The 134,637-nt window shown below is 43.3% G+C and overlaps 1 protein-coding gene across 2 annotated transcripts; it reads left to right on the top strand.

The window, feature by feature from the left end:
• The first annotated feature begins 50,822 nt into the window (after window positions 1-50,822).
• MEGF9 (multiple EGF like domains 9) lies at window positions 50,823-132,396 on the top strand. 2 transcript variants are annotated; one of them, XR_008199823.1, is made up of 7 exons: window positions 50,823-51,546; window positions 89,788-89,989; window positions 113,560-113,699; window positions 125,120-125,263; window positions 125,763-126,032; window positions 127,783-128,368; window positions 131,685-132,395. XR_008199823.1 is itself a non-coding variant. In XM_052645062.1 (6 exons), the coding sequence occupies exons 1-6, from the start codon at window positions 50,916-50,918 to the stop codon at window positions 128,232-128,234; spliced, it is 1,839 nt and encodes a 612-aa protein (XP_052501022.1). In that variant the 5' UTR covers window positions 50,823-50,915; the 3' UTR covers window positions 128,235-132,396. The 2 variants fall into 2 exon arrangements, 1 of the variants encoding a protein (XP_052501022.1); XM_052645062.1 differs by having other exon boundaries at window positions 127,783-132,396.
• The last annotated feature ends 2,241 nt before the right edge of the window (window positions 132,397-134,637 follow it).

Here is a 134,637-nt window from a genome sequence, read left to right as displayed (position 1 = left end):
AGAAGCCCAGTGTTGGCGCAGGTCTTCTGACTTTTCAGCCAGAGGTAGGCATCCAGCATTGTATTTGTAATTCCCTGATTTTAAAGATGTGGACAGTGGCTTGCAGTCAAATGCAGTGGGCTAATAACGCAGCGAGTCTGCAGGCTGCCGGTTCCATCCCCACCTTCTCGTTCCTGCAGACGAGATGCCGTGATTCAGCAGGGGCGGTGTTTCAATGTAATTGTCACAAACATCAGGGAGAAAGTCAAGGGAACAAGTGTTGGGAAGAATTCAAGAGTCCCCCGTTGGGTGACAGAGGAGTGAGGGGGGGCCGTTTCACTCACAGACCTACAGGAAAGTATTAATAGATAGAAGATGAATTTAAGAGCTGGAACCTGAGTGGAAGGCTCTGCCTGGGAATATGAGGGATTCTTCTTGTTAATTTTGATATTAACCCATTCTTCAGGTAGGGAAAGGGTTGCTGGCAGAGCTGAGAATGATTCAAGGTACAGGGGGGACACCACTCTCCCAAATCCGTCACCCTAGAGCCTGACAACGGCCCTCCGAATGCTGCAAAGTCAGGGTTTTAGAGAATTGACAGTTGGTTCCAAGGATGCGTTTAGGTAATATCCCTGCCGAGAGTCTGATGAAATCGGGTGAAACAGCAAGATCTGCATGCCCCAAATCCATCTCACATTGATTTCTGTGGGTGAGCGCTGCTTGGTCCTCTTAAGAAATGGGACTAGGTTCAAAGCTAGAATCTATTTCTCAGGAACCTCAGGAGGCTTTGGGCCACGGTGAGGGGAAATGACTTTTCTCATTTTCGTCCACCCAGAACGTGGAACCGGGAACCGAGATCACAGATCTGATGATCATCTGTAGCCCCACCTCACCTTCCAACATACATACACTCGCTTTAAAGACCACGCGGTTATATAGTCATCTGTGGGGAAGACTGAAATGGCAGACCTGAAGCTCGTATGGCACGTCTCCTCTCACTTTTCAGTGGTGAATACCAAAGTTATCATCAAGGCGGCGCGGTGCTCGGAGTCCTGCCTTTATCCCTCTTCACATAGTATTGCAGTCCATAGAGTCAAAGCTGGCTTTTCCAGCAGTCATGTACAGATGTGAGAGCTGGACCACAAATAAGGCTGAGCACTGAAGAACTGATGCTTCTGAATTGTGGTGATGGAGAAGACTCTTGAAGTCCCTTGGATAGCAGGGAGATCAATCAATCCTAAAGGAAATCAACCCTGAATATTAATCAGAAAGACTGATGCTGAAGCTGAGGCTCCGATGCTTTGGCCACCTGATGCAAAGAGGCAACTCATTAAGAGAAGACCCTGATGTTGAGAAAGATTGAAAGCAAAAGGAGAAGGGGGCTGAAGAAATAGTTTGATAGCATCAGTGACTCAGTGGACATGAATTTGAGCAAACTCTGGGAGATAGTGGAGGACAGAGGAGCTTGGTGTACTGCAGTCCATGGCGTGGCAAAGAGTTGGACACGACTTAGCTACTGTACAACAACAGCTTCTATAAAAATGGGAAACCGACTCATCCTTTGGAAAAAAATAAAGCGAGGTGGGGAGTTGGTGAGCGCCGTGGACGGGGGGACTCAGGCTCCTTTCACAGAGTCGGGGCCGCTCTTCCCACACACCGACTTCTGCTTCCGTAGCTCAGAGGCTAGGGATTTGCCTTTGCCTCTTCTTTTGCGAGTATTCTTTTCTGAAAAATTCTTAGGTCATGAGCAGATAGAGTCCATCTTTCTTCATGAGCTTTGAATTTCTCCGGTGACCCTAGTGTGGTAGAAGGTGGGGTGGCTCTCTGCTCGGGTCTGTGGAAGGACTCGTAAGAACTTGGTGCTCTGGGGAGAGGATGGGGCCTGAGAGAGCCGAGGGGGTGTGAGGTTTCAGCAGACTTGGTTCCCATTCCAAAGGAAACTGGTTCCCCCAGCAAGCCCCGTTATTTGAAGACTATAAGTGATGTCACAGCTGGGTTTCACCTGACCTCTTAGACCCATCGGAGAAGTAGGAAGAAAGACTTCCTCCAGGGGAGGGGCTCGACTTTGAACAAGTTCCACAGGAAGTACACATGTTTGAACAGCTTTTGAGTGGAAGAAATGGAATATTGCTATTGGGTTTTAAGCTGTGCACTTCCTTTTTCATAGTTCAGAGTTACTCTGTTCTGGCCTTTGGAAACGCTCAGGAAAGCGTGAGTGAGGGTTCGTGGCCATGCTAGTATTTGCTCTCAGGAGAGTGTTTACTGCGCTGCATTTGTAAAACATCTTAGGGAGAAAAGAAATACTTTTGCAAACAGTATTACGTTAGTCATGAAGAAATTGTTTCTGTCAGGTGAGGCGTTTCAACTGAACAGAAGGGGCTAAGGAGAGTGGAGCCCGGCTTGACACGTTTTGGCCAAACCCAGCCAACCCCCTGAAGCCGTGGTGGTTGCCCGACTTCTGGGGTGCCTAGAGACGGGTCTCCCCACCGTCCTGCACCTAGCTCTCCGTGCCTCCTCGTCTGGGCCTTTGCCGGGCCCTGGTGTCCCAGCTGCTTGCCGATGTCTGTAGGGAGGTGTGTAGTCAGACTGCTGTCCCGGGAGGCAGCCTGGACCAGGGCACACTCTCCCCTTTGCCTTCAGCCCATGGGGTTGTCGGCACAGGGGAGAGGCCCCAGGTCCGTCCCCTGGACACAGCCTTCCTACCTGCTTGTGCTGGTGCTTGCCAAGATGTTTAAGATGACCAAGACCCTCTTGAGAATTCTGCAGTGCCTAGATAGAGTGTCTGATGGAGGGGACAGGTTAGCGCTCTTGACAGAAATGCCTGCCAGCCACCTTTGTGTCCTGATCCACAGCTCCTTGTGCTTACTCTAGGAAATTGAATTTCAGGATAAGTCATGAAATGGATTACCAGTGATCTCTGCACCACTCCCTTTAGCCTGATGGGGCTGAATGACCACGCTCAGTGCGAAAAGGGGTTTTGCTATCAAGTTGTTTTCAGTGTGTTTCCAGTCTACCCCAGTTGCTTAAAACTTGTGTTACAGTCTTGACCGGCGTGAACATACTTAATGACTGCAGCTTAAGAAATCCAGCTAACTTCTACTCTTCATGAATGTACTCAAGTAAAAATGTGTTTTTGCATATTTAAACCTGGCAAATTATTAATTCAGATGATAGAGGCTCAGTGCTGTTGGGGTCCATATACTGACATGTGAACAGACACATTTCATTCACTTAGACTTAGTTCTCTTGATGAGAATGCTCAGGTTGAAACAGGCTGTTCTCACCGATCCAACACCGATGGCAGCGTGGGACTTCTGTTTCACTTATTTGATGTATGTTGTGGTCTCGGGGGAGTGAGGTGAAGTCTATCCTGGCACTGTCTGGGGTGGGTGGGCGGGGGAGAAGGGATTGCTTAAGCAAATAGTGGAGTGACTGTGGAGCAACATGTCTCTGTAAGATGAGAAGTTATTTTCATGCGTCACAGAAGCATTCCACCTGTGAGTGATTGTGCTAACTAGAAATCATTTATCTCCATACATGAAAGCAGGTTCCTTTCATCAGTTCGCCAAGCCCAAGTTACTGTTTGTACTTGAAAGAAATAAAGCTGCATTTCCTTAAAAATTACATTCTGCAATGAAGACTGCTTTCTTGTCCCCCACTCCCGCCAGCCAGTTTCAAGGAAGCTTTTCAAAAGCAAGTGTGTTTGAAATGAACTGTTCCTCGAATGATCTAAAGCGACCATGTTCTGAGGTTTCTGTATGTTCTAGAATGTCAGTCTAACAACGTAATGATCTCTCAACGAGGCCCAAGAGTAGAAATAAATTTAAAGCAAAATGCAAGGAAGGATTTTGGCGACCTTCGTGAATAGATGGAAATGGGGAGGAAAATGTCTCGATGCGGAGTCCAGACCTTGGAATCCTCGCTGGCTCCTCTGAGCCCACTTGAGGATCAGTACGTCCCCAAGTTGGTTCGTCCTTTCTACTCGATGTGACTGCGTAGGGCCCGTCATCGTACATGGCCCTGTACCTCTGCTCCTCAGCAGGGCCATGCGGGGCCCCTCCGCTTCACAGGTGAGAAGTTGAGGCTTGGAAGGGTAGCTGGTTGCTTACAGGAGTAGTAAGTGGTGAGAAGGAGGCCTGGTGCTCAGCATTCACAGACACGGGTTTCTCCTACCTTTTCTTGTTTCTCTTCCCATTCTCTTCCTACTTCGGTTTCTTCAGTCCAGACCTGGACCGCTGCCCAGCCCCCTCGCTGCTCGTGTGCCCCTCCCGAGCCCCCGTGGACTCCGCGGCTGGGGCATCTCCCCCGCCACTCCCTGGAACCCGTGTCTCCTCTTCCAGCAGCCTTGTTGTGCAGTGGCTAAGTCATGTCCCACTTTTCTTGCAGGACACCCTCCACCACCACCACCAGGCTCCTCTGTCCGTGGAATTCTCCAGGCAAGAACACTGGAGTGGGTTGCCATTTCCTTCCCCAGGGGATCTTCCCAGGCCAGGGATCGAACCTGGGTCTTCTGTGTTGAAGACACATTCTTTACCACTGAGCCTCCTGGGTAGCTCTGTCTAACAGCCTTAGTGACTCCCTTATCAACCAGAGGTGTCTAGGTGCATCAGTGTAGTCTGAGTCCCAGCTTACCTCTTCAAACAGTCCTTGCTCTTTCTTCTCCTGTCTTTCCACCTTGGATCTCCCCGCGTCCTCATGGGGAAGCCCTCTGTGCCGCTTCCGCCTGTCCTCGGGCCAGCCTGGAGGGCCCCATTTGCCATCTCCACCTGTCCTCGGGCCAGCCTGGAGGGTCCCATTTGCCATCTCCGCCTGTCCTCTGGCCAGCCTGGAGGGCCCCGTTGGCCGTCTCCGCCTGTCCTCGGGCCAGCCTGGAGGGCCCCGTTGGCCGTCTCCGCCTGTCCTCGGGCCAACCTGGAGGGCCCCGTTGGCCTCCCACTGTGGTAAGTCTGCTGACCACCATCCGCCCACCGGGCCTGACTCAGTGTTTTGTCCCCGAGTCCTTAGCTGTGCAGCTCATTTGGTGATTCATCACGCAGAACCTTTTGCAATTGGCAAGCCATTAGCTTTTACCCTTGATCTGTACACTTCTAAAAATTTAGGTGACTGTTTTGGCTCTCCAGCAACAATTTAAGATTGAGTTCTTACGTGATGCTCAGTACAGTCTTAATGTTTTAATAAATTTCATGCATTATCTTAGGGGCTGTGTGTTATGAAGGAAAGAGAACTGGAAGATGTAGGAGCTGAAGCAAAGGGAACCAGCAGTTACACACAGCCCTCCCCTTTCAGGCTTCCCTCTTCTGCCGTGTTCTCTTTCATTTATTATTAACGTGTAGTTGGTTTACAGTGTTGTATTGATTTCTGCCGTGCAGGAAAGTGATGCAGTTATGCATTTCTCCATATTCTCTTCCATTACAGTTTATCCCAGGATGTTGACTATAGTTTCCTGTGCTCTCAATAAGACCTTGTTGCGTGTCTCCTCTATATATAATGCGTGGCATCTACTCACCCCAAACCCCCGGTTCATCCTTCTCCCGCCCCCTCCCCCTGGCAGCCGTCAGTCTGTTCTCTTTACGAGTCTGTTTCTGTCTCGTACATAAGTTCTTCTGCATCGTATTTTAGGTTTGCCATTTAAGTGATATGAGAGCTGCTTGTCTTTCGCTCTGACTTCACTCAGTACAGTACTCTCTAGCCCACTCATGCTGCTGCAGATGCGAACATTCTGGCTGCGCTCTTGTGTATGGCTGTGCAGCCATCCTCCGCAGCCTTATCCTTTGTCCATCAGCGGACATTTGGCTGTTGTCAGTAGTGCTGCTGTGAACGTAGGCTGCGTGGTTCTGCCATATTCTGTAACATCTAAAGTACTCTGAGTACAGCCGAGCAGGACGTTTGATGATCACTCCGGTGAGACGTGGGGAGTCCTTGCCAGTGATGCTCCTCTCCTTTGCCTTTTAACCACGTGTTCTTTTCTCTGTGGCAAAGCTCATCCAACAACAGAAACTTTAGGAGAAAACTACTCACTCATTTATCATAATGACCTTTATTCTTCTAGTCCTTACACACGTGTGTAGTTATGTAATTGCAAGCCATTCTTTCGTATTGTACTGTCAGAATTGTGCTCGAAGTCTTTGCAATTACCGTAATGCTTTGTGATATTCCTTTATTACATATAATCTGCTAAACCATTCCTGTTTGGGTGGATGATTAGGTGGTTTCCAGTTTTGCTTTTTAGGTAATTCTACAGAGAATTTCTTTGTGCATGATTTCCTTAGAACAGGTTCCTAATCGATGACTTATTGGTAAAAGCAAAGGAAACTTTTTTTTTTATTGTTGTTATAGACATGGAAGAGAGCATAAAACACACCAGTTATTGAGTCACTAGAGGGAACAGCTGTAGAACCACTCTCCAAGCAAAAAGAGTATTTCTGGCTCCCCAGAAACCTCTTCTGTTTCCAGGAAGTAACACTGCCATGGCTTTTGCTTCACGCCTGTCATATGCTTTCCACATGGGTTAAAGGTGTTGTCAGCTCGCTGGGTTCAGTATACATGTTTCAACACAGCGTCGTCAGTGCTGAGTAGTTATCTTAAACTTTGGCCAATTCAGTAGGTATAGAGAAGGTATCTCCAGGTCGCTTTAATTTTGTCGTTTCTTTACATGTGGAGATAAGTCTTTATTGAATTTTGTACAGTACTGCTTCTGTTGTTTATGTTCTTTTTTTTTGACCATGAGGCATGTGGGGTCTTAGCTCATCGACCAGGGCCCAAACCTACACCTGCTGCATTGAGAGGCAGAGTCTTAGCCGCTGGACCCCCAGGAAGGCCCCCAGATATTTTTATGTGTGCTTATTTGTATTTCTTCTGAATTCTGTTTTCGTCTTTTACCCATCTATTTTTTTTTTTACATTTTCAAAAACTTGGAAAACATTGAGATGAGTGATAGTCACAGAAAAAAAATCTCACTAATCTAGGCATCACTAATTTAGAAGTATGAACTCAACCCAAGACATGCACTGAAATTTTCTGTCCATAAAGAGGATTGATGTCGAGTGAACCTCTCAACAATCACTGTTTATATCCCAGTCATTAACATCCAGTGAACCAGTGAAGCTGCTCTGTCGTGTCCGACTCTCTGCGACCCCTTGGACGGTAGCCTACCAGGCTCCTCCATCCATGGGATTTTCCAGGCAAGAGTGCTGGAGTGGGTCTTTTTTAACATGCTCTGTCACAAACTGCACTGCCTGTCAAAGTAGGAGTCCCAGTACCTCAGAAGAGGGCCAGCCATCAACCTGTCATCAGTACAGGACACATAGAAATGTCTTTTTTTGAACATGCCGTATGGCACGTGGGAACTCAGCTCCCCGACTAGGGGTTGGACCTGGGCCCTCGGCGTCGTGAGTGTGCTCTTACCCACTGGGCCAGCAGGGGAGGCCTAGCACTGACTTTTTAATTTAAACTTTTCCTATTGAAGATGTATAACAGGTGGTTAATAGTATTTATAGGACAGTGTGGGCAATCATGAATCAAAAAAATGTCTCCCCAAATTAACGTGCTGAAATTTACAATAAGGAACTAATGCAGAAGGCGACCAAGTGCAGACTCTAAGGACATAGTTGGCCTCGTGTTTTACTCAGTAATGCAGAGTCAGGGAGCGGTTGTCAGGCATGCTGTTTCATTTCAGGCCTCTGTGAGTTCAGAGAGGAAAATTTCCCCCTGTGAGGTTTTGCAGGAGAGCAAACAGTCCTGAGTTTTGCTAGTTCAGCAGATTTAGCCATGTGAGGTGACGAGCTGGTTGATCATTCAAGCTTTAAGGGCACAAAGCTTGAACTCTCTCTCTCTTTTTTTTTTCTGGCTGTGCTGCTCGGCTTGTGGGATCTTAGTTCCCCAACCAGGGATTGGACTTGGAGCTTTCACTTCAGTGGCCCATGTTCCAAGTCCAATCCCTGGGCCACTGCAGTGAAAGCTCCAAGTCCTAACCACTGACTGCCAGGGAATTCCTGCTTGAACTCTGAGAGGAAACTAGAAAAATAAAGAACACTTAGAAGAATATTGTGCCAACCTCAGCTGAAAAGACAAGGCGTCGTCTTCTCAGTTTCTCTTTTTCTTCACCATAAGACTATGTCTTGCCAACAGGAGCAGTGTCTCACTCTTCTCTGCGCCCATATGGCCTAGAACTGGCATAAGCTCAGAAGCAGGGGCTGGATGGACGCATGGGTGGATGGGCCCGGGATTGGTCTGCATTGATTCCGTGTCCCCAACATGTGTGATGTCCTTCCAGCACATTCGTATTACCTGGGAACTTGGTAGAAATGCAAATTTGGGGGCCGCACTGCAGACTAATGAATCAGAAACTCTGAGGCTGGAGTTGGGTAGGTGGCTCCCATGCCTGCAAAGGTTGAGTACCATGGCTGTTATCTATCATCTGGCCCCGTCCTGCCACCTAGTGGAATTCTTGAGAATAGCATCGTGATGAGTAGGACAGAATTTTGTTGCTGTTGAATAAAATTGAATTAGACTTCCTGGTGGCTCAGACGGTGAAGAATCTGCCTGCAATGCAGGAGGCCTGGGTTCAGTCGCTGGGTCGGGAAGATCCCCTGCAGAAGGGAATGGCTACCCACTCCAGTATTCTTGCCTGGAGAATTCCGAGGATAGAGGAGCCTGGTGGGTTATATTCCATGGGGTTGCAAAGAGTTGGACACACCTGAGTGACTGACATAGCAAGGACTTTCTTACGCTTAAAGTTACAGCCACTCTGAGTGAGTTCTAAAACTAGGATTGCCTTCTTCTTTACATGCAGTTACCGTAAGGCATTTCATGTCAAGACATCAGCAAGCAGACTGCATAAATTCTTCCCTATTGTTTTATAAATACCTTTAATTTTGTTCAGAATTTCTCTTATCATACACTAGAATAATACACAGCTATCAAATAGTGCTGTGAAGAATAACTTGGGAAATGCAAGAGCAAGGTAAAACAAAGTAAAAAAGGTGCACGCCATGATTCAATATCTTGTAAAAACCTATAAGGGAGAAGAATCTGGGAAAAAACATGTGTTTGTGTGTGTGTGTAAGAGAGAATCACTTTGCTGTATACCTGAAGCTAACCCAACGTTGTAAATTAACCATACTTAATTAAAAGAAAAGAAAGTTGTAATCCAAAAATAAAAAATACACATGGACCTTTCTCAGATCTATTTTATGTCATTGCAATAAATGAACCATGTAGCATTTGCAAAGTTTCTGTGAGAAATTTTAACCCCCAAATTGTGGCTGCCTACTGTTTAAAGCTGCTACTAAACAGCAGAGAACAACTTGCCTGTTTAACCTGCCAGAGATGAAATGAAGGGATCTTGACTGAACAAGATTCTGCTTCTGTGTCTGATGTTACAAATAGGGCCAGGACCCTCCCCCCCAGTTCTGAAGCTGTTTGACAAAACTGACTTTCTCCTCCAAATTGATCGAAGGTCTGCTATAATATGGAGGAAAAAACCTCTCCCAAGGGAGGGCTGAATCCAGTGAGATAATATCTGACTCTTGCAAAACAGTTTTTCGGGTAGAGAATAGTAATAGAAAACTCCTGGGCTTACCTGGCAGTCCAGCGGTTAAGACCCTTTGCTTCCGCCTTAAGGGTCATGGGTTCCATCTCTGGCAGGGAAACTAAGATCCCACATGCCTCACTGGGAGGCAAAAAAAAAAAAGCAATAGAAAACTCTTGAACTCTCTAAATGTCTTGGGGTCCTGATATTTCCACCCCATTCCTTATTTTAAAAGAATTTTAAAAGTCTAGCCTGGAGGAAGTTAAATGATCTCTGATTTTGGCAAATCGCAGTTAGAAATAAGGAAACAAGCGTGTACACTCAGTCATGTCTGACTCTTTGCAACCACACGGACTGTAGCCACCAGGCTCCCCTGTCCATGGAATTTTCCAGGCAGCAGTACTGGAGTGGGTTGGCATTTCCTCCTCCAGAGGATCTTCCCCATCTAGGAAGCGAACCCTCGTCTCCTGCGTCTGCTGCGCTGGCAGGCAGATTCTTGACTACTGTGCTGCCTGAGAAGCCCAGAAAGAGCTGTAGGAGGGCTCGAATAGGGCTATTCGTTTCTTAAACTACAGATTTTAAATCCCAGTGGAATGCAAGTGATAACAAATCACTTACCAAAAGAGCATATCTGAGAATCAGTTCCTTAAGAGATTGTGTAGATCAGATAATACTAAAGGAATGTTCAGTTCCATTTTCTTTTTTTTTTTTAAGATGAAGATAATTCTCCATCCGTAAGCCAATTCAAGTTTTTAGTTTTAACGTTAACAAGATTGGAGAATAATTCACATGTATGTATTCAACAAGGGCGAAAGATATTTAACCACAGTTTCAGACGTAAAGACCAAGAATCAACGACTGACCCAAAATGATGTAAATGGCTAATTTTTTTTTCAGTAAAGTTTTGTTCCAAGAAGCTCTGTCATGGGGCTTCTGCTTAAAATGATGGCAAGTTCGTCTTGCCTTTATCTTCTCCCCTTCCATATATATACCCAGCAGATAGTAAAGGAATTAAAATTAAAAAAGCAAAAAGCAGTATAGAAACACAGAAGGGCAAAGGGAGCTGAGGGGGAGGCACCCGTAAACGTGAGACTGCTGGGGATACTGTGGAAACGGAGAGCGGAAGTGGATGAAGGACTGATGACTGATGAGCGGATGAGGATGCTCAAAGGACAGTTCATCCAGCGCGCTGAATCCTCACGCAGGAGGCAAACTCCTGAGAAAGAAATAGCAGTAGCAACACATTATTTTAAAATACAGAGTTAAACGCGGGGGAGAGGGGCCAATCAGCTCTGTGGCTATGTAGAGCAGGCCTCAGAGATGGCAAAGAACAGGGCAGACACTACTGGTTTTAATTCCAAATGTATCGTTTCATTCTAAATGCATTTATTCTGAGTGTAGAACTATTTTTTCTCTTCAAGCTCTCTATAATTTTATTTTGACATTATTTAAATCTTTTACCATTAGGGAAGGTAGATTTGGATTTAGCATAGGAAAAACTGCTTAGAGCTATCCCACAGGGGAGCAAGAAAAAGGAGCCTGTGTCCCCAGACATTCAGCACCAGCGTGTCAAAAATGTGTCAGCAGAATTCGTATGGAGTCACACGCCGCTATAGATGTCATCTAATGTTCTGTCCCATTAATATTGGCAAGCTGAAGCTCAGAGAGCTCAGTTTGCCTGAGACCAAGGGGATGCTAGCGAACACAGATCTGTTGATCTGCCACCCAGAAGTTTTCCGATCCATCTCGTGGCCTCCGAGTCATGGAAGTGATTTGTTATGCCTTCCTGGGCGCCTGTGCTCCTGGATGTTTCCCTCCAGCCCCTGGGTGAGGTCACGGGATGGTGCGGCCCAGGAAGGAGGCGAAGGTGCCCCTGGGGGAAGCAGGACTGTCCAGCCAGGATGCACCGGGGTGGAACGCTGTTGTGGGTCATGAGGACAGCCCTGGCCCAGCTTTCTCTTTGCCCTGGATGCTGGGTCTCGGGCCAGGCTGCCTTCCCAGGGCTCAGATCAGCTTCTCTGCCGTGGCTGGGACAAGGGGGAGACGTGAACGCCTCGTATGACTAAATACTGTCAGATTACACCCCCGTCTCCTCTCCCACCAGCAATGAGTGAGGGTTTCTCTGTTCCCACAGTCTTCTCAACATTTGTCATTACCAACTTTTCTAATTGTTGTTGTTGCCTGCTCAAGGGGTATAAAGGGCTTCCCTGGTGGCTCAGCGGTAAACAGCCTGCCAAGCAGGAGACATGGGTTCAATCCCTGGATCAGGAAGATCCCCTGGAGAAGGAAATGGCAACCCACTCCAGTATTCTTCTGGAAAATCCCATGGACAGAGGAGCCTGGTGGGCTACAGTCCATGCGGTCCCAGAGAGTCGGACACGACTTAGTAACTGAGCAATGAAAACAACCGCAGCAGGTGTAAAGTGACATCGTTATTGCTTTATTTATTTTTCTGATGATCAGTGACATTGAATATAAACTGCCTTCCATTGGGCTTTTAGGTTTCCTCTTCTGTGAATTGCCTGCTTCTGTGCAGTTGTGTGTGATGGTTTTAAAATGTGTCAACGAGTTCTTTGATACTCCCTCTTTAAGAAGTGGAGTTTATTTCCCTAGGCTGTATGTGTGCCCTGGATGTACTCGGTGAAGTAATTCGCCTCTGTTCCTGGTTTGCAGAGAGCGTTTAGCATCATCAGTGTGGCGCAGTTCTTTATCAGATGATTGTTCTGATCAGTTTTTACTTTTTGTAGTGTTCTATCCGTTTCATCTGTGTTTTCAGATTTAACAGTGTATACCTCTTATAACCTGAAGGAGGGCATGGCGACACACTCTAGCATTCTTGCCTGGAGAATGCCCGTGGACAGAGTCGCCTGACGGACTGCAGGCCGTGGGATCACAAACAGTCGGCACGACTGGCGACCAAGCTCAGCACAGCACCTCTTCTAAAGCTTTTATGATCTTTTAAATCTTCTGTGTCTACAATAATTCATCCGTTCTGCTTCTTTTTTAGCTTTTGGGTAACTTTTCTCTCTCTCTCTCTTTTTGTTTTTTGTGAGTCAGATAATGGTCTATCTATCTTAAGAAACTCTTCAGTAAACCAGCTTTGGACTTGTTAATATTCTCTAAGTTGCTCTCTGCTGCATCTCAGTACTTCATTCTTTCTTGTTTCTTTGTGTGTGTTCTGTTGGCCTAAGTATTGCTTTAGCTGTGTTCAATTTCAATTTATTGTGTTTTATTTTATTAATATTTTTAAAACATTGATTAATTAATTTTGGCTGCCCTGGGTCTTGTTGCTGTGAGCGGGCTTTCTCTGGTTGCAGCGAAGTGGGGCTACCCTTCCTTGCGGGGTGTGGCTTCTCCTTGCAGTGACTTCTCTTGTTGCAGAGCCCGGGATCTTGGCACGAGGGCATCAGCAGTTGTGGTGCCTGGGCCACGTGGCTCCACGGCACGTGGGATCTTCCTGGGCCAGGGATCGAACCCTCGTCCCCTGGACTGGCAGGTGGATTCCCAACCACTAGACGATCGGGGAAACCCTGTTGTGTTTAATTATCAGTCAATTTTTAGTACCTCTTAATGTCCTTTTAAACTCAAGTGTTTCTTAATAATTTATTAGTTTCCGAAGATATAGATTTTAATCTACATAGATTTTTTGTGTGTGGTCCAACATACATAATTCAATAAATGCAGTGTATATAACGCTAATGGAATGAAGCGGGAAAAATCACACGATCGTCTCAGTTGATACAGAAAAAAGCATTTGATAAAATCAAACAACCTTTCATGATTAAAAATACAACAACCAAACACTCGGTAAACTGGGAATAGAAAGGAACGTCTGCAATGTGATAAAAGGCATTTATGAAAAACTCACAGCTAGGACTTCCCCGGCGGTCCAGTGGATGAGAATCCGCCTGCCAATGCAGGGGGCACGGGTTCAGTCCCTGGTCCGGGAAGATCCCATGTGGTGCAGGGCAACTAAGCCCGAGAGCCGCGTCTACTGGAAGCCCCCCACGCCCGAGGCCCATCCTTCACAAGAGAAGCCCCCGCAAGGAGTCCAGGCAAAGCAACTAGAGAGCAGCGCCCCCCTGGCGGCAACTGGGGAAAGCCGCAGCAAACACCCGGCACAATCACAAATACGTCAATTAGTTAAAAAGAACCTTAAGGCTAGACTCATACTCACTGGTGAAAGCCTGGAAGCTTTTCCTGTAAGATCGGGAGTAAGACAAAGGCGTCAGGACACTTCCCCTCAACATAGCACTGGAAGTTCCAGCCAGAGCAATCAGGGAGAAAAATGAAATAAAAGCCATCTGAACTAAATTTGAAGACTATATCTAGAAATTATATCTAGGAAACCCGAAGGAATTCACTCACCAAAAAAACCTGTAAATGCTAATAAATGAGTTCAAAGTTGTAGGATACAAAGTCAACACACGAAAATCAGTTGTATTTCTACACACTAGCAATGAGCAATCTTAAAAGGAAATGAAGAAATCAACTCCATTTATAATAGAAACTCAACATTTACAACTCAACAACAAAAATTCAAACAACCCAATTAAAAAATGGACAAAGAATTTGAATAGATACTTCCCAAAAAAGCTGTTCAAATAGCCAATAGGCACATGAACAGAAGCTCAACATCACTAATCATTGCTGCTGCTGCTGCTAAGTCGCTTCAGTCGTGTCCGACCCCATAGACGGCAGCCCACTAGGCTCCTCTGTCCCTGGGATTCTCCAGGCAAGAACACTGGGGTGGGTTGCCATTTCCTTCTCTAACGCATGAAAGTGAAAAGTGAAAGGGAAGTTGCTCGGTCGTGCCGACTCTTAGCGACCCCATGAACTGCAGCCCATGAGACTCCTCCATGGGATTTTCAAGGCAAGAATACTGGAGTGGGGTGCCATTAGGGAAATGTAAATAAAAGCAAAGCGAGACAGTACCGTATACTCATTAGGATGGCTACTATTGAAAAGAAATAACAAGTGTTGAGAAGTTGCTGGAGAAATTGGGACCTTCAGACATCGCTGGTAGGAATGTAAAGTGGTATACCACCTATGAAAACACTTTGGTGAGTCCTCAAAAATTTAAACATAGAACCACCATATGACCCAGCAATTCTACTCCTGTTACTGAAAGGTGTGGGGTCTGGCTGCTTGCTACTCAAAAGCCAAAAATCAGGCCAGGTTGGTGGAAAGGAAAGTTGGCTTTGTTTCAGATGCCGGCAACTGGGGAGGAAGGCGGAATCTGTCCAAAGGCCTACTCCCCGTCCCCTCGACAAGCAGGGGGTGAGAGCTTTTATACACGGAGTTGTCGGGGGGTGGGGGGGACCACACGCAGAAACAGCACAGGCAGCTCTGATGGTCATTTTCAGACGTCATTGGTGGTCTGACCAGCGTCACCTTGATTCTTCTAGGTGCAGTTAATCATCAGTTCCAGGGTCCATTTGTTCCCATTTTTCGGGGGGGGGGGGTGCCAATTCTTGGAATTGTGGCAGCTCATGTCATGTACAGTCTGGGCATTGTTCCACCTGGTGTTCCAGCATCTGTAAGGCAGTGCACAGGACACGGCTCTGAGTATTATGCATAGCCCTTGAGAAGGAACTAAAGGTCCTTGCCTATGCTTAATGAGTACTCGACTGTTTTCCTTTATTTCCACATATTCTCATTTCTCTGATTAAACATAGTCTTTGACTAAAGTTTTCCACAGACAAAAGGCAGGCAGAGGGCGTGGGGGGAGGACCACATGGTCCTGTCCTGCGTCACTCTTCCGTAAATACCAAAAAGAGCTGAAAACAGACTCACACAGACACTTGCATGCCAGTACTCATGGAGTATCGTTCACAGTAGCCAAAAGGCAGAAACAGCCTGAAAGTCCACCAACAGAGGAATAGATGAAAGAGTATGGCATAGACATACCGTGGGGCAATACTCAGCAATAAAGGTGAAATTCTGACACCACAGCGTGCACGGACCCTAAGCATAAGCTAGGGAAAATAACCCAGACCCCAGATGGCATATATTACTACACATCACTTTGCCAACAAAGGTCAAGGCTATGGTTTTTCCTGTGGTCATGTATGGATGTGAGAGTCAGACTGTGAAGAAGGCTGAGCACTGAAGAATTGATGCTTCTGAACTGTGGTGTTGGAGAAGACTCTTGAGAGTCCCTTGGACTGCAAGGAGATCCAACCAGTCCATCATAATGGAGATCAGCCCTGGGTGTTCTTTGGAAGGAATGATGCTAAAGCTGAAACTCCAGTACTTTGGCCACCTCATGCGAAGAGTTGACTCATTGGAAAAGACTCTGATGCTGGGAGGGATTGGGGGCAGGAGGAGAAGGGGACAACAGATGAGATGGCTTATGGCATCACGGACTCGATGGACGTGAGTCTGAGTGAACTGCGGGAGTTGGTGATGGACAGGGAGGCCTGATGTGCTGGGATTCATGGGGTCGCAAAGAGTCAGACACGACTGAGCGACTGAACTGAACTGATATGAAATATCCAGAAGAAGCAAATTTATCAAGAGGGAAAGTAGGTCAGAGCTCACTGGAAGCTGGGGCCTGGAGAAAATGAGAAACTGTTGCTTAATGGATACAGAGTTTCTGTTGGGGGTGAGGAAAAATTTTGGAACTGGGTAATGGTAATGGTTACACAACACTGCAAATGGAATTAATGCCGCCAAGCTACATAACGTCAGGTGGTTAAAATGGCAAATTATCTTACGTACATTTTACCATCATAAGAAAAAGTACCAAAACAGTAAGTTAGCATCACATATAATTGCAAATCTGATTTTAGAGCTCAGCAGTAAAGGCGTTTAACTCTTTTATTAATTTAAGAAAAATAGAAATGCTGCAAGAACGGTGCTCTCGATAACATAGAGAAAGATTTTCTGTGAGAAGTCACAGACACGGACGGTCTTGATTAGTGATTTAGAAGTGGGCTCAAGGTGCCAAAGTTTTAGGATTATCTTCACCAGTGTATTTTACTGTTTCTAAATGGGTAAACAAATTGAGGTATATCCACATGGTGGAATATTGCTCAGTCCTAAAAAGGAAAAACTATCAACACATATAATAATGTGGATGAACTTCAGAATTATTATGCTGAGTGAAATAAGCAAAACACGAAAAGATTGTAAACTCTACGATTCTATTTACACAAAATTCTCTATGGAAAACTAACCTGGAAAGACAGAAAGCTGATCAGTTGTCTGGGGATGCAAGCAGAGGGAAAAATGGACTACAAGGGGCAGGAGGAAACTCTGAGGGGAGGGAGAGGAGATCTTCATTATCTTAAGTTTACAGTGATGGTTTCACAGATATATATTTATGGCAAAGCTCATCAAACGGAATACTTTCAACATGTGTATATGTTAATTAGACATCATTAAAGTTGTGAAAAATCATTTCCTGTTTTTGCTTTATGCTTTCACATGCCTTATTTTCCTAAGTGTATTTACCAGGCTTATTCTTGGCCAGTCTCTTCCAGTCATCTCGCTTCAGATGATAGATGTTTGTCCCCCTTTGACCGAGGTTGCGTTTCTCAGGTGGCTCATTAGTTTGGTCTAGAAGCTCCCGGTCCCCTGGGGCAGCAGCTCCTTTGTACAGCAGTGCTTTCAGGGGGAAAGGCTGAAGAGCAGGCTCTAGTCTATGTCTGTCCCTTCGGGTTTAAGGAGAGAGGAGGGGACAAGCCTCAGATCACAGAACCCCAGGACCTGCTGAATCAGTCCCGATCCCTCTGATCTAATCCCACCTCTTGGGTGGGATTAATTCTCTGGTACGGGATTTGTCCTTACCTAGGAGAAGGCAATGGCACCCTACTCCAGTACCCTTGCCTGGAAAATCCCATGGATGGAGGTGCCTGGTGGGCTGCAGTCCATGGGGTCGCTGGGAGTCGGACATGACTGAGCGACTTCACTTTCACCTTTCACTTTCATGCACTGGAGAAGGAAATGGCAACCCACTCCAGTGTTCTTGCCTGGAGAATCCCAGGGACAGGGGAGCCTGGTGGGCTGCCTTCTCTGGGCTCGCACAGACTCGGACACGACTGAAGTGACTTAGCAGCAGTAGCAGCAGTGAAGACTGGGCGGAGGCAGTCTCTCTGGGACACGTAATCTCTGGGTCCAGTGTCTCCTCGCTGGGCCTTTCTGCTGTCCTGCTAAGCTACCTGTGCTGCAGGTTCCAATGGGAGGGGCAGGCAGTGTTTATCCCAAGACGACCCCAAGGGAGGCAATGGTGGACCCCGAAGGCCTTTTCTCCGGCTTGTCCTTTCTCTGCTCCCCGCGTCAGCCTTTCCTCCAGGCTGCAGGTGCCCACTCCGCACGCCCAGCTACTCGCACCAGGTCCAGGCAGACTGTGTCCCCACAGCCTTCTTCTTATAAATTCCTCAACTCCTTCTTTCCATTTTGTTTAAATAATTCCTCCAGAATGGATTTTGAGAGAGAGAAAGAGAAAACCTAGTGTGAGTTTACGACCTTAATAGGGACCCCACCTTTATTTGATCTGATTTGAAACCAGAGGAGGACAGAGGAGCCTGGCAGGCTATCGACCGTGGGGTCGCAAAGAGTGGGACACGACTTGGTGACAACAAAAACAATAGCAAATACCGCTTAACATTCTTTGAGCGGGTTAGTCCAGATTTGAAAATCACGTTCTGAACACCATCAGAGAACACTACAGGTAATAAGAACTATGGAGAAGTGGAAAGGAGTTTGCTGATGCAGAAGCCAGGAAAACAAAGAACGTTTAGACATCTTTTGACAAATTCTTGGGAACTGTATCCATTGGAGTTAATATTTTGTGGATGTGAGTGACTGACATCACCCTGTTCTGAGTGATGGGAAAGTGTAAATACGAAGCATTCTACACAAGCTAAAATCAACCAATCCCACTGGCCTCCAGGCTGTACTCTGAGGGTTCCGGGGTATTTCTTCCTTTGGAGTCTTTGTTCTGATGGTTCCATTTACCCAAAACACACTTTCCCGATCTGTATCATTTCTGCTGCTTCCCTGTACTTAGGACTCTTCTCAAATTTCCCTTTTCTAGACAGTTATATGACCACTCCGTCCCCTAGACCCCCATGCACGCGTGCTAAGTCACTTCAGTCGTGTCCAACTCTTTTTGTGACCCCATGGACTGTGGCCCACCAAGCTCCTCTGTCCGTGGGATTCTCCAGGCAAGAATACTGGAGTGAGTTGCCATGCTCTCCTCCAGGGGATCTTCCCCACCCAGGGATCAAACCCGAGTCTCTCCCACCTCCTGCACTGGCAGGCGCGTTCTTTGCCCCTGAGCTACCTGGGAAGCCCCTGACTCCCATGTCCAGTCCCCATTGCAGTTGAACTCCTCATATACAATTTTTTTTTTCTTTTTGTCACTTGAAAGTGAAGTGTTAGTTGCTCAGTTGTGTCCGACTCTTTGCAACCCCATGGACTGTGGCCTGCCAGGCTCCTCTGTGGAATCCTCCAGGCAAGAATACTGGAGTGGTTTGCCATTCCCTTCTCCAGGGGATCTTCCCTACCCAGGAATCAAACCCAGGTCTCCTGCCTTACAGGCACGTTCTTTACCGTCTGAGCCACTAGGGCATGGGGATAATTCCTTTCCTTGGAAAGTTGACACACAGGTTTCCAGGCTGGAAGCATAGGTTTCCAGGCAGTGGTCCTAAACTTTGGCATAGATAGAAAGTATATACAGACTTCCCAGGTGGTGCAGTGATCAAGAACCTGCCTGCAAAGGCAGGAGGTCTGGGTTCAATTCCTGGATTGGGAAGGTCCCCTAGAGTAGGAGAGGCAACCCACTCTGGAGTGAGTTGTTACCAAGTATGCAAAGTTACAAAGTATACAAAGTTACAAAGTATTCTTGCCTGGAAAATTCCATGGACAGAGGAAGCTGGTGGGCTCTATAGTCCTGTGAGGTTGCAATGAGTTAGACATGACTGAGGGACTGAAATCACTGGAGATGGTGACTGCAGCCATGAAATTAAAAGACGCTTACTCCTTGGAAGAAAAGTTATGACCAACCTAGATAGCATATTCAAAAGCAGAGACATTACTTTGCCGACTAAGGTCCGTCTAGTCAAGGCTATGGTTTTTCCTGTGGTCATGTATGGATGTGAGAGTTGGACTGTGAAGAAGGCTGAGTGCCGAAGAATTGATGCTTTTGAACTGTGGTGTTGGAGAAGACTCTTGAGAGTCCCTTGGACTGCAAGGAGATCCAACCAGTCCATTCTGAGGGAGATCAGCCCTGGGATTTCTTTGGAAGGAATGATGCTAAAGCTGTAACTCCAATACTTTGGCCACCTCATGCAAAGAGTTGACTCATTGGAAAAGACTCTGATGCTGGGAGGGATTGGAGGCAGGAGGAGAAGGGGATGACCGAGGATGAGATGGCTGGATGGCATCACTGACTCGATGGACATGAATCTGAGTGAACTGCGGGAGTTGGTGATGGACAGGGAGGCCTGGTGTGCTGTAGTTCATGGGGTCGCAAAGAGTCGGACACGACTGAGCGACTGAACTGAACTGAACTGAACTGAGGGACTGATGCTGAAGTTGAAACTCCAATACATCAGCCACCTCATGCCAAGAGTTGACTCTTTGGAAAAGACCCTGATGCTGGGAGGGATTGGGGGAAGCAGGAGAAGGGGACGACAGAGGATGAGATGGCTGGATGGCATCACTGACTCAATGGACATGAGTTTGAGTGAACTCTGGGGGTTGATGATGAACAGGGAGGCCTGGTGTGCTGCAATTCATGGGGTCGCAAAGAGTCGAACACGACTGAGCAACTGAACTGAACTGAGCACACATTCAGTTACGAAGTATATAAAGATCTTATTAAGAACAGAAGATTCTGACAACTAATTTCAAGATAAACCTGACAACAGATTTTTTTTAAAAAAACAACAGAAGACTCCCGGGCTGCATCCCAGTAAATTCAGTAAGTCTGGTTAGGCACACACTTCTCAAGTCCTGAGCTTTTGTTTAGGCTTTGGAATGAATGGGTGTTGGAGGGTGAAGCTCTGAGTAGGATACAGGACTCTCGACTGAAGGGCAGAGAGACATGCATTGGAAAGCAGCTCTGCTACTAATTATCTGTGTAATCCTGGGAAACTCACTTAATCTCCCTGATTCTCAGTTGTCTCATCTATAAAATGGGGTCAGCCATAGCTATCTCATAGTATTGCAGTAAGATCATAGATTGTGCCTAGTTACCACGCATAGCTCTTGGGACCTAACTCAATAAGTGGGGGTTAATACTATTGCAATAACATGGCAGACCGGTGGCTATGAAAACCTTTAGTGTATAACAGATGCTCGGCAATAATTAGTGGTCTTTAAATACTGTGAGACCAGAAGAGGAAGCACCCTATCTGTTCCCTATTGATTACTAGTAATCCCTATTGATGACTGCAGCCTGCCAGGCTCCAGTACTTGGTATGTTGAAGATGTCATAGCAGGTACTCACAAATAGCTCTTTGTTCTATTTTTAAATATGTATTGATTTATTTGGCTATGCTGGGGCTCAACTGGGGCACATGAGATCTTCAACCTTCGTTGTGGCGTCTTTCAGTTACAGTGTGTGGGATCCCATTCCCTGACCAGGAATCGAACCCAGGCCTCCTGCATTGGGAGCGTGGAGTCTTAACCACTGGGCCACCTGGAAAGTCTTGACCAACAGTTTTTAAATGGACGAATGAAGCTCTCATCTCACGTCTCTGCCAAAGTCAGTGTTTGTCTTCCCAGTACATATTTCCCTGTCAGCACTGGTTGTGCTGGAAGTTTGGGTGTGTGTGTGTTTTATGTTATTTTGAGTCTTCCAGACACCTTTTGTTTTGTAGTCACCTCAACATGGAATAAGTTGTTAGAGATCAAATTGTTTTTAAAAATGTGTGGGAGTTGTTGCTGAGGATCCATCCTGTTTTGACATGTTAGGATTCTCTATGGCTAAGAATTGATGCTTTCAAATTGTGGTGCTGGAGAAGATTCTTGAGAGTCCCTTGGACTGCAGGGGATCAAACCTGTCAATCCTAAAGGAAATCAACCCTGAATATTCATTGGAAGGACTGATGCTGAAGCCGTAGCTCCTATACTTTGGCCACCTGATGCTAAGAGCTGACTCATTGGAAGAGACCCCGATGCTGGGAGAGATTGAGGGCAAAAGAAGAGAGTGGCGGAGGATGAGAGAGTTAGATAGCATCACGGACTCCATGAACATGAATTTTAGCAAATTCCAGGAGATAGTAAAGGACAGGGAAGCCTGGAGTGCTGCAGTCCATGGCGTTTCAGAGTCAGACTGAACAACAACATCTGATTCAATGTTTTAAATAACACCTTAATTAGACATAACGTATGTACTGAGCCACTTCAGTGGTGTCTGACTTTGCAACCCTGTGGACCATAGCCCACCACGCTCCTCTGTCCATGGGATTCTCCAGGCAAGAATACTGGGGTGGGTCGCCATTTCCTCTTCACGGGGATTTTCCAACCCAGGGATCGAACCCACATCTCTTACGTCTCTCACATTGGCATCAGGTTCTTTACCACCAGCGCCACCTGGGAAGCCCAACATAACTCACGTTCATTGCAAAAATTTGAAAAATACTAAAGAAATAAGAATGTGAAAGTCACAGCTTACACCTCTCACCCACAAGAAACACTGTCAACATTTTGGTGAATATTCTTCAAGCCCTTTTTTATATCTATGGGTAATTTTAAGTGAAAAAAATTGGAATTAGATACTAAAAGAAATTGTCACATTTTGCACTGTGGGGAAATAATTCTGGTTTATACATGAGTTAACTTGAATTTTATGCTAACTGAAAGAGCCTATAGGTGGCCTATCAAACATATATTGTATATCTGCTTTAGTTATTAAAGAAAAGGGCACATTGACCAGAAGGAAAGAATGTCACTTTCAAAATAAAAGACTAAATGCCTCTTCCTGGGACACCAGTGCTGGTCCTTCTTTGATGATAAGACTCCCTTCCCAGGTGCCAAGACCGTACTGAGTCACTGTGTGCGTGCTCATCTGCTTGTTTTGAAACCTTGAGAGAAATATTTCCCTGGTGTGTTTGATGTTCTTTGGTCTTGACAGAAAACTCTGCTGACAACCATGTTTCTCTAGCGCAATTCCTCAGAGTAATCTGAGAGATGTCTTCCAGGCTATAGTCCTCGCTTTGGCTCAAGTAAGACTGTTCTATTATAGATCGTTTATTTGTTATTTTCACCAACACAGACTCTATACACTCTTTTGCAATGTGTTTCTCTCAGTGCTGCTATATTATCCAAATTTTCATATTATTAATGTTCTAAAAAAGCACGATTTTTTTTAGATATAGCTTTTTTAAATTAATTTTTTATTGAAGCATAGTTGACTTACAATTCTGTTAATTGCTGCTGTACAGCATAGTGATTAAGTTATACACACATATATTCTTTCTCGTATTCTTTTCCCTATGGGTTATCCCAAGATATTTGAGTATAGTTCCCTGTGCTATTCAGTAGGACTTTGTTGTTTACCCACGTAAATCTATATCCGCATCTCTGAATTTCCCTCCTTAAATGTGAATAGCCTTTGAGATGGATCACCAAACTGCCCTCCAGAAAAATTACACACATTTACATTCTCATCAGTAACATTGGAGAGTGTGACTCTTTGTCCACCGATTCCCCATTGTTGGCTACCGTGGTTTAAGAAAAATCTTTGCCTATGTTTCAGATGAAAAATAGTATATCATTTATTTTAACTGTGTTGTTTTATTCCGGTAGAGTGTACAATTGTATAGACAATATTTTCACAACTTTGCAAAAAGATGTGTACATATCAAATGTGAAAGAAACCATGGAGAAATGTCAGCAGCTGTGTTATGGGATTATGATATAATTCCACTGTTACAGGTGTTTTTTTTTTTAATTTAAAAAAGCTCTCTAATCACTATTCCTTTCACCAAATCCCTCCTCTCCCTCTTCCTGGGCAGAGCAGAGACTCCATTTCTGGGCCTTGCACCTGGCCTTGGCCGTGATTCAGCTCGGACTAGCAGGGTATGAAAGGACGCGATGTGCAAGCTTTCTGAGTCATCTCCATCGTACGCTCCTCATTTTAGATGCTGGCTCCTTCCTTTCCCAAGAGTAGCAACCCAGCTTCGATTAAGCAGATGATGACCCCCTAGGGGAGGGCGGAGGAACAGGGGGCCCTGCAGCACTCATAGCAGAGTCGCCTCATCAGCCCAGCCCGTCGCCTGTTTGCTTTTTCATAATTGTATTTACGTCTTTATTTGCGGCTCTGCCGGGCCGGCCTTCCTGTGCGGGCTCTTCTTCAGCTGCGGCGAGCGGGGGCTGCTGACCGCGGCGCGCGCTGCTCGCTGCGGGGCCGCCCTCGGGGAGCCGGGGCCCCAGGGCGCGCGCTTGCGTCCTCGCCGCACGTGGCCTCGGTAGTCGCGGCGCCCGGCTCCCGGGCGTAGGCTCCAGGGCTGTGGCGCACAGGTCCGGCGCTCCGGGGCGCGTGGGGTCTTCCCAGCTCAGCGACTGAGCGCGCGTCCCCTGCCTTCGCCGGTGGATTCTTTGCCGCAGAGCCAGCAGGGGAGCCCTGTCTGTTTTTAAGGGAAATGAGTTTCACCATGTTTCGGCCACTCTAGCGGAGAAGGCGATGGCGCCCCACTCCAGTGCTCCTGCCTGGAAAATCCCATGGACGGGGGAGCCTGGCGGGCTGCGGTCCATGGGGTCGCACAGAGTCGGCCACGACTGAGCAACTTCACTTTCACTTTTCGCTTTCACGCATTGGAGAAGGAAATGGCAACCCACTCCAGTGTTCTTGCCTGGAGAATCCCAGGGATGGGGGAGCCTGGTGGGCTGCCGTCCATGGGGTCGCACAGAGTCGGACACGACTGAAGCGGCTCAGCAGCAGCAGCAGCAGCAGGCCACTCTAGAGTCTCTTTGCTGTAGCAGCTTAGCTGTGACCCTAACGAACACAACTTCACCCCCCACGTACAAAAAAGATTGGGGACAGTTTAGAGGTCAGTTCACAGTTCATGGAGCTGATTGGAAGCTGCCGTGCATTTCACAGAATACCGTAAAGTACTGGTCTTTTCTGTTCCTTCATATAAACTTTGACTTCTCAAAAATTATATATTTAGTATGTCTTAAGCTTAGGATGTTTAGAAATAATACCTGTAATCTGTTGTTACTTATTATTACTTATAACCTAAGATATAGGTAATCGATATAATCTAAGTGTGTTGATAGAACTCAAAAATAATATTTACAGGGAAGGAATGGAGACGTAAAGAACAGACTTGTGAACACAGTGGGGGAAGGAGAGAGTAGGATGAATGGAGAAAGTCACAAAGACATATACGCTACCCTGTGTAAGTAGATAGCTGGTGAGAAGTTGCTCTGTAACACGGGCAGCCCAGCCAGGCACTGATGATCTAGCCGGGTGGGATGGGAGAAGGGGAGGGGGGCTCTGAAGGGGTGCGGTATATGTATAATTATGGCTGATTTCTGTTGTAGTACAGCAGAAACCATCACAACATTGTAAAGCAACTTTCCTCCAATTAAAAAATAAATTTTAAAAAATCACAACTGTACGCATACAGCCAACATCCTCTCTAGGGGCTAAATTTTTCCCCATGAATATTTTGAAGGCTGCATATTCATCATTGGTTTTGCAGCATTGTATATTCTTTTTCAAAAAAATTTATTTCACTGAAGTATAGTTGACTTACAGTGTTGTCTTAATTTCTGTGATTCAGTTATATTGGGCTGTATTGAGGTGTATTGGTTAGACTGGGTTTTTCCATAACATGTTGTGGAAACACCCGATTGAACCTTTTGGCCAATCCAATATATGTGTACATATTCTTTTCATATTCTTTTCCTTTAGGGTTTATCACTGGATACTGGATCGAGTTCCCTGTGCCGTACAGTAGGGCCGTGTTGCTTATCCATTCTATCTATAGTAGTTTGTATCTGCTGATCCCAAGCTCCCAATCCATCCCTCCCCCACTGCTCCTCCCCCTTAGAGTCTGTTCTGTAGCTCCATTGTGGATTCTTAATGGCGATGATTGCGGGATACGCGATTATGACAGTGGAAAGCATACATTAAAAGAGTCACGTGGTGGGTTGGGCTGAATGCACACACAGTTGCTGCAGTTGAATGTGTGTGCAGCCGCTGCTCTGGATGGCACAGTGTCAGGCAGCACAAAGCCCGTGTTGTCCCAGATACTGAATGCAGGCCAGAGACTCCAGCACAGCACAGACGTTCAGAGGGTCACACTTGCCATCACAGCATGTCACCCAGTACCTTCACAAATGACTGGTTCCAGAGCCCAAGAAGGCCTGTATCCATGATTCTCATCACGGCTTTATAGCCCGTGCTGACCCACCCTCTGACCGCCTCATATCCAGGGAGGCAGTGTGACTGCTGCTCCCACGTGGCTTGGGAGGAAAGCCCTCCCTCCTCCCGTGAGCGGTCCTCTCACGGCAGCTGCAGCAGTGGTCCCCAGCCCGCTCCTAACAGAAGAAACCCAGGTCCTGCTTATCTCGGTGATGTGGCAGAAAGGGGACACTTGCGGCCAGAGGGCTCGGGTATGCTTCCCAGCCCCGTGTCTTGCTATTTTGAGAACCAGTGTGGGCAAGTGATGCCTTTTTTGTACTTATTTTAACTGAAAGTCATCATTAGCAATTCACTTGGGGCTCCATTGCCTTCATAATCATCATTTTTGCTGACTGTATACTATTTCACCAGGTAAAAGAATTTGTCAAAATAGCTCCTTATTATGGACTCTTTGAGAAGTTCCATTTTCTGTTACTGTAAAAGTTGCTTCAATCAATATCTTTGTCAATGTAACCTTTTGCTTCAGTTGAATAATTTCCTTAGGAAATGGGGTAAGTTTGACTACCTCTTAAGGAAGACCAGAAGGATGCTATGATGACATTTTTTTTGCATTACCATTTTGTACTGGCCAAAAATGGGAACGACCAGACCTATTCTTTTTTTTTAAAAAAAAATTCTCTTTATTGTCACGCTGTGTAACACGCAGGATCTTAGTTCCCCAACCAGGGACTGAACGCATGCCCCCTGCACTGGAAGAGCAGAGTCTTAAGCACTAGGCCACCAGAGAGTCTCCAAGGCCAGCGCTATCCCTCAGTGATGAGTGCCTAAGCCGTTACATCCAATCAGTAGGAGACTATGCATTAAAAAGAATGAGGATTGTTCATAATAGACAAAAAGTAGAAGCAATCCAAATGTCCATCAAACAATGAATAGATGAAACGTAGTCTATGCGATTGCAAAGAGTTGGACACGACTGGGTGACTGAACAGCAACAATTAAACAGAATGTCTTGTAACATCCACACCAGGGGACCTCATTCAACCCCAGAAAGGAGTGAGGTTCTGATGTGTGCTACAGCACGGGCGAACCTTGAAAACAGTACGCTAAGAGAAAGAAGTTGGGCACAGAGGGCCTCAGATGATTCCATTTATGTGAAATATCTGGAACAGGCAAATCCACAGAGACAGAAAAAGGCTAAGTAGTCACTGGGGTTGGAGAGAGGGGAGAACAGGAATGATTGCAAATGGACATGGGTTTCTTTGGGGGATGATAAAATTGTCTTGGAATTAGATGGTGATGATGGCTGTACAATCTTGTGAATATACTAAAACCCGTTGAATTGTACACTTTAAGAGAGTGCACTCGGGAATTCCCTGGCGGTCCAATGGTCAGGACTCTGGGCTTCCAGCACAGGTGGCAGAGGTTGGACCCCTGGTCCGGGAACCCAGGTTGCACATGTCATGGGGCAGGGCCAGAACTGAAGCAACTTGCAGGGCAGGTTGGAGGGAAGCTTAACAAGGAGGTGATATATGTAAACTTACGGCTGATTCACATTGTTTTATGGCAGAAACCAACACAACGTTGTATAGCAATTATCCTCCAATTAAAAATTAAAAAAAACAAAGAGTGAACTTTATGAGATGTGAATTCTATCTGAACTAAAAAAAGAATGAGGACGATCTCTATTGACATTGGTGTATTATTCTTTGAAGAAACTTGCAGAACAATATCCAAAATATACCATCTGGGGGCTTCCCTGGTGATCCAGTGGTTAAGACTTTGCTTTCCAACGCAGAGGGTGTGGGTTCAACCCCTGGTCAGGAAGCTAAGATTCTAATGCCTCTTGGCTAAAAAACCAAAATAGAAAACAGAAGCAATATTGTAACAAATTTTATAAAGACTTTTCAAATGGTCCACGGCAAAAAAAATCTTTAAAAACATAAAATGTACCATTTCGGTGAAAGTCTTTGTCTGTAACAGTGGAGACAGCAAGAATTCCCCAGGAGCATGTGCATCCCGCCCGATCCTATAATGAGCTCTTGTCTCAGAGCAGCCCCTTTCTCTTGGAAGCAGGGCGCCTGCTGTGTGTCCGGAGCTGAGATGGTGTGTAAGGACTTCTACATAGTGGATCTTTATTCCCACCGAATAATAGGAAAAATAATACTTTTTTCCAGATAACAAAACTGAGAGGGTAGAGAGACAAGTGGACTGCCGAGGGTGTACAGTGAGGAAATTGGCTCCCAAGCCTGTGTAACTCCAGAGAAGGTGGACCGGAGGCCCGGACACCTGGAGGTGGTCCTCAGCTTCATTTATTCTCTGTAGACTGGCCAGCCAGAGGCACGGAGGCTGCTCCACTTCACATAGCACGGGTTGTTAGAACACGGGTTTATGAATTTACACGAAGTCAATCAGGGTCCTTTATTTGAGGACAGTAGAAAGGGGATTTCAGAGTGTCATCTTGCCCCAGCCAGTTCGCTTATCTCTGAATGGGAATATTTCAGTAGCTCCTAACTGGTCCCCTCATGCTGCCTGAACATCCTATGCGCCTTCACAAAGCTGCCCTGACTGTTGTTTCTAACTAGAAAACCCTTCCTGCCCACCAGTCATTCAACAAACTCCTACTTAAATGTCAAAACCCAGCCTAAAAGTCCCTTCTGTTGTTTTCTGCTTAAAAACACCACTTACAGTTGCCACTCCTAGAGTCTTTACAATAATATTCATAATGTTAATATCAGTCATCGCCATTCAGTGGGCCCCCACTGTGCACTAGGCAATTCTAACTATTAATGTACTTTGTCCTTTTCATCCTCCCGGGAATTACGCGATACAAATGCCATTGTTCGCATTTCTTTCAGATGAAGAAACCACCTAGCAAGGTTAGGAAATCTGCCTGAAGTCACACAACCAGGCGGTGAGGAAACAGGTCTTTCCACCTTCAGAGCTCACACTTTCCTCCTTTCCCCACATCCCCTCTTGGCCAGTCACCGAGAATTGCAGACGCTGCTTGTCGCTGTCCCCGTCATTGCCTGGGAGCTCTAGAAGGAAGGTGGCAGCTTTGATTTCAGGACTGTGACCCCACTGCAAAAACCACAGGGTCTGCTCCCCAGTGCCCTGTCCGAAAAATGCAGTTAGGAGTGAATTGTTCCATCTGGAGAAACCCAGCCTGGAAAGTAAAAGCAGTGCGTCTGTCCAATCACTGCAGATGGGCCTGTTCCACTATCTCCCCTGCAAAGGCGATAAAGTCACGGGTCTTGCCTCCTTGAGGACTTGCAGATGTTTCCTGAGGCCATGTGAGCAGTTTTGCTTCTTGCCAGCTCTTGTGGCTGCTGGGAATCTAGCACCACGGTCCTGCTCTTGGGAATGTCAGCAGCCACCTCAAGCCCAATTTCTGGAAATTGCTTTGAAGTAGGAAGGCCGGTGGAGGCCCACAGAGAACGGAGGCTCCACTGCCCAGTTTGCTGGCTTCTTGCTGAAGCCCAGAAGGAGCTTCGAAATCAAGAGGGTAGGATCTGGCGATGGAGGCCTCCAGCTTCATAGTCTGTCTAGCTTTGAGAACCATCTTTATCTCTTACTAAGTCTGTGGCCCAGGGGAACATTTCTCAAGTTTTCTAAAGCCCAATTACTTCATTTTTACCAGGGAGGAATTGCCTCCTTTTCAAAGTTATAGGTAAAAAGAAATAATGGGAGCTTCCATGATGCCTCAGTTGGTAAAGAATCCGCCTGCAGTGTGAGAGACCCTGGTTCAATGCCCGGGTCAGGAAGACCCCCTGGAGAAGGGACAGGCTACCCACTCCAGTATTCTTGGGCTTCCCTTGTGGCTCAGCTTGTAAAGAATCTGCCCACAAGGCGGGAGACCTGGGTTCGCTCCCTGGGTTGGGAAGATCCCCTGGAGAAAGGAAAGGCTACCCACTCCAGTATTCTGGCCTGGAGAATTCCATGAACTGTATAGTCCATGGGGTTGCAAAGAGTCAGACATGACTGAGCGTCTTTCACTTTTCCTGGGGGCTCTGTGGTTAAAAATCCACCTGCCAATGCAGGAAACACGAGTTTGATCCCTGGTTGCTGGAAGATCCCATATGCCACAGAGCAGCTAAGCCCATGCGCCACAACAGCTGAGCCTGAGCTCTGAAGCCCGTGCTCCGCAACAGGAGAAGCCACTGAGGTGAGAAGCCCCCTCACGGCAACTAGAGAGAAGCCCGACCAGCATAGCCAAATAGAAACACAACAGAGAAAAATTTTAAACCACAAAAAATAATGCACGGGAAACCCTCACCACCAGACCTAGCACAGTGTCCTCAAGTAACAACTATGACACTAATGATGAAAATCACAATAGTTGTTATTATTAAATGATCTGCAGAAGATTTTTGTTGTTTGTGGCTAACTCCAACTGATACAGTTAAGGCTCTTACCTGGGGGTGCAGGGCAGTGTTCAGGAGGACAGGTCACTTGAGCCAGAGGGGCAGTTTCCCCTGGTCCAGGACAAACTTGCCTGAGAAAGTGACCTCCCATCTTTTGCGTGTGAGCACGTGCTATTCCTTCTTTGCATCCCAACTCCCAGAGTGATCTGAGAAGGGGAAGAGCAGGTCAAGATTCCGTCCCCGCTCTTCTGACTCCCAGGTCGCAAACACTCACTTTTCTATCCCAGCCCCCTAATGGAGGATCAAGCAATTAGCAGTTATTAAATGATGTTTTACTTTTTCAAGAAAGGGAATCAAAATTTTATATTGAAACATACTTAAAAGTCAGAAAACATTTTCACAGGGATTATTTTATGTATCAATCCATTATCCAAGGACAAGGTTCCGTTCAGTCTCTCAGTCATGTCCGGTTCTTGGCAACCCCATGGACTGTAGCACGCCAGGCTTCCCTGTCCATCACCAACTCCCGGAGTTTGCTCAAACTCATGTCCATCGGGTCGGTGATGCCTTTCAACCATCTCATCCTCTGTTATCCCCCTCTCCTCCTGTCTTCAATCTTTCTCAGCATCAGGGTCTTTTCTAAGGACACAAATACTCATAAAAAAGAAGACAGGCTTTATTTCAGTTTTTAAAAAATCTTTCTTCAGCTCTTCCAGTTTTCAGCTACAGGCCTCCAGTCACCTCCATATCCGAGGATGGGGAACTTGCAAACTCAGAGAGCCAAGTGTACATTGAGATTGGAAGTGGCTGTTTTTTATTCATCCTGGAAGAAAACCCTTGCTGTGAGGCCCAGTTCACATGGGCTGGGTTCGATCCCTGGTCAGGGAACTAGATACCCCATGCCACAGCTACGACTTTACATGCCACAATTAAGAGAGAAGAATATTGCAGTGAAGACCTGGTGCAGCCAAATAAATTTTTAAAATAAAGTAAATATTAAAAAAGAAACTAGCACATTTTCAGCTCAGTTCAGTTCAGTTGCTCAGTCGTGTCTGACTCTTTGCGACCCCATGAATCGCAGCACACCAGGCCTCCCTGTCCATCACCAACTCCCGGAGTTCACTCAAACTCACGTGCATCGAGTCAGTGATGCCATCCAGCCATCTCATCCTCTGCTGTCCCCTTCTCCTCCTGCCCCCCATCCCTCTCAGCATCAGAGTCTTTTCCAATGAGTCAACTCTTCGCATGAGGTGACCAAAGTATTGGAGTTTCAGCTTCAGCATCAGTCCTTCCAATGAACACCACTGGGCAGTGTCAAATCTAGGAAGTGGCTTTTCTACAGCACAGTAAGGAGGTTTTTAAAAAAAAGAAAAAAATCTGATAGATGTATACAGTTTGAATTTCAAACGTTTTCACTGGATGTTCCTTCATGTATACTTTCCTATGTCTGGACAAGATTCATGTTTGTCATTTTTAAGTTTCTCATAGTTTTCCTTCCCGTGGATGGGCCAGAGTTTGTCCATCCCGCTGTCATTTGGTGCCTGTGTAGCTCTACCTGCTATTATATATACAATCAACCTTTATTAAAACAAGATTTTTAAACAATCTTTAGAAGTACTTCTTTGGGATAAATTCCTGGAAGCAGATTGAGAGCGCGAAGGCAGGAATTGAGTTTCTTGGCCTTTCCTGAAGGTTAGATCATTCTGATAAAAACCCATGCGTGGAGACTGCCCATGTGTCCTTCCTGGTCTGAAATGGAAAAGAAATACAGAGCAGTGCCAATACGGTGACAGGACAATTTGCTGAGCCAGGCAGAATTTTTTGGAAGGGGCTGGACTTTTCCATGAGAACGTCCTCCACTGATATCCCAGTCCTCGGTTTTTGTTGTTGTTCAGGCACTAAGTTGTGTCTGACTCTTTGTGACCCCATGGGCTGCAGCACGCCAGGCTTCCTTGTCCTTCACTGTCTCCCGGAGTCTGTCCAAATTCGTGTCCATAGGGTAGGGGATGGTCCTCAGACCATCAGGCTATTCAGGACCACTCCCCTTCACAGCTCCCTCTGCTAGAGTCGTACCTCAGCAGTGAGCACAGAACCAGGCGCTCTGGAAGCTCCTGTAAATTTCCAAGAGTCAAAGGCCTGTGTTGAGCAGGAATCAGTATCTTCCCAAAACAAGGCATCATGGTGGAGGGAGGAAGACACGCGCCCTGGAGTGAGGAGCCCACGCTCCAGGCAGGGCTCTGCCTTCGGCCTGCTGACTCAACAGGCACTCCACCCCCTGGAGAACCGAGGACTGCAATTACACACTGCAAGTGCGATCTTTAGCTTGGGACTTTGACTCTTGATAAAACACAGGAAAGGGCACAGTGCCGTTTACACCCCAGGGTGAATGATTTCATCATCTGGATCTGAGAGCAGACCTGGGGGGAAAGGACGCGAAGAGGCCCGGGGAAGACGCTGGAGCGAGGGAAGGAGCCCCAGGAAGAGGCTGAAACTCAGAGTCCAGCCTTTCACAAAAGCTCTTAAAACTAAGCTTCCTGCTCTGCTGCCTCTGACCCGTGGGGCTCCCGCAGGAATGCAGTGCCCCCAGGACAGTTGCAGACCAGGCCCCCTCTGGGTTGCTGGGCTCAGACAGAAATCGGGAAGTTTCCTGTTGGATTTGAAAACACGGCCGCCGGTCCTGGTGGGGTTGCCTGGGGACCCCAGCCAGCTGCACCGCGTGGTTCTTCTCACAACAGTGCTGTGATTCCTACTGTGTCGGGGCTCTGGTACTCTGGCAGTGGACTCAGCACCCTGATTTAATCTTTTTTAGAGCAATTTTTATTTAATTTTTGGCTGTGCTGGGTCTTCATTGCTGCTTGCAGGCTTGTCTAGTTGCAGAGAGGGGGAGCTACTCTCCAGCTGCGGTGCCTGGCCTTCTCATTGCCGTGGCTTTCCTTGTCACGGGGTGCAGGGTGCACGGTCTCAATTGCCCCTCAGCATGTCGGATATTCCCGACCCAGGGATCGAACCCGCGTCCCCTGCCTTGGCAGGCAGAGTCTTAACCGCTGGACCACTAGGGAAGTCCTCCATGATCTAATCTTTACTCCGGTGCAATATGCTGTGGCTCAGATCACAGTCACCTCTCCGATTTTATCTCTGCCCCCTCTCCCCTTCCTTCATGGCGTCCTGCCCATCTGGCTTTTCTCTTCCTCAGCCGCACTAAGCTTGTTCCTGCCCCAGCAACCTTGCGTGCACCGTTCCCTCTCCTCAGATCTTTCCCCTGTTCCCTCTGTGTCCGTTCAGCCTTCAGCTCAACGGGCACCTTTTCCAAGTGGTCATGCTGCCCCCGGTCCTTTCCTATTCCACCGTCAGCCTCTGTTTTCTTCTTAACACTGTTATTTTGGAGAAGGGAATGGCAACCCACACCAGTATTCTTGCCTGGGAAATCCCATGGACAGAGGAGCCTGGCAGGCTATGAGGTCACAGAGTCAGACATGACTGAGCGACTATCACTTTCTCAAACTATCTTCTTCGTTTATTTAGCCACAAACTGTCTAACTCCCTAACCAGAACATCAGCTCCACGAGGGCAGGGTCAAAGGCCGTTCTGTTCTCTGCTCAGACCTGACAGCGACCGGGGGATCCACCCAAGAGTCCCAGACGGAGCCGCCCTCGCTCTTCCTTATCCGGCTTTCTCCTTCTTCTAAGTGGGGTAAGCCAGGGGAGAGGGCCCTGGGTGGGCGGCATGCAGAGCCGGCTTCCTGTCTAGCTCAGCAGCTTCATTTACCGGGTGAACTGGGCTTCCTCCTCTCCCTGAGTCTGCAGAAGGAGCAGACTGGATCCACTGAGCAGAGACTCAGAGAGACAGACTTGAGATGGATGTCAAGAATACTTTTGAACCCTTTTGAATATTCATTGGAAGGACTGATGCTGAAGCTGAAGCTCCCATACTTTGGCCACCTGATGCAAAGAGCCGACTCATTGGAAAAGACCCTGATGCTGGGAAAGATTGAAGGCAAATGAAGAAGAGGGTGGCAGAGGGTGAGATGGTTAGATAGCATCATCAACTCAATGGACATGAATCTGAGCAAACTCTGGGAGACAGTGAAGGACAGGGAAGCCTGGTGTGCTGCAGTCCATGGGGTCGCAAGAGTCAGACACGACTGAGTGCCTGGACCACAGCACAACAGCACTCTTGAGCGGGGCTGTCAGTGACTGAAAGATGCTGCTGCTGCTCACCCGGGCCAGCTATACACGTGGCCCATCCTTTCTCGGCCCATTCACCTCCCTCTGCCTCCGTGGGGCTGACTGCCAACCTGCAAACTCACTGGGCTCACAGGTTCTCGGAACTGGTCCCAGGATGGATGCTGGGGACTTTGCATGGCTGAGGAAACTAGATCAGACCATCTTTGTGAGCCATTTCCTCTCCCATTTCAGGGCCTTGGCGGATAGGAATTTATTTCTAATCCTCAGCCGGTGGCCTGCAGGGCCTTCAGGGAGTGACAGACTGGATTAAGATGCTAATTGTGTGCCAGGGTTAAAGCTCGGTGACCCACAGTGCCAGCACACCGGTGACTAACCATGTCCCTCCCACCTGCTGTTTGCTTTGCACTGAAACTTGATCGCCTGAATCAGGAATGCAGAGCCTGGGGAAAGCACGCGTTCCAGGCCTGGTCCTCTTGCCAGCTTACTGTGTGAGCTTGACTAGGTTCTTTCCTTCTCTGAGCCTTGGTGTGTGTTTCCGGAAAAATGAGACTATTTGGATTCAACTTAGATGCTTTTAAGGGCCCCTCTTGGCACCCTAACATTCAAGGAGTGAACCTCAGACCTGTGGTCAGGGTTTGTGCCAGCCTCCAGTTCTTCAGCAGGACATCTTTCTTGGTGGCCAGCCTGGCAGGGAATCAAGACCCCTGACCTCCATCTTCAGAAGCTCAAGTCTTATTGGCGTGTCTGGGTTTAGTCACAGCTCTGGCTGGGCAGAGGACATCGGTATGGGAGCTGTCACTGGGCAGAGCCCAGGATGTCCATCAGGAGGGAGGTGAGCTGAATCTGGCCCAGAATCACCCTGGAGGTTGTCCCACCATCACCCCTGACTGGCTGCTTATTCAGAGGGCAGGCAAGGGACTTTTTCTTTTAACTGAAGTATAATTGATTTGGGCTTCCCTAGTAGGTCAGCAGTAAAGAATCTGCCTGCGATGCAGGAGACCCCAGTTTGATTCCTGGATCCAGCAGATCCCCGGAGAAGGGATAGGCTGCCTATTCCAGTATTCTTGGGCTTCCCTGGTGGCTCAGACGGTAAAGAATCTGCCTGCAATGTGGGAGACCTGGGTTTGATCCCTAGGCAGGGAAGATCCCCTGGAGGAGGGCATGGCAACCCACTCCAGTATGCTTGCCTGGAGAATGCTGTGGACAGAGGAGCCTGGTGGGCTACAGTCCAGGGGGTCACAAAGAGTCAGACACAACTGAATGATTAAGCTCAGCAGCATAATTGATTTACAATGTTGTGCTAATTTCTGCTCTATGGCCAAGTGACTCAGTTATACACACACACATATATATGCTCTTTCTTTTGAAATGTTCTTTTCTATTATGGTTTATCCCAGGAGACTGGATACAGTTCCCTGAGCTTGACAGTAGGACCTTGTCCTTTGTCCGTTCTAGTAATGGTCTGCGTCTACTAACCCCAAACTCCCAGTTCATCCCTCTCCGTGCTCCCTCCCCCCGGCACCCGCAAGTGTGCTCTCTAGGTCTATGAGTTTGTTTCTGTGTTTCAGGTAAGTTCACTTTTTTGAGGGTCCCCGTTTAAGTGATAACATGTGATATTTGCCTTTTTCTGACTCACTTCCCTTAGTATGATAATCTCTCCTTGCATCTGTGTTGCTGAAAATGGCAGTACTTTGTTCTCTTTTGTGGCTGAGTAGTATTCCATCGTGTATATGTACCACGCCTTCTTTTCCCATTCATCCGTCTGTGGACATTGACGCGGCCTTCCTGTCTTGGCTCTTGTGGACACTGCCGCTGTGATCGTGAGGGTGCAGTATGCAATACCTCGACAATCAGAGCTTAGATTCTCAGAGGGACAGACCGTTCGTGACACAAAACCCTTTCAGATCACCACTGAAAGAATCGATACACTGGCTGTAAGAGAATATACCTCTCCTGTTTACAAAACAAACGAATACTGAAATTTAACAGATGAAGAAGACACAGTCGGTGCTCTCAGAGAGTTTGGATAAATTCTTTCACATCCTCTAAGTCCCAGTCCTGAAAAAGGGGTTAATATTCCCCGTCCACCTTTTTTTGGTAAGCAGCTAAAGGTGACCTCTGAAAAATGGTGCACTATTCACTTGACCCAGAAAACCCCACAAAATCATGCAAATCAGGAGGTTCAGAACTTCACGTTCACTTTAAGGACGCGCATGGAATTGACCAGGCCGTTAAGGGTATGCATACCCGGAAAGCCACCAAGTACCTGAAGGCAGTCGCTATAAAGAAGCAAAGGTGTGCAGAGGCCAAACAGTAGGGGCTGGACGCCGGGTTGGTGGCCGCAAGAGATGCTGGATTTCCACTGCACGTGCTCCAAGATGCAGGGAGTGATGCTGAACTTAAGGGCTTAGACGTAGGTTCTCTGATCATTGAGCACATCCAGGTGAACAAAGCCCCCGAGATGCAGGCGCAGGACTTAACAGAGCTCGCGGTCGGATCAGCCCGGACCTGAGCTCTGCTTGGCGCATTGAGAGGCTCTTGACTGAAAAGAACAGATTGTTCCTAAACCAGAAGAGGAGGTTGCTCAGAAGGAAATATACCCCAGAAGAAACTGAAGAAGGACAGACTTGAGGCCCAGGAAGAAGTGTCTCAAAAAATAAATGCAGATAAAAGTAAAAAAAAAATCCCTGTCCAGCATTGTTAGACTTAGCAGCAATCTCAATTTCAGATAAACGATGAATAATACTTTAGCATAGATATGTCCTATGCAATATGTGGGATACACCTATTATAAAAAAGAAACTATTTATTATTCATTGTTTATCAGAAATTCAAAATTGACTAGCATCTTGCATTTTATCTTGCCATCTTACCCCTGTCCAAGCTAGTTCAGAAATTTTATGAGGTGCAAAAAATAGTATGTGAACTAACAATGTATAAAAGTACAGTTTACAAAATTCTATGTCAGCAGGATGACTTGGGGTTGTACTGCTTTGATGGAAAAACTTCTCTTCCAGGCCAGTGAATCCGTTTTCAGAAGACAGGGGGAGAAAGATTCTGTCTGCATTCAGATGAACACTTTTTATTCCAGGGTGTGTCCATGCTAAGTCACTTCAGTTGTGTCCAACTCTTTGCGACCCTCTGGACTGTAGCCCGCCAGGCTCCCCTGTCCGTGGGATTCTCCAGGCAAGAATACAGGAGTGAATGGCCGTGGCCTCCTCCATGGGATCTTCCCAAGCCAGGCACTGAACCTGCATCGCTTGTCTCCTGCCTTGGCAGGAGGGTTCTTCACCACTAGTGCCGCCTGGGAAGCCCCTATTCCAGGGCAGTGACCCAAACCAGTAGCACAGATGGAGCCTGGAGCAGCACGTGCAGAAAGGTCCCAAGAATCTGCTTCACAGAAAACTCAAAGCGAGACCGACTAGAATATAAAAGCATCTTCTGGCTGCGTCCCCAGAAGTATACTGTCTAAGAGGCTGTCGCTGCTTCTCAGCCCCCCTGGCAGATGAAAAGGGGTAGGAATGGCTGGATTGGAGGGGGGGAGGGTAGAAACCATTGTCCTGGCTGGGACGGGAGTGACGAGAAGGGTTTAACTCAGAGATCTGTGGACTCAGGAGACAGAAGCCGTGGGCTTCTCATCTAGCATGGGTCCTGCTTTCTGGAAGTGCCACTGCCATCCGAGGTGGCATTTTTGCTTCAGTCAAGGGCTCCAAGCAGACATTCCTTTTGTGTCAAGAAGTAGGGCACCAATGGTGACAGCAAGTGTTCAAAATGTGAAGGCTGGGCAAGCCCTTGGAACCCCTCACTGCTCCCTCCTTCCATCTTCCAGTCGGGGACACTGAAGACGGGCTGAGAAGTGACTCGGAACCACGGAGTAAGTCAGGCGCGGTCCTGGGAGTGGAGTCCGAACCTGCTGCTTCCCGACTCAGGGTCAGATGTAGCATCTGTCCCACGGAGTTCCCCGCTGTTGGAGCAACCCCCCCGCCCACAAGTAGCCGCTGTCCCCCAAGACCAATAATCCAGAGACACCACTGAGAAACCTTGGTCTCTCAAACCATTTCACCATGGCGGTGATCTTCCGCTGCAGGACGGCACTCAGCAGTCTGCAAAATACTTTCACGCCATTTATCCCCCCTTCCGTTGACCTCTGCCTTCCTATGTCCTCTACTCTCTGCCCTTGTCAACTCTTTAACGTGTCCGAGTCTCCCAGGGAGAGGCGGTCCGTGCGATGGTTGGGACATGGTCTCTGGAGCCAAACTGCATGACACTGGAGCTTGGTGTGAGACGGTGTGGCCTTGGGCAAGTGATGGAAGCGGCGTTCACTGTCCCTCAGTCTCCTCATTCATGAAGTGGAGATGACTATAACAGCACCTACCCCACAGACTTCTCACGTGAGGATTAAATAAGTTAACTGGTACTTTTTATTATTATTTTATCATTTTGGTCATGCCCCTCGGCTTGTGGGGTCTTAGTTCCCTAACCAGGAATTGAACCTGGGACCTCAGCCGTGAAAAGCTTGGAGTCTTAACCACTGGGCCACCAGGGAATTCCCTTAACTCGCACTTACAACAGTTCCTAGCACACTGTTAAGGGAAGACCTGGTGGCTCAGTGGTAAAAAATCTACCAATGCAGGAAGCCTGGGTTCAGTTCCTGGGTTGGGAAGATGCTCTGGAGGAGGGCATGGCAACCCACTGCAGTATTCTTGCCTGAAAAATTCCTTGGACAGAAGAACCTGGCAGGCTACAATCCATGGGGCTGCAGAGAGTTGGACGCGACTGAGAGACTAAACGGCAACAAAGCTTGCTGTTACGGTTTCACAAGCATCACTTACTGTTACTGTTATTGCTGCTGCTGGTTTCACTTCAGAGCTCTCTTCCGTGACCCCGGAGTCCTCCGCCTCAGTCCTGGTCCTTCTCCAGGACTCAGCTCAAATTCCCCTCCTCTAGGAAGACCTCTTCGATCCTTTTCCCTTAGCAGAGTTAGATGTTCCCTAACACCTTCCAAACTCATTTAAATGCCCACATTTGCCTGTTTTCTGGTCTACCTGCCTGCCTAAGCATGCTCTTCATCCCTATCTTTATCAACAACAACAAGGCAAATCTATGCACTTCATGGATGTTTGTTCAATGACTGATTCCATTGATCTCCCATCTAAGAATCATTTTTTTTCTTTTAACCTCACATGCTCACTTCTGCAGAGAAGGCAATGGCACCCCACTCCAGTACTCTTGCCTGGAAAATCCCATGGACAGAGGAGCCTGGTAGGCTGCAGTCCATGGAGTCGCTGAGAGTTGGACATGACTCAGTGACTTCACTTTCACTTTTCACTTTCATGCATTGGAAAAGGAAATGGCAACCCACTCCAGTGTTCTTGCCTGGAGAATCCCAGGGATGGTGGAGCCTGGTGGGCCGCTGTCTATGGGGTCGCACAGAGTCGGACACAACTGAAGCGACTTAGCAGCAGCAGCAGCTCACTTCTGGCTTTATTCTTTTTTAAAAAATTTATTTTTAACTGGAGGGTAATTGCCTTACAATGTTGTGTTGGTTTCTGCCATACAGCAACATGAGTCAGCCACATGTATACATATATCCCTTCCCTCTTGAACCTCCCTCTCACCTCCTGGAAACAGTCTTGTTTTCTTTCTTTCCTCCACCCCACACCCAATCTAATAGCAAGTCTTGACATCCCATACCTAAATCAGTCATGAATCACCTTTAGGCCGGTGCAGGCTGCCGCCTTCTCGCCTCTGAACCACTCGTTCTTCTCACTGAGCTCTTGCCCTTGCTGCTTCTGATTTCACCTCCGTCCCCTCCTTAGAAGGCTCCCGGGACTTCACATTTCTCTTAGAAGAAAATCCCATCTACTTACATGGCTACGTCTGTGCATGCTGAGTCTCTTTTTCAGTCGTGTCTGACTCTTTGCGACCCTATGGACTGTAGCCTGCCAGGCTCCTCTGTCCCTGACATTCTCCAGGCAAGAATACTGGAGTGGGTTGCCATGCCCTCCTCCAGGGGCTCTTCCCAAGCCAGGGATCGAACCCGCACCTCCCTCGGCCCTGCACTGCAGGTGTATTCTTTACTGCTGAGCCGTGGGGAAGCCCTGCGTGGCTACAGAGCTCTGCATTTCCATCCCCCACCTTATTCTGGACCACTTAGTATGCTCTCCCTCACTGAATACACTCTGCCTGTTCTGCCTCCTGTCAGACCCTTTCCCGCCTCATGACGCTGCACTTGCTGCTCCTTGCAGTTTTTGCACAACTAGCTTCTTATTTTGATTTCAGACTGCATGCTGCATCCTCAGAGAGCCTCTCCTTGGCCGCCCTAAGGAAATGCTTCCCAGTTTCTCTTTGTCACAGAACACTTTCTTCTCCTTTGTACTATTTGTCGTAGGCTATAAATATCTTGCTTACTTACATGTTCATTGCTACTGCTACTGCTGCTACATCGCTTCGTGTCCGACTCTGTGCGACCCCATAGACTGCAGCCCACCAGGCTCCCCCGTCCCTGGGATTCTCCAGGCAAGAACACTGGAGTGGGTTGCCATTTCCTTCTCCAACGCATGGAAGTGAAAAGTGAAAGTGAAGTTGTTAACAGGTGTTAATTGGCTATCTCACTTGATGTAAGCACCACAAGGGCAAAGTACTTGCCCTTTTGAAAAATCTTATTCACTAGGATATCTCTTAATCAGTATTTAATACATTTCTGCCGAATGAATGAATGATTTAATCCTCCTAGAAGCAGAATGTATAAACCAGGCATTATACTCTCACTTTACAGATGTCAAAACTGAAGCTTAGCGGGTGGATTCTTGCCCTAATGACATAGGCTGGAAGTAGTGCAGCCAGGCCTCCAGACCATGTACTTTTCCTGCTAGACCCTTTTGCCCTGAAGGGAGATAGACTCTGGGTGGGGTCCTCAGCTTGACTGATTCATAATCTAATTTCCCAGCAGGAGACCAGAGAGCCAAGATTCCAAAGTTCCTGTCTCTAAAGAGGTGTCTGTATGTGGCTGAGGATTGCAGTCAGTTCCAAATTCCAGGCTGCACTGGCGCATACACCCAGTAGACTCTCAGTGATCACAAGAAAAGTGCAGTGACTGAGGAAGACAATCAGACCCGCAGGCCTGAGCGCTGGATCTCAGGCCTAATCTCCCAGGATCCTCTTAGAGCGTTCTAATTTAGGCCTGATGGAATGGGAAAGATATTGTTTCTAGTTCCTTTAGTTTAATGTGGCCTAATTTGGAAGATTTTGCCATTTTGAGGTCTCAACTACTGCCTGAGAGCAGACCTTGGTTATTGTCATCATTTACAAGACTACTTTGGCCATCAGTAGAGAGCTAGCAGCATTTCTTTGATTCCAGGAGGAAAGTTCCTGGTGAGGGAGCCTGGTGACATAAAAGGCCCTGGACCCAGACACCAGAAGGGCGGTGCTGTGCGTGGGAAGGCCCTGGGCCCCCACCAGCAGACTGTTGGCCCCTCTCCGGCTCCCAGCTTCCTCCTCTGTAAGGAATGATGCAGGTCTGATGGTGGCCTGAGAGTCAGGGGGTTTGGATCTGACTCCGGCTCTGTCACTAACGTGGAGCGTGGGATCCGGTTAAGGCCCTTTCCTTCTCTGGGTTATCGGATCATTGTTATGAGTTCAGGTTTGGCAGGGCGGATTCTTAAGTCCTCTTCCAGCTCTGATATTTAACTCATTCTGTGGCTTTTTCAGGGAAACATTTGCTCCCCCAAGAACTGGGTTTCCTTATTTTCCAGCCCTTAGAAATCAGCATGAAATCCACATGGCCACCTCAAAATAGTTCAGCAAAGAGCATCTTAGTTCCAAAGGCCTGGGTTTCTTAAAAGTACCTGAGGAATCAAGTGCCCACTCCTGCCACTCTCCCAGCCTGAAACACCAATACAGTGACAGGCACCCACTCCAATGAAGGAGGCTCTTCAAGAAGGCCGAGGCCATGGGAACAGGTTGGGGAGTATAAATCCACTGAGTGCCTAGACGCTCTGGCCATTAACCCCCAAGCTCATTGTGTTCACTTGGTCTTGACCCACTATGTGAAAAGACAAGGTTTAGGAAAGTCAGATATGTTCCAGTGTCTTTTGAATGTCTACTGTGGGGCAGGCCTTGGCTCAACACTTGTACACACTGCTTTGTTCAACCTTGACTTGGGAGATAGATATTATGATCCTCTTTCTACAAGAGATGATGTTGAAACATGGAGCAAAAGTGAGTTGTCCAAAGTTATACAGCTAGAAAGACCAGGACTGAGCCTGGCACCTTTTACTGCTGTGCTTGTTTCTCTCCTAACAACAGAAATCAAAAGTGAAGTTGAGGAAGCTCAGTAAACTGTTGTGGAAATCACTCTGGACTTGAGGACTGAAATACTGGTTCTCAACCCTAGTTCTTCCATTTACTATCTGGACTTCCTTGCTGGCTCAGATGTAAAGCGTGTGCCTACAATGCGGGAGACCTGGGCTCAATGCCTGGCTTGGGAAGATCTCCTGGAGAAGGAAACAGCAACCCACTCCAGTACTCTTGCCTGGAAAATCCCACGGATGGAGGAGCCTGGTGGTCTACAGTCTATGGGGTCGCAAAGAATCGGACACGACTGAGCGACTTCACGTTCACTTTCTTCCATTTACTAGTTTGGTGATCCTGGGTTAGCCAGTTGACTTGTTTAAGCAGCAGTATACTGACCTATGGGCGTCCCTGGTGGCTCAGATGGTAAAGAGTCTGCCTGCGATGAGAGAGACCCGGGTTTGATCCGTGGGTCTTGAAGATCCCTCGGAGAAGGGAATGGCAATCCACTCCAGTATTCTAGTACTCTTGCCTGGAGAATCTCATGGACAGAGGAGCCTGGCGGGCCACAGTCCATGGGTCACAAAGAGTCAGACACAACTGAGCAACTAACACTTTCACTTTAACTATACTGAGCTAGAAAGCGGGGATAATCACTTCTATCTCACAGTATAAGGTTAAAAGGGAAAATGTGCATGAAGGGTTTCAGCATGATGTCTGGCATATAATGAGCGTTCAGTAAATGTTAGTCACTACTACGATTAGTATACTGCTACTGTAATTCTTAGTGGTACAGTATACCCACTATATCACCACTGATATCACCGCCACCTTCTCTCCAGAGTGGTCCCGAAGCTCGAACGACACAATGACTGGGAAAGCTGTGTGTGTCCTGCACCTGTCGGTAATCCCCTGTATTATAATTATAGCAAGCTAAGGGAAAGAGTTATTTGTGAGGCCCTGACCCTGTTCCTCCCCCAGATGGTTTAGATTCTTTGCTCTGCAGCCAGCGGTGATGACGAGAGAGGGTTTGACTTGGTGCCCACTGTGAAAGACGTCCTTCAGTGGATCGCTGAGAAGGACAGCGAATGCTTTTCTGAGCTTATTTTAGCATCAGAGGGACTTTGAGGCAGGATTTCAGCATTTAGTTTCATTGGGGAAGGCACTTTGCCATTAATGTGAATTTACAACTTCAAATTTTCTCCTCCTCATCAACTTTAAGAAGAGATAACGTGGAAGCAGATCTCGGATATGGCTGGCAGACATATCCCCAGATCCAGATGAGTTCTGTTGTGGGTTATTCCTGATTATTTAAGTAATGTGTGTTTATTGTTAAAAAAAGAAAAAGGAAAAGTGTGTAAAGGTATGAAGAAGAAACAATCTGAATACCCATAATGCAATCATTCCGAGACTAAAAGTGTTCATGTTTTGTTATATTCCCTTTTAGACTTTTATTTTGTGTCTATATAAAACGTTATATTCATATAGATAGCATATAGAATTAGTAATATATTCATCTATTATTTATACTATGTAAAACAATATATGAATGTAGGACGTCCCTGGTGGCTCAGACGGTAAAGCGTCTGTCTACAATGTGGGAGACCCGGGTTCAATCCCTGGGTCCAGAATATCCCTTGGAGAAGGAAATGGTAATCCCCTCCAGTACTATTGCCTGGAAAATCCCATGGACAGATGAACCTGGTAGGCTACAGTCCATGGGGTCACAAAGAGTTGGACACAACAGAGCAACTTCACGTCTTCACTTCAATAAAATATGAATATATTCATATATTTACATAATTGAGATCATAGTCTAAATAACCATGTAAACTATCTTTTAATAAAGCTATTTTTATTGGAGTTTTTGGTTCAAAGCAAAACTGAGCAAAAGGTATAGAGATTTCCCATATATCCCCTGCCCTGCACACGCAGTGGTAAAGAACCTGCCTGCCAGAGCAGGGGACACGGGCGATGCGGGTTCGGTCCCCGGGTTGGGAAGATCCCCTGGACGAGGGCATGGGAACCCACTCTAGTATTCTTGCCTGAAAGATTTCTTGGACAGAGGAACCTGGCGGGGTATATATAGTCCATGTAGAGGCAGAGAGTCGGACACGGCTGAGCCGACACGCAAAGCCTCCCTCGCTACTAACTTCCCCCACCAGGGTGGTACTCTTGTTACACTTAATGAATCTGCTTTGACACATCGTATTCATTCAGCCTGTTATGGTTTACTCTTGGTGGTGGGAGCTCTGTGGGTTTGGATAAATGGTAATGCCTGTAACCATCGTTGCAGTATCATTCAGGGTATTGCTGTTTGCCCTAAAAGTGCGCTGTGCTCCGCCTGCTCATCCCTCGTTCCCCTGCCACACCCTGGCTACCGCTCGCCTTTCACCGTCCCCGTCGCTCTGCCTTTTCCAGAGCATCATTCAGGGCAGGAGCTTTTCAGATTGGCCTCTTTCCCTCGTAATATGTGTTTGTTTCCTCCATGGCTTTCCCTGACTTGGCAGCTCATTTCTTTTTAGTGCTGAATAATGTTCCATTGTCCAGATATGGACCTGGTTTATTCATTCACCTACAGGAGGGCATCGTGGCTGCTTCCAAGTTTTGGCAGTTATGAATAAAGCTGCAGTAAACATCCTTGTGCAGGTTTTGGGATAAACAAAAGTGTTCACCTCCTTTGAGTAAATACCAAACGACACACTTGCTGGATCATGTGGTAAGAGTATGTTTAGTTTTGTAGGAAACCACCAAGCTGCCTTCCAAATGGCTGTTACATCTTGCCTTCCCACCAGCAGTGAATAAGAGTTCTCTTGCTCCAAATCCTCTCCCACATTTAATATTGTCAGCATTTTGGATTTTTGGCTCTTCTAGGAGGTATGTAACCTATTTTTCCATAATTTTATATTGCAAGAATTTCCTTCATGAATATTGTTTCTTAAAGATGTATAGGGTTGCAACATAGGGATGACATAGAGCACAAAGTGTTTAATCTCTCCCTATTGTTATCTGTTTGTTTATTTTTTTTTGGCCGAGCCACATGGTTTGTGGGATCTTGGTTCCCTGACCAGGGATTAAACCAGGGCATTTAGCAGTGAGAACTTGAAGTCCTAACTACTGGACCACCAGGGAATTCCCTGTTATCTGTTTAGACTTTTCTAATTTTCAGTATTATCCATAACGCTCTGATGAACATTTTTGTATATAAAGCTTTATTTAGTCATTGTTTATTTTCTCTAGGGCTGATTCTTAAAAGCGAAAGTAACAAGTTAGAGGACAAACACTTCACATTCTCATCAATTCTGTGGGGCATTCCCCAGCCAGCAACAAGTATTACCATTTTTTAAAAATTCTTGCCAAATCAATAGCTTAAAAAAAAAAAAAAGTAAATTACTGTTTCAGTTCGCAAACCTTTGATTACTTAAGTTGAATACACAATATTTCATGTATCTTAGCCATTCACATTTTCCTTTCCGTGAGTTGCAGGTGTCCTTTGCTGAGCAGAATTTGTTCATAGTGGCCCCAGTCACTAAAGTTGTCTGCAGATGATGCTAAACTTTGCATCTGGCCACATCTGATAGGCTCCAGCAGGATTAGAAATAGTCCATGTCAGTATTGCTGCTTCAATGAAACCAGAAAGGGGAAAGTTTCTATGTTTTATCAGAATCCGAGAAATGAAGTTATTTTTGCTGATTGTATTATTATGCCTTCTTTTCTTACTCCCAAAGCTTCTCTCTTTTAAAATGCTGCTCTAGCAGGAAGGTTACATTTAGCGTATACCTATTCTTTCTTTCAGTGTGTGTTCACTGACCGCCTACTATGTGCAAGGGCCAGGGGCCACAAGGATGGCTGTGGAGTCTGAGAACAGCCTAGGTTTTGGAGGTGGGCAGGGGTTGGGCAGGGGCTTCCCAAGTGGCGCTAATGGTCAGGAACCTGCCTGCCAGTGCAGGAGACATAAGGATGTGGGCTTGATCCCTGGGTCGAGAAGATCCCCTGGAGGAGGGCATGGCAACCCGCTCCAGTATTCTTGCCTGGAGAGTCCCATGGACAGAGGAGCCTGGCAGGCTATAGCCCATGGGGTCACAAAGAGTCAGACACGACTAAAGCAACTTAGTGCGCGTGCACACACATACACATGCACACACAGGCGTTGGGCAAGTCCTTTAACCTCTCTGAGGCTCTCTTTTGCCTTCTTTCAAGCACAGGTGATAACCCTACCTTTGGGGAATAAATGAGTTACAAATGCAAAACTCCTGGAATGGTGTCTGCCACATCCCAAGGCCTCATTTAGCTCAACAGAAAATTCTTGAGCTATTTCTTTTTATTTGCCACTGTGCTAGGTGCTGAGGATCCAAAGAGGGGTCAGCTCTCTCTGCCCTCTGCTGCTGTGTGCATCTCTCCCCCCGATTAAGTCCAGTGGCCCCGGATGCCAAGGATGGGTTGACAGCTCTCTTTAGAGCCCTGGGCCTTAGCTGCAGTTCTGGAGCCACAAGAAAAGTACCAACCAACACTGTGTTACACAGAGAGTCCTAGCCATGATTTTTATCTTCTCTTTTCTTAACATATTGTCAGCATTTTCCATTTAGAGCAGTTGTTGAGGGTGCCGGCTAGCGTGAGCCAGCCTTAGTTTGATTTCTGGCTCTATCACTAAGTAACCTTGGGCAAGCTGTTTGACATTTCAATGGTCTAGTTTTCCTATCTGTAAGGGGGGGATATTAATAGATGGTTAGAGAGCATCACTGATTCAATGGACATGAATCTGAGCAAACTCCAGGAGACAGTGAAGGACAGGGCAGCCTGGCGTGCTGCACTCCGTGGCATCGCAAGGAGTCAGAGATGACTTAGTAACTGAACAACAACAATAGTATCAATACCTACTTCCCGGGGTCTTTCTTAGGATTAGACAAGAGAGGCCATATGTAGCTTTTAGGATAACACGTAGCACACAGTAAGAGCTCAATGGTCGGTTATTAATATTTCTATAATATCTTCATAGCCACCATTACAATGACTTTTTATGATTAAAAGAGATATAACACCTGTCTCTGATGTTGGTATTTGGAGCGTTCCTAATTTTTAAACACAAACGTAAAATATTATTCCTAAGAAACCAACAAAAAGTCATCTTGTAGTTTAGAGATAAAGGCAGGACAAGAAATTTAAGTATTCAATGGGGAGTGAATCCACATCAAGACACTTACCTTTCCAGAAAATGCAACACTTACTATGCATGTCAACAGGGTAATTAACTCATTTTAGAACCTGCAGTGTTGGGTGACCCCTGTCTGAGGCAGGGAGCTAGCCTAGATTACTTTGGCAAAGACTTCTAGTCTTTTCTCTGTGATTCTCCAGGCAAAGAAGCTGTATCAGCTTTTCTTTTGTAGTGCCAGGGAATCTCTGATATAGCACAGCTCAGGGCCAAGCCAGAACTTTTCAGCTATCACTTGGGATATCTGGTAGGGTGGCTGTCAGGCCATGTCACCTGATGCAGAAGTTGTTTCTGGTTGTGGTCCTTCAGCCAGCCAACAAGGCTCAACGTTAGCACTGGCATAAATGAGACTGAGTACCTTCTGCATGCCAGGCTCTGTAAAAACATTCCCTTCAGGCCTCAGCTTAGCGGAGGCAGAATTCAGTGGTCCCATTTTATAGATGAGGAAACTGAGGCTCAGAGAGGTCAAGGGTTTTTCCTCCAAGGTCACACAGCTGGTAGAGTCATGACCCAGCTCTGTTTGACTTTAAAGATACAAACTCTTCCCAGGGCACCACAGGGTCTCTTTGTGATGTAATTCAAACTAACCAGCATGGATTAGTGCTCACATGGGTTCCCCCTGCTAAGCACTGAGAATAGAGAGAGCAGCCTAATAGGGGAGAGACAGACACAGAAATCCCAAGTTCTAGAATTCCCACTAATGCATGCCTGTGAGAAGTAATAAAGCCACGGGGGCGGTTCAATTTATCCTGTTATATACATTTCTGAAAGCCATCCTTAATCCTTTCAGGAAGAGGCAGGGAGTAGATAGATTGATAGATCAGGGCTATAATCAATGAACAAACAAAGGGCAGTGGGAAAATAGGGAGAGAGAGAGATTCATTCCCACTCAGAGATCCAGAAAATTCTCTTAGAGGATATAGTATTTGGGCTGGGGTTTGAAGGGTTAGAAAGAGTCAGCAAAAGACTATGGGGGAGGGGCTTGACCTACCCCCTCCCTTGGCTAAGAGAAGTAAAAACAGAATTTTGATTTGTGCTTCCTAAATATTGGTCTGAAACCAGAACCCACGCATACCCCTCGCATTTCACCCCCTCGCCTTACATACATAGAGGGACCTATTAAGATACGTTCATGTTGCTGTTGTTTAATTGCTAAGTCCAGTCCAACCCTTTGTCATCCCATGGACAGTAGCCCACCAGGCTCCCCTGTCCATGGAATTCTCCAGGCAAGAATACTGGAGTTGGTTGCCATTTCCTCCTCCAGGGGATCTTCCCAACCCAGTGATAGAACTGGTCTCCTGCATTGCAGGCAGATTCTTTACCATCTGAACCACACATAGGTACAAATGTAAAAACACACAGAAAATACACATAAAACACACACCAGTCCACGTGCAGATATTTAAAAACATACAATATGCAAAAATAGATACCAGCTCCCATACTCATAAGATCATACAAATATACACTCATATACACAGACTCACAAGCATGTTTATGTTTCATTACACAAGCACATACATGCCCTCTCCCCACCCACTCCTCATTCAGGTAAACAAGTGCATTTTTAATTAACATGTACACAGGTTCGCACGCAAATGTGATCGCCCAGTTCTGGTTGGAGGCCGGTGACTAATGGGAAGCCATGCACAAAGGAAGCGTCACGCAGGGGAGGCCAGGAATGGGTTGGCAGTGGGGCTGGGATTAAGCCCTGTCAGATGACAAGCACGCCCGGCCCGGCTGCAGCGCCTATGAGAGCTCTGAATCCTGGGTGACGGTGCGAGGCTGCGCATCGGAATTCCAGCTTTGCACAGGGTTTAGTGTCGCCCAGGGTCAAGCTCTGTGGTCAGACCCACCCCTAGCCCTGCAATAGGCAGGCGGCTCTGAGGACACGCAGGTCTGCGGCGTGGGGCTTGTCCTAACACAGGACGCTGGGTGTAGGCAGCATTAATGAGGGTTTACTGTGGGTCAGGCACTGCGTTAAGCTCTTTCAGGGCATTACTTAATTCTCACATCAGCCTGTGAGAGAGGGGTGGGCGGTGGGATGTTAGCTGCCATCAACCCCATTTTAGAGGTGAGAAAACTGCACTCAGGCCACAAAACCACTCAGGGGAAGCTTGGAGCTGAGGGTGAACCCTGTCCGATCTCACTCTCCTGGGGTGTAAGGTGAAGTGCGCATGTGAGCCTGTCACCCTCTCACGCAGGAAGCTTGCACCTTCGACTCCTGACGGGTCCTACCAGGTACAGCGCCTGGCCCAAAGCAGGTGCCTGGTGAGGGCGTGGGTCTTGGCTCGGTAAGGGCCTCAACAAGGGCCTCAGTTTCCCCATCTCTGAAATGGGAATGCAGCGAAGACCTCGCAGGGCAGAGCTGAGGCCGGGCACTCTCGGGCAGCAGAGCAGGTGCCGCGCTCTGCATCCTCGCTGCGGCCACCCTCGCCCACCGCGGGGGTTCCAGCTCCGCCCCCGCCCGAGCCCGGGAGAGGCGCTGGCGCCCCATTGTTTAAGGGAGCGGGGAAGCTCCCAAGAGCCGAGTCCCCGTCCCGGGTCGCGCTCGCCGCCCAGTGGAGCAGACGACTTGGCCCGGCGTCTGCCTCGCCGGGCGCGTCCTTTGTCTGCTCCCCGGCGCCCGGGGCCCGGGGCCCGCGCCCCGCTTCTAGGGCAGACAAAGCCGCGGCTGCCGCTAGTCTGACCGGCTGGAGCGGCGCTCGCTCCACCCACCTCCCGCCTTAGTACCGCCCCCTCTCCTCGGCGCTCTCTGATTGGCTCGTGGGGCCACAAAGAGGCCGGGAAGCGGGCAGGTCACGTGAGACGGCGTGGCCTCCCATAGGCCTGGCCAAGCTGCCAATCAGGGAGGGCGGGTCGTCCGCGCTCGGCCCGGTCGCTCCCTCCGCTCCGGGGCCCGCCCGCGGGGCCGGCCGCCTGTCAGAGGGAGGCGGCGATGGTGCGCCCGGTGGCGGCGGCGGCTGCGGCGGCTTCCCTGGTCCGAGTGCCGCGAGGAGATGACTGACCGACCGGCTGAGTGACTGAATGAATGAATGGCGAAGCCGAGCGCGCCATGAGGAGCCTGCCGAGCCTGGGCGGCCTCGCCCTGTTGTGCGCCGCCGCGGCCGCCGCCGCTGCCTCAGCCACCTCGGCGGGGAATGTCACCGGTGGCGGCGGGGCCGCGGGGCAGGTGGACGCGTCGCCGGGCCCGGGGCTGGGGGGCGAGCCCAGCCACCCTTTCTCTAAGGCCACGGCCCCCACAGCCCAGGCCCCGAGGACCGGATCCCCGCGCGCCACCCGCCACCGAGCCCAGGCTGCGTCTTCCCCAGCCCAGCCCCCGGAGACCACCCCTCCTCCGACCGCCGCCGGGCCCGCTCCGACCACCGCCGCCGGGCCCGCTCGGACCACCGCCCAGGCACCGCTCGTTCCCTCGCGAGTCCCACCTCCTGCGGTGGAACGTACTCCGACTAGCCCTCGGGTGACAACCAGACCCGCGCCGACCACCCTCTCGACGACCGCTGGCCCGGCGCCGACCACCCCTGTAGCGACCACGGTGCGGGCGCCCACCGCTCCCCCGAACCCGACCTCGGCTCTCCCCGGCGGCGGCGGCGGCGGCGGCGGCAGCAGCAGCGTCCCACCCACCCCACCTGCCACCGAAGCCCCCTCTCCGCCTCCCCCAGGTGAGTCCCAGCGCCTCCTCGGCCGCCGGACCCTCCCCGCGGCTGCCCGTCCTTCTAGCCTGGGGCTTCTTGGCTGGGATGGAGCATTTCTGGTCCCCAAAGGTTCCCCAGATTTCGACTTCCAAGGGGAGGTCCAAGCTCTAGATAGCCTGCCCCACCCCCCTCCCCAGCCCCCAGTCTGGAAAGCCTTTTGTCGCCCACTTGGGCTGTGCTTCCTTGGGAGGGGAGCGACTGCTGCCTGGAAAGCATCGCACCTCCTTCCAAACGGCGCTCTCTGGCCTTTGTCAGACGCGCTGGATGGGCGCAAACTTTTGGGTTCGGTTCGCTCACCGTGCCCCTCCGCCTGGGTGATCTGGGGAAGTTTGAAAACCAGCACAGTATCTCCTGCGACCAATAGGTCAGAAACTGAAGGGATTCCTCCTAAGGCTCCACTTTCCTTGTTCATGTAAATATCAGATGTGCATGTGACAGGTGGAAAAGATATTGAGAGGATTTTGTTTACAAACAGTAGTACAGACCACTTGAGGCCAAAAGAAAAAAGAAATTGTAATCCATGTTTTCCCTGCAAATGAATGGATTCAGTAGTCATTTGGGACAGGTGTGTATCTAGGCTGAGCACATTTATAAATTAGGTTAAATCCCTTCCTTGCACCATTTTTTTTTTTTTTTTCTCCTTCCTCAATTGCAAGTCAGTATGTTTGGGCAAATACACAATTTAAGCAGGGAGGCCCATTTTCTTCCTTAAGGAGGGGAATGTTCAGTTTTGCTGATATTGATAAAAGCCAATTTCTGTCTTGAGTCCTGGTGAAAAATAAAGCTCTTCTTCCTGCTGATTGAAAGTCTTCAAGCAAAGTTAGAGACAACTTCTGTTCTTTTCCTCTTGAGATCTAAATTGGGCCTGGAACTAAACAAATAAAACCTGCCTTGTCAAGATGTTAGACAAGAGTTTCTGAATTCCTTTGCTTTGAGTTGGGGTTTGATTTGTCCAAACCATTTTGCCTTTAGCTGGATTTATATTAATGGATCTCTGACCTAATTCTTAGGCTCAGTGATTTACTGTGGGGTCAGGTATGGACTTTGGACTATAATTGAATTTGTAGAGAGTTTTCCCACATGATTATGAGTCTTAATACAGTCCTGTCTTGAGTTGGAGCTTGGCATTGACATAAGTAGGAATGCAGATTATTCGCCCATAAAAAGCCAAGTTGGTATTTCTTCCAGCATCAGGGAGTGTGCTACCTGGCTGGGTTTTGACTGTAACCTCTCTTGGCCTCCCTATGGAGATACTGGCATGATACTGTGAGGCAGGAATCGTAGTGTTTGAGCGTGTGGACTTGAGTCCATTCTTAGTTTGAACCCTAGCTCCGCTGCCTTTTATTAACTGGGTAATTTGGGCGGGTCAATTAACCTCTCTTCATCTGAGAAATGAAGATAATAATAGTGTTTAGCTCATAGGATTGCTGTGAATCCTATGAAATTTGCTGTGAAATCCTGTGAAAATTAACTAAATGCATTTATAGCGCTTAGAACAATAGTTCTGGGTGCAGAGTAAATTAGCTCTCTATGTATGTTAGCTATCATTATGATAGTTGTTTTTTTTTTTTTTTTAATGGGATAGAAAGCATTTGAGAAACCTAATAGAGACTTGTGATGATTTTTATTTGTTTTAGTAAAATGTGATGGTAGTGTGTGTGGTCAGTCATGTCTGACTCCTTGCTACCTTATGGGCTGTAGCTTGCCAGGCTTCTCTGTCCATGGATTTTTTCAGGCAAGAATACTGGAGTGAATTGCCATTTCCTCCTCCAGGTAAAATGTAATAGGAAAGGATAAATTAGATTTTCCAAAGTTTGGAGCACACAGTAGTGTTTATGTAGGAAGATTCCTTCTTTTGAAAGGTTAGTATATCATAAGTCTGTGTAATTGAAGTTATTTTACCTTAAATTTTGCATTGTTATTTTTAAATCACAAAGGTAACCTTTTTTCATGTTGCTTTTTCTTTGTGATAAAATATACATAACATAAAATTTACCATTTTAGCCATTTTTAAGTGTACAGTTTAATGGTATTAAGCACATTCAAATTGCATGACCATCGCCACCATCCATCTTTAAGGGCTCTTTTTTATTTTCCCCAACTGAAACTGTATCCATTAAACACTAACTCCTCCATGGCCAGCCATCCACCTTATTCCTAGCAACCACCGTTCTACTTCCTGTCTCTGTGAATTTGCCTATTCCAGGCTCCTCATATGGGGAACTCATAGCATTTGTCCACCAAGATAACCTTTACCTGCAAAAATTACAAAGACCCAGAAGTCGACAAGTAAAGAGTGAAAGTTCCCCCCACCCACTTTACTACTTCCCAGTTCCAGTCAGTCCTTAACTGTTACTACTATTAGCAGTTTGATCTTTTCTCAGAGGCAAGTTGTGGCATGCAGGATGCGTTTCCTCACCAGGGATCGAACCTGTGGCCCCTGCACTGGGAGCACAGAGTCTTAGCCACTGGACCACTAGGGAAGTCCCTAAACACAGGATTATTAAACGTAGTTTTTAAAAGCTCAAGATGAAATAATATATACATTACATATATTACATATATTAATTATGTATATATACTGCAAGCCATAGCGTTTTGCAACTTGCTATGTCCACTTAACTGTGTATCATGGTCTTTTTCTTCATGTCAGTACCTAAAGTGTACCTTATTCTTTTCAGCAGTTGTATTTTTCATCATAAGAATATATCATAATCTATTTAGCCAATCTCTTGTTTATGGATACTTAGATTGCTTCTTGGCTTCACTTTAAAAAGCACAGAGAAGAATGTGTTCTTGTTTAATCCATCATATTATATTACTAGTCCATCATATTATATTCTCTAATACCTTGTCTGGAGTTTTGTAGACTCCAAATCGATTGTAAGTAAAGCAAAGCTGGATTGAGTAATATTTGCCACTGGCCTTTAGTAACTTCAAGGCCTTTAGTAACTTCCATGGACTACCGTATACCTATGTCTATGATGGTCTTGGGCAACAGAAATTTTAAGATGCTCAATTTGGAAGCTCTGCTGTGTTGTAAATTTTCTGTAGCATTAGTTTTCTGTGGATTCACTATGGACGGCCTCTGTCTAGTTCTCAGCAGCTGAGCTGCCTTTGTGGGCTTACTGCTTTACTGGGCAATTTCAGCTTTACAATAATGTAGTTGAGTATGGTCTTTCTATCTGAACATGGGCTCTAGTCTACTTTAAACAGTAAATACATCTCCTTGACAGAGGAAAGAGATTTGAAAGACCTGGTTCTAAATGAGTTTGAAAGATAGGTTGGCAAAATTGGATTCTCTGGCTTTTGGGAAGATGAATATAAAACTGAACACCATTGATAATATATTATGTGTCTAGGTGGGTCTTCTGGCTGCTCTTTGAATTAATAAGAATTTCTTCCATGAAGATCTAGTTGAGAGCTCTTGCCTACCCCTCAGTAAGGGCCCTCTTTTGTTTACAGGGACACTGATCTGCAAACTGAAACTAATTGCCCAGCAAGCAAGCATTTTCCTCCCACGGTCCTGGCAAAACATTCGACTGATTGGTTGGCTGGGTAGGACATTTTACGAAGGGTGAAGGGAGAGGCTGTGATACTAGAGTATAACAGTTATTGATAGTAAGAGACTGAAGTGATGATAAATGTTTGATTTTTAAAATTATGGACCTTCAGGGCTAGATAGGACTTTAGAAGCCAGTACCTCCTAACGAGGCTCTGCATTGCAAGAAATGCTTCCATGGACTTAGCCGAAATAGTTCTCTCTGTGGTTAACCCCAGCCGGTTCTGACTCTGCCCTTCGGGGCCACGCAGAACAAGTGAGCTCTCTCTGTGCCCTGACAGTTCAGGGATCTGCGGGCAGTGATCGTGTTCCCTCGGAGTCTGGACTAAACTTCAGCTCCCTCAACTGTTCTTTATGTGAAATGGTTTCAGATTCCCTTAGACTCTGCTGGTTGCCCCTCTTAGGGAGTTTTTCAGTTTTTCTGTGTCTCTCCTGGAGTGTGGAGCATGGAACTGAAGATGTCGCCCCCGATGTGCTCTGACCCGCTCGTGGTAGAGAGGGCAGTTGCCTCGTTCTTTCTGGATGCTGTACTACTGTTGATGCAGTTAGCTCCTAATCACAGTAGCTTTTCTGGCAGCCACATTACGTTATTGACTCATTGAGTCCATTAAGATACTTAAGTCTTTTTTATTTTTTAAACACGTACTAGACGAGTCTTTCTTCATTCTGGACTTAGAAACTCTTTGTTATCCTGTAAAGTATAAACTGAGACAGTTGCCAAGCATGTAAGATGTACTGTGTTAGGTTCATGCCATCACTTTGGGCCTGCAGCCTGTCAGCGTACCCCACCTAGTCTCTTCACGCTCACCTGCAGGCTGTTCTGTAGACGGAGTCCAAGGACACGTTAGGGCAGGCCTTCTTACCTCACAGGAGAGAGTACATTTAGGGATGATGAAACAGTTTGGAAGGGAAGAGATCGTGGTTTAGATTAGTTCTCGAGGGTCCAGCTCTACAGTTCGGTGATGATTTGGTACCCGTGATTCAGGGCTCATGACTGCCCCCCAAGGAGCCTTAATCATTTATTTGTGATCTAAGTTAAGAGACGAGGCTTCTTTTTTTTTTTTTCCCAAGCAAACCCTAGAGTTTGAAAGCTCTGACTACTGTGGCGTGTAAATAAAATATTATGAATGGATTTTATTTGAAAGGAACATTCTGGAAATCAGGGCCCTCCTGTCAGTACTGGGAAATGTTTTCTTCATCCTAAAATTCTGTACAGCTAAGTTCAGGGTGTTGATTTGCTTATAGTTATTCAAGAAGATACCATTCATTTTAAGGACACAGAAATTGTTCAGACTTCAAAGATAATGTCTGTTCATAACCTTTTATTGAAAACCTGTGGGGCTGGGTGTGTTTCAGAATTTAGAATTTTTCTGATTTTTAGGAAGTTAATAAGTACACCCCAGTGAAGTCTAGGACAGCATCCTGTGTAATCAAACACATGAAGGTATTGGCAGCAAAAATGTGTGTATATTCACACTGAGTGGGTTTTTAAAAAGGCTATAAATAACCTTGTGTTTGTTCAGGTCAGGTTTTGCTGCCAAATGAATAACAGAAAAACTTTTGGTTTTTTGGATCTTCTGGTATTTACATCATCTCTGAGTGACTGTGGACCACTGAAATAGTGCTTACACACACACATAGTACTTCCTATGCTGCAGATACTGTTTTAAGTGCCTTGCATATATTACTTTACTCAGTCCTCACAACAGTTAGGTCTAATCGAGTTAGGTGTTATTATTATCTTCATTTTATAGATAAGGAAACTGAGGCTCAGAGAAGCCCAGCTGTGAGGGAGTCTGCATTCAAACCCAGCCTTTCTGGTTCCAGAATCCATACTGTTGGCATTTAAAGGAGGAGTCACATAGAAGATGAGGGAAGGAAACCGTTTTGCTAGAAACATTCATCCTTGAACACGAGTCTGAAAGGTTCTCAAATGTTCTCGAGCGTTTACTCTCTCCCTTCTCTTCTGCACTGTTACTTACCTCAGATCTTCTGTTTTACAGTGTTTTACAGTTAGAGCCCCAGTTCTTCCTTTGATTAGGCTCTAATGTGGCCTATGATAGAGAAGATTGTCTGTAGTCTTTAGGGCTAGGCCCAGGAACTTCTGAAGTTTACTCTGTCTTATTCCTGACCCAAATGCCTAGATTTCTGCAGAAATTCCTTAGTGTGATTAGTTTTTGGAACAGCATAGTTAAACTCCAGAGCATTAGTTTCGAATCTACTGAATTCTGTCTCCAGGAAGCCTTCTGGCTAGTTGAAAATTTACACACTGAAATAATCTGATTATGTCTTTTTATCTTGATTTGTTTTAAAGACCCATAAAATTAAAGTGAGCATTACTTTTCATCTCAGAATTTCTAAACATGTATATATTAACTTCCAGACATCTTGGCACCCTTATAAACAGAATGGAAGAAACATATCATGGTACTGTTTTTACTGATGGGTAAGTTATGGGTAGAGAGATTACTGCTCCAGGGCACTTAATAGATCAGAGGGGAATAGAAGTGTAAGATCTTATTTGGGAGAAAGTGTTAGATGATGGTTTTAGTTAAAAATAGCTTCAATTCATGCTTTTTGCCTTGATCTTTATTTTTGTGTGTTTTCTTTAGATATAATATAAACATCCTTAATAATAATGTTGAAATTATATTTCAGGTATCTCTTCTGTAGTCACTCAGCCTTTTTCTCAAGCATGAGTTTTGGTTTATCTGCTTCTCACTAGAAACAACTACCCTAACTGTGTTAGTAACTTTGAGGGGAGATTTTTTTCTTAATTGTCATGAAAAATATAAAAATTATGTCTGGATACATATGTGTTTGAATCACAGTAAAGGTTTACTCAAATTTTTTTACCTGTATCTATTCAAGTACATGTGATAAATGTGTGTCAAAATAATCCCTCTAGTAATGCCACTGTTCCACAATAGATATTACTGTCAGAAAAATCTTTTCCTGTTATTTTCTTCACTCAGATAAAAATCTCTCTTATGTTCTCCTTGCTCAATTTTTTTCCACTTGAAACTCCTCTGTATGTCCCACTTTCTCTTGTCTCTTCTTCTTAGACCCATCCATTCTTTCATGTTCTTTAAGGAACCAAATTATCCTCTCTACTTAACAGATTCCCGCTTTGTCCTCCTTCAGTGCCTCCTCAAAGCCTAATTCTTCTAAGAAGTCTTTGCCGGGGAACAAAAGGTCCTTGAGGATGTCCTGGTAACAGGGTGCATGAGGTTGAACACTTTGCACTCAGAACAAAACCTGTCTTTCTCTGCGACTTTGACTTTTTTTCCTATGGATCTGCTTTTAAAGTCTGTTTAACTTAGATTATTAAGCCCACTTGCAAGAAAATGTCATAGTTTATACAATATTCAGGAGATGGTATTAATTCTTTTTAAAAAAAATGAAGAGATTTTCTTTTTGTTCTGTATCTTCTTTATTGCCCAGCTTTCCCCCCACTTCTCCTGAGGAACAATACAGAAAAAAACAATTATCATAGCAGAAAATATCTGCCTCCAAAAAAACCCCACAGAATTCCAGTACTTTAAATATGTAGCAGATTTCTTTGTTTATGAGTAATATGAGTTGTTTTTGTTAGGTAGATGGATTTGGGTAACCAGCAATGTAAATGGTTTAATTTGGTTGAGAAACAAACGTTTGATTTTTTTTGAATGACAGAATTAATTAATCAGCTCCTCTCTCATCTGATTTATATATTGGATTTGTTTTTTCAGCAGAGATTTTTGAAATAGGAATTTTCCTACTCTAAAATTCTATAATAAATAAGTTATGGTAATTTCCAAACCATATACATCTATTAAAATGCTTACGTTATGTTAAAAGCAGTATACATAGGAGGAGAGAAATATACCAAAATAATTAGGTGGCTGAAGCTAAGTAATGTGAGTATGGGTCATTTTCATTTCTTTGTATTCTTCTGGATTTTCCAAGTTGTATTTTTTTTTAATCAGTGTACCCAGTTTTATAGTAATAAAAATAAATGAATAAAATATAAAAATGAGTAAAACGTTATGACACACTTGATGAGCCTTCAGTTATATGTGATCAAGTCAAGCGATGTTACCCTGGGCCGCTTAACTATAGTTTCTGTGATGGATTCATCAGCTTTGATCTCCCTCAGACATTTACTTGGTCTCGGTGAGCTGTGGTTCTGAGGAAAGGAGGCTGCGGAAGACAGTGCCCAAGAAAGGAGACGGTTCCTGACACCTGAGAAGTCAGGGTTGTGATGACACAGCTAAGACCTGGTCCCTTCAGGGAAAGTTTAACTGAAATCTTAGCAGAGTCTGAAAACAGTTGATTCTTTACCCATTTCACTCTGTAGAAGGCAGTGGCACCCCACTCCAGTACTCTTGCCTGGAAAATCCCATGAACTGAGGAGCCTGGTAGGCTGCAGTCCATGGGGTCGCTAGGAGTTGGACAAGACTGAGCAACCTCAGTTTCACTTTTCACTTTCATGCATTGGAGAAGGAAATGGCAACCCACTCCAGTGTTCTTGCCTGGTGAATCCCAGGGATGGGGGAGCGTGGTGGGCTCCCGTCTGTGGGGTCGCACAGAGTCGGACATGACTGAAGCGACTTAGCAGCAGCAGCAGCAGGGAACTTAAAGCACAAACTTAAAATTAATTAAAGCAGCTTATGGAAATAGCTCTTGTGTAAATTGTGCAGAATTTGAATTCGTGACATTGTCCACAGCCTTTACCAACAGAAGATCTTTGGTTGTCTCTTCCTCTACAGATACAGAGCTCCCAAAAGTTTGGTTTCAGTCTGTGCATATGTTTTCCAGTCAGATCAGATGGGATTGCTTTTAGACTGGTAATACAGCAGCTGCTCTATATGATATCCTTGCCAGGGAGACAGCACTGAGGAAAGGGGAAATTTATTCAGTTGGAAAAAGGAATGTATCCTGCCCAGTCACAGGGCAAATGATCAGGGGTAGGTACGTTTTCAGCCTGGCTAGAAAATGTTCAATAATTTTTCTTTAGTAAATTTTAGACTCCTTAGATAACTGATTTTGGAAACTTTTGTTTCAGTCTTGCATGCTTAGAAACTGACATATTACCCAGGACCTTATTAGATTTTTATTTTTAAAAATCTGTAGTTTTTATCTGATGTATGTGAGCAAAAAGGAGAGGTTAGGAGTTAATCACAAGGAGAACAGCACGTTCTCTAGTTCCTCTGGTTCCTTTTTGGAAATGATCTTTTAAAGTGAAATTCCTTTAGAACTTCCTTCAAACATTCTAGGGAAAGTTGTATTCTCTGAAGGAAACTGCATGAGCTGAGTAGCTTTTCCATTCTCTTCAGTCCTGTCCATCGTGTTTGGAGATGAAATGCCAGTTTGGGAAGGGTTATTAGTGGTAACAATGAGGGGAAAGATGGAATGCTTCATATTCAAACATACTCACTCAGTTTTGCATCTGTTTCGAGGATTGATTAGAGGAAGGTGTTGGGCATCTTTTTTCTTTTTTTGCTGTAGATTTCTCATGTGACTTCTTATTCCTTATAAGTCTACAGTGTATTTTGAGTTATCTGTTCTATATGAACTGCTTTAACAACATAGGCCCACCATCCCTTGATGTTGTGTGGGTTAATGAATAGTTATAAAGTGTACCAAAGCCGCAAAGCAAACTAGCTGTTGGGTATTATTACACTGAATTGTTGGTGTGTTGCCTGCAAACCCATCCTGTTCAACTGGTTTTAGTTTTTAAGTTAGTTTGTTGCTTCAACTTGTCCACAAAGGCAGGGCTGAATGGTCCAGCTAATCAGGGGAGTCGCAGTCAGAAGAGATCATTCCAGTCTTTCTTTCCACTCACTCTGTGAGTTCCCGAGCTCGTTTTTGTTTTTCGTAAATGGGTCTGTGCCTTAGTTTCTCTAACTGTAAAATGAAGCCTGTTGCATGCACAGATGCAGTGCCCCTCACATATCTATACCACTGGCTTCTAAACCATCGTCTGTAAGATGAGTATGATAGTACCCATCTAATAGGGTTCTTGAGTGTTGACCTAGAATTCAAACCTAGCTTTGTCTGACTTAAAAGTCTGTTTTTTTTTTTTTTCCCCTTTCGACTAAACTGTGCTGCAGTGCCAAAGCAGATGGGAGAAGCAGAGAATGAATAAGCATTCTGTGGTTCCAGAGCACATTCTGGGTTCTATTCTTGCCGCCTCCCCCGGCAAGCCCATGCACTGTCCTCCTCAGCACTAGTTCTGAACTACACAGTTTGATTCAGGTTTGATTGCAGGAACTGGTGTGAAAATCAAAATTAGATCAAAGAGTGTTTCTCAGAGGTAAATATGGGTGTGGAGTATAGACGGCAGAGGGGATGATGGTAGAAATCAGATGAAAGGAAGCGGGCAGACTCAATGTGGATGTAAAGCAGAACTGAGCAGTAGCTGTGAGATGGGCTACCCAGCGCCAGAAGGATTAGGGCAGAGACAATGTAATGCTTATTAGCATTTGGCAAGACATACCACACACTGCAAAATGATAGTATTGATTGTTGTCAACTTGACAATGAAACCTTTCATCTTCAACTTCATATGGACTCTAGATCAAGATGCTGATGCTAAACAATGTGTTGCAGAAAGTAGCAGGTGATATTTGATGGTATGAAAGTCATGGAAAAATCTCAGACTTGTGACTTCCACAGTCACCGGAGGATGCATTTCCCCATCCCATTTTATAAACTTCCCTCCTCACTGGGAGGGAAGGTTGTCTCTCAGATGAGACAAGGAGAAGCTATTATTTCAAGTTAGAACCAGCCGTTTCTGAACCAGTTGCAAAGATATTGATGGATGATATACAGAGTGTTGGAGGATTTGATTTGGAATCAAATAGCTTCATAAGTGGGAAAGAGAAAACCCAATATGGCATAGTAATGCATACATGTATATATATGTGGGATCTAGAAAAATGGTACAGCTGCGCCCGTCTGCAGAGCAGGAATGGAGACACAGCCGAAGAGCAGGGACACACGGACCCAGCGCGGGGAGGAAAGGGTGGGCTGCACCGAGGGGGCGGCATGACACGCAGACAGCGCCGCGTGAAGGAGCCGGCCAGGGGGGAGCTGCTGCGCCCCGCCGCGCCGGCGCCCAGGCTAGCGCTCCGTGACTGCCCAGCGGGGTGGGGCGGGGAGAGGAGGGGGCGTGCGTGTGCTTAAATGAGTCACGCTGTCGTATGCCAGAGACCAACACCACACGGTAAAGCAGTTATCTTCCAGTTAAAAAAAGTGCATCCCCCACCCCCTCAAAGAAACAGCTTCCGTTTGTGTGGCATCAGGACTCAACAGTAATCATTATTACATCCTGCGAGTGCTCAAATGTCACACTGTGGCCAAATCGAGCTATGTATCTATAGTTGCGGCGAATGTGTAGACGGTGCAAAACCTGGTCATATCAGTCTTCTGGTTAGTAATTTAAGATGATATTTATACTTCAGTGTAATTCTCCTCTGTATTCGCCATGAGTGACCCCAGCCCATTAATGCTTAGGTTTCCTGCTGCTGCTGCTGCTGCTGCTGCTGCTGCTGCTGCTGCTGCTAAGTCGCTTCAGTCGTGTCTGACTCTGTGTGACCCCATAGACAGCAGCCCACCAGGCTCCCACGTCCCTGGGATTCTCTAGGCAAGAATACTGGAGTGGGTTGCCGTTTCCTTCTCCAATGAGTGAAAGCGAAAAGTGAAACTGAAGTCATTCAGTCGTGTCTGACTCCTAGCGACCCCATGGACTGCAGCCTACCAGGCTCCTCCATCCATGGGATTTTCCAGGCAAGAGTACTGGAGTGGGGCGCCATTGCCTTCTCCAGCTTAGGTTTCCTAATACGTCTTAAAACTTCTCTATAGTCTGTCTCTGTCCTCATTTCCTACCACCCTTCACCTTGTGCTTTAAACTCCAACAGATTCGAGTTGCTTCTGTTTCCCCCCAAATGCCATGCTTATTGTCGTCATCATTATTACTAATAAGACAGTCATCTTTGGAGGCTTTCCTCTGTGTCAGATACTAATGAGCTTTAAATGAATTATAATGACCTTGTCTAATTATCTCCATTTTACTAAGCAAGAGTGGAGGCTTTGAGAGTTGAAATCCATTGAACAAGGCCTCACAGCTAGTAAATGTAGAACCTTGATTTAAATTTAGATCTGTGTAGCCTCAAAGCCTCCTCTCTTAATCGCTAAGCTGACTGGCCTCGTTACTTTGCTTCTGCTGTTCCCTCAGCCTGGAATAGCCCTTCTCTTCAGTTTTAATACAGGGCTTAAAACAGAAGTGAATGCTCATTGATTTAATCAGAAATGGACTTTACTAAACGATTAGTAAAGAGTTCACAGAATCTCCAGGGGAACCAAATTCAGGACATGGAGCTAGAGATTATGCCTAGGGAAAACAATAATCTGGCATTGAGAACCTTTGTGGTGGAATAGCAAGCCTTAAAAATTGGAAATTGGAGAATTTCCCCCAAATAGGAAGGAATTAGTAGCAATTACACTATGATACTAGGCTGCCCCCCCCCCAAAAAAGACAGGGGTCCGCCACATCCCTTTTTTCACCCAATTAACTCACTTGTCCCTGAGAAACATGCAACCTCCTATCCTGTTTTACCTTATATATTCTAATATTACTGTACATATTTTTTTGATTACTTGCTTTTTAAGGATTCTTATTTTAAGTGTTACTTGTTCATGTAATTGATTCCTCTATACCTTATTCTTTAGTGGCTATGTCTTAGTGATGTTTGTACTCTCTAAGATATCTCTGAGATAGTGTTCAGCATCTAGTACAGAATCACTGCCGATAAGTGACTGCAGCCATGAAATTAAAAGATGCTTACTCCTTGGAAGAAAAGTTATGACCAACCTAGATAGTATATTCAAAAGCAGAGACATTACTTTGCCAACTAAGGTCCGTCTAGTCAAGGCTATGGTTTTTCCTGTGGTCATGTATGGATGTGAGAGTTGGACTGTGAAGAAGGCTGAGTGCCGAAGAATTGATGCTTTTGAACTGTGGTGTTGGAGAAGACTCTTGAGAGTCCCTTGGACTGCAAGGAGATCCAACCAGTCCATTCTGAGGGAGATCAGCCCTGGGATTTCTTTGGAAGGACTGATGCTAAAGCTGAAACTCCAGTACTTTGGCCACCTCATGAGAAGAGTTGACTCATTGGAAAAGACTCTGATGCTGGGAGGGATTGGGGGCAGGAGGAGAAGGGGACAACAGAGGATGAGATGGCTGGATGGCATCCCTGACTCGATGGACATGAGTCTGAGTGAACTCCGGGAGATGGTGATGGACAGGGAGGCCTGGCGTGCTGCGATTCATGGGGTTGCAAAGAGTCAGACACGACTGAGCAACGGAACTGAAGTACTCAATAAATAGTTGAGCTGAATTAAGACATAAATCCTCCTTGCCCACCACCGCTAGAATGTAAGTTCCAGAAGGGGAGGGATTTTTGTCTTTGTCTCTCTGTCTCTCTTTTTTTAAACCACTGTCTCCCCAGCACCTAGATTCATTCCTAACATATGTTGGGACCTTAGAAAATACTTAAAGAATAAATGAATATTCCTAAATAAAAATTCTTTATTTCTGGAAATGACACTGTCATAAAACCCTTGACCATAGCCTTGACTATACGTACCTTTATCAGCAGAGTAATGTCTCTGCTTTTCAACATGCTGTCTAGGTTTGTCACAGCTTTCCTGCCAGGAAGCAGTCGTCTTCTGATTTCGTGGCTGCAGTGACCATCCGCAGTGATCTTACAGCCGAAGAAGAGGAAATCTGTCACTACTTCCACCATTTCTTTTTTTTTTTTTTTTGCCATAAAGTAATGGGGTCAACCTTCTAAATATTTGCTGTTCATTTCATTTTTATATTTTGAATACCTATTTACTTATTGGAATGCTACTTATAATCATTTTAATTCCTCACTACTGCTAATCCTTTCAATTCCAATTTAGTAGTAATACCCCATTTTTCAAAGAGCCTGAGTGTGAGATGAGGTTAAGTTGTTTGCTCAATAGTCACATAGCTCAGAAATACTAGTTAGCTGGAATTCAAACCCAGATCCCTCTTTTTTTGGAAGTGCTTTCTATTATGGCAAAACAATATGCTAAAAGTAGGGTATGGTCTATTTTATCCTCCCAACCCATGTTAGTTTTTGTTTGTTTGGCCACAGTGTTGCAGACGGGATCTTAGTCCACTGACTGGGAATCAAACCCTGGCCCTCCGGCAGTGGAAGCTCAGCATCCTAACCCATGGGCCCCCAGGGAATTTCCCACAACCCCTGTTAGTTTTAATGCATCCTTTATCCCCTGCCTCCTCACTCTTTCCTGATTTATAGTCATTGTTTTTCTGTGCATACCATAGACCTGTTTACCATCCTTTTTGGTATTCCTCTTGATTCTTTTTTATAGTAGTAAATATGTATTTTATTTGAGAGATCAAAGCACATCCTCACATATTACTATGCCTGTTTATTTTAATTTCACTTTCATTTTTTTGTTAGCTTTATTGATCTGTACAGTGGATCATTTCCAGAAAAGAAGATGCAGATATCTGTTATGAGTCAGATGAGTAATATTCTACATTAATCAGGATGGCATTTAAGGATAAATAGCATACACCCAACCAAGGGCCATTTCAGCTGGTAGGACAGGTGAAACCCAAGATTATCAGAAATAGATGGTAACAAATAATGATACCGAGTTACTACAAAAGCTTTGGAACCTAGTGAAGTACTTTTCTGTGCCTTTATCATTGTTTCACTTGTGAATTAAACTTCTATTGAGAAATTAGAAATGGATACCAGACATTTGTAGCCAAAAAAAAAGTTTTATTTAAAATTAGTTTCAGAAAATTATTTTTCATAGCATGTGATCTTTCTTGTTAACAATAGTCCTTTCTTAAACAATTGATCGGAAAGTGAACATTTCTCTTCGCTATATTTCTTTTGGTTGATAACAGATCACTCATTTAGAAATAAACAACTTAAAGTCAGTGATTAAGTAGTCTTCAGGAAATAAAGCCACAGGTGTCGAAAGCTGTTACTTTGTATTTCCTTATTGCTTAATCAGTCTGAAGTGGTACCTTCCTCTTTCTTTTCTTGACTTCCTTTCTCTTTCCTCTCCCTTCTCTCTCTCTTTTCTATTGTTAATCATACAAGATTTCAGATCCTTTTTCACTTTTTTTTTTTTCCCTAGGTGCGGGTTCTCGTCATGTTAAAACTGGCCTTTCAACTATGTTTCATCAGATGGTTCAGCTTAAGACTTTACATTCACTTTTATTTAAGTAATAGAGAAAAGGGTATGCTTTGTCCATAAATTTACTCTGGGCTTTCTGTGTCAACAAAATAAAGTTTTTTTATTCATTTATCAGATCATTGTTGGTTACCTGCTGTGTACCTAGTGCTGGGCTGGATAGATGCTAGAGAGACAAGCGAGATGTGTTTGTTTTCTGTCCTGATCCAGAAAATCAGACTACAGGTGGAACAGTTCCGCCGCAGTGGTGTGCACACACGCCGGGAGCAAAGAGGGCACTCCTCACTCGGACTTGGAGTGGGGAGGCACGAAAGACGGGGTCCTTTCTGGAGGAACTCTTCTCGGAGCGGAGTCTTCAGAGCAAATAGGACTTAGCCAAGTGGAGGAGGGGAAAGTGTGGCAGTGAGAAAGCAAGCACACGCTAGGCCTGTTGAGGGGCGCGGAGTGCTGAGTGGCTCAGAGGAGAGGGGCGCGCCTGCGTGGCTGGAACAGGTTGGTGAGGTCTGAGGCTGGAACAGCCAGCGCGTGCCAAACCAGGCGGTGCTTTGTATGTCGTGCTCAGAAACTGATGCTGAAAGCAGTGAGGAGCTGTAAGCCCTGAAGTGACATGGTGGGGTTTGAGTTTTACGTCAGTCTGGAAACTGCAGGATACTCCTAAAAGTGATCCCCAGCAAAGATAATTAGAGGCCACTGACTGCCTCTCTAAATCTTTCCCAGCATTAATTTTGGATTAAAGGGTTTAAATGCTAAGATAATGTAATAATAGGAGGGGGACATGAATTGGCTTTCTATCCTCTCTTATTAAGCAAACATTTGAAACCTATTTTGCTTGTTGGTATAACACACGGACTTAGATGACTAAAATGAGAGACCCGACACACGAAGCCAGCAGCGGGTGCTCGGCCGCTTAGTGGATCTGGTGTGAGACTGAACAAGCCCAGGGGTTTCCTGTGTGCCAGGCGCTGTGGAGCTGAGAACAGAATGGCGAATGACTTAGGTGTTTACAACCTGCTGGAGGGATAGACTTGTACACACATGCTTTAGGAGACATAGGTATTAGATTCCTTTACTTAAATTTTCATTTTCTATCCTCATCTCAAACCTTAAAAGTGTGCATGAGGAAATCAAGGATAACAGAGAGATTCCGCCCCAGATTTATTAAGATATAATTACTGTATAACATCATATAAGTTTAAGGTACAGAATGTGATGGTTTGATGCAGGTTTATATGTAAAACATTTATCACAATAAGGTGAGCTAACATATTTCATACCATTTTTTTGCTGTCATGATGGGAGCATTAAAGTCCTACTAAGAGAGGTGTTTGTGAAACAACGAATGATGAACGGCTACAATTCAGCATTCCGTTTACTTAGCTCCAGCGTTTTCCCTTTTCTCCCCATCGTATATTTAGCTCCGTCTGACAAGGTGTGCGTGCCTGCCGAGTCACTCAGTCATGTCAGATTCTTTGTGACCCCATAGACTTTAGCCAGTCAGGCTTCTCTGTCTGTGGGATTCTCCAGGCAAGAATACTGGAGTGGGTTGCTATTTCCTTCTCCAGGGAATCTTCCCGACCCAGGGATCGAACCTGAGTCTCCGGCATCTCTTGCATTGACAGGCGGATTCTTTACCACTGAGCCATGTGGGACACCCTCTCTAACAAAGCAAAGCATATATATTTTCAAGCCTGAAAGTAGTTTTCTTCCCATATTCTTCCAATTCTTTCCGACACTACCCAAACTAGAGGAGCCTCAAAGGATCCAGCCATTAGGGGTTAAAAATGCAGGCTCTAAAGTCATATTGTCTGGATTCAAATCCTGGTTCTATCACTTACCCTCAGTCTGTCAGCCTGCTTCATAGAGTTGTGAGTTCTGTCATGAGGTAATGGTAAAACAGTGGAAGCATGAGGAAAGAATTCCCTAAGTGTTAGTTGTTAAAATTGTCTCTGGAATAGCAACTCATATTTTTCCAAACACTCAGGAAATTTTGTTAAACTGAGTTTGAATCAATCTACCTTACTCAAATTAATCTTGGTGAAGAGCTTCCACCTAGCATGCATGTTTGAAATCTGACCTCTTAAACAAGAGGGGGTCAGTGAGTGACCTTGGTATCACAAAGGTCTATGAAAATATGCCTGTGAAAGTAGCATAAAGACACTTTAAACTTTTTTTATTGTGTAATATTTTGAAAATAAAAGATGACAGAACAGTGTAATGACCTCCTTCACGCCTATGTCACACACCTGGAGAACCATCCAGGCCAATCCTGCCTCATCCATACCCCCATCCATTTACCCCTCTTCTATTTTATTTTGCAACAAATCCTAAACATCACATCATTTTGTCTATGAATATTTCAGACAGTATTTCTAAAATGTAAAACTTCTCCTATTTTTCTAAAGTATCTAAATGAAAATATGAAAAATTTTTTCATATCATCAGAATGCTTTCTTTATGATTGGGGAGAGGAATCCTTCCTTTTTTCTGGCTTGTGGGATCTTAGTTGCCCCTGCGGTGAAAGCACCAGTCCTAACCACTGGATTGCCAGGGAATTCCCCTTTCTTTTTTTAGAGCTAAACCTAGAGACATGATCGATCTTTTGGGGGAGTGGTAATGAAAATTGGTTATTTTTTGTTATCATTTCTGACACTGCTAAATGCCTCATATAGCCCGACTGTTAGTTGAAACTAACAGTGGAAGGACTCCCTTAATTGGGTAGAATAAGGTACGGAAATTTCATTTTGGGTCACGCTGGGTCTTTGCTGGGCACCCGGGCTTTCTCTAGCTGCGGTGGGTGGATGCCTCTTGCCTGCGGAGCGTGCGCTTCTCCCTGCGGCGGCTTCTTGCTGTGGAGCAGAGGACACGGGCTTAGCTGCTCTGAGGCCTGTGGTATCCTCCCAGACCAGGGGCGGAGCCTGTGTGCGCTGCACGGGCAGGAGGATTCTCATCCCCTGCACCACCAGGGACGTTCATAAGTATTTGCTGAGTTCAAGAAACTTTCCTATTTATATTCCTTTTAAGATGTCTGTGGCCCACATTATTTTTGCAACAAGGATATTCTTCCTTTCGATCACCTAATTTCTTTTATCTTTTGTCGCTTTAGAATTTTAAAGTACTTTCCCCCTCCTATCTCCTAGCCTAACTTTTAGCTGGTTGGAGTGACTTTAGGGCTAATACAGGGGAAGTTTTGGTCTCCAGCAGAGGGTCAGTTGCAACTATGAAAACAACTCAAGCAAACGGTCTATTGATAGAAGAACATTTCATTATAAAAAGTTCTCTCCAAATTCCGGGATGTGGGTTGCTTGGTCACTGAAGAGTCTGCTCCATTCACTAGCACCCTGGGTGTCTCAGCAGACCTGGTTAGGGATGTGCTGCCCATTTTGAATGAGAGAAAAGGATAGAGAAGCTGCCCAAACGCTGCATCACTCAAGTCAAACATTTTACGTCTGCTACACAGGTGATACAAAACCTTAGTCTTTTAGAATTTACTCTAACATACAGATAACTTCCATTTTGAGTGGTGCCAATTTTGATTACAAAATGCCCCAGTGTACCAACCTCTAAATTCCCATTCTCTAATTTTTAAGCCCTTGGACCTCATAATTTCCCGAAAATTTTATGTACTGCCGACTCAACAATTAGCAGAAATGGTCATGCTGATGAAACAGGCCTTTGATATTGGTTCAGTTATAGATCTGGAATGTTTATTCCCCTGGGCTTTCCAACTGAGGGATTCCCAGCATGAACTCCTACTTTGGAAAATGTCTGAGTAGGCAGCCTTGTTTGCCACATTGCCCTCATTGTCTCTTTGTTTACTCAGCTGAAAAGCTGCGCTTGTCTCTTATACAGTCAGGCATGAATCTCTAGGTCTCAGAAGCTGTTAAAATGGATTGAAAAATGGGGAAGGGAAAGGATGCAAATTGTTATCGGATACTGACAGGGTGTGCCGTGAACGTGCTCGCTTAGGGAAGAGCATTATGACTTTAAGGTTATTAACAAGCACAACTCTGATCACATTTTTATAGCCCTGTTCTATTATGGCCTAGGATTCAATGCAGTTTTCCTACCTTCTGGGTAAGGGACATTGATAATTCATTGGCACATGTGATTTGTTTTTGCCGCAATAGAGAAGTAGGTTTTGAGAACATGAGCATACCATCTGGCCCAAGCAGTGATAACTTTTCTCTGATTATAATAGTGTGCACATGCTCTAGGCATTGACTTTTCTGGCTATCTGTCAACTGGATTATTTTATTTTAGCAGGTTACTAAAGGCCTCTTTGCCTTCATTCTTTCCCAATCCATTCTCTACATACAGTCAGAGTTATATTTCTAAAATGAAGGTATGATCGTGACATGCTTTTTTGTATAAAACTTTCCATGGCTACCCAGTTCCCTTAAGAAAGCCCTTAACCTATCACTATACGTGCTTCCTCTTCTGGGTCAGAGCTAAAAATGAACTTTTCTGGGTTCTCTGCCCTGTTTTACTCCCGGGTCACTACACGTGCTACCCTTTGCCATTCGGGATGGTCTTCCGTTCTTAGCACGGCCACACCTTCTCGTTCCTCGTGCCCCAGTCTAGATTTCTTCCTCTGGAAAGTCTTAAATAGGCGTCTTTCCCTGTGAAAACATACCATGCTTTTGCATCCGCTGTGGCATGGCTCCACCTGAGTACTTTTCATACTATATTGCTACTTTGTTTTTGTCTCTGCTCTAAGACCTTAAGCTGCATAAAAGCAGGAACCATGTCTTTTTTCCACATCATGTGTTTTTAGCATCTAGAAATTGCATTACTCATTTCTAATTCAAAGCTACTTTGTTGATAATTGAATTAATAAATTATGAGCTTTGCCAAGGATCGTTTCTCTAACAAGATCAGAGTCTCTGTTTTCATGTTCTTGATATTTTTCTTTTCATCTTCTAGTCATATACATTCGTTCGCTTACTTACTCATTTTAATTATGCAACAGAATATTGCTTTGAACCTTTTCAGCCCCCGTGCCTTGCCCGGAGCATGTGGAGAGAACAGGCAAAGGCAGACTCCTGCACATACATGCCGTGTGCGCTCCTGTTGCCCAGCCTGTGGAAGCTGGGGCTCTTCAGCACTCAAAAGCATAGCCCTTCCTCTCCTCCTGCCCACCCACTGGGCTTTGCTTTCCTGCATTGCTTTTCCTTCTTACTATTTAGCTGCCTCCTAACATACTAGGTATTTAAGTTGCTTATTGTGTGTCTTCCTCTGCTGCGAGGCGAGGCCACAAGGGCATGAGCTTTGGTTTATTGAGCGCGGCACCCCCAGCCTTTAACACCATGTCTGTCCCAGAGTGAGTCAGTACATGTTAATACTTGCTGAATGAAGTGATAAATTCATACCCTTAGACGTGCTTCTCTTTCTTTTTCACTCTTTCAGTGCACCTGACTCAATCCTGCTTCCAGTACCGTGCTGTTCGTGTTCTTTTACTTTTAGGAGTTTACATTTAGTCCTTATCTTGAGGCCATAGTCTTAGCCACCCCAGGCAAAGATTCTGTTTATCCATTTATTGCCTTGGGTGACCATGGCTTAACTTGAACCTGACGTCCGCATCTCCTAACCTGGTGTCTGAAGCCCAGAGAGCCATGGATGTGTGTTTTGGGGAGGGGCGAGTATGCACTCAGAGATGGATCAGATGTGAAACCTGTTTTTCTAGAACCCAAATAGGACAGGTAGATTAGTAACTATAGTACAAGGTCAAGTAAGATAGTGTTAATAATGAGGAATATTAATCATTGGGGAGTATGTCTTGTAAAAAATTATGAAATACATCAAGCTTCCTGAAAAGTGTAGAAAGTAAGATAGTGAACATCCCCTCTGTACCTAGCTTTTGGCTTTGTAATATCTGAACTGTCTCCCACATTTGCTTCCTTTTTTTTGTTTTGCTTTGAAATAAAATACCAGATACGACTGGAGTCTCCAGTGTTCCCCTTTTTCTTCTTTCCCTCCTCGAGTGTGACCACTGTTCTGAATTTGGTCCTGTGTGTGGCTTTATGTTTTGAACTCTGCATAATGCCATCTTCCCATGCTCTTTTCACTCAGCATTTTTTTTTTTGAGGTTTATCTTGCGGTTTCTGTGGCTGTGGATCGTCTAGGTCGCTGTGTAGTTTCTACTGTATGAGCACACCACAGTGTACTGATTTTCCTATTGATAGCTGTTTCAAATAGTGCGTTTCTTTACTGTTTCAAACAAAGCTACAGTGAATTTTGCCCATGTCTCTTCACAAAGAGGAGACTTTCTCTGGGACAATGCATTGCAGTTAATGTGCACCTAGAAATCACCTGGGTATCTTGTTACAACGTCCGTCCTGGCTCAGTTGGTGTGAGGCGGGCCTGAGAACCTGCCTTTCTCACAGGTTCCCGGGTGCTGCAGATCCGTGGACCACACTTTGAGTTGCAAGGCAGGAGTAGGTGGTTGTGCATCGTTTTCTTTCTAGAAATTGCCATATGGTTCTCTGACGACGTTGTACAAGTTTATGTTCCCATCACGAGTGTATGAGAGATTTGGTTGTTCCAGGAGTAGCCCCTTATTAATAGTATTGAAATGTAATCTGTAGCCATTTTCTCCTTAAAATTAGAGAGATTTTTGGGTGAGAAAACATGAATAAAACAATAATTTCAGTGGATAGTTAGCTTAACTACAGTATTTCTTAGGAATTGACCTAAATTAGATATATAGATCCTAATTAAATAAATTTTTAAAAAATCCACTTATTTCTTTTCAGATTGTCATTCCATTTACCATTGTCATCCCAGACAGGGCTCTGGCTATTAGATGGACTATTCGATGCTCAAGGGGACGGGAGCTGCGTGTCAGGCACTGTGCGGCGCTGTCTCATTTCATCCCCACTTTCGCACATGCTCCCAGCCAAGTATCACAGCAAATGTTGCATCCAATCTGTTTGGCTTCAAGGTTTATGTGTGGATTTAGTTTACTCCTCTTAGCTTCAGTTATCTGTAAAAAGGGAAGTAGACCGGATAATTAGATCCTTAAGTCCCAGCACTTAATGTTTCCTAGCTTCTCTGATAAATTAAGAAGTTCACACACATACTATATGATGATAGCTTCCACCTACCTATATTTTTAATTATTAAAAAACACTTAAAATTCACCACTTTAGCCATTAAGTGTATTTACACTGTTGTGAAACAGCTTCAGAACATATCATTTGCAGATTTGAAACTCTCTCCTCATTAAATAGAACTCTTCCTTCCTTCCTCCTCTCTCTAAACCCCTGGTAACTCTCTCTGGACTCTGTTTCTCTGAACTTGGCTACGTTAGATACTTCTTATAAATGGAATCATGTAGTAGTCATCTTTTTGTGACTGATTTCATTTAATATAATGATTCCATTCCACCCATTTCCAGCATGTGACAGGATTTCCTTACTTTTTAAGACCAAATACTGTTTTGTGGTATGTATATTCCACATTTTGTTTATTCACACCTGAAGCTGGACATTCGGGTTGCTTCCACATCTTAGCTATTATGAATAATGCTGACAGTGAACAGGGGTGTGACAATATCTTTTCAAGACCCTTCTTTCAATTTTTTTGGACATATACTCAGAAGTGGGATTACTGGATTATATGATAATGCCACTTTTAATGTTTTGAGGAATGTCTGTATTGTTTTCCATAGCGGTTGCACCAGGTTACAATTCTGCCGATAGTATGGTGACACCTTCTAATGGCGCAGAAAGTAGTGAATGGGATATGTGAGATCAGAAGTGAAGTAGGAAGACTAGGTCAAGTCCATCGGTGTAAAGGTAAATTTCACTTTGATATCTGTTTCCTTAGATATTCTAGCTAACATTGCTTGCTTCTCTGAGACTGTTACTTTAGGAGTGGAGGAGCAAGCCAAATTATTTCTTTGTTGATTTGTTATTGACCACTGGTCCCTGAGAATTTCTGAGATGGTTAATTTCCAGCAGTGCTTTAGCAATGATTAGAGGAAGTTAGAAGGTTGTGTTTTGTATTGTTTGCAAAGTTGAACAAGGTCCTTGACATCTTGGTGCTCCCAAATTCTCATTTAAGAAAAAAGAAAAAGGAGCCTTCCAGTCCCTGTTTTATTGATAGAATTGTGACTGCTGACCATTTCAGTTTTCTTTTGAGGATTCTGTGAGTGTTTATGTGTGTGTTTGCAAGAGGAGAGATAATTGGATTCCACTTACCTGTGTGTATAGGAAGAGTTGGAGTGAGTAGTGGTATTGCAACAGGAATTTCTTCTCTCTTGTGCCCTTATTTTTGAATCTGAAGTGTTACCCAAATGCTTAGTCATGATGATAAGGCAAAGAGCTTCACAGCTTGCAGTGTGGAACAATGTTTATACTGTATAAGTGTTTGATAATGGTGAAGTATGGCAGGAGAGTGGGAAGAATTTGTCAACATGTTTTGAGGAGTAAGAGGATTAGGTAGGGAACACAGAGTAAGATAGCCCACATCCAGTTTCAAAAGAAAAAAGTTCTTTCAAATGTCTTTTGAAATAACTCAAGGCTCAGCTATTTTCACTTGGCTCTTAACTCCAAACCATTTAAACTTTTAGCCCAGCAGACAGCTGCAGACAGGTATACTTTCCACCTTGCCATGTTTGTTGATTCTGAAAGCAAGCAGGCTTAATTTCACTGTGTACATACAGGTATCTGTATGTTTGCAGAAGCAATTTTTACTCGTGATCCTGCCCGAATTCAGATTTTCCTGTTAGACTGTTACAGTATTTATCAGTAAATCTATCATCTCAACTCTCCCGTCTGGAATCCTTCCTTCACACTGCTGCTAAGGATAATCTAGTCCCAGCTGGACTCCTTAAGGCCATCTGACCTTGAGGACCCTCCATTTCCTTATCTTATCCCTTATATTACCTGTGCTTACTTATTGACTCCTTGAAAGTTTTACATGTCAGTGTGTGTAAAGTACACAGAACAGGGCCTGGCTTGTAGCAAGGAAATGAGTAAACAAATCATGACTAGTAGTAGAGATGGTCCCTGTTGTTCCTGTTGTTGTTGCTCTTTTGCTCTCGTGATTTCTGTGTCTTTTACTTCTGTTTGTTTCTCGTTGAGCTGGCTTCTTGGCCTCTCTCCGGTTGTGGCGAGCAGGGGCTGCTCTTGCTTGCGGTGCTTGCGTTTCTCACCGCAGTGGCGTCTCTTGGTGTGGAGCCTGGGCTCTAGGTGCCTGGGCTCCGGAAGCGGTGACACAGGGGCTCGTGAGTGGTGGTCCGAGGGCTGTGGAGTGCAGGCTCAGCAGCTGTGGTGCACAACTTGAGATGCCCGTGGCGCGTGGGATCCTCCCAGACCAGGGACGGAACCGTGTCTCCCGCGTTGGCAGGCGGACTCCTGCCCACTATGCCCCCGGGGCTGCTGCTGCTGCTGCTGAGTTGCTTCAGTTGTGTCCCACTCTGTGTGACCCCATAGACGGCCGCCCACCAGGCTCCTCTGTCCCTGGGGTTCTCCAGGCAAGAACACTACAGTGGGTTGCCATTTCCTTCTCAGTCCTGCTGTTTCCACTTCTGAAGCCCGATTCTGGCCATATCATTACTCTGCTCAAGAATTTTCCATATTCTTTTTTGCCTGCAGCAAACTTTTTGGGGACATCAGAACCGTTTTTGAAGCCTGTAAAAAAATGCATATCTTTGAGTCCCTACCTCCCCCAGATAGAAATAGAGATTTCTGTTCAGGAGGCCTAGGATGGGACCCAGGGAATCAGAATATGAGAGTGCTCCCCAGGGGGTTCTGAAGCAGGTGGCTTGGGGCCTTATTTGGAGAATCACAAATAAGGATGAAGCGCACACTCCTGAGTCGAGTTCAGAGCCTCAGTGAACCCTTTTGGCTTATATTTCCTCCTTCTGTTACCTCCTATCAGCCTGTGGCAACTGTAGTTGCATTTCCTCTCTACTCTTGCTTCCCTGTGTACCCCAAGTGCTTTCCCAGGATGGTATGGTGTAATTTTGTGATCAAATATTTCTAATAATCCACAAACCATCTATTTAATAATATGATTAAAACTTACTCAGAGTGAATATTAAACTGTAACATGTGAGACCAACCTTCCCTTTTTCAAAAATTAGGAAATAGTTCCTAGGTAACATCACTGGGTACCTTAGGATAATATTTTAAAATTGACCTTTCCTCTTGCTCTCTTTGCACTGCTCGTCTCTGAACTCATTTTACAGGTATTATACTGAGCAAACAGTTCTAGCCTTTAAGTTGCTCAGCTGTGCTCTGTAAATAGAGACACTCAGACAAATCTAGTCCCAACCTCAGAAGCCACTGGCAGTACTTGAATTTCTTTTATGTTTCTTACCTTTTGTGTTCTGTTGCTACAAAATTAAGGTATTAATGAAATTGTTTAGGGTAATTTGAGTGCTTTCTGAGATTGCTGATGATCCCTTTTAGTTCTCAATACTTGTAATTTTTAGTAACATCTAAGAATGCTGTTTTGCTAAAAAGATTACTTATAATAAAATATTGTATGGGGAAGAGAAGGCCCTGTCATAGGTATTTTCTTTGCCTTGTCTCCTCTTATTTTTATTTTTTTAATCATTTATTTTAATTAGAGGCTAATTACTTTACAATATTGTAGTGGTTTTTGCCATACATTGACATGAATCAGCCATGGGTGTACATGTGTCCCCCATCCTTAACCCCCCTCCCACCTCACTCCCCATCCCATCCCTCAGGGTCATCCCAGTGCACCAGCCCTGAGCGCCCTGCCTCATGCAGTGAACCTGGACTGGAGATCTGTTTTATTTTATTTTATTTTTTTTTGGAGATCTATTTTAAAACACTCTTATAAGTTAGGTATCATTATCCCAGTTTTATGAAAAGTCTTTACAAAGAGTGTGTGAAATTTAATATCGTATAGTTTATAAGCAATGATTTACAATATCTGAACCCAGATCCCTTCATCAGGTGGACTGGTCTCTTCTGACTATGGCCTGGAGCCGAATTTTAAGCGTTCAAGTTTGTTTACTGTATTTGCTCTCCTCCTCGCTCCTCATTTTCCCTTAAACTCAGGGAAGCTGTGAAAATGCTGTAAATAATAAACTCACCAAAATTCAGAGTTTGATAGAATAGTCATTCTTCCAAGCCATATGGGCAGTATTTGGTTAATTCTTTCAGTGCATTTTGAATTTGATGGTGGCCTGAAGAAATAAAATGCACTTTTAAAAAGTAAATAATTGACTCTTATTAAATGGCAAAATTAATTTTTTTTAAAGCCTTGAAAAATGCAAACAAATGGAAAAATAGTGGCACAAAAAGAAAATTTTTTGCCTAGGTAGCAATTTAGCATAGTCCATATCCATGACCTTTGATTTCTAAATCAGTACAATTCTTTGAGAGAGATACTGGAAATACTAATTAGCAGTATTCTCTTAGCCATGAGAATGCACTTAAATAAACAGATCCCAATAGCAGATCATGAGCATGCATGCTTGACTTTGAGCAACATATTGACTCACCAGCCCAAAGCAAATGCAGTGCTCTAAGTCACCAGCTGAGAGTCATTTTTGTAGCTGGAGCAATTGTTTCACTCTACCCTACTGCTTGACACTCATTTGACATGAAATTAAAAGACGCTTTCTACTTGGAAGAAAAGTTATGATCAACCTAGATAGCATATTCGAAAGCAGAGACATTACTTTGCCTACTAAGGTCCATCTAGTCAAGGCTATGGTTTTTCCAGTGGTCTTGTATGGATGTGAGAGTTGGACTGTGAAGAAGGCTGAGCGCCGAAGAATTGATGCTTTTGAACTTGGTGTTGGAGAAGACTCTTGAGAGTCCCTTGGACTGCAAGGAGATCCAACCAGTCCATTCTGAAGGAGATCAACCCTGGGATTTCTTTGGAAGGAATGATGCTAAAGCTGTAACTCCAATACTTTGGCCACCTCATGTGAAGAGTTGACTCATTGGAAAAGACTCTGATGCTGGGAGGGATTGTGGGCAGGAGGAGAAGGGGATGACTGAGGATGAGATGGCTGGATGGCATCACGGACTCGATGGATGTGAGTCTGAGTGAACTCCGGGAGTTGGTGATGGACAGGGAGGCCTGGCGTGCTGTGGTTCAGGGGGTCGCAAAGAGTCGGACATGACTGAGCAACTGAACGGAACTGAACTGAACTGAGGTTAACTCAAGGTTCAGTTTTTTGCATATGAATGTCCAATGGTTCCAACCCCATTTGTTGGAAAAAACTATTTTTTTTCTCCATTGAATTGACTCTGCACATTGTCAAAAATTAGCTGATATTTGTGAAGGTCTGTTCTCGGAGTCTGTTCTGTTCCATTGGTCTTTGTGTTTTTCGTTCACCGATAACACATTGTCTTTATTACTGCAGCTTTAGATTGTCTTGAAATCAGTTATTGAGACTCCTCAGCTTTGTCTTTGGCTATTCACGTTTCTTTACCTTATCATATTTAGAGTCAGCTTTTGCATATCAACCAAAAAATCCTGCTGAGATTTTGATCAGGTTTCATTGACTCTGTAGATCTAATTGTTACGGTATGTCTCTCCATTTATTTAGGTCTTTTTGGTTTCCTTCATCAGTGTTTTTTAGTAAAAACACAAAGACCATACATATATTATTTTCCTGTGTACCTAAGTATCTCATATAGACAGATGGCAAGAATTATCCGTACTGTATAGATTGAGACCCTGAGAAGCAGAGCAGTTAGACTTACTGAAGGTCACAGAGCCGGTTAAGTAGCAGCAGATTCTGGTTTTCAGATGTCTCGCATCTGCCTAGTGTTTCTGCTACTCATTTTCATAGCAGAAGCTTCTCATAGAGAAAAGACGTGTACTTTGGAGTTATTTAGTTTGGGTTCCAGTCTTTTCTCCGGTACTGGTTAGCGGTAATGATTTGTTTCATCTGTCTCAGGCTCAATTTCCTCATTCAAAAAACCTTCCTCACAGGATTGTGAAGACTCAAGGGAGTCCTATGTGTAAGTTCCTATGTGATGTTTGATATACATGCAGCCCACGCTCAGTAACTGGCAATATTAATATCATCTTTGTTACCATTCATAGTAGAAGGTAGTTGTTACAGCCTTTCCCAGAATTTGCTGTCTTGTCTCATTAATTAGATGAATTGTCTTTGAATTGTGGAAAACTGGCAGTGAGCCAGCGACAGGCACTAACAACATGGTCCTTAAAGCATGAGACAGAAAAATTTCTAGAAAACCTACGTCATGCTACCCTTTTATTTTTCATATGTCTACCATAAAGTGGAAGAAATGTTTTGCAATAGTGAATTGTGATTGGGAATTTTGATGGATATATTTTTAGTTTAAAAGGTAAAGCTTTCTTTAAAAGTGGTGGCTTTAAAACTTTCCACATTTCTACAAAGCCTGGTTTAACTCAAAAACTCATCAACTTTAATATTAAGTTTCCCAGCTTTGCAAAGATTTGTGACCCTACGCTGGCATAACATAAATGTGAAATGTAATTTGAGTATCAGTGTTATGCTAGAGTAAGACCTTTTATAAAAATAAGAGCTGTATGTTGATAATTCCTTTTCCTGAGAACGAGGCCTTTCTGAGATTTCTTTAAACCTACAAAGATGAAATATGGGCCTAATAAAAACTACATTTTGAAATAACATAGTTATTGTATGATTTCCTATACATTTAGGAAATCAGGTCTATAGTCAATACACTGTAATTTGTTTTAGTTATTGTTATTTTCTGTTCTTTCAATGTGCAGGTGAGGTTTGAATTAAGTATTCTTATTCTTGTTTCTGATTATTTTTCCTTTTCTTTTGTTTAAAAATCAGGAAAGATGTTATTTTTGTAGATGCTATCATAAGTTTGTGAAAAAGGGTGAAGTTTTTTGTTGGATAGATTCAAAGTTGTTTCCCCAGTCTTTGTTTAAATAGAGTAGAGTTTTAAATGATGAATTTCAAAGCAAAATAAGCAATTGTGTATGAAAAGGGGATGGGAATTCTATATATCTTTATCTTTCCATTTTTTCTTCTTCTCCCTCATTCTACACAGAAGCGATTACAATCCAAGACTTAAGATGAAGCCAAAAGAAAAAAGAAAAGAAGGAAAGGAAAATCCTACCTTCTTTTAGTTAAACAACATTTTGAATCAGAAAATGTTCCACAATCCGGTAATGTTCCTAATGTAGTAATCAGCTGAAGCTTTAACCAGTTCTTGCTGTTTTAATTATAACATTAGCTTTGAAAAAGACGGAGCTATTAGTTGGGTTCCCGTGTTGACTTTAGTGCCACAGCTCAGCTAAAATCGCTGCTTGTGGCACACCAAAGCTTCCCCCTACCAAAATGGAAGAATCTGGTCTAGAAAAGTCTCATTGCCCTTAAAATTTTTTTTTTTAATTTACATCCAATAAAATTTACTCATTTGGTACTTAGTTCTATTAGTTTTGACAAATGCGAAACTCAAGATACAAAACGATTTCATTACACCCTCAAAATTCCCTCGAGCTGTTCCTTTGTGTAGTCCTTCCTCTTACCTCTAATTCCTGAAGATCCTCTGATCTTTTCTCTGCTGTTGCAGTTTTGCCTTTTCCAGAACATCTTGTAAATGGAATCATAAAATATGTAGCTTTTGAGTCTGACTTTCTTCATTTAGCATAATGCATTCAAGTCCGTCATATCCTTGCATGTCAAGGCTTCCTTCTTTTCAGTTGCTGAGTAGTATTCCTCACAAGGAAGTACCACAGTTTATCCAGTTCAGTAGTTGAAGGACGTTGGGTTGTTTCCAGATTCGGGTGATTATGAATATGTCATTGTGCTTAGTCCCAGTCGTGTCTGGCTCTTTGTGACCCCATGGACTGTAGCCCACCAGGGTCCTCTGTCCGTGGAATTTTCCAGGCAAGATTACTGGAGTGGGTTGCCATTTCCTACTCCAGGGGATCTTCCCGACCACAGGATCCAACCCTTGTCTCTTGTATCTCCTGCACTGGCAGGTGGATTCTTTACTACTGCACCACCTTAATCTATCATAAAGATTTTAATACAAGTTTCTGTGTGAACATAGGTTTTCATTTTCGGATAAATACCTAGGAGTAGAATTGCTGAATCATATGATGAAACTATATTTAATTTATAAGAAATTATCAAACTATTTTCCAAGGTCTCTGTACTATTTTTGTGTTCCCAGCAATAATTTTTGAAAGTTTCATCTGGTCTGCATCCTTCGCAGTGATTGATATTGTCACTTTTAAAATTTTTGTTTACTTAACTTGAGCCATGCTAACAGGCTTGTTGCCTCTTATTGTGCAGTTTGCTCTTTGATTTCATTCAGTAGATGTTGTTATGATTGCATTGTGTATGTAGAGAATAGAAGTACTTTTAAACATTAGAATACACCTAATAGAAAAAAGAAGGAAAAGGAGAAGATGGAGGGCTAGGAGATTATTCCCTGGGAAGTTGGGAAGATGTGTTTTGTCTTTGACTTTCGGGTACAAAGCAGGAGATGGTGACAGTTGCTCCAGTATGGTGACTGCTGACGTGCCTCTTGTCATGTGACCTCAGTTCATAAGGCTCCCCAAGTAGTTTATGTCCTGGAATCAGCTTATTCCCATCTAATAATAAGCCTGAGACACTAAATTCCTCCATAATTATAAATGACCTACAGATAGTGCCTTACAAAATAATTATATTTTCCTGAAGGAGATACTAAAGTGTATTTTTTTAACTTAGGTATAAATTTTCAGATAATTTTAAACTTACTAAGCTTGAATTCTTAATGTTTTACATTTTCATTGTAAGATTAAGTGCTGAGTTTTAAATACTTTTAAAATAGTTTTGAATACTTCTAGTTTTTGCTGCTTTGAGATTGAGCGGAAGATGCTGTCAGTATTATAGTACGTTTGGTATATCGTCTGAATATGGGGAAGAATGAAAAGTTTTGAAATATCCCAAAGCACTTTCCTTTCTTTCTCTCTGGTATTCTTAATAGATATATTTTTTATATTCTTTCAGTATCTGAAGATTTAAAAAGCAAGAGTGAAATCATTGTTGAAGGAATGAGTTAGAGGTTGAGTTTGGTGAAGATATTTCCACAGTTTTACAAGAGGCTATAGATAGAATTTCAGGTGTATTTCTGAACTGGGTTCCTGTGAGTGCGATGTGTTAGTTGTATTTACAAGTATTTTTTCGGTATCTGTGCTTAAGTGCAGAACTTGTTTTATAAACATTTCAGTTCAGCAACAGTGCTGCTAGCAACATTTCTTTATGAGATTTGCATCATGAATTGACTGGGGACACAATATTTTCACTTTTTTATTCAAATCTTTCACTTCTTTATAGTTCCTTTTTAACTGCAAAAGGCTAAAACACTATTATTAATGTATCAGACTGCCTTAATCTCCAGCCATCCTAGTTAATAGCAGCACTCAAAAAGGGCTTCAAAAACAGGCACAGAGAAGCAAAGTACACGTTAATTAGGCCATATTATTGCAATTAATATTTTTCCCATTAAACTCCCATTAACGTAGCTGCAAATATCAAAGCATTATTAAAATTCTGTAGATATCATGGACTTTTTACTGAGCTAAGGACATGAGTTGGTTAAAAGTTGGTTGCAAAGAGAAGCTTACCAGGTGTATGAAAAGCCTGGAAAAGGCCTTTATTATGTTCAAGAAGATAATCTTTTACCAGGACAAGTGTTTGTGCACAAAGAGGGGACTTCTAAACAAAATTACTCATTTTTAATTTTTTCTTTAGTGCTAAAATTTTCATCTCTTGGCCTTGGTAAGGGATGTTTGAAAAAGTGCAATGTTTAATTTAAATGTAATGATTGCTTTGGGTACTTTTACATCAAAAGCATACCATAAGTTTAAGGTCTCAGAGAAAAATGTCCATTTATTGTCTCTTCTCTCTTCCTATTTCTATTTTTAAACAGTTTGAAGTCCAGATTTGAGTTTCCTATTCTTCTTTCGGGTTCAAGTCACCATATTTCATTGTTATTCAGAAGTGCAACAAAAAGAAAATGTCTCCCTGCTAATATATATGTTACTATTCTCATATTATCTCTGTACACTTTTCCTAAGAATTACAGGGCATTGCAGGGAAACCTGCTGTTCGAGTGATGTTGAGTCTCCTCCTCCGTACATGCTCTCAGGCGACCAGTGAGTCTTCTGGCATTGCACTCAGACTTGTCTCCGATGAGCTTTTACAGTCCTCTTCGTGGTTTTCCTTTCCCAGTAACATACACACTAGTGACTCACCATCAGTCATGCCACAGACTCCTTTGTGCTGTTCCGGTGTCTAAGAGTCTACCTCACTAAAAAGGCAGCACTGCATGTCTTGTCTTTGACTATAGGTCCTTCCCACTGCTTTTATCAATTGACGTGTCTTTCTTTTCTTTTTTCACATTGCCAGTCTCCTGTAGATTGCCTTGTTTCTGCATTAGCTCCTATCTGGTTCTGTATGAATGTCTAGAACTGTGAGGGCTCAGAGAGTTTACGTACAAGCTAACAAGTTATCCTGCACAATTTAGTGAGTATTTGTAGTCCTTTGTATTTGTTACTGTTGCTCATACTATTCATTTAATTTGGGCCATTTCATTTGAGGTTAAACATTGAGAAAGGGCCTCAAATTCTGGGCTCCAAACAGAAAAGATGCATGTTTTTTGGCAGTTGGTATGCCTCACTTTAGCTTCCTTCCCTTTAAATTTGGGGAGGAATGTTAATGGGATAGTGTATTTTTGTCTTGATGTATCGCCTTCATGGCAATAGAACTTTATCCTGGCACTAGGGTGATCTCTCTTGCTGAAATATTTGCAGTTCACTGTACTACTGTTGGGCTTCCCTTCTGGCTCAGCTGGTGAAGAATCCGCCTGCAATGTGGGAGACCTGGGTTCGATCCCTGGGTTGGGAATATCCCCTGGAGAAGGGAAAGGCCACCCACTCCAGTATGCTGGCCTGGAGAATTCCATGGCCTTTATAGTCCATGGGGTCACAAAGAGTTGGAAATGACTGAGCGACTTTCACTCAGTCACTCATTCTGCTACTGTTAGGATGGTCAGCACCAGGGTTTTATAATCATGGTGCTGTTTCACTTCTCCCTGACATCATGGGCTGTGCCCTTCTGTTTCCATCATGTCTGTAAACATCTTTATTGATAGTGTGCAGAGCCCAGGGTATGAAGGGTACCATCTTCTTCCCCATCTTGCTGACTCACAACTTGAACTCCTCAATGTCGGGACACTAATTCTGCTTCATGGACACTGTCCAAAACTGCCATGGTAATAAACCCAAACTCGGCTTTCAGGTCTCGTCACAAAGCTGTAGTCTGTGAACATGGACAGAGGATGAGATGGTTGGATGGCATCATCGACTCTATGGACATGGGTTTGAGCTAACTCCAGGAGGCAGTGCAGGGCAGGGAAGCCTGGCGTGGTACAGTTCATGAGGTTGCAAAGAGCTGGACACGACTGATCGAGTGAACAGCAATAGTAATCCATTTCTTCCAGCTATTATAGTTACTATTTTGGAACCCCATTGGAGAAGGAAATGGCAACCCACTCCAGTATTCTTGCCTGGAGAATCCCATGTATGGAGGAGCTTGGGTGGGCTACAGTCCACGGGTCACGAAGAGTCGGACACGACTGAGCGACTTCACTTCACTTCACTTCACTTCACTTCACTTCACTTTTGGAACTCCAAACCACTTCCACTTTATGTGTTGGGTCTGAGTGTTATAAATATTTAATTATGCCCTGTTTACAGATGAGAAAAAGAAGGCACAAGGAGATTAACTAAGTTCAGTTCAGTTGCTCAGTCGTGTCCGACTCTTTGCAACTCCATGGACTGCAGCATGCCAGGCTTCCCTATCCATCACCAACTCCCAGAGCTTGCTCAAATTGATGTCCATTAAGTAGGTGATGCCATCCAACCATCTCATCCTCTGTTGTCCCCTTCTCCTCCTACCTGCAATCTTTCCGAGCATCAGGGTCTTTTTCAATGAGTCAGCTCTTTACATCAGGTGGCTGAAATATTGGAGCTTCAGCTTCAGCATCAGTCCTTCCAGTGAATATTCAGTGTTTATATCCTTTTGGATTGACTGGTTTGATCTCCTTGCAGTCCAAGGGACTCTCAAGAGTCTTCTCCAACACCACAGTTCAAAAGCATCAATTCTTTGGCTAACTAGCCTTGGTCATAACTAACTTTGGCTAACTAACTTGCCTAAGGTCTTGAAGCTAGTAAGTGATAGAGCTGGATTTAAACCTGTAGCTGTCTGCTTCTATAGCCCGTGCTCATATCTGCTTCATTTACTTTTTCTTTAAATTACTGTCATATGAGAGTTATAGGTGGTAGATGTTATGGATTCAAACTATGGGTGATAGAATTATAGTTTTTGGAGGAGTAAGTTTCAGCTGGTTTTTTAAATAAAAGATACATTTAAATGTGTGGACAGGAGACAGAGTTCAATGGAGCACAGAATGAGTAAAGTTGCGAAGATGAGACGGAAAGGAGTCTGTTCAGGGGCTTACAAAGAGATCCAGTCAGCTCTATAGAAATAATAAATAACCAGCGAACTGAAGGTTTATCCATAAGACTTTATTGAAAAGATACTTAGCTTTATTCTCAAAGTTCTTAGATTAATTGGGTTCTTCTAGAACACCTCTGCTGCTATCTGCTAAGTCACTTCAGTCGTGTCCAACTCTGTGCGACCCCATAGATGGCAGCCCACCAGGCTCCCCTATCCCTGGAGTTCTCCAGGCAAAAACACTGGAGTGGGTTGCCATTTCCTTCTCCAATGCATGAAAGTGAAAAGTCAAAGTGAAGTCGCTCAGTCGTGTCCGACCCTCAACGACCCCATGGACTGCAGCCTTCCAGGCTCCTCCATCCATGGGGTTTTCCAAGCAAGAGTACTGGAGTGGAGTAGGAGAGGGCAATGGCAACCCACTCCGGTACTCTTGCCTGGAAAATCCCGTGGACGGAGGAGCCTGGTAGGCTGCAGTCCATGGGGTCACAAAAAGTCGGACACGACTGAAGTGGCTTAGCAGCAGCAGCAGCAGCAAAACACCTCTACTAAAAATTTTATCTCATTTGTTGGGAATACTGATGCAGGTTTCAGTTGGAAGTACATTAGTAAGGAAATAATAGATAAAATTCTCAGTCTTTGTTATAGAGCTTTTTAGTCCGTTCATTTTTCTTGAGCTACTTCTGCCCACACCAGCATAACTTGGTTGGTTTAACTTGTGATGAAATTGGTCCAGCAGGAGGAATTAAATGTATGTTGGAAATGTGCCAGATTTTGGGAGAAAATGTGATCTTTAACATTCTGGTCATTTTGGTAGAGTGACGATCTTGCCATGAAGTCGCTATTAGAAGGTTTATAGACCACTGAACATGGCTTCCTTATTTACAAAAACCACACACACACACAGAAGCTAGAAATAATGTGGAAACATGTACCTTTGCAAAAAATGTCACGCTTCCATAGCCTAGTGAAAATAAGAATCCCAGTTGAGATGGGAAGCTTATTGCTGCCCTAAGTTTGGGGATGAAGAAATTTGAATTCTCCTCTGGGTTGTAACTGATTCCCCACTGAAGCATAAAATATACATAAAATAAACCATTTTGTATTCATTCATTTGGTATATTTACAAGTTAGAAGAGGTGTGAAGAGCAGGGAGATGAGCTGACACCAAAGGTCAGGAACTGAGGAAACATGGGCAGGGCGGACCAGGTGAGAATATCTCTGTGGAGCCCTTTGTTCTGATGTGGGTGGGTGAGCAGCTTGGGATGACAGAAAGAGTTTTGAAGGTTAATTTCCTTATCTAGAACAGAGGAGTAACCTGTTTTTTGTAACTTCTAGATTTGCAGTTTACCCAGTATCTTTTTAAAAATCATCACAGCTTACATTAGTTTTTTCCAAGCTAAACTTTTGTCTATAATTATAATGTCATTTTATGTAGTTTCTTACCTATTCAGAAATATAATTTGTGCCATAGGTTTCTCTGGGCTTTTTAAACCCAGGTCCATAGCTACTTTGGAATGGGGGCTATTCTTAAAATATGTACAAGGTTTTATTTTATCTGCAGTTGATTCTAACCATATGTTTTTGTACATGCTAAAAAGCCCTGTGTTGATTTTTTGTCAAACTATGTTGAAAATACTTTCTTCTTAATAAAATGAGTGTTTGTTGTTGCTCAGTCACGAAGTTGCATCCAACTCTTTGCAACCCCACGGACTGTAGCACACCAGGCTTCCCTGTCCTTCACCATCTCCTAGAGTTTGCTCAGACTCATGTCAATTGAGTTGATAGTGCCATCCAGCTGTCTCATCCTCTGTTGTCCCCTTCTCCTCCTGCCCTCAATCTTTCCCAGCATCAGAGTCTCTTCTAGTGAGTCACCTCTTTGCATCAGGTGGCCAAAGTATTGGAGCTTCAGCTTCAGCTTCAGTCCTTCCAGTGAATATTCAGTGTTTATATCCTTTTGGATTGACTGGTTTGATCTCCTTGCAGTCCAAGGGACTCTCTAGAGTCTTCTCCAGCACCGCAATTTGAAAGTATCAGTTCTTCAGCACTCAACCTTCTTTATGGTCCAATTCTCACATCAATACATGACTACTGGAAAAACCATAGCATAGCTTTGACTATATGGACCTTTGTCGGCAAAGTGATGTCTCTGCTTTTTAATATGCTGTCTAGGTTTGTCATAGCTTTCCTTCCAAGAAGCAAATGTCTTTAATTTCATGTCTGCAATCACCGTTTGCAGTGATTTTGGAGCCCAAGAAAATAGAATCTGTCACTGTTTCTGTGGATGGAGGTCCATAACATTGTACAGGAAACAGTTAACCAAAAGCATCCCAAAGACAATGAATATAAGTAAGAGCAGAAGTAAATCCTAACTGACCTTTAAATGAATCTGCATTAAAAAGCTAAAGCCAACTAGTTCTAAATATTTTCAATCAAAAACTGTTTGAAATATACCTAAAGACAATGTTTATTTTCTAAATCTTTTAATTTGGGAAAGATTTTAAATTGTGTTTTAATTTTAACCCACTGATGAGGATGCCCCTGTAGACATTCTCATCTGGGACTTATTGTTCATCATTTCTCCTATTAAAGTTTAAATTCTCCATTAATTTCTGCCTGGGAAGAATGTTTTGTTCCTGGTTCCAGCCGTAGTATAATCCTGTCTGACCTGTTTGAGTTACTAGTCAACCGTCTGAGCCATAGGCTTCTGCTGCTGTTCAATGGAACTGTTTATTACTTAACATGTTGTCATTTCCAGTATGTGCTCTCAGTTCCATGTAGATAAGCATAGGCCCTGCCTTTGGAGAGGTCTAATCGAGTAAAACCAATAGTATGTAGATCCATCCACACATCGGAGTATAGGGTAAGAGGGTTAGAAGATGAAGAGTATTGAAAAGGAAATTGAGAATGTTAGTTTTATAATTAGTTTATGTACTTTACTGTGTATAATTCCCAGTTTGTGCTGTGCTCAGTCGCAAGATTGTGTTCATCTCTCTGCTGCCCCATGGACTGTAGCCTGCCAGGCTCTTCTGTCCATGGAATTCTCCAGGCAAAAATACTGGAGTGGGTTGTCATTTCCTTCTCCAGGAGATCTTCCCGACCCAGGGATCAAACCTGTGTCTCCTGCACTGGCAGGTGGGTTCTTTACCACTGAGCCACCAGTGTAGTGCAGTTCAGTCGCTCAGTCGTGTCTGACCCTGTGACCCCATGAATCGCAGCACGCCAGGCCTCCCTGTCCATCACCAACTCCCGGAGTTCACTCAGACTCACATCCATCGAGTCGGTGATGCCATCCAGCCATCTCATCCTCGGTCGTCCCCTTCTCCTCCTGCCCCCAATCCCTCCCAGCATCAAAGTCTTTTCCAATGAGTCAGCTCTTCGCATGAGGTGGCCAAAGTACTGGAGTTTCAGCTTTAGCATCATTCCTTCCACAGAACACCCAGGGCTGATCTCCTGTAGGATGGACTGGTTGGATCTCCTTGCAGTCCAAGGGACTCTCAAGAGTCTTCTCCAACACCACAGTTCAAAGGCATCAATTCTTTGGCGCTCAGCCTTCTTCACAGTGCAACTCTCACATCCATACATGACCACAGGAAAAACCATAGCCTTGACTAGACGGACCTTAGTCGGCAAAGTAATGTCTCTGCTTTTGAATATGCTATCTAGGTTGGTCATAACTTTTCTTCCAAGGAGTAAGCATCTTTTAGTTTCATGGCTGCAGCCACCATCTGCAGAGCCACCAGGGAAGCTCATAATTCCTGATTTAAACAAACTAAATAGGAGAGAAAGTGAATTTGTACTGGAATTTATTCTCCCCATCCTTACAAAATTGTCATGAACGTTTACCAAGAAAAGTCAAAGAGTTTATTAAGAAAACATTAACTCTTGATTGATAATATCTTTTTCTCTCTTCTCTTTGCAGAATATGTGTGTAACTGCTCTGTGGTCGGAAGCCTGGATGTGAATCGCTGCAACCAGACCACAGGGCAGTGTGAGTGTCAGCCAGGTTACCAGGGTCTTCGCTGTGAAACCTGCACGGAGGGTTTTTACCTGAATGGTACTTCCGGGCGCTGTCTGCCCTGTGTCTGTAATCCACGTGGAGTCCTCAGCACAGTCTGCAACAGGTAGGCAGCAGAAGTTGAAGGTAAAATTAACTTTATCACACTCAGAAGGTAGCCCCTGCTCTCAAGGACCAGACTGGTGTAAATAAAGGGGAGAGGAGCCATAGAGTCATCAAACATTCCATATTCTTTGTTATCATTTTGACTTGGGGTCCACATTATATTTAATGTCTAGATTTAAAAGGTTCTACTAACACAACATTGTAAATTAACTATACTACAATAGAATTATTTTTTTAAAAAGCTTCTAATTTACTGATTTAGTTCTTCAAAGTACTTGTGTAACCAGTTTTGCTTTGTAAGGTGCAGCGCTTAGCTAAGTTCAGTCATGTCCGACTCTTTGCAGCCCCATGGACTGCAGCCCACCAGGCCCGTCTGTCCATGGGGATTCTCCAGGCCAGGATACTGGAGTGGGCTGTGGTGGCCTCCTCCAGAGGATCTTCCCGACCCAGGGATCCAATCCAGGTCTCCTACACTGCCGGCGGAGTCTTTGTTTGAGCCACCAGTAGTTTCTCTAAATTTCATAGAGCAAAAGTATTGAGAATGTAGCCTGCTTTCTGGAAACAATAACTTCTAGGCCCTTCCAGTGAAAATGAGTGTTGGGTGCTCAGTCATGTCCAACTCTGTGTGACCCCATGGACTGTAGCCCACCAGGCTCCTCTTGTCCATGGAATTGTCCAGGCAATAATTCTGAATTGGGTTGCCATCTCCTTCTCCAACCCGGGGCTTAAACCCGTGTCTCTTGCATTGGTAGGCAGTTTCTTTACCACTGAGCCACAGGAGAGGCCATGTGGGTGCTTTTCTGTATTTTAATTGCAATTTAGGAAGTTGGTTGGTAGTTTTGTGTTAACATGTAGTGCATTGTATTTTTTTTCATTTAAAATATTGGAGAATGTTAGCATTTATGCAGAATATCTGATTTTCAGTAACGGATGATGCTGGGCAGGTGGAAGATACTATTCTTACCTCTTCTACGTGAACCGTCTTCTCTGTGTACTTGACAGGTTCTGTCAGCCTTATAGGTCTTTTAGGAATGAGCAGCACATGGTTTCCATTATCTGCATGATGGCAAAGAATGTTGATTTCCATACCCCTTACCGTAGTCTCTTCCTCAGTCTTCTAAGGAAAGGCTTGCTTCTCCTGCAGCCCTTACAGACAGTGGCTGTCTTCACCCTCCTGCTTCTCTTGTCTCTAGACCTGGGGCTGGAGCGTCTTCCTTGTTTCTCACTGCTGCTCCTAGAACGCCTTCCCTTCTGGCTCACTGACACCTCCCTGACCCTATACCTGTCACAGGTCTGGATGATTTTTCAGTATCTATAGATAGTCCTAATGACACGTTGGCCAGATCATGACAATGTATGGCAAAATCACAATGTTGCAAAGTATTCATCCTCCAATTAAAATAAATAAATAAATTTTAAAAATGCACTGGCCTCTGTTTCTTGACCTGTCTTCCAATAAGTTTTCCTCCATCCTCCTTCCAATCTTTATTTCTTTTACTTGTCTTATTTCTTGATTTTTTTGTCCCCAAGAATAAGCTTATTAAAGTTTTTAGATAAGTCCATAATTCTTTTCTATGAGTTAGGGCAGAGTAATACTTAATTTAAAACATTATTCTTTCAGAATGTCAGGTAATTTGTCAGAGCAAGCACTGCATCACAAAAGTCATTTGAAAACCTGTAAGTCATTAGAAGGAAGGCATGGGAGCTCCAAATCCAGCGCTAAGCATCGCATGTCTTAACCACCAGAAAGGAAGTTACATGGGCATGAGACTGGAGGAACAGAAATAGGAAGTTGCAGGACTGTGAACTTCAGCAAGAGTGCGTGGGTGACCTCTGAGGAAGCGCCTCTGTGCTCTGCTCTACTGTAAGGTGTACGTGGGTGACTTACGGGGAGAAGTTGTTGTAGGCAAGTGGTGTGATATTTGGCAGAAAGGAGATGGAGTCTGAGTCCATTCTTGATTTAGTCACTTAAGAACTGTATAATCTTATATTTCACCTCACCTCAGTGTTTTCCTCTGTAAAATAACATGAAGAATTTTTGTGAGAATTAAGTTGTGTCTGTATACCCATTTACACTGTAACTGGCACATAGACTCAGCTCAGTAACACTCCAGTAGTTGAATATGTTTTGTTTTGTTTTTTTAAGTGAGGAATAGAATTGTTGACTCACAAAAGAGGAAAATTAAGTCACCAAGTTTGCATATGAGCAGGGATTGAAGTATCTGTTTCTGTTGGTAGTCTAAAGAAGAAATTGTTCACTGTGAAAGAAAAAGAAGTTTAGCTTATTTTCTTCCATTTTCATGAAGAAACCTATTATGCTTTTTAAAAATTTCAGTTTAAAATAATAGTAGTGAAAATTTAAAAAATAAAAAATAAAAAAAATAAAATAATAGTAGTGAAAATTAATTGCAGACACACTAGGCATGATCCTGGGCCCTTTGCATATAGTCATCCATGTAATCCTCACAGCAACCATATCAGTTAGGCACTATTATTATTATTCTCATTAGTACAGGAAAAGAGCTACAGGTTAGGTACTTTGCCTAACTTAGAGCATCAGTTCAGTTCAGTTGCTTAGTTGTGTCGGACTCCTTGCGACCCCATGAGCTGCAGCACGCCAGGCTTCCCTGTCCATCACCAACTCTCGGAGCTTGCTCAAGCTTATGTCCATTGAGTCAGTGATGCCATCCAGCCTCTGTCATCCCCTTCTCCTCCTGCCTTCAGTCTTTCCCAGCATCAGGGTCTTTTCCATAGTAGCCAGTAAACAAGAGTTGGAAATGAAATGTATGCAATCTGAATCTAGAGTGTATATTCCTGTCCACTATGTTGGTACAGCCCTTTTCAAAAACCTCAAATATTGAGCAGAGTAAGTGAGTATTATGAGAAACTTTGATTCAGTTGTACCCACTACTTGATGTCTTATAGGAATGTCTTTTTAAAATATATTTATTCATTTGGCTGCACTGGGTCTCAGCTGCGGCACGTGGGACCTTTTGTTGTGGCGCACAGACTCCCTAGTTTTTGCATGTGGGCTCCGGAGCCTGTGGGCTCAGTTGTGGCTCAGGTTTAGTTGCTCTGCGGTGTGTGGGATCTTAGTTCCCCAATCACAGATCAAACCCACATCCCCCACATTGCAGGGTGAATTCTTAACCCTTGGATGACCAGGGAAGTCCCTATAGGAATTTCTTCTGATTATATAATTCATGCCATATGAATAACTCCGTCGGGAAAGTAATCCCAGTTTTAGCTTAGGAGACACTGAGAACATTAGGGGAAGTTTATAAATATACGCTAAATTTCTAAATAGAACAGGTTAGAGTAGGAAACAAGCAGAAATAATAAGGAGAAAGGATTCCCAAATGAGCTAGGAACTGAGTTGTGCCTTACAGGTTATGGTTTGGGAAGGCAAGAGATAGGAGAATACCTTATCAGGAGAGAAAAACCATGTGAATTCAGGAGAATTTCCTAAGGTTATACAGGATGAGAAATCTGATCAGCTAGAAGTGAAGTGAAGTCACTCAGTCGAGTCCGACTCTTTGCAGCCCCATGGACTGTAGCCTACCAGGATTCTCCATCCGTGGGATTCTCCAGGCAAGAATACTGGAGTGGGTTGCCATTTCCTCCTCCAGGGGATCTTCCCAACCCAGGGAATGAACCCGGGTCTCCTGCATTATAGACAGACGCTTTACTGTCTGAGCCACCAGGAAGGTTCGCAATACCAATGCAAATACCAGTGCGAATTTGGTCATGGCCTCCTTGTTCTCTTTTTAAAAAGAAATGAAGGTGAAGAGTGCACTCAATTCTCTCCTGATTCCCTCATGTATCTAGTGTTCATGAATCAACAGCTGGCTTTTAAAAAATTCATCTGCCTATTCTTTATGCCCGTATATTTCAGTGGGAGTTGCCCAGTGAGGGTAGAGTTTGGCTGCAGGAACCAGATGTGGGTTGAGCAATGTCTTTGTGTGCAAACACAAGCTCCTTTATGTACTGACAGATGGCCGCCCCTCACATCACCACTGCTGTTCCAACCTGTTTAATTGTGAAAGAGTTAGTCAACAAGATCTTTTCATTTCTGCTTTTGGAATGCATTTCTAATATTTTCCTGACTTATATTTCTAATATATTTCCTGACAATAAATTTAGATATATTGAATTTAATAAATGGAGAAATCAGATACCATTTTATCTCAATAAAGGAGTATGCCTAGTGAGAGCCTGACTGTTAATATAGCCTTAGAACGTTGTCAGGGTTGACTTATATGTAGACAGTCATATACAGATTTGAGATTTTTTAATGTATCCATAGTAGGTTAGTGTACAAGGTGTATCATTTTAAAACTCTCTCTGTAAGATAATGAAGTTCTGTTGTGTAATATCCTTTCCCATAAAACCTGTGGTTGCTGCTGTATGGTGTGTGTTGAAATATTTACTACTTTGCATTTTTAATTATGGGAATATGCCGCAGGGCAGAAGACAAAATTTTACTCATGAAATAAACTTATGCTGAAATAAATGTCAAATAGAAAGATGACAAAATCTCCAAGACTCATATTCACATGGGGCTCTGAAAATCACCTGTTGTGTAATAATCAGGAGTAACAGTTGGTTGTGTAAACTCTTATTTATTACTTTTCCTATAATTCTGGGACATAGAAGTTATTTGATCACCAGAAATAATTTAAAATTGAGGAAACCTTTGTCATTTTATCCACACATTTCATTTAATAGAGATTGCATTTGCCAACTGTATCAAAAGATATTATTCCTATGCTCATGAAGCTTGAAATGGAAAGATAGAAATATAAATAAAATAGCATTTATAAAGTACACAGGAGATTCCGGAGGTCTTGAGAGAGGAGATTACATTTGAATTAAAATTTGAATGATGAGTAGAAGTTTATGTGAAAGAACAAGCCACCTTTAGTAGACTGCAAGAGGCTTACTGTTTCTTGAAGGCAGGAAACACTTCAGGCCGAGAGGAAAGTTTGAGAAGAGAGACCTTTGTCTGTTTGTTTACTATTGTGTGTCTAATACCTAGAGTAGTGCGTGGTGCGAAGTGGACACAGGAAAGACGTGATGAGTGAATCGTTGAAGAAGAAACAGGGCCAGACCACGAAGGGCCTGAGACGCTGTGCAAATTAGTGTGTCCACTGAAGAGTGCTGAGTGTGCAGTGGCATTGGATTTGCTTTTTAGCATATTTACTCTTTCAGAGGTCTGCTGGATAGAGAGAGTGAGCTCAGACAGAGAGATCTGGGAGAAGGCTATTGTGTAACTGTTCAAGCAAGAGAAGTTAAAAGGCTGATCTAAGCCATCGGCTTTGGCAGTGGTGCTGGAGAGGAGGGAACCAGTGTACGAGAGAAAGATCTACAGAACTGGGTGGTTGATTTTATTTATGGAGTGAGAGACAGAGATGGCTGCCATGATTCTTTCTAACCTTAGGCTTTAGCATGTTCATTTTCTATGGGACGTTCAGATGGAGATACCTGGGGACCGTTGTGCACACATTGTGTGCCAAGCTCAAGAAACCTTATAAACTAGCACACTGTCAGGAAATGAAGCTTTGTAGCTTTAATTTTATTTAAAAACAACTTTACCCCAATTATTTTTCTTAAAATTATACCTATCTTTAGTTTACATTACCTTTTTTTTGGTATACTTCAGTGTTTCTTTCCTTGAAGGTAGAATTTTAAAAGGTAGCCATCTTGGTCAGAAGCAGGTGACTGATGTCAGCCTTAATCCTGTCAAGGTTCGTTTGTTTCAGTAAATGTTTCTACAGTGCCAAATGGTTTGTGTCTTAGAAAATAAATCATGTAAAGTTCATGGTAAAACAGATTAGACTAAAATTTGAATGCTAATAAATAGCCAGACCGGGGCTTATTCAGAAAAGGCGCTGACTGCATTGAGGTTTCAGTGTGAATAACGCATGTCTGTCACAGCTTGGAAAGCTCTGTGTTACTCGGTGCGTTTTTGTCTTAAATCCTCCTTTCAATGTAGAGCATGGTCTGCCCTCCTGGTCTTCTAATTATTAACTAAATATCATCTGTAGTCAAACAAATGGAAAAAAAAAAAGCTTTTTCCTCCCAGCTATTGGTGACCCTTGTGAACATTAACATAACATGTCACAGTGAATTGATGTAGTTGCTGTTGATCAAACATGTAATTTTCCCTAAACCATATTGCAGACTCTACTACTTATTTCATTTTATTAAGTCACTTTTAGGTCAGTTGGAAATTTTTTAAAGAAAAAATTTAAGTCTTATTATTTATAATACTAAAAGACTATTATTTTGCTTCTTCTGAGAAACTCCCCCAAATCTATAGTTATATATATGCTAATAATATTAATACAAATAATCAAGTTCATATAAATGTATGAACCATTTGGTACCAAATTATTTGTTTAACAAATTTATATGTATATGGTACCAAAGTGTTTATTTGTTTAACAAATTATGTAGAGGGTACTTTCATAGACCTCGTGGGAAGTAAAGAAGACAATGGGAAAACAAAAGGAGCGTCTGGCCTGGTCAGGTTATAAAGAAACAGGCTTCCCTGGTAGCTCAATGGTTAAGAATCTGCCTGGCAAGGCAGGAGACTCAAGAGACGCAGGTTCAATCCCTGGGTTGGGAAGATCCCCTGGAGAAGGTAATGGCAACCCACTCTGATACTCTTGCCTGGAGAATCCCATGGACAGAGGAACCTGGCAGGTTAACAGTCCACGGGGTCTCAAGGAGTCGGACACGACTTATCGACTAAACAACAACCACAAATATATATATATAATATATTTATATAATTATAGTACAAAGTACAACCACCACAAATATATATATATATAATATTATAGTACAAAGTACAACCACCACAAATATATATATATATAATATTATAGTACAAAGTACAACCACCACAAATATATATATATATAATATTATAGTACAAAGTACAACCACCACAAATATATATATATAATATTATAGTACAAAGTAAAAACTGATCCACATCATAAAATAGAAAGATAAAATGTTAAGGAGATTAAGAAACTGGGAGATGTCACTTACAGCTGGAAAAATCAGAGATGATGTCATTGGGGAGATAGCTTTTGACCTCAGTTTTGAAGGAAGGAAAGGATTTAGACATACGGAAGTGGAAAAGGTGCAAGAGAACGCTACAGAGCAGGAAGCAGCAGGATGAGCATCTCAGAGATGTGCTCCCACAGGATGTAAGGTGGCGGGGGCGCGGGGGCAGAGGAGACACGTCTGCAAGCCCCGCTGGCGTCAGGTCCCAGATGGGCCAGACGCACAGTTTGGATTTTATTCACAAAGCACTTTTTAAGCAAATGACAGATCAGCCGTGCGTGCCAGCAGTGTAGAATGGATGGCTGTAAGCAGGCGGAGAGCCGGGGCAGAGTGAGAGCTAGGGAGCCTGGGGCGACTGCCGAGAGAAGGGAGTAGTGAGAATGGTCATCTGCCCGGGGAGAGCAGTGTCTCTGCGCACAGTTGTCTAGAAAGTTTATGATTTTTCGCTTTAATGCATGTACGCAAATCGAGAGGCAGTTTGTGTTTCTAAGTTGAATTGAGGGAGTCGCTCCGGCCCGGGTTCCTTCTTTGTCCCACGCCCGTGCTGTGTGCTCGCCGTGCTTCCTTTGTTGCCCACCGCCGGAGCTGAATCTGCCTTCCTCTGCTTCTGCAGCCGCCACCCACTGCATCCCAAGGGGTTTTTATTCCCCACAAGCCTTGCTGCTGAGTGCCAAGCAGTGTCCCCGTACCCATGTTCTTTCTGTGTTGCTAAAAATGAACCCAAGGGCCCTGTACCTTTGAAGATTTTTTAAAACTATTCATCTTTATAGAGAGCCCTGTGGCGGTAGCAAATATAATAGATACGGGGAAGTTGAGCGCTTATATAACTGACAAGCTTTCCACAAACAGGGTTCAAATGTAGGCATACTTCTTTTATTTTTCCAGTTAATTACTCTAACACTCATATGCCTCAGTAGCACAAACCCAGTGCCCTCTTTTTGAGTTAGTCCATTCCCCAACAGTTACTCACTAACTTTCCAGTAGCTCTAGGAGTTGGTCCTTCTCTAATGCTGAGTATCGGGGGGACGTGATTCTGGTCAGTTCACTGATGTTGTTGCTTCTCACTCATGTATTGAATTTGGGGCTGGGGCCTGGCCCTGCACAGCCTGATGTGGTCAGTGATGCCCGATCGCTACTGGGGGTTGATTTTCCTGGTCCAGGATGATTGGCAGCAGCAGTTATCTGAGGGAAGATGAACCCATTCCCTTGGTTCCAAGTTCCTTCAACGATGCTCTAAACTGGGGCTCTAAAGTTACAGAAATTTAACAATTGACTCCTTTAGTCTATACGTGCAGTTCCATCCAGTGTACAAGCCAGTTCCAAGAGTACTGGTTGAGGACATTTTGTAGCATCTTTTACCTAACAAATCCAAAATATCCCTCCTTCCCCAATACAAAAGGTCTTGTTAAACACCTCTCTCAGACAGTGGGACTTGTTCACTCTAAACTTACTAAGGGAACCGTAACTTAAATGATTCTTCTCCCACCAGTAGGATCTGCTCGAAGGTTATTTTCAAGCAAATAACCCCTGCCCAAATGGCAAAGCGTTGCAAACTTCTCTTGCAAAGAAGAAAAAAATGCACGTATTTAATCTCTAATTCAACATCTCTCTGATAGGACAGTTTACTATACTTAAAAAGTTAAAAAATCTTACAAACACATAGTAGTTTTCTGGGCTGTACTTTGACTTCTTTCTGAGATAAAACTAGCACACAACACAACTTGGAAAATACTACTGATGTTATTGTTGTTCAGTCGCTCAGTCGGGTCCAACTCTTTGCGACCCCATGGACTGTATGTAGCCCAACAGAGTCCTCTGTCCATGGACTTTCCCAGTTAAGAATACTGAAGTGGGTTGCCATTTCCTACTCCAGGGGATCTTCCCAACCCAGGGATTGAACCTGCATCTCCTACACTGGCAAGGCAGATTCTTCTACCACTGAGTCACATTATTACTCCCACCGTCAGCCCCAGAATGTACAGCATTAACATTTGTTAACTGTTTACAATGTGCCAAGCTAAGTGCTCTATATGTACTATCTTGTAAAGATAAATAACAGCTGACTGAAGTGGAATTCTTCTCATTTTACAGGTGAAGAAACTGAGACGTGAGTAATTTGCCCCCTAACAGGCAACTAGTAGTGTCAGAACAGGGCTGAAACCGACACCTGTCTGACTGCACGGCCGTCAGGAGTCCCTGGGGCTTGTCTGTGTGGCTGGGCCTCTGCTGCTTTCCCAGATAAGCGTGGTGACCATCCTAGGTTCAGCTGCTGTACGTGCAGACTCCTAGCATGAAAGTTACCATTTGAGTGGCAAAGATAGTACTGTTAGTAGTAAGTCCTGTGAGCATCCTGTCGTCCCTGATATGATGAAAGGAGGAGGGCATGTTACTTCTGTGATATCCTTACCCCAAATTCATAACCTCAGTCTAATCCTGACAAGACAACAGACAGATCCAAATTGAGGGACATTTTACAAAATACCTGACCGGTACTCTTCAAAAGCTTCAAGGTAGTAAAAGACAAGGAAAGACCAAGACACTGTCAGATTGGAAGAGGCTAGGGAGATGAGCAAATAAATGTAAGGTGATACCCTGGATTGGACCCTGGAACAGAAAAAGAACCTTGGTGTAAAAATTAGGAGAATCTGACAAAATCTATAGTTAGTAGTGATATAGCGATGCTATTTTTCAGTTTTTATGAATATGCCCTGGTTGCATGAGAAGCTCACAGAAGGTAAATAGTGTATGAAAGCCCTCTGTACTGTCTTTACAACTTTTCTTTACCATTATTTCAAAACAGAAAGTTAATAGAATAGTTATTTGGAACAGTCCATCAAGGGAATATGGATAGTATTACTGTCTTATTATGAGGGAAGAATTGGGCCTGGTGACAGTCTTAGCCTTTAGGTTCAGAAGAAGAATCAGGATAAGGAAATAAGCTTACTGTGAAAATCTGCCATTTTAGGTGTATGACCTTCCAGTTAGAATATACAATCAAATTCATAGCCTATTTTAATGTTTTAAATATCTTTTTTTCCTCTAAAGTTTTAAAAGACGAGCTTCCTAAGTAGACTTGACCTGAAATAGAAGGACACTTGTTCCCGAAGAGAAGGCTTGTCTTTCTGTGTCCCTTGAAGAAGAATTAAATCAGCATGACTTTTTCCATCTCAGATTGTTTTTTTTCATAGCAAGAAATATGTTTCCTATAGGGTAGAGAGAAATACTCATCTTTTTTCTCTTTGATTTGATTTCCAGTCAAAATATCTAAATTCCTCAATCTCAGAGAGAGATGTGGGCTTGAAGTCTCTGTGGATTTCCTTTAAAAAGGAGTATGAGTGCTTCAGCCATGATTATTTTGACATTCAAAGTGTACGGGACTAGTTTAAAATTAGTCCCATAAAAATTTCATTATTATTAAAGTCACTATCATGATATTTTATTTATTAAGTTAATTCTCTGGTATGATACATTCCATGAATATATCATATTCAATATATATAATATTCATATATTCAATAATTTGAGATTTTTGAGTTTGTTCCTATGTTTATAAACTTAGTACGTTTCTGGGGAATAAAGTCATTTACAAACAATAATATTCTTTTCTCCTGTACATTTTCTCATTTCATTCTAACAACAACTCTGAGGGGTAGGTAACAATTATTTATCCACCAAATTATAGATGAAAAGTAGTATTTGAAAGTTCCAAGAGAAGCCCAAAGCTGGATATCTATTAATCACCAGAGTGAGGAGGAGTCATTTCAGGGTCTTCTGACACCGTATCCCACGCTCTTTCTGTTGCATTGAACTTCCGTGGCGTGTAGTTCTGGGTTTGGTCAGGAGTTTTTAGCCTAAGATGGGGAGTCCACGAAACGCAGTCGTGATCTGGGCATTTTTCTGTGGAGAAGATCTGCAGCATTCAGTAGATTGTCAAAGAGATCTGAGACCATCGAGTTTAAGAAGTTTCCTGAATACTATGCAGGAAGAACACAGATGTTCTTCTCACATTGCCAAAAGCAGTGATGAAAATATGGCTTATCTTATCCATAACAGAATCCCTTCATCTCTTCTGCCGATTCCTAACACATACACTACACTACAGTGCCATCTCTTTAATTTTTCTTTTTCTTTTTCTTGAGTTGATTTTTTAAAAAGAGTTGTACAGTTAAATAGGATGTCCAATAAAACAGATATTATAGATGTTTGAAAGGTTTTTGCAGGGAAATAGTTTTAGCTTTCTGGACTAAGCTGTTCACCTAAGGAAATTACATAATTCAGTAGGAGGATCAGAAGGAAATGAACACCTAACAAACACTGGTAAACCTCTATGCTTGATGCTTTACACATATAATGTCTCTGATTTCTCAGAACAGTTTAGCCATCTTGCTCTGAGAGGCTAAGTTTCTCAGCCATGGGGCCTGACTAATAAGTGTCAGAGCTTGGGTTTGAGTCTAGGTCTGTCTGTCCTCAAGGCTTTCCCCACTGCGTAGGAATGTCCCCTGAAGCAGCGTGAGCAAGACTAGAGATGGCAGTGCCTCAGTATGAGTGCAGATCTGGGTGTGGGTCAGCGTGACTCATCCAGTCAGGAACTGGCCCACGGAGACACACATCTATTAATAGAAGTGACACCTGGGCGCTGTGAAGATGAGTGTGTCACGCGCACATGTGTGCTCCACCGTGCAGTCGTGTCTGACTCTTTGAGACCCCATGGGCTGTAGCCCACCAGGATCCTCTGTCCATGGAGTTTTCCAGGCAAGAACACTGAAGCAGGTTGCCATTTCCTACTCCAGGGGATCTTTCTGACCCAGGGATCAAACTCACATCTCCTATGTCTCCTGACAGGCTGATTCTTTACCACTGAGCCACCTGGGAAGCCCAGATATTGCATAGAAGGAAACAATTTGAAATAATGAGAGTATCTGTAGAGAATCCATATCTATAGAGACTCGTTTGCAAGGCAGAAATTAGCACATTAATGGATATCAAAGCTGTGTCCACCTGACTTGCTGGCAGGCATTTGACATGCTGGAGATCTGAAAACAAGTGTCACGGACCTATCCACTGAGGCGAAAAGTAGGCAGACAGAGCAACTAGGACCCGGAGACTAGCGCTGAGAAATTCATCTATTCAGATAATAATTGTAATTCAGTCATTGAGAACATAGGGGACTGCGGTTAACTGAACCAGTAAGCGAATGGAACGTAATGACAGGCAGATCACTGAGGTTGATTGCTTATGTTGGAAATGATACCAAATAACAGGTTCAGCACTAAGCCTAGAAGTAGAGATTAAGCAGCTTTGCCAGTCAGGGTGGGAGTAGTAAAAGTATTAATAGGTAATAAAATAAGAATATCTCATTAACCTAGTGCAGGGGTCTCTAAGTAGGGTCTCCAGACCAGCATCAGCATAACCTAGGGATTAGAAATGAAAATTCCTGGGACCGACCCTAGAACTATTGAATCCGAAATCCTGGGATAGGGCCGAGCAGCCTTCCAGATGCATGCTTAGATTTGAGCACCATTGATCTAGTGGACAATATTGCCCCCTAAAACCTAATATCAACTTATATGTAGGAGAAAAGGGAAAGAAAATCAAGTCACTCAGTCATGTCCGACTCCTTGCGACCCTGTGGACTGGAGCCCAGCAGGCTCCTACATCCATGGGATTCTCCAGGGAGGTGGGTTACCATTTCCTTCTCCAGGGGCTCTTCCCAACCCAGGGATCAAACCCAGGTCTCCCGCATTACAGGCAGACGCTTTAACCTCTGAGCCACCAGGGAAGCCCCATGTAGGAGAAAACCAGAAGGCCTTCTAGCCTCTGTTCTTTGTTTATAGAGGACTGTGTCCATTAAAGAGGCCCTTTTAGCAGAGTCAGAATATTGAGGTTAGGCAAAATAGCATTTTCGTTGAGAGCTAGGACTTATTTTTGGAAAACAGGTATTGCCTAGTAAAGGTGATTGTGCACAAACTCAATGACCTTGCCAGACCATTCCTTGATAAGTGCCCTAGAGAGATGCATGCTCTTGTGTACAGAAGGAACATATAAGAAGGTTCACAGAAGCCTTTGGTGTCCAAAATAACAAATGAAAACAGCCCATATGTTTAGAAGAATGAATAAATAAATAGGATTATATTTATGTGATGAAATACAGTATAGCAGAGAAAAATGAATGACTATAGCTATAACAGTTTACTGTGATGAATTTCAAAACATAATATTCTGTGGATCAAGGAAAAAGTAAATTGGAGAGTACATAATTATTTTTATTAACAAAGTTTAAGAGCAGGCAAAACTATGTGATAAATGATTTAGTAATACATACAGAGATGGTAGGGTTTCCCAGATGGCCCTAGTGGTAAAGAACCCACCTGCCACACAGGAGACATAAGAGATGTGGGCTCGATCCCTGGGTCAGGAAGACCCCCTGGAGGAGGACATGGCTACCCACTCCAGTATTCTTTCCTGGAGAATCCCATGGACAGAGGAGCCTGGCAGGCTACAGTCCAAAGGGTCACAAAGAGACGGACAGGACTGAAGTGATTTAGCACGCACACACGCACAGAGATGTTAAAACTCTTAAAAAGCTTGAGAATGATTAAAACTTAATTGCATCTGCAGTAAGAGAAGGGGATGCAGTTGAGGAGGGCTACATAAGGGGCTTCAAATGTCTCCCTGCTGCTGCTGCTGCCAAGTCGCTTCGGTTGTGACCGACTCTGTGCGACCCCAGAGACGGCAGCCCACCAGGCTCCCCCATCCCTGGGATTCTCCAGGCAAGAACACTGGAGTGGGTTGCCATTTTCTTCTCCAATGCATGAAAGTGAAAAGTGAAAGTGAAGTTGCTCAGTCATGTCTGACCCTCAGCAACCCCATGGACTGTAGCCCACCAGGCTCCTCTGTCCATGGGGTTTTCCAGGCAAGAGCACTGGAGTGGGGTGCCATCGCCTGCTCCAAATGTCTCCCTAGTGGATATCAAAGTTTTGAATGTATTGTTCTTTAAGTTGTATTATCTTTAAATTTGTCTACTTTTGAATGAATAAAAAATTTAATAATTTGAAAATGAAAATTGAAGTACTTTCCAAAGTTATATCAATAAACTTGCTAGTGGGGTAAAAGAAAGCTTTGCAAGGAAACTGGCTGAGATCGGGACATTTGCAAATAGTGCTAGATACAAGTAGGAAACTAGAGCTCCCAAATCTTGGAATCATACTGAGATGGATTGGAAGCAATATCTCATTTCTTGGGCAATTATTTTAAAGTCTCATTCAACTGGAGATATTTAAATGACTGATGATTGAGCCAGCAGAAGATCAACATAAAAGCTTCTTCTAGGAGTTTTGCAGGTCTATGAAGATGAGCACATTAAATCCTTCTGAATTGCTTTCATATGTATATAGAGGTAACCTAGAATATAGGAGAAAAACATTGTATTTGTAGGCAGAAGACTTAGGCTGTAATTCTGATTACCCTCTGGCTGTGTGACCTTGAAAATTGAGTCATTCATATTACTATTTTCTAACAATTGGGGGTATTGAGAATATTATTATTTTACCATTTAAGGAGCTACTAAAATTTGGAAGACACTTAAATACATAAACTGAGACAATTTTTGAAACAAGGATTCTTATTCTTATTCTTCAGACGTGGAAATTTAACTTGCCCAGTAATCAAACAGCAAGAGGCTGACAAAACTGAGGCTAATGAACATAATATTGTAAGAGCAAAATTAAGTAATGCATAGATAAATATTGCTCTGTTGCGCTTTATTTATAACCCTATAGTAGGAATTAAGATTCATATTATCCCCTGACCACTCCACTCCTTAGAGGGTTCAGAACTCAAAGGCTTAGGTATAAAGGACTTGGTCCTCAGTTACTGTTAATATCAACATTTTGAGCTAACCAGGTTTTTGTTTGCTCATCTGGAAACTAAACCACTATTTATGCTGTCATTTCTGTGAGAAAATGAGTAGTAAATTCTAAGAACTACAAGTTAATTTTTAGAACACAGTGTGTACACAAATTAAGTATTACTAATTGTCCTTTTACTAAGCAAACCTTTTACAATGGTTACAAAAGACTACAAGTGTTAACATATGTGAGAAGCATAATCTTTTCAAGAACATGACACTGGGACTTCACGCTTTTTCTCTTTCCAAAATGGCTTTTGAAATGCAGAAATCTCCATCAAATAATGGAGTAATTGTGTGGGTTTGAGAATTCCTATGGCTGTATTTCTTCCATTTAAAAAAAATGAAGGAAATAAGAAATAACTTTCTTAGTTTAAGTTTGCTTTCCCAAGTTGTGGCTCTGGAAATATGATACTTTTATTTTTTTTTGCCATTAAGTTTTACTTCTGACTTTTCAAATAAACTTTTAAATTTGATTTTGGTAAGATCAGCTATCAGAAATATTTTTACACTTAGGCAATGCCCTTTTTGAATATTAAGAATTTCTGCCTGAATATGAATTTCCTCTAAAAATATTTTAGACTATTTGCCCTCAAAAAAACAAGGAATGTTTCACATAATAGCCCAATGTTTTCAACAATAAAGCTATCTTTTTTCTTTCTTCCAGAAAAGAAGCTTTAGTCATTGCATAATATTCTTTTCCATGATTGTAGAAAGACAGAGGAACACTAAATGCAAATTGTCTTTTGCCAAATTATTGAGTTTCTTTCATAAAAAGGAGATACTGTTTTTTCATTACCTTTACAAAACTCGAGTCAAACATGAAATTAAGGATTGTTAATTGACTTTTTGTTTTGTTTATTTTCCCATGTAGAAGCTTTTTCTGGTTAGAAAAACTTTCACTAGCTGCCTTTTAATACTACTTTTAATATATTGGGAGAGCTTACAAGTAAGAAATTTCCTCTTAATTTCAGATTCTATTTTGACTAACAGTTTAAGTCTCGTTCTAAACTAAATTGCTTTTAGTTATTGAAAGAGGCAGAAGAAGAAAATTAATACACTTAATTTATTTATCTGTTTCTGTCTCTTGTCCTTTCCATGTCAGAGTGCCAACATGTAAGCTGTTTGAAAGAGGAGGAAGGAGAAAAAGCAAGGCTCCTGAATAAATTAATTTTCCCTAATTAGAACTATATCTTCATAGTGACTATGACTGTTTATTGATAACATGATATCTAAAGGTATGCCATCATGTAAGTTATAACTTATAAATCTTAGGAAGAAAATAGATAATGTTTTTGATAATATAAAAAAATCAAGACATTTGGCAATTTAGAAAAAATTAGATCAATTTAGCTGGCTGGTACAAAAGCATATCAGGTCTCTCTGGCTTTGGTCCCACCTAATATAGGATTTTGCTGATTCTCAATTTTTAAATTTTCTTCCCAAAAACTGTTTCTACCATGTGTTCATAATGTTCTCTCTTTTCCGAGCCACATTTTGGCTCCAAACTAGTAGTTACCCCATAAAGTCTTGCCATTTTTCTAGGTTTGTTAACAGAATTTTAAACATAAATAAACTTGTCTGTCTTTGCCTACTCGAGATTCTAACTGATCTTCTTTACAATTCACACACACACACAAAAAAAGATTTAGGACCCATTGGCTTCATCTTCGTCATTCTTTCATTGTTTTAAATACTGATTATGTGCCAAACACTGTGCTAAGCACCCTGCATATGTGATCTTTAATCCTCACAATAACTCTACAGAGTTTGGTCTAATTATCTTCATTTTACAAATGAGAATACTGAATCCAAGACAGAGTAAGTACTCACTCGTAGCTAGTTAATAGCAGAGCTGGAATTTGAACCAAGCTCTCTGTGTCTCCTCAGGCTATGAATTTTCCATAGACTCTGATACCTCCCTTCCTGCGTCCCACCCTTCCTACCCTACTAAAATAATGGAAATTCTGAAGATTCTCCACCCACTCATCTTAAACAAAACAGAACCCTTAAAATGATATTTTGGCTAGTACTTGTGTGACATAAATATGTACTATATCTTGAGATGATACATCTTTGAATTTTCTTTTGAAAAATGAATCACTGCATGTCAGAAAATGCATTCTTTGTTTACATTTTGAGAGAGATTTTTTTCAGTGTTTATAATAGTTGTTCACACCTGTGAATGTGATAAAATCTATGCCAAGCACTGACATTGTTGCAGGAAGAGGGACCCCTTCCAGAGCCCGAAACTGGGCTCTTGTCTAACCCTCAGAAATGAATTGTCCGAGGAGACACATGTGCTGACAAAGCAAGAGATTTTATTGGGAAAGGGCGACCGGGTGGAGAGCAGTAGGGTAAGGGAACCCAGGAGAACTGCTCTGCCGCGTGGCTCACAGTCTGGGATTTTATGGTGATGGGATTAGTTTCTGGGTGGTCTTTGGCCAGTCATTCTAATTTAGCATCTTTCCTGGTGGCGCATGCATCGCTCAGCCAAGATGGATGTTAGTGAGAGGGATTCTGGGAAGTGGACGGACAGGTGGTATCTCCTTTAGACCTTTCTCGAACTCTTCCGGTTGGTGGTGGCTTATTAGTTCCGTATTCCTTATCAGGATCTCCTGTCATAAAACAACTCATGCGAATGGTTACTATGGTGCCTGGCCAGGGTGGGTGGTTTCAATCAGTGTGCTTCTCCAAACATGATCATTTATAATGTTTTCTTGACTTCTTACGTTGCAGAAAGGAGGACTCCTTCCAGGGCCCGAAAGTGGGCTCTTGCCTAACACTCAGAAATGAATTATCTGAGGAGACACATAAGCAAGAGATTTTACTGGGAAGGGGTGCCCAGGCGGAGAGCAGTAGGGTAAGAGAATCCAGGAGAACTGCTCTGCCACATGGCTTGCAGTATTGGGTTTTATGGTGATGGAATTAGTTTCTGGGTTGTCTTTAGCCAATCCTTCCGACTTAGAGTCCTTCCTGGTGGTGCATGCGTTGTTCAGCCAAGATGGATGCCAGCAAGAAGGATTCTGGGAGGTGGTTGGACACATGGTGTCACTTTTGAACCTTTCCTAAACTCTCTTGGTTGGTGGTGACTTATTAGTTCTGTATTCCTTATCAGGATCACCTGTCATAAAACAACTCATGCAAATGGTTACTATGGTGTCTGGCCAGGGTGGGTGGTTTCAATCAGTGTGCTTCCCCTAACGACACTATAAGAAAATCTGATCATTCTGTCTGGGATAATTTAAGGATGCATAGTATATGCTTACTTATGCTTAGTGTAGCTTAGTCCCACAGTGTTTGTGCTTCCTTTATAAATGGTTCCATGTTCACCTTTCTGACCCAGCTGTCCGTACTTCATTAGTTCTTTGTGCCGATGGTACTAAGTTGCTTTAGTTGTGTCTGACTCTGTGCGTCCCTGTGGACCGTAGCTCGCCAGGTGCCTCTGTCCATGGAATTCTCCAGACTGGAATAGTGGATTGGGTTGCCATTTCCTCCTCCAGGGGATCTTCCTGACCCAAGCTTCCAACCCATGTCTCTTACATCTCCTACTTTGGCCTGTGGGTTCTTTACCTTTAGCACCACTTGAGAAACTCCAGTTAGTTCTTTACTAGCAAGTAACTCATGTCTATAAAAAGTGATGCCAGATGAGGAAATTCCATCTTAAATTCTTGGTTAGTTAATGTCAGTAGTATAGATTTCTAACTTTTCAAAATCCAGTTCTGTGCCCTTATTCTCCAGATATGAAGATGTGAGTCTGCTTCCTTCATTTAAATCTGTGGATAAGCATAAGTGGTCTATTAACAGGCCTTTTTTTTTTTTTTCGCTTTTGCTTTTTTTAAAATTTCATTGCATTTATATCATTGACCTTTGCTTCAAAAAGCATTCAACAGTCTTTAACAGAGGGAGACCATGAAAGGGGGTGTTGTAAAGGCTTTATTCTATAAAAGAAGTCATACAGGGAAAGCTTTATATTTGCTGAGTGATTTAACTCTTATACATGCAGAAGTTGGCCATGGGCCATGAGTAACATGATGGAAAGGCACTACTACTTGCAGGCTCCCAGCCATGTTTCCCTACTAAAGTCTATATTTTTTAAAAAAGAGAGAGAGAAAAAAGCACCTCCTCTCTTGTTGTTTTAAAATCTTCCCAAGAAAAGTGATGCATGGTATCTAGACTAGTCAATTGCCTTATCAAGATTCATAAAGTCACTTAAAAAAAAAATCAAGAACTGAGGAGCATATTCTCCAGGGAGAAAGATGCTTGCTTAAATCAGTCTTCTGAGTGCCTAGAGCAGAATTATGAAGGGAAAGATCACTTATAGGAATAGCAACTACTTTGGGAGCATTGGCTGTGTTATGCTTATGAGATATTATTAGGTGATTGGGTATTCCAAGGTAATACCTTTTTCTTATAGACCGTGAATTGGGCAGACAGTGTCATTAAGTAGCTGTTTATCTTTCTCTTTACCAAATAATCTAATATCTATAGAGAAATGGGGAGCAAACATATTTTGATTAACATTTTTAAAGGCTTGGAAACTGGGTAATGAGGTATTGTTAGCCAGTCTCCAAAAGGCACATCACATCCTTCATAATTTTCTGACAGTGTAGTGGGACTCAGCAGTTGCCTGGCTCCTTCTTGTTGGATCGTAAGGTATCCTGAACTTCATTCTTTGATGAATACAGGTTTACTTTGCTAGACCTTTAAGTGCCTCAGGGTATTTTTATGTAAGACTGTATGTATGTATATAGGTAGGGTTTTTTTTTTTCCCAGTTGTTTTCCTTTTTGCAGTTACTTGAGTGACATGCTTGGAAATGTACATTTCTGTTGAAATCTTAAAAAGAATAATCATCTTCTCTAGTATGATTGATGCAGACTTTAATTAAGATTAACTAAAATAAAATCACTGTGGACGCAGGCTGCAGCCATATTAAAAGATGCTTGCTGCTTGGAAGAAAAGCTATGACAAACCTAGATAGTGTATTGCAAAGCAGAGACATTACTTTGCTGACAAAGGTCTGTGTAGTCAAAGCTATGGTTTTTCCAGTAGTCATGTATGGATGTGAGAGTTGGACCGTAAAGAAGGCTGAGCACCAAAGAATTGATGCTTTCGAACTGTGTTGCTGGAGAAGGCTCTTGAGAGTCCCTTGGACAGCAGGGAGATCCAAGTCAACCCTAAAGGAAATAAACCCTGAATATTCATTGGAAGGACTGATGCTGAAGCTGAAGCTCCAATACTTTGGCCACCTGATGCCAAGAGCTGACTCCTTGGGAAAGACCCTGACGCTGGGATAGACTGAGGGCAAGAGGAGGAGGGGGTGACAGAGGATGAGATGGTTTATGGTGTCACTGACGCAATGGACGTGAGTTTGAGCAGATTCCAGGAGATAGTAAAGAACAGAGAAGAGCGGTGCTGTAGTCCATGGGGTCACCAAGAGTCAGATGTGACTGAGCGACTGAGTGACAACAAATACATCAAAATCTGGGCTGTGTCTCTGAGAACCTTGGGACTTTGCTAGGCTGCAGTGTCTTCAAGCAGAAAAACTCCCAGATTTGTTAAGGGAGATCTGAAACTTACAGGCAATGAGAAGAGAGATTGGGTTTATTCTGGGCAAGGCAGAAACAGCTCACTGGGGTCAGAACCTAAATAAATGGTGAATTGTGGTGCTTGGAATCTACAGAATGAAGCTTGATACCCAAGTGGGTATCAGATTATTTGGCAGGCAAATTTATTGTACAAATTTAGAGTTAAACTGAGCAGAGGGTAGGTAGCATAGTGGGAAAGTCTGGCTTTGTATAAATAAACCTGCCTTTATTAGGTGTGGACAGTAACTTTAACCCTTTGAATTCCCTCAGTAGTAAAATGAGGGTTATGACCACCACCTTGTAGAGTTACTTTGAGGATTAGAAAGAATATGTATTTATTGACATAGGCCCTAAATGAATGATCACTTATTGTTTTTATCATCATCAACATTTCTTTCAGATGTTTCCATTTTACATTTTCTGTAACATTGTTAGTTAAGAAATTGCATAACCTAATATATTAGGCAGCTTTAAGATAGAAATACAGAGTTTGATAGGTAACTTCTCAGGATATAAGGCTTTAAGATATGTTAAGTATTTATTATTTACATAAGCATGGGTTTCTTTCCTTTCTTGACTGGCTTTGAGTAAAGCCCTAAAAATATACTGTGTAGAACTATTTTTCTGCTCCTTTTTGGCATATCCTGGGATATTGCAAAGAACCATGGGTTAAGTGGGAGAGAGAATTGAATTTCAACTATAACTGCTCAAAATAGTTTTTTTAGGATAGAAGGCAAAAGCCTTGTTATTTAGACCAGGGCATGCTGATAAACAGAGAGGCACATCTGAATTAAAAACAACAACAACAACTTAGGTTTGTATACTATAAGTAGAATCCACACAGCTGAAAGTTGCTTTAGTCCCATTCTGCAAATTTTGACCCAAAGTTCCAATAATGCTCAAATTTAGAACTTCTATTTTTATTACAGAAATAGGAGTATGGGAAGCAGTAGGGGATTACTTTAACTGACATGTGTAAGAGCTGTGTAAGTATTAACAATTTTAGCTTGGACTCCTAAAGTAGAATGAACATCCCCATAGGGGCTCATTATTAGGAGCTGAGTCTCTAAAATAATTATATTGAGATGCAGTTCTACATTATATTGACTCCCATCCAATATGACTGGTGCCAGAACTCTACTGATATGAATTCTAAAATTTTGATGTCCAGAATGAGCATGTAAAGAAGAGTGACACTGTTGGGAAAAAGGGAAAAGTACTTAAGCTGTTTTGAGAGTCCTGGTAATTAGTGCAGCCTTTCACCTTTCTTTTTCCCTCCCAGTGCTTAACTCTAAAGCTCAGTTTGTGTTTTGAGCATTTATTCATCAAGCATGTATTAATTGTCTACAAGAAGCAGGGTACTATGCTAGACTCTGAAGATAGCAAGGTGGCTAGGGTAGGGTCCCTGAACTCTGCAAACTTACCAGGTGACAAGTATGATGAAGACAGTTAAGGCAGACTCTTCCTCTGCTCATGCTCGTCTTGAAAGTGTTAGTTGCTCAGTTGTGTTCGACTCTACATCTTGAAGATAACTTGAAAAACAGCTGCATGATACGGCCTTTGATTTAGGCCTTTAACAGTCCAACTAGAGTCACATACATGAAAGAATGTAGAAAAATCCATGATTAGGAATAAAGTGTACAGTATAGAGAAAGTGCTGTCCGGAGGCCAAAAGAGCTCCGTTGACCAGTCAGGGAAAAGTCATGGGAAAAGATGAGGCTGAAAGTAGGAGAATGTCTAAGAGAGGAAGAAGAGGGAAGATATTGTAAGATAGACAACTATAGAGTAAATAACAAGAGATACTTTGGAAGAAAATCTGACCAAAACTGGTGGCATATTGAATTTGAATGAGTGAATGGAAGAGCATGGAGTCAAGAGAGAAGAGTTGAAAATTAAAACAAAAGTTTTAATTTCAGTGATTGGAGAGAGATGATATCACTGATGTAATGGACATCTAAGGAAAGAAAACAGGTTAATAAGAAACGGGACACTAAATAAAATATTTTTATTACTTTAGATTTTTAGTCCTTTTTTTGGAGTTGAAGCATGTTTATTTGGGTTTAGTTTAGAAATGAATAGAGGGGGAGAGGGTGGGATGATATGGGAGAGTGGCATTCTATCATGTATACTATCATGTAAGAATTGAATCGCTAGTCTATGTCTGACGCAGGATACAGCATGCTTGGGGCTGGTGCATGGGGATGACCCACAGAGATGTTATGGGGAGGGAGGTGGGAGGGGGGTTCATGTTTGGGAACACATGTAAGAATTAAAGATTTTAAAATTAAAAAAAATAAAAATAAAAATAAAAATAAAATAAAAAAGCATTAAAAAAAAATAATAAAAAAAATAATAAAGTGAAAAAAAAAAAAAAAAAAGAAAAAAAAAAAAAAAAAAAAAAAAAGAAATGAATAGAGGTCCTCATTACAGTCATATTCACTTAGTTGTGAATTCCAGTTAATTGCCAGAATTGTGTTAATACAGCATTGGCCTACAGTAGAAAATCATATTGAGTTTCTAGCACATTCATTAGAGTCCTTATTTTTATATTTTTCAACCAAAAGCTAGACTGAGTGGGACCTGGGTAGTTTTTCTTCTCTTCTTCAGATTGGGCAGTTTGGGTGCTGGGGCAACGGTGGATGATTTGGGGGTGACATGCGGCAGTGGTGCCCATCCTATACCCCAGTGCTTTTCGTAAACAAAGATGTTGAAAGACCAGGCACTCGAACTCCCCATGGTTCCTTTATCATTTATTCTAAACTATTGAAGTGCAGAGGATTAAATTGTCAGAAATGATTAGTGTTATTGCCATGCTAATTGAATTAATAGTCATGAAGCTGCTCAACTTATAATTCAAAATAAAAATCACTCAGTATGTATAGTAACTAGAATCTAGCTGACACTATTTCTGCATTAAGATCATCTATGATGAGATGTTAGGCAACAAAACCTTCAAACTGATTTATTTTGTTCATTGTCTTCGCTTTTATCTGCAGCTCTGGGAAATGTCAGTGCAAAGTGGGTGTCACCGGCTCTTCATGCGATAGATGCCAGGATGGCTATTACGGCTTCAACAAGAATGGCTGCTTGCCCTGCCAGTGCAGTCATCGGTCTGCCAGCTGTGATGCCCTCACAGGTACACCCTTCCCTTACTTTCTTATGTAATTAGTCCATTGTTCTTTTCAGTTTGAAGTCCTTCTTCTCTGAGTTAATTCTTCCCAAAGAGTTTGTAAGGATCTTCTCTTCTAAGTAGGATGTAATAGGTCATAGCAAGCCAAACTTCTTCTACAACAACTATATATATATATATATATATATATATATATATATATATAAATTTCAAAAATCATATTTGTTGGCAACCCATTGAAGCAATGAAAACTATAGGAACTAAAATTCCAGAAAGGGTAGAACTCTTCCTAAGTAAGCTGATGCTCACCAGCCACTTTCCTTCCAAGGGACATTTGCCGATTCTGGGCAGAGACTAAGGAGTGGGCTTGGTCCAAGTAAAAGGATTCTTCTTGAGGAAAGATACAAGAAGAACTTTTGGCAGTTATTTGGGGCTTCCGTTATGAATTGGAAACTAGAGGAGCCCTAGACACAGGCCAGTTTTCCCACAGGACGTTAAGTGACTGTGCAGGAGATGGAAGGCTGGCCCAAAAGGTAGAAAGAAATTTCTCAGTCTTATGGTGCTTAGGAGACAAAATCTTTTTAGAAAGAAAGGGCCTGTGACAACATATGACCACCTCTCTAAAGACATTGCCAGATTCAAAAGGTAGATTCTGTGGGATTTAGGCTCACATCCATCACTCACATTCTAGATCTATTGCAGTCTTTCATGGCTGAGGAGACACACACCTGCTGGGTTCTCAGTCAAAAGCCTTAGAAGGCTGCGATCAAGAAGGAGTGATGGGCCATAGGTGAACTGCCTCATACTAAAATTGCCGTTCATCCTCAACCTATCTCAACTTCTGACTGAATTGGGGCGATCCTCTCATTACATCTGCCTAACAGAGGGAAGAGGAGTCATCTGTGGTTCTTTTGTACACTGTATCTGGCAACTAAAACAGGGGACAATTCTGAGGTAGGAAAATGTGGCCAGTAATAAAGAGAAAAGCAATGGAAGCAGATCCGCAGATGACCCAGGTATTAGAGTTATCCTACAATGAATCTAAAATAACTAAAGTTAATATTTTAAGAAAATAGAGGAGAAAACAGACAAAATAGGTGAAAAGAGGCAAAATTTCAAGAGATTTGTAGTCAAAAAATAATCAAAAGAACAATCTAGAATTGAAAAATAGAACATCTGAAATTAACACCTCACTGCATGGACTTAATAGCGGTCTACAGTGTGTGCTGTGAAGACAAGGTCACATACTATTGTAGACAGCGAAGACAAGGTTAGTAGATTCAGATGCAGTTCAGCTTGAAATATCCAAACTGCAGCACAGAGAGAAAAAATGCCAAGGAAAGAGCAGAGCAGAAAAGACATATGGGGTACAGCCAGAAGGTCTCACATAAGTGTACGTGAAGGCTCAGAAAGAAAGGAGAGAGATACTGGGGCAGAAGCAAATATCTAAAGAGATAATGGCCAAGAGTTTTCCAAATTAATGAAAGAGACCAACTCACAGATTCAAACAACTCAGCAAACCCTAGGCAGTCAGGAACAAAGAAAACCATATCTAGGCAAACTTGGTTAAACTGTTAAAAACTGGAGACAATTAACTTCTCTGGTCTTCAATTCTTATTCTTTCCTAAATCTTATTTCCTAAACCTTTCTAAGAAATCTTTCCTAAATCTTCCTAATCTTATTCTTTCCTAAATAGAAGGACTAGAGATACTTCCTTGGAAATCTTTCTTCCCCCCAACAACAAAAATCAGAACATACTAGTCTGACAAGTAACAAGTGTTTTTATGAGATTAAGGTAGCAGAATATTTGAACAGAAAGTACTCTGGAAAAAAAAAATCTGTGTTGAAATCTTATTCTTTGTTCTAATCCTGTAGTCTTCAGTTCAGTTCAGTTCAGTTCAGTCGCTCAGTCGTGTCCGACTCTTTGCAATCCCGTGAACTGCAGCATGCCAGGTCTTCTTGTCCATCACCAACTCCCGGAGTCCACCCAAACCCATGTCCATTGAGTCGGTGATGCCATCCAACCATCTCATCCTCTGTCATCTTCTTCCCCTCCTGCCCTCAATCTTTCCCAGCATCAGGGTCTTTTCAAATGAATCAGCTCTCTGCATCAGGTGGCCAAAGTATTGGAGTTTTAGTTTCAACATCAGTCCCTCCAATGAACACCCAGGACTGATCTCCTTTAGGATGGACCGGTTGGATCTCCTTGCAGTCCAAGGGACTCTCAAGAGTCTTCTCCAACACCACAGTTCAAAAGCATCAATTCTTCGGCGCTCAGCTTTCTTTATAGTCGAACTCTCACATCCATACATGACCACTGGAAAAACCATAGCCTTGACTGTGTTGAAATCTTATTCTTCATTCTAATCCTCTAGTCTAAGGAGAAACAAATTGATTTAGAAGAAATTGTGTTATTTTTTTCAATCACACGATCTAGTCCCTGCCTACTTGCCAATTCTATCTTGTGCTGTTCTTTTTCTTTACTGTTCGTGATCTAGTCACACTGGCTTCTATTTCTAAAATATGTTATGTTCCCCTGTCCCAGGGTTCTCGCACATAATCTTTCCTCTGCCTGGAATGGTCTTTCTAATACAGTTGTACCCCCACTCCTGGCCCCTTTGCTTTATTTATTTATTTATTTATTTATTTATGGCCCTTTTGCTTTATTAAACCATATCCTTCCTTCAGGCCTTCAGCTAAATGTTACTTTCACTAGAAAGCAGTTTATGCTCCAAGCTAAATGACAGTTTTCCCAATTATACACTCATATACATTTGTATTTTTTCGTAGCACACATCACAGTTTGTAATAATATATATTATTTGTGATTGAGTCATATATGGTGTGTTCACTACATTGTAAGTTTCATATCAGTTTTGTTCACCATTTTACACGTTTAGCTTGAAAATTAGTCCATAGTATGACTGCAGCCATGAAATTAAAAGACACTTACTCCTTGGAAGGAAAGTTATGACCAACCTAGATAGCATATTCAAAAGCAGAGACATTACTTTGCCAACAAAGGTCTGTCCAGTCAAGGCTATGGTTTTTCCAGTGGTCGTGTATGAATGTGAGAGTTGGACTGTGAAGAAAGCTGAGCACTGAAGAATTGATGCTTTTGAACTGTGGTGTTGGAGAAGACTCCTGAGAGTCCCTTGGACTGCAGTGAGATCTAGCCAGTCCATCCTAAAGGAGATCAGCCCTGGGTGTTCTTTGGAAGGAATGATGCTAAAGCTGAAACTCCAATACTTTGGCCACCTCATGCAAAGAGTTGACTCATTGGAAAAGACTCTGATGCTGGGAGGGATTGGGGGCAGGAGGAGAAGGGGACGACAGAGGATGAGATGGCTGGATGGCATCACTGACTCGATGGACGTGAGTCTGAGTGACCTCCGGGAGTTGGTGATGGACAGGGAGGCCTGGCGTGCTGCGGTTCATGGGGTTGCAAAGAGTCGGACACGGCTGAGCGACTGAACTGAACTGAACTGAAGTATTACTAACTTTTTGTTGGATGAATGACCAAACAAATGGGAAAACTTACAGAGGAAAGATGAGTGTCAGTCCCGGATGACAGAAACGCCTCATCTTGTTGAGTTGGTTTAAATCGCTCCCTAGTTCATCTGTGGTACCAGGAAGCAGTCTACACCGCTGGTTCCCATTTCTGATTTTCCTTGTGGCAGTGGGGTAGCTCTCTTAAATGTCACGTATATCCCAACCTATTTTTGCTCAGGAGATAATTTAAGGCAAAAGAAATCCTTTTCATGGTTATGATTTCTAAAGGCTAGTAATAAGACATAAATGATTTCTCTGTTTGGAAGTATAATAAAAGTGCAAATATAATAACATAAGAGAGTATAGATACTCCGTATGACACTGTCAGTTTAGTACAAAATCAGTCTTTGCTTTTGTCTCAAATTTTGAAGACTTTTTATCCCCAGCAGTGTCCTGGTACACAAGATTGCCCTCTGGTGGCCACTTGCTGCGTTTTCACAGGCCTTACTCTCCCTACGCTCCTCATCTCACCTTATATTTTAGATTGAATTAGATTTTTTAAAGTAACGTTTTTGTGATAAAATATATTGAGAAAAATATTTTATAAAGCAATATGTATCAGAAGTCTTAAAAATACTTCCCTGATTAAGTAGTTCTTTTTCCCAGAATCAATTTTTGGGAAATAATTCAAAATTCATAAAAAGCTTTATGTTCAAAGATGCTCACCACAGTGGCAGTTATAATTCTAAGAAATTAGACAACTTTACTTCTAACAACAGAAAATGAAGCAAATCAAGTTATCTAGGCAATACACTATAAGAGCACAGGAAATGAAATCTTGACTTACCTTGGCCTGATGGCTTAGTCTTCTCACTTAGGAGTTTGGTATTATAGCAGCAGCTGCCTAATGGTGGTTATGAAGCTTCAGTGCGGTATGTTTATACCGAGCCTGGCTCATTACAAGCAACAATAAGTGGGCTTCCCAGGTGGCTCAGTGGTGAAGAATCTGCTTGTAATTCAGGAGACTCGGGTTCAGTCCGTGGGTCAGAAAGACCCCCTGGAGAAGGAAATGGCGACACACTCAGTATTCTTGCCTGGAGAGCCCCATGGACAGAGGAGCCTGGTGGGCACAGTCCCGAGGGTCCCAGAGAGTCGGACAGCAGCATGAGAGGGAGAATGAAGCAGGGCATCCAGTTACATGTGCCTGTTTAGCCTGTGAAAAAGCAGAACCCCAAACTGCTCTGAATGAAAGAGAGAGTCAAGGAAAAGGATTCAAAATCTTAATGACAGATTGCTTCGGTGGCTTTTTTGTCTTATGTTCTCCTGTATTTTTATAGATTTTCTTTCTTCAACACGTATTTCCCTTAAAGTGGAGGTGGGTGGACTGTTATTTTTTAGCTGGAATTTTATGCTCACATGGGCTTCCCTGGTGGCTCAGCTGGTAGAGAATCCGCCTGCCATGTGGGAGACCTGGGTTCCATCCCTGGGTTGGGAAGATCCCCTGGAGAGGGGAAAGGCCACCCACTCCAGTATCCTGGCCTGGAGAATCCCATGGCCTGTGTAGTCCATGGGGTCTCTAAGAGTCAGACATGACTGAACAACTTTCACTTCACTTATGTTCACATAGTATATACTTCTCTTTGAGAATTTAAGGTGCCTTCGTGTATTCATAGTGTCACGTGGTGAATACCTTGACCTCAGCAGCTTGGCGGACTTGACCACTCCTCCATCACTCAGTGACCTTCTTCACTTTAGAATATCACCCATTTCCCCCCCTTTTTTCCATGATCAGCTCTGCTAGGTCTCCTTTTCAGCTGTAAGCACTGGCTTGCCTCAGAGGTTTGTCTTGACACGTTTGTCTTCTGCATTTATGCTGTCCCTACGTGATCTCATTCAGTCCTTTGAATTTAAATGCCATCTGCAAGTGTTCTGATTACCAGATTTACATTTCTCCCTTGATCGCTACACTCAAAGCTCTAACAGTGCGCTTGACATCTCCACTTGAACGCTCTATGTGGCGTTGTAGCCCTAACGCATCCAAAACAACTCTTTGTTTTACTCTATAAGCTAAGCCTGCTTTGCCCCTAGTGTTCTTCCTCTGGTGACTGGCACCACACGAGTCCCATTTGCTTGTCCTTTCTGTAAATATCCGGGGCTTCCCAGGTGGCACTAGTGGTAAAAAGCCTATTTACCAGTGCTGGAGACATGAGGGGTGCGGGTTCAACCTCTTGAGTCAGGAAGACCCTCTGGAGGAGGGCATGGCCACCCGCTTCAGGATTCTTGCCTGGAGAATGGACAGAGGCGCCTGGAGAGCTTCAGTCCATGGGATCACCAAGCAGTGAACACGACCGAAGCGACTCAGCACGTGCACGTGCGTTGTAAATATCCAGTCCGCCAGCAAGTTCTGCTCAGCCTGCCATTCAGCGTGACCTTCTTTGCCGTCCTCCTTGTCTAAGCAACTGTCACCTCTTGGAACTGTTTTCACCGTCTCTTATCTGATCATGCTGCCCCTCTTCTTGTCCTGACCCTCTGAGCCCCTCTCTACCACAGTCCAGTCTCCACATAACAACCAGAATGATCTTTTAAAAATGTAAGACCGGATCATGTCGTTCCCATGCTCAAACCCTCCAAAGGCTTCCCATCCCTCTTCGAATAAAATTCAAACTGCCGTCCATAGCTAGGTTTTCCTGGCCTCTGGCTTTCTCGCGGGTCTTACGGTGATTCTGCTACCCGCTGCCTTGTTTCCTTAGGCCACCCTCCTTTCTGTTTAACAGGATCAAGTTTGCCTTCTGCTCAACAGAGACGATTAGGCATTTAAAAAAAACAGAGCGAAGTGACTTGCTGCCTTTCTGACAGGTTCTATGTGAACTAGAGGTAGTGAAATAAAGAAAGAAAAGGCTTTTTACAGGTGGTGATTTATGTTTTCAAAGGTTTGTCACTGACTTTGGTTGGAAAGGAACCCTGCATTCTTTCCTTTGTCCAGTTGTTTTCTTGGTCACCCCCACCAGACTCTTTTGATGCTTAGCCGAGGAGCATGAGGTCATCTTCAGGAAACACTCGTTCCTTATTCTTTGCTCCTTTGGCTCTTTCAGCAAAGAAAATGTGAATTTAAGAGAGTATTGTTGGATTTTGGAGGTTGCAGGCAAAGCATAATGAACAAAGTTACATTTCAGCTAATTCTCATAATATATCATGTATCATAATTGAAAGATCCTCAAGTTTCAGGTTTTAAAAGGAATTTAGATTTCATCCGGTTCAACTTTCCTAATTTACAGATGAGGAATTTGAAGCTTAAAGAGAAAACACTATATCCTATGGAGTAGTTTTTCACACTCCGAAATATTTACATATATTAAGTCATTGGGCAGGGAGTTATTATTCCATTTTACAGATTAAAAAAGTGAAACTCAGAGAAGCTATTCGCTGAAGGTTCACTCAGAGAAGCTTCCTTGGTGGCTCAGCTGGTAAAGAATCCACCTGCACTGCAGGAGACCTGGGTTCAATCCCTGGGTTGGGAGGATCCCCTGGAGAAGGAAACAGCTACCCACTCCAGGATTCTGGCCTGGAGAATCCCATGGACTGTAGAGTCCATTGTGTCACAAAGAGCTGGACACAACTGAGCAACTTTCAATTTCACTCAGAGAAGCTATTTGTTGAAGAGCTTCAGCTGAGAATAGAACTCATATCATCTGACATTAAATCATGATAATGATAAATACATATTTTTCTTATGCTATGTTGCCTCCCAAAGAGGATTTGTAAGCTGGTAGAAAAGCAGATTCATAGTATTAGTTCCTAGTATAAATGAATTTTAAAGTTATCTTTATTTTTATTATAAAAATCAGTCTTTAATTTTGTACATGGAATGCTTTTTAAGTTGCATGCTAAAGTCTTTGACTATGTGGATCACAGCAAACTTCTTCAAGAGATGGGAAAATTCTTCAAGAGATGGGAATACCAGACCACCTTACCTGTCTCCTGAGAAATCTGTATGCAGGTCAAGAAGCAACAGTTAGAACCGGATATGGAACAACAGACTGGTTCCAAATTGGGAAAGGCTGTACATCAAGGCTGCTTATTTAACACATGCAGAGCACATTGTGAAAAATGCCAGGCTGGATGAAGCACAACCTGGAGTCTAAATTGCCAGGAGAAATACCAGTAACCTCAGATACGCAGATGACACAACCCTTATGACAGAAAGTAAAGAGGAACTAAAGAGCTTTAAGTGAAAGAGGAGGGTGAAAATGCTGGCCTAAAACTCAGCATTCAAAAAACGAAGATCACGACATCCGGTCCCATCCCTTCATAGATGGCAAATAGATGGGGAAGCAATGGAAACAGTGACAGACTTTATTTTCTTGGGCTCCAAAACCACTGCAGATGGTGACTGCAGCCATGAAATTAAAAGACGCTTGCTCCTTGGAAGAAAAGCTGTGACCAAACTAAACAGCGTATTAAAAAGCAGAGACATTACTTTGCCAACAAAGGTCCGTCTAGTCAAAGCTATGGTTTTTCCAGTAGTCATGTATGGATGTGAGAGGTGGACCATAAAGAAAGTTGAGTGCCGAAGAACTGATGCTTTTGAACTGTGGTGTTGGAGAAGACTCTCGAGAGTCCCTTGACTGCAAGGAGATCCAACCAGTCCATCCTAAAGGAAATCAGTCCTGAATATTCATTGAAAGGACTGATGGTGAAGCTGAAGCTCCAATGCTTTGGACACCTGATGTGAAGAACTGACTCACTGGAAAAGACCCTGATTTGGGGAAAGATTGAAGTCAGGAGGAAAAGGGGATGACAGAGGATGAGATGGTTGGATGGCATCACTGACTTGATGTACTTGAGTTTGAGCAAGCTCTGGGAGTTGGTGATGGACAGGGAGGCCTGGCATACTGCAGTTCATGAGGTTGCAAAGAGTCGGACATGACTGAGTGACTGAATTGAACTCAGTTCTTGAAATATTTTACAACATGCATGTGATATACTTTACAATGTATTAATTTTATAATCAGAAAAATTTAAGATATTAAAAATAATAGTGATAAGTGCACAGTAGAAACAATTTGAAAGTCAAAGGGGAAAAAACACTCACCTGACAGTCGCCCCTCACATCTGTGGTGAGCATTCTGGTATATTTATGTTTGATCTGTCCGTATTAATTTTGTTTATTCTGTAGCTGTGTTCCAGGTGCATGTTATTTTTAAACAGTATAGAGTGATGAGTTTTCAAAAACCAGTGAATTCTATTGTTATACTTGTTTCATCCTTACTTTTGAGATGACATACTCACCATGTAGAGCTATTTTTTTCTTATTAACTTCTCATTGCAGCTTATGGCATAAAACAAATCAAAATAAAAAAAATTTTTCTGGAGAAAATGTAAAATGCTCTAAAATAAATGGTTTAGGAGAGTGAAACTGTATTGTGATAAGCAGAAAGACAGATGCTTGGGGTCTTTTCTAGAACAGTAGAAAGTCCCAAAATAATAAGCATGTAGGTCCAATAACATTATAGGAGCAAAATATTATATATGTATAATTATTTCCATTGAACATTTTTAATATGAGGAGAGCAGGTAGACAGATTTTATACATAAAGCAAGTTTTGTATTTTCCAGCCTGCAGAACAATTTGACCTTTCACATTATTTTATTTTTACAACAAAAATGTACCATTTCCTAGTATGTATTTTTCAGCTATCTTTATCATCACGAAGATACATAGCTAAAGAGGGATCAGGATACAATAGATCTGGGAAAAAATCAGTACCTGAAGTGTTCATCACTATACGAGGATATACTACTTTGTTGCATATATGAAATATATCATTCGCAGTATCAGACCTCAAAAATTATATGATTAAAAGTGATATTTACATGCAAATGTGATTTAAGGATTAAGTGTTCATATAAAATTTTTTAAAAATGTCTTTCTAAATAAGTTCATGAAGTTTCGAAGAACTTTGCTGTAATTGCTCAAGAGTTGAGAGTTGACATGTACATTAATAATTGTTTGTATGTTAATCATTCTTTTAGTTTTTCAAATCTTATTCCAGTTGTCAGATCATTTTATTACACAATCTGATTCTGTCTCTTCTTTTTTGTAAATATTTCACTAGTAAGGAAGAGGAATCAAATAAAATTATTTATGATGGTTTTAGCATTGAACTGTAGTTAGCTTAGCATGTAAATGTTTCATTGTCTTCCTAGATTTCTATATAGACTTTACTAATTTCTGTGATAGTAGTTCTGAGTGTCTCTTTGAATGTAAATTATACTACAGGGTTTCATTCCATTTGTAGACATTATGCTCCTTCAATGCCTGTCAAATGTCCTTCCTAATAGGGGACCAAAGGATATTATTAAGACACACAGAACTTTGCTTGCCTCCTTCCTTTTCATTTCATTACGGTTTACATTTTTATTTTAAATTTTAAAATATAAAGCCATATGGAGCATTATATAACAAATACTCATGGACCCCCACCTAGAAAACTATTAACATTTTGGTATTTTTGCGTAATAGAAAATTTCAAATAGAGTTGGAGTCCTTCTGTTTGTTTTCTTCCCTACTCTCATTTTCTTCCCTCCCTCTACAGAGATAAACAAAGCATAAAACTTGCCTATACTCTCTCAGTCTATGGTTAGTTTTTGTTGCATTTGAATGTATCCCTCTGCCTAGGGTATCATGTATCCATTTGCTTAGTATTGTTTAGTGTGGCTTTTAAGTTTTCACTTCAGTCAGTCGGTCAAGGGCCTTCCCTGGCAGCGCAGTGGCCGAGGCTGCAGGCTCGGTGCTTCCAGTGCAGGGGAGGCAGACCTGACCCCTGGCTGGGGAGCGAAGATCCCATGTTCCTTGAAATTTGCCAAAAAAATTTTTATTTTTAAATTTTTTTTTGCAGAGGAATATAATGTTTATTGAGTTGAGAGGAAAAAATCTCTGAACATAGAATTAATTACAAAGCATAAATCACTCTTTTAAATGAGGGTAATATGGATATTTTAGATAAATGCAACTAAGAAAACTCAAGGCAAAAGAAGGAATTGTGAGAAATAAAGATAGAATTAATATATACTGTTTTCATATATTTAGGTCAAGGGAGGACTGATTATAGTTCATATGCTCTGAGGTTCTTCCTGTGGGGGGTAAAGTTATTGGTTAATTTTGGACTTAGGTTATTTTATACATTTTTATTTTGTTATTTTTTAAATTTATTTTAATTGGAGGCTAATTACAGTATTGTAGTGATTTTGCCGTACATTGACATGAATCCGCCACAGGTGTACATGTGTTCCCCATCCTGACCCTCCCTCCCACCTCCCTCCCCATCCCATCCCTTAGGGTCATCCCAGTGCACCGGCCCTGAGCTCCCTGTCTCATGCAGCGAACCTGGACTGACGATCTGTTTCACATATGATAATTTTTTAAATCAATTAATTTGTACAAAATTAATTAAGCACTCCTTTTCTATGTATTATTCTGCAGTTTGCTTTTTTCCACATGATGTTTGTAGGATTTATGTGTATTCATACATACAGGCCTAGTTTACTTATTTAGCTACAGAATCGCAACCAAGAAAATAGCACAGTTTATCTGTTCTTCTTTTGATAGATCTTTAGGTTGCTTTTTTTTTTCTTTGCAAGTTGTTGGCCTGCTTTCGGTATGTAGTCAGTCAGTCAACAAGGGCTTACTACAGCTCTAGCCATATGCTCAGCCTTTCCCTAAAGAGTTTACAGTCTAGCAGGGGACCAGAACTGTAGGCCTGTTCAGTGTAGAAGTGAGATGGGATAGAAACTGAATGCTGCAGCCTGTGTTGCGTGACTTTTTCTGGTTTCCTCTTAAGGTTTTTTTGGTTTGTAGGTACATATAATTTATTTAAAGTTACCATGCTTTTGGAGTACATCTTTAACTTCTTAAAATGATTTGCTTCTTTTAGGTGCTTGTTTCAATTGCCAGAATAACAGCAAAGGGGATCACTGTGAAGAATGTATAGAAGGATTTTATCAGAGTCCTGATGGCTCGAAAGAATGTCTTCGCTGCCCTTGTTCAGCAGTGACATCTACAGGCAGTTGTATCATAAGTAAGGCCTTTCGCTAAATACTCATTTTTAGAGGAAAAATCAGTGAGTCAGTGATCAGTAGGTAGAAAGTTCTAGATGCAGTAGGTGAAAGGAAGTTATAAAACCAGTAAAGCTTTGCAGTAGATGCATGTGTGAAAGGAGACACAAAGGAAGGATGAGGAAGTTGTTAAAACTGCATTTCATCCTGTCTTACATGATTAAGGAGGAAGAAATAAGAATTATGGGTGCCTCTCCATCTCAGTTACTCAGATTCTTTAGATAAGGACACTTCTGTTGTTCTCTACCTAAATAGGTTTTCTGGACAATTGATAAATAAGGTGTAAATTGTTAGTTTGGATTCCATGTGTTTCTTAAGTTTGAGAGGAGATAATAGGCGGGGGCTGTAAAATGCTTTTGTGTGTGTGTGTGTGTCGGCGGGTGGGGGGAGGTTAGTAGTAGTTTTGCATTTTGAAGCAACTTGAAAGTGTACTAAACCATGTTGGTGTTCTTGCTCTTTTAGAGCTGGGTGAATCGGCACCTGAATGTGTCCAGTGTAAAGATGGTTACACAGGCCAGAACTGCAATGAATGTAACAGCGGCTACTATAATTCTGACAGCATCTGCGTGGAGTGCCAGTGCCACGGCCACGTGGACCCGGTTAAGACTCCAGAGATCTGTAAGCCCGAGAGCGGGGAGTGCATCAGCTGCCTCCACAACACCACTGGGTTCCGGTGTGAAAACTGCCTGGAAGGTTACGATCGAGACCTCGAGGGAAACTGCATCAAGAAAGGTAAAGCTCCACCTGAGGGTGCAAACTTAATATCTTAACCTAGCAATGAAGATGTCAGGACAGCTACTTGTAGCTTTGTAAAAGCTTCCAGTCCCACCAGAGATGTTTTTTGGGGAAATAGATTTTGGTAGAGATTTGCCCAAAGAGATTCCCTTCGATTCCCGCTGCTCTGCTGAGACTCCAGAGTCAGCTCCAGAAATGTGAGGAAGTCGTTGCAGTGTTCCCACATCCTCTCTTCATCTGTTTTTGTTTTAATAATTTAAAAGTCCTGTCATTTTTTTTTATCTTTTGCTTCCTGTATTCTCATCACTTCCAGTGATCATCAAAGATCTTTTTAAGTAGAAGCCTATAACCTGGCTAGAAGTTAGCTGAGAAATAAGAATTTATTCCAGCTTCTGTCCTAACTTTGAGCCTAAGTTTTCCCACCTGATGGAGGAAATAGTAAAAATATTCCTTCATTTTTGAAAGAAAAAAGTTACTCGTGGGAAAATGTTTCTTACAGGGAATTTCAGTAAGGGTTCAGATAAAAATTAATGACTGGAAATTCAGGATGAGTTGGGGATATTCAGACTTTCTTAGCTCTTCTATAAACTGTTCTTTGATATTCTGACAGAAGCCGAATCCTGGGCTGACACAGTTGCCCTGTGGCAAGAGTTAGTCTTCTACCGTTTTCTTGATATCCTTATTCTGCTGTGATCAAGGCTCAAGCACTCAGATTGGACCCTGTCCCTAGTCCAGAGAGCCTGTCGCTCAGTTCTCTTCCCCACTGGAGGCATATGCCTTGTCCGTATTTAGCTGACCAGACTATGGTGACTTTTCTCATTAGCTATTAGGGAATGCAAAACACGCCTCTTTTTAGGGTGGATTGATGTGCCTGGCTGTGGTGATGAATTGTAATGACAATAGGGATCGTTTTATCGAGTGCCTAGTGTGTGCCAAGCACTATGGACATTAAATGTAATGATGTTGTAAACTCTATTTAATCCTTCCCAAGGACTCCGTAAAATCGATATCATTATTCCCATTTCATAGGTGAGGAATCTCAGTTTTAAGAAGATTGACTCACTTCCTTATTGCTACATAGTTCTACTTGATCCCCAAACTTCTGGTATTTCTCCTGAGCTACACTGCATTAGAAGCACAAAGTATAGTACCTTAGTTGTAAAATAACTATCATCTACATAAAGGAAAAATCACTGTGCTGACAATGGCTGTTTTCTCTCTTAGCTGATGTCAACTATGGCCATTTAAATTGTGTTTTTCAGAAGCAACTAGAAATGCAATTTTCCCTATTTTGTTTTTGCCCCCATTAAAGAGAATTTTACCTTTATGAAGTGCCATCAGACATGCTGAACTTATTTTAGTTCAAACGAGTATTAGCTATCCCTTTCACTTTTAACGAAGTGATTTAGAAGTCACTAGTGACATACTTACTACCTTTTCAGGAATTTGTATGAATCTATTCAAGAGTACAGGAGGATGGAAAACTCCAACACTAGAATTTTCCCAGAGATTTCAGCATGGATAGCATATGCATTTTGGATAACAGCCATGGCTGTGAGATCTAGTTTCTAGGCCCCGATTCTTTGCCCTGTATTTCTTTAGAAAGTATTCGTTAACTTGCCTTTCTTTGAAGCAGAGTATCATGCCAACATCCATATCAATTTCCACTCCCATGTGTATTTCTTTTATTGTTTCTTAAAACAAGATATTTTGTCTTTCACATTTCATTCTCTGTTTTTATTTTCAGAAGTTATTGTTCCAACACCTGAAGGTTCTACCATTTTGGTTTCCAATGCCTCTTTGACCACATCAGTGCCCACCCCTGTTATAAATAGTACCTTTACCCCTACAACCCCGCAGACTATCTTTTCAGTAAGCTCTGCAGAAAACAGCACGTCAGCCTTAGCTGACGTATCATGGACCCAATTTAACATCATCATTTTGACAGTCATCATCATTGTGGTGGTGCTGCTGATGGGGTTTGTGGGGGCTGTGTACATGTACCGGGAGTACCAAAACCGGAAACTCAACGCCCCCTTTTGGACCATCGAGCTGAAAGAAGACAACATCAGTTTCAGCAGCTACCACGACAGCATCCCCAACGCCGATGTGTCGGGGCTGCTGGAGGATGACGGCAGTGAAGTGGCCCCCAACGGGCAGCTGACCCTGACGACGCCAGTGCATAACTACAAAGCCTGAGGGGGAGCCGGAGCTGTTCTCCTGGACTTTAAGGCCACAGTGCTTACTAAGACAGCATCATCCTCTGCGCCACAGCCTGGGTAGAGTCGCTGAGATGAGAAAGCAAAGGCATATAGTGCGTCGGAAATTTTCAGGTACAAACGTGTAATGTACTTAGCCTGTTACTTTTAGTTTTCCCATGAAGATCCGAAGCAGTCACTGACAATAAGGACTTGAAGTAAAGTATATTTTTGTACCAAACCACATGGGAGGGTGGAAGGCTGGACCTCTCAGTGCAGCCCCAATCCGCTTTGACCTCCAAACAGATTCCTGGTGGAATGTTCACCATCAGTGGAAACAGGATGATGGGTGTGGAGGGGGAAAGGACTGCCAGAAGACTTTAGCTCCATTCCTGATAGAGGACGGCCAGGAAGGATATTCATTTTACTGGACTAAAAGACGTCCTTGAGGAAAAGCTGATATTTGGGCTGTGTCATAATACACAATCTTGATTGTTTCTATAATTGGGGCAGTAAAGTCCCAAGAAGATCTTTAGAAGGGTTTGATTTTTCTTTCCAGAGTTTTTGCTCAATAATAAGATTAAAGCACAGAATAAGCTTCTAATGGTAGAGAGAGGAAGGCAATGTCTGGGAAAGCAGAACGCTGATGATTCTCCTTAGGGCCTCAGTGTAAATGATAAATTGTTTTAAAATAAGGAATATTCCTGCCTCTAGAGAAATAAGGTGTATATAGTTAATGTAGAATATCTGGTCAGCATTGTATTTGTATCTATTTGTAAAAAAAATCATGTCTTATTTTATCATCTAGAATTTATTTGTATAGCAGTTAATGGCATTGTAAAAAGAAAATATGGGGTTAAAATACTGTAAAATAGATGGCAATATTGCTAGAGCTGGGACTCTGGTGAGCATCAGTCATTTTTAGTCCCTCTTTTAGTCCCTATTGTTGAAATTTATAAGAGGTTGGATGTTTCTAATTTTTCCCTTTTTCAGTCTAAAAGTAGAGTTCTATCGTCTTTGACTTCCTATAGATTCAAGCAATAGATTTTGAAGACAATGATTGTTAAGCTGGGACACAAGGCTGCATCCTCCAAACTACTCACCTGTTTAGACATTAGCTTCTCTATATTTTACATAGATTAAAGTAGAACACATGCTTGTTAAAAAGTTTTTTTAGGTAAAAATCGCCTTCCAAAGGAAGAAATGTTTTAGCTCCAAAAAAAAAGCCATCATATCACTTGGGGTCCCCTGTGAAATATCATCCCTGTGAAATATTTATATTCTCTCCCACCCCCAAATGCTTCCTACATTTGAGTGTAGCCTGCCGCCCACATGCCACGGGGCGTGTACCGTCTCTCTGCAGTGCTGTAGTTCCTGTATCTTCTCGTCTGGCTAGAGGCTGGCTCTGTAGTTGAGTGGGGATAGTTAGTCATTGCATTTAGATGCAGCTTTTTCTCTGAGGCCATCTCTACCTTTGCTCTCCTCTAATTATGATATTGACAGAGTGTAGATTAAGCAAAGCCAGGAAAAACAGCCAGAAGTCAAATATAGATATTTATTAGGAGGAAGAACAAACTGTCAAGTAGTTACAAAAAAAAAAAGGCAAAAATTAAACCTAGGAAACCCTGCCAAGTTGATCACCTGCCTAACTTCTCCAGAGAAAAACCCGGAATTTGGTCATCCCTCTGCAGTTGGAGATGGTGCTCTGGAGGATGTACAGGCAGATAATCTGCTTCTAGTAACGGAGAGGCTCTGGATATCTGGCCATTTCTCATGAAAGTAGATATTACATTAAAATTAGATAATGTTTCTATAGCCCTTTGCAGTTTGCAAGGCATCTTTCTGTACCTGTGTCCTTTGTTCCTCACCATGGGCCTTTGAGGAAGTAATTGCTGTTCCCAGTTTATCGGTGAGGTTAAACGTCTTGTTCAAGGCTGCACCGTATATCATTAGGCTTGGAATCAGGACTCCTAACTCAGAAGCACATGTTGTTTTCAGCTGTATGCTTGTGCACAAATGACCCAGCTGCAGACATTGGAAGGCTGGGAGGAAGAATCCCATCTGTGAATGTTTCTGATTTTTGTAAATATAAGGTACAATCCAGGGCTATATAGCCACGAAGGACTTTGCAGAAAGAACACAGGAGGATTACTCTCTGAAGCTAGTTTTGGTGATAAGAAAATAAAAATACTAGTCTGTGCTTCATAAAAGGAAACTGATCTTTCCAAGCAGGGAAAGAAACCCAGATTTCCCCAGCAGCTGCCACATATGCGTGTAGAGACTGTTCCAAGGAATTGTGTAGAGTGACTTATGCCTTTTCCCCAGATTATCATGACCTCAAAACCAGGGATTGAGGATGGTGGGAGATGAACGTTTGTTCAACAGAAGTCAACACAGTAAAGAAAGAAAGAGTTTGTTGGGGTCTAAGAGCCAAAGCTGAATGAACAGTCCAGATTCTGGCTGTGTAGACATTCCTTGAAACACGTTAAAAGGAATTGCAAAAAATTGAATCACAGAGAAAGTTTACCTTTAAATATTTATGAACAGAGCCTAGGTCATGTTCTTAATTTATCCTGGTGGAAGAAAATTAAGGTCTTAAAATCTATTTTAAATAATATTCTTTAGCGTTCTGTGCTTCTGCTGGTGGAGGTAATTTTGCTCTGAAGTTGAAATCCTTCATGAAGTGATCTAACACCAAAATCACACTAGGAAATTGGCATGGAACGCGTAACACAGCAGTCATTCCTCTAGAAGTATGATCCCCACCTACTATGGTGTTTAGCACCAGGATCCCATGTGTCCTTTAGAAAGACTAACAGTGTCTAAGAAGTAGGAATGTGTTTATTTTCAAATGCGGTAAGACTAGTGTGACTCTCATGGATGAGGGGCAGATACTGCTACTGGATGAAACTCCATCTTCATTAATTCATTGCAGTAAGCCCTTAGGCGTTTCTGACAGTCAGATGCCCTAGGTGGTGTTGTGAAGTTTGTCTGTCTTCCTTCACTTTCCCCTCCTTACCGCCGTCCTCTAGCTCCCAGAGGTGTCTTACTAATAGAATTTCTCTAGTTACAGAGAAAAATGATGATTAAAAACTAGGCCTCATTTATACTAAGGTCCTGTGGACTTAATGTGTTACTCGTAGGGATACCTGAATTTTAAGAGTGAGCAGAGCTGACACGGAATGGGAGGAGAGAGGTTTGGTGGGGGGAGGATTTGTGGAAGCATCACATTGTATGTCTGTGCTCTCGCCCCAATATTCCCAGGAGACTGACCGTTCAAGCAGCACTCACTGCCCCTGCAGCTCACTGTGGTCCGCTGAGTGCCTGGAGGATGCGTAGCCCCTCTTGTGCTGCTCTGGAGCCAGAGAGCTGGAGCGACAGTCCTTCCTGACAGCCCTAGTTTGGACTGCATTATTAAATCATTCACTTTGGTCCTGTATTTTTTTTGTAGGACATATGGTCAATATAGCACCTCTGATTATGAACATTCCCTGGTTCTTATATTTTGAGGTATGTGGGAAGGAGTTCAATTTATATATCACGAGGAAAGAAAGCTCCCACAAAAATTTCTGAAAAGTAAAAAGCAACCCAAGGTAACCCGTCAGAGCAAAGGAAGCACCTCTGGCCTCATCGACGAAGAACCTTTGGTCTGTTATGATCGTATTGATAGGAGTTTGGGAGCTGAAATGAGTTTGATGTGTGCAGGGCAGTGACAGAAGGTTAGTATATTCAACCTTGAGCCAGTGACTATGCCAAGGGAAGAAGCAGGAAGAACGCACTGATTCACCTGAAGAAATCAAATGATACCACATGAACTAGAAAGGTTATGGATCACCAGAATGTCAGCGGTCAAATGATGCTTTTTCAAAGGCCACTGGGAACCTTTATCATGCATCTGCAGTAACCGCACCAGCAGCTCTAGAATGTGAGACCAGGTCTGAGGTCTGCGCTAGCCTGAGAGCTGACCGATTTAAAGCGACACCGTCACGCTAGGCACAAGCACTCTGTAACACGCTAAATTTCCGCCCGAGCAATTGGGAGTGTTTCTGAAACATTAAAATCGTATTTATGTCACTAAAATTCTAACGCACATCTTAAAAACATGTCTCATTCATGTGCTGTACTAAGCTTCATGATGCATTTCTAAATTTGTGTATGATTTGAATATAAGAAAGAATTTATACAAGAGTGTTATTTAAAATTATTAAAAAATAAATGTATATAATTTGTACCTGTTGTAGATTTGCTGTTTTACTTTTTTATTTGGTCACAGTTGTTGGAAGTCTTTTAATATGTGTCACAGATCACTTATTTTCAAACTGCTTCATGAAAATCTTTGTATCCTGCATTTATTGACCATGCTTTCTGTTTCAAGAAGTTCCCTTAAAGAATGTGTTCCACTTCGGGGAAAAAACTGCCACACGAAGAATATTCCCCCTCTCAAAACAAAACACCCTGAAGCAAAAATCATATATTAACATATAATCTTGTTTAATAATTGTCCCCTATGAGATCCACTGGACTTCCCTGGTAGCTCAGACGGTAAAGCATCTGCCTACAATGAGGGAGACTGGGTTCAGTCCCTGGGTCCGGAAGATCCTCTGGAGAAGGAAATGGCAAAGCACTCCAGTACTCTTGCCTGGCAAATTCCATGGACGGAGGAGCGTGGTAGGGTACAGTCCATGGGGTCGCAAAGAGTCGGACACGACTGAGTGACGTCACTTTCTTTCTTTCTTTCTATGAGATCCATTGGGCACCCCTGATGGCTCAGTTGGTTAAGAATCCGCCTGCAGTGCAGGAGACCCCAGTTCAACTCCTGGGTCGAGAAGAACCCCTGCAGAAGGGATAGGCTACCCACTCTATTGTTCTTGGGTTTCCCTTGCGGCTCAGCTGCTAGAGAATCTGCCTGCCATGTGGGGGACCTGGGTTCAGTCCCTGGGTTGGGAAGATCCCGTGGAGAAGGGAAAGGCTATGCAGTCTATTCTGGCCTGGAGAATTCCATGGACTGTATAGTCCATGGGATCACAAAGAGTCAGACACGACTGGGCAACTTTAACTTCACTTCGATCTGCGCTCCAGATAAGGAAGCGTCTTAACCCTTCCTTATGCTCGCTACCAACTGAATTAAAATAATGTACAAGTTCCTGTATTCGCCAGGTTATATGATGTCTTTTTCCCTTTGCTGGTACTGTCTCTTCTATCTATAACATCTTGGAAAATGTTTATTCATTCTTTGCAACCCCTTGATAAAAGAGGGTTGATAAATCCTTGACATACACCCCCGTTTGCCTAAAGAATATCTCTCCTATTGCAGATATTTTATTAAAAATACTTGTTATGTTATGTCTTCCTTGGTAAACTGCAATCCTTGAAGCCAGGAGCGCGTGTTCTTTCGTCTCTAGTATCTAGCACAGCGCTGGCATGCTGTGGGTGCTCAGGAAACGGCGGGTTAGAACAGAAGGTGCTTGACAGCTGCAGTATTTGCTCTGGACTTATTTGGTGAAGGAGTATAAGAAGCTTTGTGTTCAGTGGGTACGACAGTATGTCTTATTTAATAGAGATGTCAGCATACGTGATTCAGAGGGTCTGAGAAACTCTTGAAACTGAACACGAGTGTGAAATGCTTACTTGTGAACGTAAACCATTTGTATGTGCCTTTTTTTTTTTCCTGGAGAAAAGGTCCATACTCTTAATCAATGGCACCCCACTCCAGTGCTCTTGCCAGGAAAATCCCATGGATGGAGGAGCCTGGTAGGCTGCAGTCCATGGGCTCACTAAGAGTCGGACATGACTGAGCGACTTCACTTTCACTTTTCACTTTCATGCACTTTAGAAGGAAATGGCAACCCGCTCCAGTGTTCTTCCCTGGAGAATCCCAGAGGCGGGGGAGCCTGGTGGGCTGCCGTCTATGGGGTCACACAGAGTCAGACACGACTGAAGCGACTTAGCAGCAGTCGCAGAGGATCTGGGACCCCCAAAAGACTGACAGCTGCTCGGACGGGGACCCTTTCTATATTTCAGCCATAGTCCTCTCGCCCACTGAATGTAAATCAGTTCAGCCTTGATTCAAGGAATCTACTTCCAGAAATCCCTCATAAGAAAACAACCTCAAAAGCAGAAATTTTTGTGTGGGGAAAAAAATCTTCCCCCGAGTTGTATATAAAGTTAAAAAAGTGGAGACAAACTTTAGATGTTCAGCCGTAGACATGGCTTAGTGCATGCACTGTTAAATGAACATTTGGTCATTAAGCATAAGGAAGAATGATTAAAAACAGAATCAAAACAGTGAAACAATAGACTATTTTGAAAATGTGCATGCAATTCTACTCCTGGTATATAGTTTAGAGAAACGAATATGTACCAGGACCCATGTTTCAGACTCTTCACTGCAGCATCATCTGTTA

This window comes from Budorcas taxicolor, chromosome 8 (genome assembly GCF_023091745.1).
Source record: "Budorcas taxicolor isolate Tak-1 chromosome 8, Takin1.1, whole genome shotgun sequence".
In the NCBI taxonomy this organism is placed as follows: domain Eukaryota; kingdom Metazoa; phylum Chordata; class Mammalia; order Artiodactyla; family Bovidae; genus Budorcas; species Budorcas taxicolor.
This window is presented reverse-complemented; position numbering and strand designations above follow the sequence as displayed.

Coding starts and splice junctions, on each gene's coding strand:
- MEGF9 (XM_052645062.1), top strand. CDS start 50,916: ATGAATGGCGAAGCCGAGCGCGCCATGAGGAGCCTGCCGAGCCTGGGC. Junction 113,700..125,119: donor CAGCTGTGATGCCCTCACAG/GTACACCCTTCC, acceptor TGCTTCTTTTAG/GTGCTTGTTTCAATTGCCAG. Junction 125,264..125,762: donor TACAGGCAGTTGTATCATAA/GTAAGGCCTTTC, acceptor TTGCTCTTTTAG/AGCTGGGTGAATCGGCACCT.